Here is a 143,533-nt window from a genome sequence, read left to right on the forward strand (position 1 = left end):
CCAAGCCAGAGAATGGTCTTATGCAGAGAGACACAGGACCCTAAATTGTGTATCAGAACTGTCACCAGGTGACCTCAAAGGTGGACAAATGGGATATGGCTGGCACACCTATAACATGCACTACAACTCCCTCCGTGGTGCTTCTGGGCACCATGGCCCCCAGAGCAGCGTGGGCTGCTTCTCTTCCAGCTCTAGTACCAGCAAGCTCTGTGAGGAGCCTGATCTAGCAGGCTTAGGTCACGTGCCTACTGTGGACCAATCATGAGTCCAGGGAAGCGGAGGGCTGCTTCCTAGGCTGAGGAGTAGCTTCAACTGTTGGCTTGGTCCTTTCCTCCACCCTCTCTAGCTAGTAAAAGCCATATTCACCACATAAGGTCTGAGTTGTAAAAAGGAAAAAGGCACTAACACGAAACTGCCTGGTTCTCCAGTTTTCACCAGCTTGATCTCCCAATAGAAAGAAAACAGTCATTATCCAAAAGCCAATTGTCATTCTGCCTCTTTAGAAAAATTCCCATTAAAGATAAAGCAAATTTTAATTAGATTAAGTATCCAATTACTGTAATTACATTTTTTAAAAATTCACATCATGAAGATGACCCTTTTAAAAAGGGTTACAGGAATAATTAGTGTATTCATATTAACTAAAATATATTGGATAATATTTATACCCAGAAGACAAAGTACATTACACACATTTCACCTTTGGGGAAAGCTTGCAAATGTTTTGGCAGTGGCATGAATATTTATAGGCAGGAGTGTGCTTTAGCAAGATTATGTGAGGAAGCATTTAAATGCTCACCAATTTTTACCCAGGGGTAAAGTATACAGAAAATGTAGTGCAGAGATTATGGGTATGCAAAGTGTGACTTAAGCAGGGAATTGCTATCAGTTTGCTTAATTAATTGGAGCCAAAGACTATTTCTTCTCATTGAAGGCGGAAAGGCCCAAGGTATCCAACTGTGACTTCTCTGTGCTCTGTGCTCGATGGGGTCAGGGGCCAGTGAGGAGCATTGGTGGCAAAGTGGTGAGGACATTTTCACCTCCACCTCTCACCACCAAGAAGCTTGGGTCCTCGTATTCTCGACTTTTGCCCACCCAGTCCTGGTTGGGTAAACCTTTAGGGAGAGGACTATCAGCCTTCTAGAGGCTTCCTCCCTATAGTTTTCCTCTGAAACCATCTTTCTGGTTCCAGGTTTCTTCCTTTTGACTTGCTTTGAGTTGCAGCTACTGCCGCTGTTTCGGTCTCACCCACGACTGCCTTCCAGGCCCCATCACATTTGCTAGCTCCGGGGAGAGATCTGGCACAGCCTCCATTTCATGGGGGAGAAAACTGGGGCTCTAGACCTTGGACCAGCTCCTAGAACCACACCACAGAACTGGCTGTTAGGGAGCACTAATGCCACTGACCCCAGGCCTGCATGGCCTCTGCTCTGCCTTCAGGAAGCTGCTTGTGGCCACCACCAACTGCAGGGACTTCCACTTCTGCTGCCACCTGTGGCCGTCCCATAAAGGCAGCCCAGGCATTGCTGTTTCCTTTCGGAGATAACTTCCAAACCAACGTCGGGCATGCGTACATCTGACTGGGGAAACAGAGTTATGTATCTGCACCCTAGTGGCCAGAAGAAATACGGTTTGGTGGATTCTACACTGAGAAAGTGAGGTTCTCAATGTGCATAACATCTGACGAAGAGATGGTATTCAAAAGATTATGGACATCCTTATCGGCAGGTGTTTATCACATTCCCCTTATCTCTGATGGAAAATTCACCCATCTCTCAAGGCCCTGGTCCAATATACCCTCTTGTGTGTACCTGTCACATCTCCTGCCTCTTTTAGGCTTTTCATTCTGGGCTTTGGAGTCATGTGCCTTGTTCCCTGCTGCTCAGAGTTCTGAAAATTTGGGTCTTATTTCACTGCTCACCACCATGATTCCTGTCTTTAATAATGGTCTATGACTCTGCAATGGGGTGGCCATTGTTCCTTATGGGCTCTTTAAAATTGTTTTCAGAGGCCAAGGTGCATCCTTGGAATCTCCCCTGGGATGAAAAAGCATCAATCACAGGGGGAATTACATTTTTGGAAATAGCCAAAGTCACTGTATTAGTCAGAGTTCCCCAGAGAAACAGAGCCAATTGGATGTCTGTGTATGGAGAGGGAGAGAGAGAATGAATGTTGATTTTAAGGAATTGGCGCATGTGATAATAGAGGTCCAAAATCTTTGGAGTGAGGTGGCAGGCTGGAGACCCAGTAAGAGCTGATGCTATGGTTGGTTCAAGTCTGAAGATCTCTTGCTGCAGAATTTTCTCTTACTCTGGGGACATCAGTCTTTTGTTCTATTTAGGCCTTCAGCTGATTGGGTGAGGCCCATTTACATCATGGAGGACCAGATGTTTTACTCAAATGCCACCAATTGAAATGTTAATCTCATCCAACATACCCTCACAGAAACATTCGGAATAATGTATCACCATATATCTGGGGACTGTGGCCCAGCCAAATTGACATAAAATTAACCATTACAGTCATTAGTGGGCACATTTGGTGGATATGGTAGAGTGACCGATGGTGGGCAAAATCAGTGACTTTTTGATATGAGATTCTTTAGGGTGATTCTTTTTTTCTAAATCATGTCTTTTTTAATTGAGATGTAACTGACATATTAGTTTCGGATATACAACATAATGATTCAATATTTGCATATATTGCAAATTGATCACCACAATAAGTCTAGTTAGCACTCATTACCACTCATAATTTTTTTTCTTATGATGAGAAATTTTAAGATCTACTCTCTTGGCAACTTCCAAATATATAATAATGTATTATTAACTATAGTCATCAAGCTGTATATAACATCCCCAGGACTGACTTATTTTATAACTGAAAGTTAGTGCCTTTGAAGGCAACTCCTCAAAAAAAAAAAAAAAACAAAAACAAAAACCTGATTGTCGATTCCTAGAAAGATGTGTAGTTGCTCAGAGCAGTGGCAGAATCAGTGTGTGTTTCTGAAACCAGCAGCCTTATACGTTAATAAGTGATTACTGTGAACCAATTCTGTGCTTAGTCATGGCATGGGGAGAAGACAATCTTATCCTCTTGGAGTTTCCACTTAGGTGAAAAGACCCAACAAGCCCATGAGAAAAAATGGCCACAGGAATTCAGTGAAGGGAAGACTCAGCACGGGCTGGAGTGTTCAGAAGAGCTTCCTGGAAGAGGCTCAATTTCTTTGGGCCTTGTATATTAGGGAAGATTGGCCGTGCAAGGGGAGAAGGGAAGGAAATCAGGTAAATAATTGTCCTGAGAGAGGAATAAACTGAGCTCATGCTGGTCCAGACAGGAGGGCAGCTGGGGGCAAGAGGATGAATTATGCAGGTCCTTGAAAGGGAGACCAATGAGTTGGACCTTAATATGGCAGCCAAAAGGGAGTCATTGAAGTCTTTCAAGCAGAGGAGGGTCGAGAGCTTGGACTCAGGAATAATAGCCTTGTCTGGACAGGACCTGGGAGCCTGCAGGCAGGGAGTTCATGAGAAAGCTACTGTTTCGTGTCCATTCTTCTCCTTGGTCTTCTTTCCTCCTTGGTCTTCTTTCCTCTACTTTCTCTCCCACTCTCCCTTTCTTATTTTTAGTTCCCATTTAGAAATTCTTCCTTCAAATACCTTGTGTGAGTTCTCCTTTGTCCTCCCCCTCCTTCTTCCTTCACTTCCTCTCGTGCCTATCTTCCAGGGAGACCTCATATTTAGGAATTAATGAAACAGCTGTCAATTCAATCCTAGGAGAAGTTTACTTTATAATTATTTATAGGTAAATGCCTTAGAGGGAAGGGTATAGCTCAGTGGTAGAGCATGTGCTGAGTATGCAAGAGATCCTGGGTCCCAGTACCTCTATTAAAAAATAATAATAATAAAATAAATTAATAAACAAACCTAATTACTGCCCCCCACAAAAAAGTGACTATATAAGTAAATGCCTTGAGTTATATTTCCCTTAACCTCCACTTGTCCCCTGTAAGAATTCAACTGGTGTCCAATGTTAAAGAAATTTGATGTTAGGGCTGATTTCGTGGACTGTCTTCCAAATCACCTTGATAAACATTCTGGGGCACTTCCTCACAGGCTGTCAAATGGGAAAAGGACACAGGGAAGCTCAGATTCCTTAAATGCAGTAAATGAAGGTTCTAGCTGTTACTTTCGAAGACAGTTTCCTCATTACTGCCCCAAAGAATTGGCAGGCATGCAGGGAGCATGGGAGGTGTAGAGAGAAGCCTGGTCTGGGAGTTGGGAGATCTGGGTTTCAATCCTGGTGCAGTCACTAATTATCAGGGTGATCCATGGCAAATCCCTTCCCCTTTGCAGACCTCAGTTTTCCTGTTGGTCCAATAACAAGACAGCTTACTAACTGATCTCTAAGGGACTCTCCAATTATCCGTCCCTCCCCTGCTCACCTTCGGTCTTCTAGCATGGGCCCCTTGGAGGCTGTCAGTCTCAGGGGATGCTTTGTAGATTCCAGATCCTACCCAGAATGTGCTGCTTGGAAGATGCTCTTAATCTTCAGGGAGAGAACAGGGAATCCCTGACTGTCTTTAATCCTCAAAGGGAGCCCCTTTGCTAAGCTGGAGTGAATTCTGAATGAATATTTCATCACATTTCCAAACCTTCACCACACTCAAGTCCTTTCCCACCCTGCTTGTTCTCAGATAATGGCATGACCATTTCCTTTACCAAAAAGACTGTGGCAATAGCAAGTGAACCCCTCTGACTTGCTGTCCCTATGCCACTCCTTTTGTGTGTACCTGAACTCACTCCCAGGAGATTTTCCTGATTCCTCCTCCTTCCAGTTAAGCTGAGCGCCACAGAGTCCAGAATATTTCCTGCATTTTCTTGTTTCAATAACTATCTACCCCATAGGGAACCCATTTTATTCATCAGACTCTGGAGTGCCATTTCAGGTTGTGATATACAGTAAGAATCACTAGAATGTTGATTAAATAAATGCATAAAGACAATAACGAATACTGTGGGGATACAGAGGAAGGAGAGGCTGACTGAAGAGGTTTCATGAGGGTAATATTTTTCAGCTGTTCTTTGAGAAGTTTTTAACAGGTGGAGATGTGTTAGGAATTTTCCAGGTAGAGGTAATAGAACAATCAAAAGACCCTTGAAAGCAAAGAAAAAGCTGGGGAAATAGCAAATGATCTAGTTTTGATGAAGCATTGATAAGGCCAGATCACGGAGGGCCGCGGGGTCATAGAACGGAGTTTGACCCTCGTTCTGAGAATAAAGAGGAGTATTCGACCGATTTTAAGCTATGGGGAGCTAAAAACGCATTAGACCTGCATTTTGGCTGCAGATGAGAAGGGATATGAGGGGCATGAGTCGAGCAGTAACTAGGAAACTGTTAGGAGTGAGCAGTGTGGTGAGCAAGGATGGAGAGAAGGGCACAACTGGAGGTTTGGCCGGTAGACCGCCCAGTGGGGCGTGGGGCAGAGGGAGGAGTTTCGGCTCGTACAAATGAGAGCGCGCAGGTGCGGTTCATCTCACCAGGCGACCGCGCGGGAGGAGCAGATCAGCCCCGCATGACGGAGTTGGAGGCGCGGGCGCCGGGCTCACGTGTCCCTCGCGCGTCGCAGTCCGTGCAGCCCTCGGTGGGGTTGGCGGAGGCCGGGGGCGCTGTGGTTCCGGTTCCGGTTCCGGTTCCGGTTCCGGCTGGAGCCCGCGCCTGCGGCGAGGGCGGGCGACCATGGCGTACTCCACCGTGCAGAGGGTGACCCTGGCCTCGGGGCTCGTCCTGGCTGTGTCGCTGCTGCTGCCCAAGGCCTTCCTGTCCCGCGGAAAGCGGCCGGAGCCGCCGCCGGCCCCCGAAGGTAAGCGCGGCCCGCTTCCCCCTCCCTCAGCCGCCGAGCGAGCCCGGAGGGCGCCGCTCCAGGGACGGCGGCTTCCGGAGTCTCCATCCCTGCCGGAGAAGGCGGGCCCAGCGGCGACTGGGAGGTGCCAAACCCCACGGTTCTCTTGGCACCAGCGGGCCGCCCCCCAACCGGGTCCCTCCTGATCTTGCGCCTCAGGCCAGGCCCGGAACGCAGGCATCCAAGCCCCGGCACCTTCCAGCTGGCCTCTCACACACCGGTTGTTCATAGCCCCTTCCCCTCTCTGGCCTAACTCATTTACGCACCGTCCGTTCAGGTGCTTTGGGTTAAGAGGGCTCCCAGTTGGATTGCTCTCTTTAGGGTTTCCGTGTGCTTTCTGAATGAAATCGTCAGTTGGAATTGGTATTGTTAACCTTAATTCGTTGCGTACTTTTCAGTTTGGTGTTGGATGCTCACTGCTTCAGGCTCTTTTTGTGAATATAACTTGAAGATTTTAATAACCCGAATTTCAGTTACTGAGATGAACAAAGCTCTGCGTTCCCCTTACCTGTACAAATATTTGTTAATCCTTTGTTATTGGCATGCTGTATGTGCTGGCTAAAAATCCACCCTGTGGGTTGCATTCTAGGCCTTTTACATAATGAGTGAGTGTACGGGCAGGGATGCCAAAGGCTGGAAGCAGGAACTAGAACAATTCTCTATAGGTCGTGAAGTTCTGGTAACTTTTTCCTAGAAATTATCTGTGTAACATCCTTGAGACATGGATTTACAGTCTCCACACTTCCACTAATAGTCAACCTGTTGATTGTTGGACAGCTCCTTTTCAGCTGAAGTTCATTTCCTTCTAATTCGTGCACGCTGGCTGTCGCTCCGCCCTCTTTTGCGCATCATAGATAATAAAGACTACAAATGCAAAGCACCAAGCTCTAGAGGTGGAGGACAGATTGAACCCAGAATTCTGTTTATAGAATTTGCTTGATAGTTTTTATGTTTGTAAAACTATCTATCTGGGAGAGACTTCTAAAAAAAAAAAACTTACATATTTGGTTTTCTTTTTTTTTTTCTGTCTTATTACAAAAACAACCTAAAAGATTTTACTCACTTTGCTTATATTGTCTGCGTTGACGAAGTCAACTCATGATGATCCTAAGCAATAAAGATTTGTCTAGGATAGTGTTTTAACACATTGAATTTTCATTATGCTGAATTATGTTGAATAAGTTCTGTTCAATGTGAGTGCCAGACACTCTTCTGAATGTTGTATAGAAAAGAGATTAGACATGGTTCTTTCTCTTAAGAACTCAAGTTCTAATATTCGGTGTCCTCGTCTTCCAATCTGTGCACTTTGTTCTGTTTATTCCTCAAGTGTTCTTCCTTCAGCTTCCTTCCTAGCACTCAAGTTGCAGCTCAAATGTAATCTTCTTAGAGAGACTTCCCCTGATTACCCTAGCTCAAGTAACTCTTTCCTCTCTCATCATTCCTTATTCTATCATGTTATTTTATTTTCTCTGTTGCAGGCATTACTATATGGTATGACATTTTCTTGTTCGTTTACTCATTTATTTTTTTGTCTCCACCTTCTAAATCTAAGCTCCTGAGGGCAAGCAGTTTGTCTTGTTCACCACTGTTTCTTTAGCAGTTGGCATATAATGGGCAATCAATACTTTTACATGAATAAGATGATGAAGCTACTGATATTGTGAGTTGTTTTTTGAGTTAGTTACCAAAGTAGTATAATCGAGGCAGAAACCTACCTTAAATGATGCATTCCAGTAACTGAAATTTGCTAACTAAAATCCCTGCCCTGGTACACTGACATTTTAAAAACAGTGAATCCTAGCCATTTTGGGGTTGTATATCACTTTGAGAATTTGATGAAAATTATGGATTTTTCCCCAGGAGAAAATGCACATACTTTTTTATACATACATTCAGAATTTGAATGTCAGTTCAGAGAATCCACAAAACCCAGAAACCTTTGCTTTGAAGAAAGGGACAGCCCTGATTATTTGAAAATTCTTAAAATTCATGTCATTGTAGTTTCCATTTCTGCCCACTGGAGTATGTGAGACAAGCACAGTTCCTTTCCCACATGACAGCCATTAAGATAGTCTTTTAACAAATATTTATGATGTACCTTTAACATAGTTTACATACAATGTATAAATACTACAGATTCCATGAAAAAATGAGTCAGATCTCTGCCTTGATGAAGCCACAATTTAGTAGGGAGAAACAGACATTAAATAAGTGCAAAAAGGGTCCATTGCAGGTACTTAAGTCCTTTTAGGGAATGAGAGAGACACATGTTAGAATGATCAGTTTTACTGGTGGCTCAGGAAAGGTGTCATGGAGGAGGAAAGTCTTTTTTTGTTTTTGTTTTTGTTTGTTTTTTGATAATTGCTGTCTTGACATATAATTTGTGTACCATGGAATTCAGCCATTTAAAGTGTACTTTTGAATGGCTTTTAGCATATTCAGAGTCATGCAACCATCACCACAATCAATTTTAGAACATTTCATCATCCCCCTGCCCCCAGACTCATACTCTTTTGCCATCACCTTTCAACACCCCCCCCACCTCAACCCCTTCTGCCCTAGGCAGCCACTGTCTACTATCTGTCTTCATAGATTTGCCTGTTCTAGATATTTCATATAAATGGAATCATACAATGTGATCTTTTGTGACTGGCTTCTTTCATATAGCATGTTTTCAAGGTTCATTCACGTTGTAGCATGTATCAATACTTCATTACTTTTTATGCCTGAATAATATTCCATTGTGTGGCTGTACCACATTTTATTTATCCATCAGTTGATGGGCATTTTGGGTTTTGATTATTATGAATAATTCTGCTGTTAACATCTGTGTACAGGTTTTTGTGTGGATAAATGCTTTCATTTCTCTGGAGTCTATGCACTTGGGAAATGAGAGCATTTTAGTGTGGCTGGAACTAAGAGTAGAATTTCTGGTTCATATGGTTACTCTGTGAACAGTTTTGAAGAACCACTAGATTGTTTTCCAAAGTAGCTACACCACTTTACATTCCCGCTGGCAATGCATGGGGGTTCCAGTTTCTCTGCATCTTCATGGACACTTGTTATTGTCTGCCTTTTTGATTATAGCCATCTTAGTAGGTGTGAAGTGGTATCTTTATTGTGGTTTTTTCTTTTGCGTTTCCATGATAACAACATTGATATCTTTTCATGTGTTTATCGGCTATTTGTGTATCTTCTTTGGAGAGATGTCTATTCAGACTTTTGACCATTTTTAAATTGAGGTTTTGTCTTTTTATTGTTGAGTTACAAGAGTTCTTTATTTTAGGTACAAGTCCATTATCAGATATTTGATTTGCAATTATTTTCTTCCATTTCAGCCTTTGTGGGTTGTCTTTGCTTTCTTGATGGTGTCCATTTAAAAAGAAAAGTGTTTAATTTCGATGAAGTGCAACTTACCTATTTTTTCTTCTCTTCTGCTTTTGGTACCATATCTAAAAACAACAATTTGCCAAATCCAGGGTCATGAAGATTTATGCCCATGTTTTCAAGTTTTATGGTATTTACTCTTTAATCCATTTTGAGTTAGTTTTTATATATGGTGTGAGGTAGAAGTCCAGCTTCATGTGGATATGCAGTTGTCCCAGCATCATTTGTTGAAGACTATTCTGTTTACATTGTTTTGATGCCCTTGTCAAAATTCAGTTGACTATAAGTGTGAGAGCTTGTTTTTGATCCACTCTCAATTCTGATCCATTGATACAAATATCAACTATACTTATCCTTATGCCAGTACCATACTATCTCAATTACTGTAGCTTTGTGGTAAGTTTTGAGGTTGTGAAGCATTGTCTTCCTATTGTGTTCTTTTTTCTAGATTGATTTCTGACTCCTATGACCCAGCAGTTTTGTACACATTATAGGATCAGCTTGTCAATTTCTGTAGAAAAAGCCAGCTGGGGTTTTGATTGTGTGCAATCTGTAGATCAGTTTGGAGATTATTGCCATCCTAACAATATTAAGTCTTTTAATCTAGGAACACAGGGTTTTTTAGAAATTTATTTGGGTTTTTATTTCAAAGAAGTTTGTAGTGTACAAGTCTTATTTTGTTAAGTATTTATATTTCTTATTTGTATTTCTAAGTATTTTATTATTTTTGGTGTTATTGTAAATTGAATTATTTTGTTAATTTTATTTTCAAATTGTTCATTACTGTTTTTAGAAACAACTTTTGTGTATTAATATTGATTCTGCAAACTTGGTGGATTGTTTCTTAGCTCCAATACATGATTATGTTGTCTGCTAGTAGAGATTGTTTTACTAATTTTTTTCCAATCTACATGCTATTCATTTTTCTTTCCTAACTGCCTGAGTTAGAACCTCTAGTACAATGCTGAGTAGAAGTAGTGAAGAGATAACAACCTTGATTGTTCCTAACCTTAAGAAACCTTTCATACCATTAAGGATATTGTTAGATATGGATTTTTTTTTAAGATGCCCTTTATCAGCTTGAGGGAATTCCCTTTATTCCTAGTTTGTTGAGTATTTTTATTATGAAGGGGTGTTGAATTTTGCTTTTTCTGTGTTTATTGAAGTGATGATGGGGATTTTGTCCTTCATTCTATTGATATGTATTACATAATTGATTTCTGAATGTTAAACCAGCCTGTATTCTTTGGCTAAATTGAGGAGGTAACTCTTGAAGTGTTTTATTAGCCAGATTAAGAAGGACATTCTATAGATAAACAACAAGGACCTACTGTATAGCATAGGGAGCTATATTCAATATCTATAATAACCTAAAATGAAAAAGAATATGAAAAGAATATATATGTATAACTGAATCGCTATGCTGTACACCATAAACTAACACAACGTTGTAAATTAACTATACTTCAATTTAAAAAATAAAAAAGGACATTCCAGGCAGAGGGAATACAGAGCAAAAAAGAACACCCAGAGGCTTGAAATAGCCTTAGAGCTAGCTGTAAGAGAAGACACCAGAGAAGTTGTAAGGAGCCAAAATGTAAAGGTTTTTTTTCCGCCATACTTAAGGAGTTTGGATATTATTCTAAAGACAGAAGAGGCCATTGTAAATTTGTAAATAGAAGAGAAACATCCAGTTTAGTTTTAGAAAGGACACCTTGACAACAGTGTAAAGGCTGGATGGTGAGGATTTCATTAGGGAGAACATTGTTGAAGTAGTCCATTTGAGACACCAGGAACATCATTAAGCCAGGGTCTTTGGGCTCATCCATTAGGATTCTCATGATAAGTGACAGAAAGTTCAGGTGAACTGTCTTAAGTCAAAAAGAGAATTTATTGTGCAAATGAATTGACCCTGTGTTAGAACTGGCCTCCTGTGTGGTTTGATCTAGAGATTCACAGTCTCATCAGGGCTTCTGTCTGATTTTCTGTGTCCTTTTCACTTCTGGGTTCTTAAGTTGGCTCTGTCTGATTTCTCTCTTAGGGTAGCAACAGTGGTTGCATGAGTTCCAGATACCACTTCCTCACATTCAATTATCCAGAGAAGGAGAGAATGTTTTTCTTTTCTTTTGAACTCTTCCTTCACTCCCCTCTCACTCTTATCCCCTCCTCCCATCTTCCCAGTTCTTTCCCAGTAATTCCTGCTAGCATAGCCACTCATCTTAATGGCTTGAATTAAGTTACTTGTAGTGCTGTGGGTAGAAACAATATGCAGATTAACCACTGTAGAGTTGAGAGTGATTCCCAAAGGGAAATAGGGGTACAGGAGGAAGATGGAGTAAATGGAGCAAGGGAGGCAGTCAATACTGGCTGGGAGGAAAGAACAATTCTAAGAGATGTTTTTAAATAGAAGTGGAAGGTAAAGGAGAGGGAGGCATCTTGAATTATTCTCAGTTTATTGGCTATAAACTGAGAATATATAGATTTATGACACCCTTTACCAAAATAGTAATGAAGTAAAGTAGATTAAAGGGGAAAGATAATGAGTTCAGGAATTTGAAGACTAGTATCATATCCCCTTCTTCCATCTTTTTTCCTACATTGGCATCCCTAGCTCCTTTATCTATTCCTCATATGACATAGTTGCAAGTATCTAAACATAGCCCTCTTAGAAGGCAAACAATAGAAAGAGTAATCCAGTTACCTCATGGAAGAGCAGCTGATTACATTCCCCACCCTCTTTTTTAAAATTCTGTACTTCAATTAATGCATCCTGGGGATTGCTTTAGATTTTTTGGCACTTGCTGTTTAATTGGAATCTTAAACTTAATTTTAAATAGGAGCTGCTCATCTAGGTTTTGTCCATTTTGTACTGTTCATTTGATGTTTCAGAACCAAATATAGGACTTGGTAGCCTTCCCTGTCACATTTTATCTATTTAAATTTGGTCCAGAATTCTAGCCTCTTGACATTTTTTCAGAACATTTATTGTTCTGTTTAGTGTATATGTTTACTATCTCTCTCAGCTATATGCTATTCTTCATTTTCTAAAACCTTTTTTTTGGTTAAAGACATTTTCAAACATAAGCAAAAGTAGAGAGAGTAGTAAAATGAATCCACATTACCCTGCTTCAACAACCATCATCTTGTGTCATGAATATCCCCACTTACTTTTTCCTTCATATGCTCAATTATTTTGAAGCAAATCCCAGACATTGGGTCATTTCACCCTTAAATACTTTCATATACATCTCTAAAAACATAAGAATTCTTCTTAAAATATAGCCACAATATTATTATTACATCTAAAAATCAATAATTCCTTAATGTCATGAAATATCCAGTTGGTGTTCAAATTTCTCCCACTGCCTCTTAATTTTTTTTCACAATTTCACCGTTGATTAGGATAAGCATGTCTTCTTGATAGACCATTTAAATTATTTTTTTAAATGTATCAGTGTTTTGAAACTGCTTTTAGGATCACCTTCACTTTTTGTGAACTGGAACAAATTATCTATCTCCGTTCATTCAAGATTTCTCTTTTAATCAATATAATTTCTTAAATTTTTTTTAGTTCGGTGATCTTATTTGCAAGTTTTACCAGTCTTCTTGGTAGAAATTATTTAGTGGACAGACTTGAACTCCTCACCCATCTGGGACATTTTTTCCCTCTAGGACTATTAATTCTCCATTTAACCCCAAATTCATACCTTTTGGTAAAGAATATGTTAGCAGAATAGAGATAAGAAGTTCTGCTTTCTCAGCGTTACGTTTTATCATCAGGCAAACTGCCTTTTCACTCTAAAAATGCCCCTTTTGCTTTTGCTAGCCTTTTTGTAAACCTTGATTTATTTTGGACCTTGGCCTCCTAATGTGGTTCTTTCAAGATGTGAGGAAGACAGAGTCAGCTGTTGCTAGTGCACCACTTTAAGCAATGCTGAATTAAATATGGCCTCTAGAACTTCCTCAGTATTTAGGGAGAAGCTTACGTATCTTAAAGAACCATCCATTAAGACCTTTCTTGTATTGCGGTAATCAGAAGTATAAACACATCCAGTTCTTTATTGATTTATTTGCCCTAAGAATGAAATGCTGCAGATGGTTTAATGTTGCTTTCAGAAAGCTCTTTTGTTAACAGTGCTAGTTTTTGTTTTTGTTGTTAGCAATAGGGATGGTTATTAACAAGGGAAAGCAGAGCTTCACTCTATAAAACCCATTAAGTTTTTAGTCAAGCTTAAGTGATTTGCTAAGTGAAATTTTAATAATTAAATAAACCTAAATATGGGGAAAGCTTTCAATAAACAATTGGAATTTAGTCAAGTCCATTTTATAGAATATTTAAGTACATATGGAGATAAGGATACAGTTGTTTTCTATTTTGGAAAGTACAATTTTAATGTTCTAATATCTTAATGTTCTGATTTCTTTAGCTGTTTTTTTTAAATTTTTTTTTTTTTTAGAAACCACAAATCCTTCTTGTAATGTAGCTATAAAGGAAGCATTTGTAATGATGAGAAATGCAAAATAGGTAACCTAAATGTTCATCAGCTTGAATGGGGGGTGGGGTAAGTGAATTGTGATATAGATATACAAGGAGATGCCATATAGCAGTTTGAATGAATGAACTAGGGCTCCATATATCAACATGAGTAGATTTCTAAGATAAAATACTGATTCCTCACCTAGAAAAAAAGGCAAAAAGGGAAGTTGCAGAAGCATAAGTACAATATGATACTATAATATACATTTTTTTAAAATTTTGGTTAAAATATCCATAACATAAAATTTATCATTTCAGCCATTAGGTATACAGTTTAGTAGTATATAACCATCACTACCAACTGTTACATAACCATCACTACCATCCATTCATAATATAGTTTTAAAACACTCAAGACAATGTTATATATTGTTCATGGATGTATACTTACGTGTAAAGTGTAAAAGCACACATTCTAATAAGAATAAATTTGGAGTTGTGGCTATCTCAGGGTAGGTGGAAGAATACACAAGGGGCTCCAGTTAGCTCTGCATGGTAGATAGGTATACATCTGCTCATGTATTATCATCTAGAATTTTTTGTACACTTGGATTATTTTCTTTAAAAAATTGATTTTTTAAAAAATCTTTTCAACTAGACATCTCCAGGTGTTTTCTAGCCATTGACTTTTTCAATATTCTGGAATGGTCAGTTCTAAGAAACATAGTGGCACCAAGATCCAAGAGGTGAGATTACTCCCTGTTGAGAACAGTTAACTTTACAAAGAGAATCTCTTCCAAATTCAGCATTCTAACCCCAGCCTGTCATCTCAAGTGTACCCTTGGTCCCAAGTGGCAGAGGTTATAGGTGTGATGCCTAAAGGTCTGAGAGAATGACTCTACAAAGAAAAGAAAAAAAAAAGAGAGCAAGTTTTTGAAGGTGAAAATAAGTTTCATTTTTAGGTTTGAAGTGATAGACACCAAAGGACATATACACTAATGGAATTTAGAGAGAAGAGGTAAGAGCTTGGAGGAAGGTCAGAACTAGAGCTATACATTTTGGAAATTGTAATGGATACCTTGAGAATGAATGAGTTTGCCAAAGGATGAAGAAAAAAGAAAGAACGAAGTTTGAAACAGAATCTTGGGGAGAGAGGATTAAAGAAGAACCAGTGAAAGATGAAAAGGAATAGGTAGAAGGACCAGTCATTGGGGAAAGAAGAGATCAGCAGAGTGATGTTCTACAGATATTAAGGCAGGAAAATTTGACAAGGATTTGTTCAGATTAATCCAATATTTGTTGAATGACTTGTGGTAATCACTTTCTTGTGTAGCAGAGGAGTCTTAAGAATGAGAACTGAGTAAAAGCCATTGGATTTGATGGTTAAGGTTTAGTTACCATGTTGCTATAACTATTCTTTTTGTCTATAAACTCTTCAAAGACAGGAATTCTGTTTTATTTATCATTTTAATCTCAGTGTCTGGCACAGTACCTGGCACATTAAGTACTCAGTAGCAAATCTGTGATCTACTAAACTGAGTATAAACTGCACAGATTTCTCCTAGGATGTAAAACATATTTTACCATCTAGCCTGTCTGTTCCATTGCTCTCCAATCCCCTCTCCTACCTTTGAAAATAGTATTTTGTACTTTTTCAGTGCTTCTTTGATTCTAGTCTGCAACTGCTTTTTCCAAAACTTTTTTAAAAATCAATTTTAATGTTTCAGTACTTCTTGCCACATCATGATTCATTTAGTGTTGCTTTTTGAAACCCTGTATTATACTTCCTTTCTTACTCCCATTACTCATTCATTAATTCAGTATAAAGAAGACAGTTCTAACAGTCAGAGCTGTACAGAGGTGGCCAGGGCTTCTAGGGGGCCAGGGGGAGTGGAGTACTGAGTTTCCTGTTCAATGATACTCAGCAGAATCAGGACCACAACTTAAGGGAAGTGAGGGTGAGGGTTTGAACAAAAGTAGTTAGAGTAGGTGACTCTTTCAAAAAATTTCAACTTCGTTGGGATATAATTCACATGTCATGCAGTTTACCTATTTAAAGTGCACAATCAGTGGTTTTTAATATAGTCACAAAGTTGTACAACCATCACAGTTTGCTATTCTGAATCTCATTCCCTCCTTCAGTGATGATTCCTATCCTCTTTTTGTTCCTTTTTGCATTCTTTCAGTACTTAGACATTTGGTCTGTCTAGTAATAAGATCCATGATACCCTGTTCCTTTTTTGCTGTTTTGGATATACTACTTTTTTAAAAGCATCGTTTGATGGGGGAACCATCGTTTCTGTTTCATTTATGGTTCTCCTTTCCTACCCATAGCACAGAGTGCTGAACATAATAGCTGTCCAATAAATATTCTTGGATGACAGATCTATAAAAGTTTTGGGGGGAAATGTGTGATGTTTAGCATCATCATCATTTTTCAATTTTAGAAATGCAAACTAATGCCTTTTGTGCCATTACTTGGTTTGAATTTTTTATATCTTGTTTTATGCCAAGTTTTTAAAACAGTCTTCTCAGTACAGTAAAATGAAATTCAACAAGATATTAATACAGATATTAAATCTAGTATATTGAACACTAGATAAATCAGATTCTCTCACAAGAAAGGCTAGCTTCTCGGATGTTGGCTAGCCATTTGTTCAAAGTGCATTATAGCCTTAGAGCTAGTATGATATTAAGATCTTTGACAATTTGGTAGCAAAATAAGTCACCAGCACCCAAAAAAAGTAGTAGTGACCTGGTTTCCTCCTTCTGCTGTCTGAAGCTGTGCTTCTGTTGCTGCCCTACTCTTAAAAAGAAGCATTTCTTCTCATAATTTCCATGTCATTTGAAGTCAGTATCAGGAGGGAAAGGAGGATTGTTGGAGTGGAGCTTGGCTGAGAGAGGACGCAAGGCAGAAGACAGCTCCCTGGCGCAGACCCTGGCTGTCTCAATCCCTGCCTGCCCTCCCAGCATCTTACCTCAGGAGCAGAGAGTTGACTTAAAGATGGTTCTCAGTTCATAGCACCTGATTAACATCACAGGGCAAGGTTGCTTTCTTATTTTATTTTCTTTTTAACCCTTTATCTTCAATCCACATGCCCATTCATTTCCCCATTCACGTGCACCCACTCTAATGTGTTTGTTTTATGTTCTTAGACCTACACATTTGTTTGAAAGACACATAGTATAATTATGATGTGTCTTTAGCTTACGTATGGTATTTGCTTATTTTTTTTACTCACTGCTGTGCTTCTCAAGATATATTCCTATTGCTGAAGGTACATATAAAGTGTGTTTTCTGAAAGCTATGTAGAATTCCATGATTGTATCTTCTCCATTTTGACTTTCCATTCTCACAGTTATGGAGGTCAGTTACTTCAGGCTCCCTGCTACAACATCATCACAGTGAACATTCCCACACAGGTCTCTAAAGTCTATAGCTCGCATTTGGATATAGGTAGCTTTATTTGAGAATTTCTCTGGAATTTATCCACCAGAGTGGGATCACTGGATTATAGGGCATAGACATACTGAATGTCACTCAGTACAGTTAGATCACTTAGCAGAATGGCTGTATCTGTCTACAGTCTTACCCACTGTAAGAGAGTTCTTGCCTCCCTACATCTTTGCCAGCGCCTGCTATTACCCACCATTCCAATCTTTGCCCTTCTGATAGGTATAAGTGCTATCTCATTGTTTTAATTGGTATTTTTCTTGTTGGTTTTAGTTTGAATTTGATCATCTCTTTATATACTTGTTAACCATACTAGTTCATAGCTACTCATGTCTTTTGGCCATTTTTCTATTGGGTCTCCTGTAATGTTCATATCAAATAGTGGGAGTTCCTTATCTATTCTAGAGATTTAATCCCTTGTCAATTTTAGATGTTGCAAAAGCTTCCCTTGTCTGTCCTCTATCTTCACACTATTCATGGTATTCTTCATTGAACAGAAATCCACAGTTTTTTTGAGGTCAAATCCAACAATTTTTCACTGTATCATTTGTATTTTTAGAGTCTGATTCATGAATTCTTTCTGCTGCTTCATGTTTTTCTTTATTATCTCCCAGTGGTTTTTCCATGCAAGCCTGTTTACATAGCCTTTTGAAGAGGTATCTTTCCTTTTTTTCTCACCTATGACTCTCAGGAGACTTGGCAGCTGGTGTTAATGTTTGGCTGCTCCTGGTGGAGGAGAAAAATGTAAGAAAATTGATGCATCCTCCTTTCTCTAAGCCCTGCACTTCCACAAATAGGGATGAGTCCCTGTGACCCTAATTGTACTCCATGAATCTTGTCTACTCAGCTCCAGCTGATTGGAAAGTGCTGTATACCTACCCAAGCTGAGTAGTCAAGATCTTCCTGCAAGGAGTTTGAAATTAAGACCAGTCTCCACTGTCCTCTTGAAGGACATGCAAATTGAGGGGTTTGGGGGTGAACATCTTCCTGCATGTTCAAAAAGAAGCAGGAGCAATTCTTTGCAGAGGAATGAGAATGAGGAAGATATGCACAGAATAACAAGGAAAAGCCTTATGGCCCTCTTATAGAGAGGGAGAAAGATTGAGATAGAAAGTGAGGGTAGCTGTCTTGGACCCTAATGGTGTTCCAGTTTCTGGTTGTATTCTCTTCTGAGACCAGATTGCATTTCCTCATCTGTATTAGTTAGAGGTGGCTAACTGCTCTAACAGATAGACTTCAAAGCGTATAATGGCCCTAGCAAAATAGAAGTTTATTTCTCACTCACATAAACAGGTCCAGATGGTTCTAAGTTGGTAGGGTGGCAGCAGTGGAGGGCTCTGTGACACACAGTTACTCAGGATTCCAGGTTGATGGAGGCTCTGCCTTTTTTAACATATGTCCTCCAAGGTCTCCCTGGGTGCCAGCATCCAGCCTGCAGAAAGGAAATGAACATGGAGTTCAATACATAGGAAGCTTCATAGGCCAGGCCTTGAACCAGCACCTGTCATTCACATTCTTTTAGCTAGAACTCAGTTACATGATCCCATTTAACTGAATGGAAGCTGAAAAATGTCATCTACCTGTGGTCTCAAAAGGAAGAGAAGGTGGGTTTGGTGAACAGCTAGAGATTGCCATATCGTATTTATTTTCTGTGAGATAACTCTTGTGATGCCTCTATAGCCTTGTAATCGAGTTCTTATATTTTTTAAACTTGTTTGAATTGGCTCCTATTTGTCTCAGTGCATGAGGTGTTTTCATGATAGCCATATTTAAAATGGTAGAGGAAATGATTAATGATTAAGACTGATTAATTTGTTTTCTCAGGGAAGTTGGGTCGATTTCCGCCGATGATGCATCATCACCAGGCACCCTCAGATGGCCAGACCCCTGGGGCTCGTTTCCAGAGGTCTCACCTTGCAGAGGCCTTTGCAAAAGCCAAAGGATCAGGTGGAGGCACTGGAGGAGGAGGTAGTGGAAGAGGCCTGATGGGGCAGATTATTCCAATCTATGGTTTTGGGATTTTTTTATACATACTGTATATTCTATTTAAGGTAAGTGGAATCATCCTGGTCATGTTACATCAATGAAAATCTAATATCATCATAATAAAAATCATTGTCAGCATTAAAACTCTTTACAGTTCATAACCCTTTTTCAAACCCATCATCTCTTTAAACCTTGCCTCCTTTTTATGAGGTACTTAAGATAGCTATTATCTCAGTTTTACAGATGAGAAAATTTTTGCTCAGAGCCTAAACAATTTGCCCCAGAATTCACAGCTAAAAATTCAGAATCAGGACTTGAACCCGAATCTCCTAGTTCCTAATCCATTGAGCAATAAGTAATAAAGTTCAACACCTCCCCTCCCTGCACCCTGCCCGCGCACCCCCCCCACCTTTTTTTGACTGGGCATCTTTGCAAGCTGTAAAGGCACAAAGATGTTCTAAGAAGTCCTTTATTATTAGGATTGGCACAGTGATTTCCAAGTAGCCACTGCGAGGCCAAATAATGACTGTACCAACACTACTTTTTCCTTCTTTTACCCCCAAGAGTATGAGGTGCTGTTTTTAAAATCAGTTGCAGTAATTGGCAGTTCTGAAACAGAACTGCCACGTCCTGAAACTAAGCCTGATATTGCCTAGCTCTGGGTAGACATGGTTTGGGTCCTTTAAATGCAGACTTCCAGTTAAGTTCCACCTCTAGGCAGGCTTTGGTCGGCCATGGGGCTGGGCACCGTAAGTGGAGGCAGGAGATTCACTTGTCCTCCTAACAAAAGTAAGAGGTGGAATTCTTGAGGCAGCCCAAGCTGAATCTTAGGTGAACAGGGGATGGCAGATGTCCTGTAAAGAGATTTTTTTTCCTTGTGTCTCAATAATTTTTTACTTGGAAACCTTCTATTGGGTGGTTTTTGTTTTGTTTTGTTTTGTTCAGGTGTTTCTCTAATGTTATTTCATTTGATTTCTCCCAACCTTTTTTTTCCTTCATTTACTATGAGGGGTTCCATGACTTTGAGGGTCTGAGCTGCTGTTGATGTGCTGTACCTCCTTCAATTCTCAGCTCTCAAAGGGGAAAAGTACTGCAGAGGACCGGAAATGCTCTCCTGCCACACCTGGAAACACCCACAGGAAAATTAGTAAGTGCCTCTTCAGCATATTCATAAGTTTCATTGAGTTAGACAGCCATACAGCTGGAGGGACAATCTGTGGACGGGTCTTAAAAGCATTTCTCAAAAGTTGTCCCAGACGAATCTGATGCCATTTTTACCTTAGCTCTGGGAAGTCTCAGAAGTTTCCATATTGATATTAGGCTTTTAAAGGAAGGAGAGTTGTAAAAAGTACAAAACCACCAGTTTACTTTTTTATATATTAGCAAATTAATATTTACATTTGAAATGGATTACTTCTCATTTCCAGACTTCAGAATATGGGAGGAAATTTCACATAGAGGAAAACTGAGACAGTGAGATCAAGTCATTGCCAAAGTCAGTTATTAGATCTACGGACAGAGTTGAACACTTCTGACTCTTAAAATGTGATCATCAAATACTTATTGACCAATTAGAATATTCTCTCTGGAGAAATGAAACGTTAGTGGCACGGCTCTTCCTTCTGAGAATTTATAGTCTAAAAATGGATGTCAGGAAAAACCACTTGTGAAAAGTTTACTACCTAGAAAGAAGGGACTTGGCAAAAGCCTTGTGGGAAATCACGTCTTGCTGGGTGGCTGTGGTGGAAGGCCTGTTAGATAGGGCGCTTGAGGAAGATGCAGCCTGACACGGGGCAGCTGTGGGAAAGAAGGCATGAAGGGTGGGTAGGTTAAGCCATATTGTTGCAGGCCTCGAGGGTCAGACTATCCTGTAGATACTGAAGCCTCATCAGAGGTTTTTAAAAGAAAGACATCAGCAAAATGAAGTAAGGCTGGGCCACTGAAGCATCTGCCCTCGGCCATAATTGCTTTTGTATTTCTGGATTTAGTCTGGATTCTCTTTGGAAATAGATATCCCAGTCACATCTACATCCTGAAATCTTAAATGTTCAGATTTAAGTGACTGATTCCAGCTGTATTCTTAACTGAGATAGTGTCTAACCAAAAGTGATGGTGAATATGTCATAAAAATCTTTTTTTTTAAAGATTTGTGAACTCTTTAAAGAGTAGCGAATTCTGTATCCTGTCACGTAATACATTTAAAATAGAAGTAAATAAAATGAATTCCTAAAAGTAGCCATTTTATAATGTAGTAGCAGTTATGTCAGCTTCTTATGCTTCAATTTTGAATTATATGGAAAATAAATACAACCTAAGCGTTTATGTGGCACAGATGTTAACTGCATGCATAAGAATTTTTTGTAGAAGTAGTAAAAGGCCTTTGAAATATTACATTTTATGATGACCCTCTAAATATATGTGTAGAATGATACTCGGGTAGGAAACAGAATAACTAAATTATCTACATAATGAACAACATTTAATTTTCCTATTGCTTTAAAGTTCATTTCTTGTACTGAATGAGTGATTTACTTTTTATGCTCTACTTTTAGAGTCTTAACATTAGTTTCAATAGATAGATGTGCTCCTTACTGACCCTTGTTGAGGGAACTGCTTCTGGAAGGCAGGGTTACACCCCTTCACCCCAGATGACTGAAGTAGAAGACCGTGGGCGGGAAGGTCTCAGCCCTAGTTCAAGACTTCTTCTATTGAAGAAGAGTAACTTTCAAACAATTATCTTTCATATATATTTTCAGATCTTATGTAGCTGTAAAATATTGCTCATTTCAGGGTCGTAACTCCTGAAGTCCCTTATGGTTTGGTACTTTATCCTGAAGCATCATTTAAATTAGAAATGATATGTTGATCTTCATTTCTTTTTGGCTGACTGTGTAAGGCTATGTTTTTCACTCCTAGGTGTTTTCTTTGGCTGGTCCTGCTGTATTTCTGTGTGTCAGAGAGAGTGATTTATTCATCACTCACTCAACGTGTATTCTTAGATCTTGGTGCCTATACCTCTGGACCCTTTCTTTGTGTCCTGATTGAATTAACCAGAGGACTCTCAGTCTCTTCTCTGAGTCTTAGGCCAGCCTGGATTATTGTAGTGTCACAGCAAGCCGAGCTTCAGAAAAGAGTTTACGGAATTGTATATGATGGTTCTTAGATCGATGCTTATTTTTCAGCCAATTTTGAGCTTGTTCAACTGCAAGAAAAACTGAAGGAGACAGAGGAAGCCATGGAAAAATTAATCAACAGAGTGGGGCCTAATGGTGAGAGGTAGGTTTTGACATAACAGGAATCAGACTGTTTCCCATTTAAAGAGTCAATTCAAAAATTTGTTTTTCTTTGATTTCTGGCCCACTTACTTTCATTTTATGTAATTGTCAACATATTTGTCATTTACATATTATTTTTCACTTAACATTTCCATTTTCATGCTATCAAGTAATCTCATTTTCAAGAGTATGTTCAGCATTGTGCATATTATTGGGCGAGTGAGTAAATTTGTGAGCAGAACCTACAGGGTAAAAGAACTGGGTTTTAAGAAAGACAGTTTCCTAGCTGGCTAAAAAAGGCATAATTTTAAGTAAAACCAGGTTATTAAATATTATGCTTTCTTCTTGAGACAAAATGAGAGAAGAGAGCTAATGTGATCACAGTAGGCATTTGTTTCATGTTGGCTGTGCCAGAACTGAATTAGACGTGTCAATAGGTGTCAGGAGCAACACTAGCCCTTTAGGATGCCCTGCAGTGAAGGCGTTCTTCTCTTGCTGCAGGGCTGCTGAGGGTCTGAAAAGGTGGCTTCCAGAGATTGATAGAAAGTGAGCATCAACTAAGAAAACATGGGTGTTGGAAGGCCAGGGAAGAGAAACTAGAATGTGAGATTAAGAACAAAGAGGGATTCACTTTGAGCTCGGCCTTCTGACCAGAATGGAGGAAGAACTGGGAGTGAGTGGCAGAATCCCATGTAGGAGGATGCATTGAAAGATCCCTCTTACAACCTCATGTGGAGTTTTTGCCTCAGAAAACTTCCGCTCTTGGCCTCTTCTGTTTACCATCCTTGGTGGTACTAGTGCCCCATACTCTCTTCCCTGCTTCCTGGCTCCTGCCTTGCCCATCTTTGGCTGGGTAGGAGAAGAGTAAACATCCTCGAATTGCAGCCCCTTGGCTTGGCTTTTCCTTGCATTTCTGTTGAAATGACATTTATGAGGATGAACCTTGCCTATCTGGGCCCAGGACCCTTGACTTTCTTTTGGTCCAGAAAGCAGAGTGACTGTTTGGACTTTTCCCAAGTGGTAGAGATAAGGGTGCATATCTATTCGTGAGTATACCTGTGTGAGCAGAGAATACTATTGGGTATTTATTGAGCACTTACTAGGAACCAAGCTTTGAGCTAAATGCTTTATCTACATTATCTGGTATTTGAGTGTTTTGTATGAGTGTGACTAAACCAGTTTGTGCAACTATACTTTTCTGGCCTTTTCTGCCCTTACCCTGTACCCCTCACAGTCTGGGTGGGGAAGTACCAGACTTATATAGACCCCAGTGCCTCACAAAATACCTGTACCCTGGACCTGGTCTATTTGAAGCTCTAGGCCACACCTAAGGGTCGTGAAAACTATAGATGAATATCCGTGGGCAGGGCCTCTCACCTGGGAGACCCAACCCCTGGGCCTTGGGGTAAGAAATAAGAAACCACATGAAGATATTTTCTCACTATTATTCACTGCCATTCAGACTCCCTTAGCTCAAATCAAATAACCCCACCACGCACACCATCTTTCCATTGCCCAAGCTAGGGATGCAGCACTGTGACCCCTAACTACTGTTTGTCCTCTCTGTGCCAGGATTACTTCTCCTCATTGTATGTGCAAGGGCAGAGGAGCTGTGTGTCCCCTCCACCACCCCACACCATCACTGCAGCTGGAGTTGTGCCGTCTCACTGTTTCTGGGGCCACAGATCCTAGCTAGGATCATTTATTTACTCCTTGTAAGACGCCGGAGTGTAGACTCTTTGAGAATATACAGATTCCAGACTGCCACATGGCAATGACTGTGTAAAACGTTTCCCCCGGTACCTCTCAGGAACCGGAGAGCCGCTCTCCTTCCACTGCGGAGAGCAGAGCTTGTGTCTTTCTTTCCCAGGTCTCTCATTTTCCAGGCCATAAGGATGTGCCTTTCTCTCTGAAAAGCCTTAATCTAAGACCTTTTATCCTTATAGGTAGGCCCTCTGGGACTTCCGCCTTCAAAACTGCAAGGGCTAGGTAGCTGCATGTTTTACATTCTTTTCCTTTTTATACTTAAATCCTTTAACCTTAGTTTCTGCGGCATTTGTTCTTTTACAAGTCTGTGCTTCTAGGATTATTAGAAGAGCCCAAAATACCCCTGTATTTTTTCTGTCAGATCAAGATTTTATCACATCTCCAGGCTTCTGGGGGTCAGGGAGAGGATTTCAGACAAAGAAGACATGTTCGTTTACAGCCTTCAAAGTCCTTTTATATAATGTCACTCCATAACTGTAAGACTTCGCTTAAAATTCCAGTATAGTTACTGAAACTTCATCTCAATGTTTATGTAAGACTCAAAATATGAAAAAAAGAATCAAAATATGGGAAAGATTTTTGATATTACCTAATAAAACTTTTCAGACAGCTTTCACCTGTGAACAATGTAAGTCTGCACACATTTTTAAATAATTAAGCCTCCTGGAAGGTCGGTATTGTGCCAGGGTTTGTCTAATATTAAGCACATTCTCTAGCCCAAGGATACAAAGGCTAAGGAAAGGATCTAGGAATCAGAATTGAGGTGCCCTCATTTCTGTCCTTGTGATCAGCACAATTTCCTTCCTGGAGCAGCATGTCCAGCTGTAATTATTTACCTAGAAGCATGTCATAGACCAAGAGGAGAAGCGAGGGTGCAAACATGTTGGCAGGCATGTTGAGTGTGTGAGACTGTAGATTTCTGGCATCATTGTTGGGATATAAACTCTTTGAGGACAGGCTTAGTCTGTTTTGTTCACTGTGTTCACTTAGTAGGTACTAAGTAAATATTATTGGAAAAGAGTAGATACTCACTTGTGATACAAGCATGTGTACATATATTATCACGGTGGAAGAGTAAATCATGATTATTCTGTGTTGAGCTTCTCTTCATTTCCTAAACTCTGTGTTCAGGGTCCTACTAGACATGTCTCATAGATACCTCCCCTTATCCTCATCAAACAATAAATGTCTTTTGAGTGAGTGAGTGTCCAAAATGGAACTCACCATCTACCCGTGGATGAACCTGTACTTCCTTTAATGTTCCCCATCTCAGCAAACGGCTCCACCATCTACTTAGTTGTCCAAAGCAGAAATTTAGATGTCGTCTTTGATTCACCTTTTCCTTCATTTCCCATGTCTCATCAATCACCATGTCTTGCCATTTCTTCCTAATTAATAGGTCTGTGTCCCTGCAAATGACTTTAAACTCTACTAGGCAGGGATTATCCTCCTTTTTCCCAGAGCCTAGCATAGGCCAATAGTAGCCTTTAGAAAAGTATTAGTTGAAATGGAAGAATAAGTGGGTGAGTGGAGTATGCCTTTACTTTTGACATAGGTCAGAACTATCTCATGTAGTTTCTTTTTCTCTAATGTTGCCTCCTTCTAGTTCACTTTCTGCTTTCCAACCCAGTGGGTTACATCTTTTGTTTTAACCCTTCAGTAGGTCCCTGTTGCTCTTGATGAAGTGCAGAATCTTTAACAGGACTTGCATGGTCCTGGGTGACGTGGCTCTGCATACTTCAGTTGCTTTAACCTTCTCCATTCTTTTCTGTCTGTGGTCCAGCCACACTGACTGCTTGCTGTTTGTTCCTCTGAGGAACTGTGCACTTTTGCTTCTAGGACTTTACGTATACTTTTTTCCTTTGCTTGGGTGTCCCCCCAACCCCCTCCCCACACACACTTATTTTAACTCTTGCTTGACTTAAAGTCTCAACTTAGACATCATTTCCTCCGAGAGCCTTTCCCTGAACCCACAGCTTGGTTAGGTGTTCCTCCTATGTGCTCTCAGGCCACCTGCTTCTGCTGGATATTGTAAGCATATTACTTCCTTATTTTCTGTTAACTTTTCTGTTTTCCCTAATGCCCTGTAACCTTCTTGAGGATAGGGAATTTTCATTGTTCAAATTTGCATTCCTAAGTGCTGGCACACTGGCAGTGTCTGTACATGTTGAAGGAATGATTGAGGTAGATGTAAAGAAACTACTTTAAAGCAGGCATTTTCAGCAATAATAAGAGTATTTTGGTACCTATTTTGATTTGTTCTGCACAGCCCTAGATGGTTGTCAGTGGCAGGTGTTTTCTCTATAAGGAATTGATCTCAGAGAGAAAATACACGCTCTAGGAACATGTTTTCTATGGCTGCTGTAACAAATGACCCCTAACTTGATGCCTTAAAACAACACACATTTGTTACCTTACAGTTCTGTATATTGGAAAGTCCTACCCTGGACTAAAATCAAAGCGTTGGCAGGACTGCATTCCCTTCTGGAGGCTCTGGGGTAAAACCTATTTCCTTGCCTTTTTCAGATTTTCGAAGCTGCCACATTCCTTGGCTCATGGACTTTCCTCCACTTTCAAAGCAACAGTGGGTTGAGACTCTCATATCGTATTATTTTAGCCTCTTCTGCCTCCCCGCACTGCTTTTAAGGACCTTCATAATTGTATTGTGTCCTCCCAAATAACCCAGGATCATCTATTTGCAATCTTTATTCCATTTGCAGCCTGAAGCCCCCTTATGTGTGAGGCAACGTCATTATAGGTTCCAGGGTTTTGGATGTGGACATCTTTGGAGGGTGGGGAGGGGATGTTACTCTGCCTACCACAGAAGGTCTAAGGGAAAGGGAGAATTTGAATAAGCCTTACAGGAGGGAAGGATTCCCTCAGGCAGAGTTTGGGGAAAAATGTTTCAGAGGGAGGGGCTGGCACCAGCAGCAAACAAGGTGAGAGAATCAAGGCATGTTTTTTGGAATAGCAGGTCATTCTGAGTAACTGGAGTGAAGTACACCAGGGCTGTGGTAGATGGGAGGCAACTGATGGGAGAGAAAACGAGACAAGTAAACGGGGCCAGACTGGAAAGCCCTGAATGGTAGGCTGAGAAATTGGAATTCATTGTCTTTACAGTAGAGGGCCTCTGAAGGCTTTTGAGGAGAAAGGCCATGATCTGCTATGCTTTAGAAGAGTAAATCATATGTAAAGTGCTATATGCTAGGATATTGAAAGAGTTCTAGCAAAGGTAATAAACAGGCCGGGAGAGAGGAAAATAGGTGGGGGGCAAATTAAGGGGACTTCAAGGAGGAGGAAAAATCATAGGCTGTATCAGGATTCCTTGGATGCAAGCAGCCAACTCTGGGTAGCAAAAATTTGGAGGGCGCAGCAGAATTTGTTGGAAGAGTATGGGGTAGCTTACAATATCAAAAGAATAGCTGAAGATTAAGTGTTAGCAAGAAGAGTGGGAACCAGAGTAGGTATGAGTATTTAGGGAATAGGAACAAATGGGCAGTCTCTTCAAGGACTGCTGCCAGGATGAATTAACGTGAAAAATTTTCAGTTCGGGCTTCACTGTGCTCAAGATCCAGTTTTAGAAAGTATAGTTGGCCCAGCTCGGGTCATATATTACTGAGTATCACTGAATCGATCACTGCAGCCAAAGGGATGGAGTGTGATGGTTGGCCATGGGCTACGTGGCCAACCTTGAAAGAGAAGTCAGGGGACGGATGGCTTTAACATCTACACCGTGAGCAGAAGAGGGATTGGTTTTCCAAAAGAAGACTAACTAGATAAGAGAAACAAAGGACAAGAGAGAGATGATTTGGAGATTTACAGCCCAAACTAGAAGGAAGATTATGGCATCAACCAAAATAAAAGCACAGAATGACGGTAAGGTGTTAGGATAGGATCATGAGTTCAGCTTTGAATGTGGTTGAAGTGCAATCAGAACACCCATGTATGATGTATCACAACAATAGGAAATTTGGGTATTGAGGTCAGAACAAAGGACACAAGTTAGGAAGTCGTTTGACTGGGTGTAAGAGGTAAGGGCCAGGGGGAAAATGAGATCACCAAACCCTTGAGGCATATCACACTGTGTGGGAGTCACCTGCATTCTTTTGCTGGTCTGATTTCTGTGCTCATCATGAACGGTGTTGTAAGAGACTGTTTCATTCTCTCTGGGTTTAACTTTTGGATGATTCCTCTGGGTTTGTAGCCTTCAGAAGTCTCAGTTATCTCCCAGCGTGACCTTTTATTTTCTAATATCTTAGAATCTGCCCTCCCTGCTCTCACCTAGCTTGCCTGGTCGTGCAGAGCTGCTCATGATCCTGGGCCAACTAGGATATGGTTTTGAAGGGTGAATTTAAGATTAACTTCATTACAGTGGCAAGGCCTCCTAGTAGAAATGCCCAAGAGATAACTGGTGTTATGAGACTGGCCTTTGTGTCAAAAGTCCAGGTTAGAGGTAGAGTTTGGGCATCATCTTTGTAGAGGTGATGGTTTAATCTGTGATAATTGGGTCTGATTACTGAGGGCATGACTGTAGGAGTGGAGAACGAGATTCCCAGGATTGAGCCTTCTGGAAAACCATGTTTTAGGAGGGGACTAAGAAAGTGAGCCAGGATCAGATTTACAAGGAATGGTTAAATAAGTGGGAGGAATACAGATGTCTCCATAGCCAGAGGAGGAGGACCTATCAGGAGAGGCTGGTCCACAGAATGAAATGCGAGCAAGAGACCTTCGGACTTGAGAGTAAATTGGGCATTGATATTCACAAGTTTTGGTAAAATGATGGAGCAGAAGCCAGATTTCAGGGAGGCAGGAGAAGATGGATGTTGGGAATGTGAGGACTGATCAAACACGTTTGTCAAGCAGTTACAGCATTCATGGCACTTGTGCCTACGCTGTTGTGAACTTACCACTTACTGATACACCATCCAAGAGTATCAAACCAGGTTGCCACAATGAAGAATCCATGAGTGTTCATTGCAATAAGTTCAGAAGACGTAAGTGGATCATGATTAATTGCCTAATGCATGATATGGACACTGTGAGTACATTTGAGGGCACTTTAGTTTGGAATTCTCTCTGAAAGCTTCTCTTGTCTGTTTCTGCCTCTCTTAGCCTACCCATCCCTCTTCTAATTAAGGGTTCCAATTTTCCATGAGTTAGGAGACAGTCAAGACCATTTCATTCAGTAAAAATCAGAGTATACTGAGTACAGTCCAGAGAGGTAACATGTGCAGCATGTTGTGACAAGCATATGGGCTCTTTAGCTAGGGGTGGCCTAGCCGCCTCAGAAGCCTCCCGGAAAGTGGGTTGTTACAAGAAAGAATTAGGGGTTATGAAACAGGTGCGCAGTTGTGGTGAGTCAGGACTCCGGTCCTGATGGGAAGAGTAACGCAGCCATTCAGCTGCTTGCGGGACAGCCTGGCTTCTTCAGATCGTGGCTTTGAGGCCATTCAGCGTGGGAAAAGTGGCACTCGTGGGGTTTTTGTTTTCCTCCCACTGAGGTCTGTAGAAACGTTGTGTCTTCATTATCTAGTTAACCATCTTAACGTTGGAGGGAGAAGCCCTTTTTTCTTTTTCCCTATCAGTCATTAAGGCTAACGTCAATGTAGGTTAAGTGTAAAAAGAAACGTAGGTTCGGGACTAGACGATTAGAACAATTGGTGTTACCTCCACAAGGCTAGTATAGAATGTAGCATGCCCCCTTCATGAGTGTTGTGTTGACTTCAAATGCTTTGGGTTTTTAAGAGGAGAATAAGTAGCCTCTGTTAAATCCTGCCGCTAGATAAAAGCCGTCCCAAAGCAGATGGCTCTCAGTCTTCTGAGCAGGGCCTTGCCTGCCTGTCAGTGTGAGGCAGTGCTTCCCTCTCAAAGGAAATAGTCACATCGTCATCCATGAGCCTCATCTCACTTGTGCCGACATCTCCCCAGAGCCACACAGCTAGGGTAGTACTCACACCCAGGTTTTCTAACCTGTGGAACTGGAGCGCTGTGCTTCAGTAATCGCACAGAATGCTCAGAAGTCAGGAGACTTTAGTTTCAGTTAGAGTGCTGACATTAACTAGCAATGTGAGTAAATGTGTATTTTCCCCTCCATGGGGCCTCAGTTTACCCAATTTCTCTGGTCTAGATGATTTGTCAGAATGATCCAGCTCTGAAATTTTAAGATCTATCTTTATTTCTGCATGAGTAGCTTCAGCCTGGTGATTCTAGGGTTGGCCTGGTAGCATATTTTTTCCTAGTTGAAGCTAATGATCCAGCACATTTTCTTTTGATGATCTTACTTCAGAGAAAAGTGGCTTGTAGTAAATGGAATAATGTGAGTAATGGTGAAATTGCTTGGAGATTAGAGAATCAGGGCAGTGAGGTGTACTGGAAGAACACTGAACTGAAAGCTAAGACATTTGGGGTCTTGTCCCAGTATTGACATTAAGTCATTCTGGGACCTTGGACAATCACTTGAACTATTCTGGGCCTTAGTTTTCCCATTTATAAAATCACAACATTGAACCAACATCTCTAGTTCCCAGCTGTGCAGTTCCAGGGTCAGTTCCTAGAATTATTATCTGTTGCTGTTGGACTTCCTATTCTGGAATCCAGACAGAGCATAGTGATGTTTATGTTCATTGCCTTGGACTTACCACTCACTGGCCGGATTGTCTGATATTTCTAAGCAGAGCACAGACAGTGACTTCTGACCAAGAAAAACGGTTGCTGCATCAGCTCCGAGAAATCACCAGGGTCATGAAAGAAGGAAAACTCATTGACAGACCCACTCCAGAGAAAGAAGCTGAGGAGGCCCCTTACATGGAGGACTGGGAAGGTAAACAGTGTCTTCTTACTTCTTTGTTAACCATCAGCCCAGAAGAGAGATCTTATAAAATTTTTTTAATCAGCTTTATTACTGAGGTATAATGTATATACAATAAAATTCACAAATGTTAAGTGCATAGTTGGATGAGTTGTGACAGATGTGTAGAGTTGTGTAATCATACCACAGTCACGATATTACCATCATCTCGGAAAGTTCCCTCTTTTGCTGCGAATCCCCTCCTTCTGCCCCTGCAACAGCTGAACTGCTTTCTGTCTCTATAGCTTTACCTTTTCTATATAAATGGATCATAGCACGTGCTCTTCTGTTTCTGCCTTCATTGATTCAGTGTAATGCTTTTGAGATTCATGCGTTGAGTGGTATGAGTAGTTCCCTGTCTTTTTTTTTAATTGCTAAATGGTGTTCTGTTGTCTGGATGTACCACAATTTGCTTCTCCACTCACCAGTTTAGGAACAATTGGGTTGTTTCCAGCTTTGAGCTATTATGAATCAAACTGCTATGAACTTTTGCATACAAGTTTTTACTGGAACATATATTTGTATTTCTTTGGGTATATACCTAAGAATGAGGTTTCTGGATTTTATAAGTGTATGTTCAACTTTGTTAGAAACTGTCAGTCTGCTTTCCATTTTGCCTTCCCACCTGAAATGTGTGAGAATTGCAGTCACTCCACATCCTTGGTAACACTTGGTACTGCCAGTCCTTTTAATTTTAGCTGTTTTAGTGAGTGTATAGTGGTATCTCGATTGTGACTTTAGTATGTATTTCCCCAGTGACTGATGATGTTGAATATTTGTTCACGTACTTATTTGCCATCTGTATATCTTCAGTGAAGTGTCTGTTCATTGTTTGCCACTTTCTTTACTGAGTTGGTTGTGTTCGTATTGAGTTGCAAGAGTTCCTTCTATATTCTGGGCATAAGTTATCAGTTACAAATTTTGAAAATATTTCCTCCTAATCTGTGGCTTGCCTTTTTATTTTCTTAGTGGCATCTTTCCAAGAGCAGATTTTTTTCATTTCAGTGAAGTCCAGTTTATCATTTTCTCTTTTATGATTCACTTTCTTGTGTGTCTAAGATAACTGCCTAACTCAAGGTTTGCCTAACTTCTCTGTTTTCTTCTAGAAATGTTATGGTTTTAGCTCTTACATTTAGGCCTATGGTCCATTTTGAGTTAGTTTTTATATGGACTGAGGGGTTTTTTTCCATTTGATATTTAATTATTCTAGCTTATTTTGTTACATTTTATTACCTTGGCATGTTGGTTGGAAATCAACCCTTCCCCTTTTGGAAAATGGAAAATCAGTTGACCATATGTGTGAGTCTATTCTGGACTTGCTGTTCTCTTTCATTGATCTGTGTGTCTGTACTTATGCCAAGACCACAATGTCTTTTTTCGCTGTGTCTTTATATTGTCTTGAAATCAGGTAGTGCAAGTTCTTCAACTATGTTTTGTTCAAAATTATTTCAGTAATTCTAGGCTCTTCACATTTGCATATAAATTAAGAATCAGTGTGTCAGTTTCTACAAAGAAAAGCCTGATGGCATTTTGATTGGCATTACATTGAATCTTTAAATCAGTTTAGAAGAATTGACATGAAAACAATATTGAATCTTCCATTCCGTGAACATTTTATATCTCTCCATTTACTTAGATCTTTAATATTTCAGCAATTTTTTTAATAGTTTTCAGTATCTAGGGTCTTGCACATGTTTTGTAAATTTATCCTTAAAGTTTGTTTTTTTGATGGTGATATTTAAAATTTTTAAATTGCTTATTGCTATTTGTATAGAAACACAATTTATTTTTGTATTCTGATCTTGTATCCTGCAACTGTCCTAAACAGACTTAAGTCTAGTAGCTTTTTTTAATATTTCTTATAAAAGAAAATATTTAGTTGAAAAAAGACTCAAGTCTTTGGCCGGAAAGAACTCACTAAATGTTAGGCAAAAATACTTGGAAAAATCCACACATTAATAGTACTCAGACATATGCTGATGAATCTGTACAAATTCAAATTTTTCAGTGTAAAAAGAATACAAACTTCCATACAGAAACCAAAAACTAGCTAACTAAAAACAGGTTGCCCATTGAGAAAAAGACTCAGACTGGGATAAGATTTGTCATTTTCAACATCAAATGGAAAGAGAATGAAGCAATGTTTTCAGACTTATAAGGGAAAATGGCATGATCTATGATTTTATACCCAGCCAAACAATTCTTTCTATAAAGGTGAAAAGTGGTTATGTGTAGTACTCAGAAAGTACACCAGTCTATTGGGGGGGGGGGGTGCTTAAGGAAGTATTCTGACAGATACAAAAATTAAAATTCAAGGAAGAAGATACTGTATAGAAGAAAGTGTTGAACAATGAAATCAGTAAGAGTTACCTGCCCTCTCATTCTAGAATTCTGAGATTGGATCTTGAATGAGTCTTCTTTGCAGCTTATCTTTATAATTTCCATTTCTTTGTCATTTTTATCTTTGTCCTAGGAGAATTCCTCACCTTGAACTTCTAGCATATTATTGTGGTTCTCAGTCATGTCCATTTCAACCTGCTGTTTTCTTCTATTAAGTTTAATTTTGTTTTGCAGTTATGGCTTTCTTTTTCTAACAGCTCTTTGCTCCCTGTTTTAGAGTGAAGCCTGGTTGGTTTTATCAGTGCAATAACCTGTTGAGTATTACTGGCAGTCAGTTATAAGTTTGACATTAACTCTTTGTTTCCTGCGTTGACTTTTTTTAGGGCCCATTTATATAGTTTGCTTAGTTTGGTTTCTCTGTTTTGAACTGCTTATTTCCTCTTAGGACAGTGAGTTTTTGTTGCTTGCTCATATTTTTAGTGAAGTTCTTGAGTAACCAGTAATAGTGACTGACATGGGCTACCTTAGTAGTTACGTGAGTTACTATTTGATTTTTCCTCAGCAGGCTTCCCCCTCTTAAACCAAAGCAGATAGTCATGGAAGTCCAAAGGTAAGCTTTGCTCTTGGTGTGGGGAGAAGGCAGGAACATGCCAGAAAATGGACTTCTCTTAAGCATTCAGTGGCTAGGAGCTAACTTGCAAGTAGACTTGCCCAGCCTCTGCCCTTCACCAGGTTGACTATGAGGGCCTTGGGTAGCTGAGATCCATTTCACCAAGCCTTCATCCATAGTCAGTTAAGCCTAGGAGTGAGGACTGTGTTGACAAGGTTCCTAACGTACTACAATCGGTGCTCATGAGGATGTGATAAGATGGACAGTTTTTTACATCACTGGTAGGACTAAGAATTTATACAATTCTTCTGGAAAGTAATTTGGCAGAGTGTAAAAAAGGCTTTTAAAATGTCCATTCCCTTTGATCTGGTTTTCATATTTCTAAAAGTCTATCTTAAAGAAATAGGGAAGTGGACATGGATTTATATTCAGAGATCTTAACTAATATGTAACTTATAATGGAAATTTGGAAAGAAACTGTCTTAAAAAGGAGAGGGATGGTGTATCATGTCAGTTATGTAGCTGTGCGGTGGCATAATTGTAGCCAACTTTAAAATGCCTGATAACATTATTATATCGTGAGCATTTCTCCATGTTGAATGAAAAAAATCCGGGTACAACATTTTATATCCAGTATGATCCTTCTTTGTTAAAGAAAAGAAAAATATATGTTTATATATGATAAAAAAGACCAGAGATAGTACAGCAAATTGTTATCAGTGGTGGGATTCTAGGTGATTTGTGTTTTCTTTTTAAAACTTGTGTTTTTCAAATTTTCTACAATGAGTCTGTATAACTTTTACTGTTTTTTGTTTGGTGTTTTTTTTTTTTTTTTTTTTTTTTTTTTTTGATTATCAATGTTGTAAAAATGTCTCTTCATACCCACCACGGCACCAAAAAAGACCCCTGGTTTTCAGAATTTGTAGGTGAAAAAAATTTGCCAATTATCATAATGTGCAAGTGGATTTTGAATTCTCCAGCTTTCACATTGCGCAGGGAGCATGGCTGCTATTGCCAGCACTGGCATATGAGCTCCAGCACGGCCCATCTGCCGCTCAGGCGCGGCTTGGCTGACACAGATTTATTTCATTTCGTTCTTTAATTTGGCACCATTTTCCCTTTTCTCATTATCGTTGCTGGGATTCATTTTGTTTACCAGTTTGTTGTTTTCTTTTGTTCCCTTTTGTGAAAATGGAGAAGCCAACAATGGGCATTCTGTCTTCTGAAAATGCAGTCCTTGTCCTTCGGGATCTTGGGCATGTCTCGCTGAAGTGCTCTGTTTCTGACACTTGCAAGCCATTTCAATTGTTTTGATGAGTAGAAGGCTTTGTGGTGTATTTTTCAAAGAGCTCAGCATTCCTTCCCTCCTCCCCTCCCCACCCCGGGAAGATTTAGAAATGGTTCCAAATAGAAATTATAAACATTAGCCTTGAGCTATGTGCTCTCCATCTGGTGTTTGGTACATTTTTTTCCCCCTGTAACTGAGACTCACGTTGTTTGTTTAATCTTCATCATTACTGCAGAAGCTTGAGGTGTGAGACGTACACTCTGCCCCGAGCACCCTGCACTTAAGAAGGGGATTTTCAACTGAATTGGTTTGTGTTTCAGAGAGCTGGGGGACGGTCAGCAGACCGTCAAGAATTTGCTCAGGTGAAACTTTAGCACTGTTAGAGGCGTTTTAGAGTTTTCTGGAATGGATTTGTTGGATAGGATGGCTGCTGCCTGAGAAGCCTCTTTAAGCCTGACGCTGTTTATTTTGAAGAGAAATTCTTTGTAAGACCTTGTGCCACTTTTTTCTCTAGGTTACCCTGAAGAGACTTATCCAATTTATGACCTTTCAGATTGCATCAAGCGTAGGCAAGAAACCATCCTAGTGGATTACCCCAACCCACAAGAGCCCTCTGCTGAAGAAATAGCTGAAAGAATGGGGGTGCTGGAAGAGGAAGAATCCGACCATTTGGGTTGGGAAATGCCTACTGACCCCAGAGCTCAGGAAGAGAATTCTGTTACCTTCTGTGACCCAAAGCCAGAAACATGCTCCTGCTGTTTTCCTGAAGAAGAGGATCCCGCTGTCTTGGCAGAAAATGCTGGATTCAGTGCAGACAGTTACAGTGAGCAAGAGGAAACCACTAAAGAAGTGTGGCCCCAGGACTTCAGAGGTGAAGGCTTGGGCATCAGTGATGATAAGGCACATCCAGGTGGCATGTTGAGGAAGCGGGGCCCCCAGGGTCTGGAATGAAAACAGCCAGTTGGGTGAGGTATCCATTACTCTAATCCCAAGGCAACCTTTCTCCATCTCTGATTTCATCCTTGGCCCTGTGTCCTGTACTTCCTTCTCTGTGTTTGAATATCATAGCCAATCAGGCCACTACCATGGATATCATGTATCCTTCCTGGTGCTTACACACCTGTCACCTTGTAGAACATCACAGAGATTAGTATGAATGCAAGACAGCTTCACTCTTTCTCTTCCTGCCTGTCCTCCATCAGAATTGATCCACTGAGTCATCTTTGATCTGTTGTAATTACAGATGGCACCCCTTGGGGCAGAGGTCAGACTCTTCGCACTAGGAATAACAGATGGTTTACCTGTGAACGAACATCAGATTACACATGATGAGGACTTAAGATTACAAGAGTGAAGATTTCAGAGTCCAAGATGCCTTATTCTGTAGGCCTTGAGCAGGTTAGTGGTCCGCTGGGTTCAAGAAGAAAACACTTTGTTTGTGGGGCTGATGGGGCCAGAGCTGGGCGAGACTTTGCTGTCTGAGCTGAAGCCCCTTCTTCACGCAAGGGCCTTTTTTAGGAGCATCGAGGCCTCCTCAGATCTGCGCTTTTCTCCAGAGTAGCAGAAGACTCCCACTGACCCAAGAATGAGCCCAGAAGTTTGTTGGGACGGTTTTGCCTGGATCTCAAGCTTCCTTTATCCCTGTTCTGCTTGATGGAACTGCCAAACCCAGAAGCACTTTATACCTCTGGTCTTCAGCGGCCAGAGGACGCTTTACGTAGAGACTTTAGTCCTTGCCCTGCAGAGCCAGGGTTTGAGGCTGCTAAGGCTTCAGGAAAGCCTGCCCAAGGGTGGCAGTCCTGCCATGAGATGCTTAGAAGGCCAGGAGCTGGTGATGGGAGAGAACTCGTGCCCTTATGGGCAGTCCTTGCTTAGAAGCTGTTTCTGAACGTTGTGCCCTCTGGCAAATTTATTCTTCTAACAAATCAAATTCAAACAGAAACGAGGACTGAGCTTGTGGACCGAGTGTTAGCCCAACAGGGAAGTTGCAGGGACCCAACAGAGCAGTGCCCAGGAAGAGACCATTTGTTCTCTGTGTGGCTATCTGGGTCTTTTGAGCTGGGCAGAGTAGGAGGTGGGTTAAGACTGGGAGAATTTTGACCAAACCAAAAGCCTAATCTCTGAGCTGCCATCTGTCATGTGTCTCCTTGAGGTAAGATGTATTCAGTCTAGTAAGGGTAAGTGAATTGTTTACAGGAAAGACCTGAGAGTTGAAAGAGGACACCTTCCCGAGGACATTCCCAGTCATGAAATGTGGAAGGCTTGAAAATTAAGAAATCATATGAAGGTAGACTTGGTGGTACACTGGGCTTTTAGAGTTCCCTTGTGCCTGGCATGAGTAAGAGGCCGGGAAAATAGCTGAAATCACACATTTAAGTGTAGTCACTGCTGTCACAAGGTACAGGATCATAGGAAGATGATGCGTCAGCCACTGCTAGGCATTTGTTAGTTAACAGCTACAGAAAAAAGTCATTTAAGACTGAGTCTACAGAAAGTATATTGCATCTGTCTCTGTGTGGAACCTTGGATTCACTTGTCAAGAATGCAGTTTAAAATGTACTAAAACCAGTCTAGATGTAATATAATGCTGAAGGTAAAAAATGATGTAGGTGCTCTTTACTGTTTCGGTAAATTATTTTCTGTGCTCTTTCTCTTCATTCACAGTGAGGAGAGTTCTGGGACCCTGGTTCAAGTTTCTTTTTTGCCTTAGGATATGATTCCCTTGTTAGAGATGTGTATTTGTTTCCTTCTAGCTGATTCATCCATTTATTCATTTAGCAGACACTGCTCAGAGCAGTGGGAACAAAAGGCTCAATTCCTACCTTTAAAGAAACTCGGTTTAACATGGGAGCCTTATCCAATTTATTTTTTTTAAATGATATGTGAACTATAAAAGAGCTCAAGGTCATGAATTCTGCAGGCAGAGAAATGCCAGTCACGATTCCATCTCTGTCTGTCCTCACTATAGAATCTTGCCAGATCCCTAGCCCCACGAGCCTCGGCTTTCTCGTCTCTAAAGCTGGGGAGTCAAAGTGCAGGTCTCACGGGGTGGTTATGAGTGCCTATAAAACAGCACTGGCCCTGTCTGCTCGCAGTAACCACTCAGTGGGCAGTAGCTGGCTGGCTTTTATTGGACAAGGTTTTGTGCTATAATTGAGATACGAACCCAAATCTATAGGAGCAAAGAGAATTTTTGCTAACGTACTCGCAAGAAACTTCACAGAGAAGGTGGGTCTTGAGGGATGCCAGAACTTTTCCAGGTGGGCAAGGGAGAGAAAGGACATTCTTGGCAGTGGTGTTAGAGCAGCCGGTTGTGAAAGTAAATGGATGTTCAGGTATTTTAATGAGGCTGGTGCGTTAGGTGTCACATAACCAACTCTTTATTTGGAATGTTAATGAGCGGAAGTGGCTTATGGAAATAGTTCCTGCCTGAAGTACTAGACCTCAGGATGGCTCCTGCTGCCCTTGTTCTTGGTTGGTTTATATAGCAGGACTGTGTCTATTTATATTTCAAACATTTTGATGTGCTTTTTGGTCATTTCAGATTAGGCAGCCCTTTGTTGGATTTTCCATTTATTCTTCAGGGATGACAGCTATATTTGTATATACAACCCAGGAAGACCAAAATCATGGGACTGGTTTTTGTTGTGATGCCGGCTGTCTTTCTCCTGGTCTTCATTTCTCAGAACCGGTCTGGGCTGTGAATGTGACCAGCCCCCTGACACTAGGTCTACAGTGACCTTTGGGCACTGTGGCAGAGCACAGTCGTATCTCTGGAGGCAGACAGTTGGCCTCAGAAACAGCTGCATCGCTGGGGACCATGGTGGGTGGTTTGGCCATGAGATCCCCATTCCTGGTCGGCAGGAGCACATGGAGAGCATTTCCCTCCAGGACTAGTGCAGAGTGAACGCTAGGAGCTGGGCCCAGAGTGGGGCGCTGAGGAGCGGGGCCGTGCTTGGCCTCTACAAGAGATGGCCTCTGAGAGTGATGGTCACTGTCTGTACCTTCTACGGGTGATCCGACAACTTATGGTCCAAACTGGGACACTGGGAAAAGGGAGCTTTAATAATAATCATGCCCCAATAATAGGTTAAAGCAGGACTCTCCGCAGGACTCTGTCATGGCTGTATAAGAGATCTGTCGTTAGCCTGACCACTAAACCACCACCACCTCCTTTCTTTTTAGTAATGCCCTGCATGTGCTATTTTCCAGAGGCAGAGCCCAGGAGCGAGGCCATGGTTCAGGTAGGACATAAAAACTCCAAATCTGGGGTAGTAAATAAACCAGCCCTACTTATTACCACACTCTTAAATTCCCTCAACCCAGACTATATGCTAAAGGAAAATCTAACACTTCAGCTACCCAGTGAGAATACCATGAAGTATCACTGATTTTGCCTTGATGATTTTCACACAATTCTTTCTAAAATGTACTTCATCTTTGCTATTTTTCCTTTTCCATCTTCTTAGATTTAAGCACTGATTTCCTCATGTATGAACTGGGAATAATATCCCCCTTGCAAGGCCGGTAGGATTCAGTGAGATGCTGTGTATCATGTTTGTCCAGGGCGTGCATGTGGTAGGTGCTCATGACAGTGTCATCCACAGGATCACACTGTCATCAAGTCCTGTGCTGCCTGAAACCCTCCACGGCTACTCTGCTGGGAATGGCCCAGAGCAGAGTCCTGCAGTCTTGGGGCAGCTTAACTTTGACCACCTCCCTCAGGATCAAACCCGTAGCTTTCATGTCTGCTTCCAGCCACAACTGCAACCTCCCTTGCTCAGGCTTCATATTTGCCATAGGCTGAAAAGAAAATTGCCAAGCCTGCAGCGGGGTTGTCCTGTTGAAACAGGTTAGGCTGCTCTGCCTAGAGCTCGAGGAGTCAAGTGGCTGGGTCGTCATGTCGTTCCTACCACTTGGGCCCTCTTTTTGTTCCTATCGGCCAGGCCCACAGGGGTTTACTCAGGACCCAGCAGCCCGTCCTTCTCGCTGGCTCAGCTGGCCTGCAGAGGATGCTCTAACTGAAGTACCTTCTGTCCTTACCATTCTTCCAGCCCTTCCCGACCTCTGCGTGACTTGAAGAGCACGGCCAGAGGGAAGATGTGTAATTACTTCTAAACAAGCTATGATCCCTTGTTATCACCACCTTCCTGCCCACCCCTGAGGCTCTTAGGACAGAAGGAATGAATGGTGTAGCAAAAAACTTTTAGGTAAGAAATGTTATTTCTTTTATAGGGGAAAAAAATTGCACAGAAGTGTTGAAACATTTCAAGTTTAATTTGGTATAGGGTCTGTACTGAGACAAACACTAAGTTCTACAACATACATGATGTCAACATGGGAAAATACCAACTCTGTCATTGCACATACCAATAAATACATATATCTGCTCCAGAATACCAAAGAGTTTATTCAAAAAGTCACTTAATAAAAGCACAGTTTTGCAAGTTTGTCTAAAACTCCAGGTAATTTTGAACAAAAATAAAATGTCTGACCACTCCAAAATAGGAAAAGACAATCTTGTGCAAATAGACATACACATCCTAGGCATTATGAAAACTGGCTAAATGTATGCTCCCAACAAGAGAAGGTTCACCCATCCTAAGTCCCCTTTGTCACCAAATGGAGGATTAGAGGCCAGAGTTGGGCTTCCCTTTCTAAGCCACTCTGTCCCTCTCTAGGAAACTCAGATCTCGGCCTAATCTCCAGCTCTGCCTGGACCTTAATGGTGAAGGTTGGGGAGGGACGGAAGAATAGAAGAGGAAAGGGGTGTGACATCTTTCTTAGGAAAGATAAAAGGCACAGTGATGAGCTAGAAAGTGATGAAAACAAGGACCAACTTCCACTCACCCTGAGTCCCACTGCAAGCTGTAACAGTCCTACCTCCCGACTGTGGAGACGAGAAAACAGACCTAGAAAAATTACTTGTTGCTCAAATCACTTGGTCACTAAGTATAGTAGTGCTTTCTGTAAGACCAACTAACTTGCCTCCCAACTTGGGTGAAAAAAGCAAACCTGTCCCAGTACTCCTGCTGAACCTCTCCCCACATACCCTGAGATGACAGAAAACTGCCAACTGGAGATGTGGAAGGACAGGTGACCAGTACACTCAAACAAGAGCCCGTCCTTTGGCCTGTTCCTGGGGGCAGCTACAGTTCTACAAGCCGGGGCCCAGCACTGGGCTGAGTGCAGGGGAGTCAGGCCGTACTCTGTCCTGGACACCACAAGAAAGAAGACTCATTCAGTATATGAAAAAAAGTGTGCTCTTGGCATCCTGAGGTGACGGGGGTATCTCAGCTGGGGTGAAGGCTTACAGAGAGGGGAGGCCAGTGTTACTGCAGTAAGGGGAAAGCAGGGACTCCTAGATGGAATTTGTGCTTGCAAAACAGAGCCACAGGCATGGCCAACCCAGCATCTCCCCTCACTGCAGGCCCCACTGTAAGGAAAGGATGGGCAGCTTAGTGTAAAATCATCAGTGTGGCTTATTAAATTCACAACTGCCTCTAAATAGACAGTAAATCCATTTAGAGGTAAGTGCCTTGCTATTTCCAGAGCAAAGAAAAACGTCTGCTTCTACAGCTTTGTTGCCCTGTCACTAAAGGAGGTGGGCTCCAAAGGTTCTCTTCTAGCCTGTGGCGCTCACGCTCCCGGGCTCCTAACACCTGTCCTCAGCACAGGTCTGGACCCTACGTGCTCCTTCGGAATTGGTGTCATGATTTTTAAGGCACGTTCAACTACAAGATGTTCAAATTCATCCAAAAGCATGCATGCAACACACCAGTTTCCTCAGCTTATGCGGACCGGGAACTGAAAAACATTTTTGGATGGTGTCTCCCCAGTCAGAAACGTGGCAGAAAGACTTGGGAGACCAGGTACACTTTCGGATCAAAGAGCATGAAATGAATGAACAAAATCCACATGTGATCATGCCTGTATCCTTAGTCCTTTCCTACTCACCCGTAGAAATGATCGTATGATCGTATGATCGTAATAGGAAACCTCGGTTGATTGTTTGCAGATTGCCCTTTGCCCCAAATACAGAGACACAGACAAACACAGAGCACCTTGGAGCCAGAAGGGGGAAAAAAAGCTGAAATTGGAGAAGAGTTGGGGAAGTGAACTTCACTGCTCTGTGGAACTGTTTTGGGGCATTGTTTTGAGGTGTGGCACTGGGAGCAGTTACAGAGAAGCTGCCTAAGGTCCTAGCTACCCACCACCCTTTGGGACTGTTCTTTCCATCACCAAGTTCCCTGCCCAACTGAGGACCGTCTGGGTAGAGGGTATGAAGGACCAGAACTCTTACTATGGGAGAGGCTGAGCCCCAGGGGCCCTGGCAGCTTTATGAGTCTTTGGGCCCATGGCTGTGAAGCCAGTGGTCAAGGAAAGCCAGCATCACCAGGCATGGGGTCTTAAGAATAGACCTTGTGAGGCTGGGTGACTCAACTGCTCTTACTTGTCACTGCCCAACAGAGGGTTCTGTTGCTGAGCTCCCCTTCTCTAGGCCCGGGCTGGAGATCTCAGCCCACCTTCCAGACCCCACCAAAATACTCCTTCAACCTCCGTCCTGAATACGAGAGGAGAAAGCAGAGGGCAAGTTTCCCATTGTGCTTCTGATGAATTTCCAACTCTGCCACCAGGACCCCACCTCTCATGAGGATCCAAATTAGCTTGTTCTACCTTAAAACTGTAGACAGAGAAACAGCCTGACTAGACTTCAGAGATCACCTAGTTTCCATCATTCCAAATGTCAGCAGGTCTCTCCTCCCAAAGTCAGGAAAGGAAGAGCCAAACTGGGACTACAGAAAAGGAGGAAGGACGGCCCTACAGTGTTTCACTGGGAAGTGGACCAGCTCCAGTACAAGTGCTGATGCCCTCAAGATGGCCCCAGGTCGAGTGTCTAGAAACTAGGCCATGTGAACAAAACCTGGATCGCTCACAGAGACGAATGCCCCCGGCACAGGCAGACCCCTGCTAGAACCGGTACGCCCTGCTCCAAGCGCGCCACACCGGAGACCCAGGATACCAGGAGGTGAGGGCGCACTATTCCACTGAAGTCAAAACAACTCCTTCACCTCACTCAGAGCCCCGCTAACATGTTTAAAGTATGACTTTAAAAAACCAATTCCTATGTAGTTTTTCCAAGCACGTCTGTCTGCTCTGAAGTGAGGAACTACTGCCTGCTTCCCACTAGTTTCTGCTCTCCATCTGGGCAAGTAGCCCCGGTCGGGGTAAGTGACAAAAACACAGGAGTCCCCAAGCCTTCAGAGTAGATGGTGCCACCTGAGGAGGAGAGATCAGGCCCGACCGCGCACAGCCCACGTGTCACCCCGAGAGGAAGATGGGCAGCAGCCTTGCTAAGCCCTGCCCGCGGGGGGAAGCCAGACCCAGGCCTGGCCTGATCGGGGACTGCAAAACCAGACAGCTTTCAGCAGGGAACTGCCCGATTTCCTACTGAAATGGTTTCAACCTCATCAACTCTTGACATTTCTAAGTCTCTGGAAATGCACACAACGGCATGCAGACCGGACCCAGGAAAGCGAGAGAGCAGTTTCTTGGGGGAGGGTGGGAACAAGGAAATCAAGGGAGCTAAAGTTCTGAATTCTGCCACTACCCAGCCAGGGGACCCAGGGCAAGCGCCACCTTCTAGATACTAAGGATCCTGCCACCTCTGATGTCTTGTGATTCTAAGATATCCCCTGCTCCCCTCCCCCATCCCATTCCCAGCTAAGGAGACCACACACAAGCCCTCAGCAACCACGGCCCAGGCTGACTGCTGCGGGGACTGAAGCACAGGCAGGAGCCCCAGGCACTCGTGCCTGTGCAGTCTGGGCTGGCGCCCCGAGGTCTGTGCAGGGGCTGCTCAGTACAGCATTCCTGGGGCAGCTGGCGGGGCTCCAGGTAGCCCTGTTCCCTGCCCTACCTGCGTGCTGAGCCTGGGCCCCGCGGGCCCCTCCTCTAAGACACCTGGCCTCCTGCCACCTCTGTGCATACAGAGAAATCCTATCAAAGTCAAATCAACTTGAACCCTGCCCCCACCCCAGCCCATTCCCACAGCCACAACGGGGCCCCTGCGGTCCTGACGAGGTCCCATCACTCACCTTTTCTCACCCTTGTAGCTCCTCCCAGGCCGGGCTGAGGCCTTTGCAAGTTGCAGGACTTTCTGCAGTTGTCAGAGCCAGGCTCGGCTACTGAGCCCTTGGCCGTGTAAAGCTGACATGCCCTGCACACTAACACACACGCTCACTGTGCCCTCACTGCTGGGGACCCGTCATCATCCGACATCTGGGCAGCAGCCCTACTTTGTGTTCCCTCCTCCCGCCTCCCTGGCTGAAGGGGCTGCCCAGCTTGGCAAATGTGACTGCAGCGGGATACTAGCCCAAGAGTTAGGGGGTACACTGACCTTGGGGCACAGAAAGAATTCACGCTGGTCCCTTCATACCCACCCATCCTCAGCAGCGGAGGCAGAGCCAGTTCTGGATGGCTGGGCCCAGGGGCCCACTGAGAACCAAAGGTTCGTCTGCCAGGAGGCCTAGGTACAGGGGTCGGCAGGGCGGTCTCCGCAGGCAGGCAGCTCCACTCCAGGCTGGGCAACCCCAAGGGCAGGAGGCAGCCTCTACTCGCAGGCCAGCTTGCTGTCGAAGCTGGACAGGGCAATGGCAAAGGCCTGCAGCGCACACAACGGGTAGTTGTAATCCATGGTGAACACGTCCTCTGCTACGCGGCCAAACTGCATCACGATGTAGTCCGCTGGAACCAGGCACAGCGTGGACAGAGACAGGCGGGCAGAGCAGGGATGGTGCAGATGGGGAGGGACAGACACCCAGATCACAAAAGGGTAGAGAAAGCGAGAAGCAGAGATGCCGAGGGAATCCCAAAGGAGGTAAAACAGACCAATTGAGAGAAGCAGCAGGAGAGACAGAACAGATGGCAAAGGGGAAAGACGCACGCAGACAGCAGGAGACAGGGAAGGAGAGAGAAAGTCCATTCACAGGGGGTCCCCACACCTGAGACTCTGCCTAGTGCACAGGATCTAGGGTCAGAGCTCCAGAGAAGGTTCCTCCAGGGCCTTTGTGGTTAGAAAGTTCTTTACATCTAACCTAAGTCGTATAATCCACGTCCTTAACCGCGGACCTACATGGGCAGGGCGAGGCGAGCTGAACCCCACTAAGGGCCCCAAGTGGCGCGTGAACATAACGAGTAAGGGCAGAAGCACTCACGGTCATTGCCGTGGATGATCTGGAAGTTCTTCACGGAGGCCTGTGTGACGCGCCCGTGGAAGTTGAGTACGTAGGACTGTGTGTCGTCATTCCAGACGGGCGTCTTGTTTTGCAGCTCAATGATACTCTCCGTGTTCTTGTTCTGCCAGCGCGCTAGCAGCGTCTCGTGCTCCTGGGAGGGCGGCATCAGCTGAGCCAGGCTGAGCCAGCACCCTGACCACCCCAGAGAGGGCTCTGCCCCAGGGGTGGGGGCCCTTAGAGTGTCCTGGACCTCCAGGGCTTCCCACACTGCGTCTCCTCCACATATACACACTAGCTGGAGTTCTGCCCTTACAAGCTCATGCAGAGGCTGGGGTGATGGGGAAGGCGGGCGGGACTGGGGAGAGACTCACGTTGCGGGGCCGGATAGAGACTCTCTCGTGAACCATGGTCATGCCGGGGACAATCACACTCATCTTCCGTGGCCCCTTGAAACCTAAGACATTTGTTTCCTAGGAAAGAGAGAAAACACTGGCCGTCTGAGGACTCTACTTACCTACTGGAGAGACCCAGGGGAGGGAATAAAAATGAGCTAGTTTTAACCACTGGAATGTCCACCAGACATCTCTAAACTTACCACATCCACAGCTTGGCGCCTGAGTCCCCACTCTGCCCAAACTGGCCTCCTCACCTCAGTTAAAGGCAACTCAATTCTTCTGTTTGCTCAAACTACTGGGACTCATACTTGATGCCCCTCTTCCTCTCCCACCCCACTTCTAACCCATCAGCAAATGCTGTCAGCTCTTCCTTCAGATTATAGTCAGAATTCAACCACTTTCCACCACCGCCACCTCTCGCCGACATCACAGCGCTAGCCTTTAACTGGACTCCTTGTTTCTTTCCATCCTTGGCCCCTTGCCCTCCTCATCATCATGTGTTCCTCACACAGCAGTGAGTGGTCCTGTTAAGTCAGACTGTTTTCCTCCCCAGTTCATTCAAAGTCAAAGCTGAAGGTCTTACCTCGACCTGCAATGCCTCACATAATATGGCCCCATTAGCGCCTCTCTTCCCCACTTCCTCTCTGCATCCGCTCCGCCCTCCTTGCTCTTCTCCCTAATCACCAGGCATCCAGGGCTTTTGCCCTCGCTGTTTTCTCCCCGACACCTACATGGTGGGCTCTCACTTCCTCTGGCCTTTACCTAAGCGCTACCTCGGGGAGGCCCTCCCTGCCATCATTCCTAGAAGGGCACTCCTATCTCTTCCCTGCTTTATTTTTTCCTTCTTAACATTAATCGGGAATTATTTTGCTTATATGACGGTTTTATAGCTTATCTCCCCCACCAAGGGTTTAAGCCCCATAAAGGTATATATGTTTGTATCTCTTGTTCACTACTGTATTCTCAGTGCCTCCCTCAAACAGCACCTGGAACGTAGTGGAGGCTAAGTAACTGAAGAGATTCAGGCTGCCTCCCCAAAGCTGACCGGCAGGTGGCACCACGAGATCATACAAAACAGCTATGGATTCCCAATTAGCCTCCAAAAAATGCCCATGACCAGGCTGACGGTACCAGTCCCTCATTTCAGAATGAGATGGAGTAATCCCCTATTCATATTCGTTTGGTCATTTACGAGCCATAAATGGCAAGTGATCCAACCTCTGATCTTCAGTTTCCTCATCTATATAATAAAATAGGATAGAGCTCTTAGGTTGAATATTAAGTGAGATGATTATACTAAGTGCCTGATAGTCCATTCAGGACCTGAATACCAGGGGGAGGGTTTAAGGGTGGCTCCAACAAGAACCCAGGCCTCTGCCTCCTCTCCAGGAGGCCTCCAGGCTGGGCTGCAGAGAGCCAGGCCTAGTTCCCAAAAGTCCGCAGGCAGGGGTCACTCCACAGAGGGCAGCCCGCTGCGCAGCCTTGTCTGTCCACAAAGATAGGTGGGATAGGCCACAGAACAAGTAGCAAGTCCCGAGTGTCACGTCTAGCCTGGAGACCAGAGACCCAGGCACCCACGACTCACGTAGCATACGGCAGCCAGCTCCTGGCGCAAGGTTCCACTTTCCAGAGTTGAGGAGGATGCCTTCTGCGGGTTGACTCCATTGTCATAAACGGTGAACTTAGTGCCCATGAGGTTGGACCTGGAGGACAGGCACAATCAGTATAGGGTCGTGCACCCTCTGCCCTGGGGCAGGGAGCAGCTCAGGGTCTATCCTATGAGAAGCCTGCAAAGCATTCTGGGCTGGGCCAGGAGCAGACCTGGGGGCACAGTGCCCACAGAATCCCCATCTGTGAAGGCGCTTCCTGGACTTGCTCTGAGTTGAGGCAAAGAGCATCTCAGTTCAGTTCAGGGAAATTTGGGTTCCACAGAAAGCCTCCCTGGAGGAACAGGAGTGGCTTCCCTCATGGGACATGAGCAGGCAGAGTGGCATCTGGCAAGCCTGTGAGGGGACTCAGCACCCCAAGGAGGGTGGAGGAGATGACCTGCTCTGTCCTGCCCAACCTGAGTTTGGGTGCAGCTCCATCTCCAGCTTTAATTCCTTGCCTCTAAGCTTGATTTATGCTCCCAGATCCAGTGCTCTTCCTCAGCAAACCCTCCCTCACCTAAGGCTGAGCTCAGGGCCTTCCCCAACCCAAGGGCTCACTCAGCCCTGCCCCCCTGGCACCAACCATGGTGGCCTACATCATCAGTGACATCCTGGGGTTTGACCTATTGCCCTTAGTAGGCCTGCACCCCCCTGCCCCTGCCTGGGAGCAGCTTCGGGTAGGATGTGTGGGCTCATCTCCAAGTCTGGCTCTAGGCTGGCACAGATCTAGGCCTATGGTTGATCTGACAGAGAAGACCCTGGGAGAGCACCTGACCTCCTTCAGGGACAGGAGGTGCCCCCTACAGAGAGCCTGCCCCTGCCTCCCCCACCCTCGCCGGCTTCCTTCAGGAGTGCTGGTACCGCAGTTTCCCAATGTAGCTGTCCCCTCCTCGAGACAGGTCTGTTGGGTCCACAGAGATGAGGTAATTGGAAGTTTTACTCTTCTTCCTCTTCCTTCCCGCCAGGAGGAACACCTTGGGGAGTGGAGTGAGGTCACATTCCAGGCCCAGCCTCCAGTCCACACACAATCACAGGTGCCACTCGCACAAGTGACTCCCTCGCTCCAGCTCCCAAACACACACACATGCACCAACTAGGCACGAGGGCTTTCGTCCCCTGGGGGGGGACAGAAAGGAGAGTGTCGGAGCTGAGGCTTCCAGTCCCAGTCCAGCCCCCAGGACCTCAAGCCCATCTGGTGAAGCTGCGTGCCCAAGCCAATCTCACCTTCTTCCCATCCTCGCGGTCCAGGTGCAGAAAGTAAGTGGGGTACATGCCTCGGTCCATGCCCTTCTTGTCCCGTGTGATACGGCACTTGATGGTGATGCCCTGGGGTGCCGGCCTCAGTGCGAACTCCTCAAGATCCTGGACCTCAACATCCACTGATGGCTCTGGGGCTGTCGGGCTGGGGGCTGAGGCTGCCTCCTACAGAGGAGAGAGTAGGAGCTGAGCCCCAGGAACCCTGAGCAGCTAAAATGGACGGTCCAGGATCCAAAGCTGCCCCTAGTCGGGGGGTGGTGGGAGACAGGGCAGGGGCTCTGGGATGTGGGCCTGGCCACCCTGGCCCTGGGGTCAACAGCTGGCCCTTCCCTCACCTTAGCAGCCCCTGGGGGTGGAGGTGGATGAACCGGGCAGGTTCTAGAGGTCATCCTGTCCAATTCCAACTCCCCCACCCTTCTGGCCTGGCTGAAGAGAAAGGAGGCTGGGTGGGAGGACATAAGAGCCCAGTCAGGAGGAGATCTTGGTAAGTACCTGGCCCAGCCTTTGTCCCCAGAGAAGCCATCTCTCCATCACTTCTCCACACTCGCTCCCCTCCCACTGGGGGGATGCTGCTGGGCAGGAGCCTCTGCACTCACCCTGACGGACTTCCTGCTGGTGGCAGAGCTGGGGCGGGTGTTGCTGTTTAGTTGGGAGGAGCTGGAGCTGTTCTCTTCCTCCTCCTCCTCCTCTTCAAAGCTCATGCTGCCGGAGACGCCTGGGCCGTGCAGAGGAGCAGGAAGGGATGAGCCGTCAGACAGGCACACCTAGTCTCCCGTCCACAGGCTGTCACTTCTACACACACACACACACACACACACACAGCGCCGCATGTACACACATGCACTCACACACTCCCACACATACATCCAGGTACACACAGGACACACTTCCCCTCTCTCAAATGTGATCTGGCGCTGGTCACTACCCTTGGGTGCAGCCCCACCTCCCAGCTTCAGCTCAGTCAGACCTTTCCTCTCCAGCAGTCAGGGTATCCCGTCTCCCATGTAGCAAGGCCTGAGTTGGGCTGACCCTGCGTGGGAGCCTCCATTTCTGGCCTCCACTAGAGGCCTTGGCTGGCATAGGCCATGGAATTTTCTTGGGAAAGGCCCAACTCCTTACTCAGCCTGACATATGGGGCCCACCAACTCCTCTCCAAAGCCCGCCTAGGCCCCCATCTACGTGCCTCTTCCCTCCTGGCATGCCATCCCCAGTCTCCAGCTGCCTCAGTAACCCTTTCTCCAGGAAGCTGTCCCTAGTGCGATTTCTCAGAACGTGTGCACTGCTGGGCTGCCAGCTGCCGCCCCATGCCGGGGGCTGCCAGCTGCCGCCCCATGCCGGGGGCTGCCACAGTCCCTGGGGCAGAGCTCATGGTGGGGAAACTATCAGGGCAGCACGCTTCCTGAGGGATCAGCCCTGCCTCTCAGCCTCCTGGCCCTGCTCCCCCTGGCTCAGTGGGCAGAGGGGGAACATTTGGCAAAAGCTTTTTCAAAGGAACCAAAGGGAAAGGAAATCTGTCCCTGAACCTGGGCCTCTCTGGGGGCATGAGACGGGTGAGGAGAGAGAGGACCAGGCTGTGGGCTGGTTGGTTACCTTCGTTCATATGTCTTTCCCTTAACTTAGCCTTATCAGGGGCCCCTGCCCAAGTTTCTCATTGGTCTCCAAGTGTGCCCCCTACCAGGGCCTGGAACAGACACAGGAGGGCCATGCTCTCCAAGAAGGGTGCATCTGAGAACCTGGGACTGAGCTTTGGGGGGTGTCACTGGACCCCCACGAGGCTCACCCTTCCTCTGCATCGCAGCACGGATGTCCTGCCCGCTGGGCTGTGTGCCCCCACCAGCTGCCGTCTCCCCCGCGTCCCGGTCGTGGTCTGACTGGCCCACAGTCAGGATCTGCACGGGGCCTCGGGCCTCAGACTTGTCTTCTGCCAGTGCTGCTGGCCCGCCGGTGCCTGCAGGCCATGGACATTCCTGAGTCTCATCGGGGTTGTGGGGTGGAGGGCAGGAAGAGCCTGGATTCTCAGATGTCCAGGAAGAGGTTGAGGGATGAATGCAGGGACCCTCTGAAAACTTTATTTGCAAAACTGAATTTTAAAAACCGAATGACTGCTGTCAGCCTCTTAACCACCAGTGAGCTAGGAAGGGGCATGGGCTTCGTTTCTTCTGCTGTTCCCCTAGACTGGCTGCCAAGGGTTGCACTGAGATGCCCCACATCCCTAGGCAGACAGCAGCCAGCTACAAAACCAGCCACACAGTGAGAAGCATGAGAGGGAAAACAAAGCTGGATGCAGACACAGTGAGGCCACCACTCAGCACGGACGTGGCCAGCTCCACATTGTCAATGCTGACATCCTCTCTCTCTTGCTGACACACATACAGACTCACACACGTCACTAAACACGTGGGACCCCTCGAAAAAGACCAAGGTCGCATACGCTTGCCATCTCAAATGGAGGGCCTTCCATGCCCCATCAACATTCCTGCCCAAGATGCCACAACCTCAGTACCAGAAGCAAGGCCTGGCCCACACATCTGGGCTCTGCCCAAAATGCTGTGGTCAGCTCCAGAAGCCTACGGACCCTGACGCCACTATCCAACCAGGACCCAGAGGCCTGGAAGTCACTCCCACAGACAAGGGTTGAAGAGACAGGGGTCTAGCCAGCAGACACAGGACTCAGGCCGGGGCCACTGAAACTTGGCCTTGATCTCCAGGGATCTTTTCTGGAGGGAGAAGAGCAGAGGGAACAGACTGGTCTGTGAGCCAAGAGAGGGACTGGGACTAGAGGAGAGAGTGGAGGATGCCCAAGAATGGGACGGCAGCCTGGGAGCCAGTGAGCCCCACTGGAGGGAGCATCCTGGTCAGGATGGAGGTAGAGGCGCTCAGGCCAGGTGGGAGGGGCTTCCTGGGCCAAAGCTGAGCTGAACTTCACTTCCTGGCAGCACGGGAGGCTGGCCCGGGTGCCACATGAGCTAGAGGCAGCCTGTGAGCCGGCTGGGTGGGGGACCCGAGTGCCATTCTGTGCCCTCACCGAGGCCTTCCACCCGGTCCCTCGTGCCCAGGTCTGGAGGATAAGCCTCCCGCCAACCCCACAGCCGGGACCAGGCCTCCTGCGGAGGGCGGCAGTGAGGGCAAGCCAACCTTTGTGCTTCCCCTTCTTCTCCTTCCTAGAGGCCCCGCCCTGGCCCCCTGCTGCAGCTGCCTTGGTCCTCTTGGCTGAGGCTGGTGCTGTGGGGCGGGCGGCTCCCAGTGGCACACTGGCAAGCGAGTCGGCCTCTTGAACTGCTCAGGAGAGAGCCCAAGACAGAGAGAGAGAGAGAGAGAGAAAATGGGCACAAGGTGAGACCAGAGCTCCAGCACAACACTTCCCAGCTGCCCCACCATTGCCCAAGCCCCACCAGGGCCTCTGTACTATCATCTCTAATAGGCAGAGGCACACAGGGCAGGATGAGCTCGAAGGAGGCAGCACCCGCCCCCCGGCAGGGTGATAAAGTCAACAGCCTGGCCTGCGCCAACCAACCTAGGAGCAGAGCGGTCAGTGCTCTGGGTCAGCAAAGCTCTGGGTCAGCAAACGTTCGAGCCCGGGCAGGGCGAGGGAGAGTGTCTGCCAAAACACGCATCATCGGAGACGGTAGATGCAGACGGAAAAGGCTGCATCCCCTGGAAGAGACCTGAGCGAGGGCAAGCACTCCAGGGAGCCGAACTGCCTCACAGGGCAGCCCCTGGAGCAGAATAACCCACACAAGGAGCTGCACACCAGCAGAGAGGTCTTGGGAGGGCCACAGTTGGGTGTCTCCGCACCCTGCAAGCATCAGACCCCCACTCTGCTCAAAGTCCTTGAGTGCTTTCTCACTGCTGTTAAGAGGACGTCCAGCGTTCTCCTGCAAGTCTGGCTCCTCCATCTCCCTTCCCCTAGGCCTAGCTGCACACTCACCTCGGGCACCCCAAGTCCCAGCCGTACCAGGCTCTTTCAGTGCCTCAGACAATCTGGACTCCCTTCTGCCACAGCCTTGCTCTGACTGTCCCACCGCCTGGACGGCCCTCCTGACTGCCGCCCCCTAACTCCCACTCCTGCAGATTCCAGCGCAGACCTCACTCCTCAGGGAAGCCGCTAGTCTGGGAGCAGACTCTCTGCCATTCACTCACTGAGTCTGGCTCCTTTCCATAAAGCACACCTAGGACAACCTGTTTAATTCTCACTCCCCTCCTAGACCTTAAGTTCATAAGAAAACACACACACCCATCTGTGCTCACCCATTTGTGGAGCCCCAGACTCTAATCCAGAGCCTGACACAAGGAGGCTCTCAATAAATATTTAGGAAACAGATGCATACATACAAGCACAGCCAGTAGGTCAAAACTCTACTGGGATAAACTGTGGGTTCTGATTTAGGTCAGACTCCCTCATCCTCCCCTGGGAATGATCCCCTTGTAGTTAACACTAAGAGCCAGCAGAGGGCAGAGCAGGAGGCAGCTGACGCTGCAGGGCGGTGGGGGCAGAGTGGGGCGGGGCTCTGGGAAACCAAGTCCCAGGTCAGCCAGCCCCGGAAGCAGCCTCCTCAGAGCTGGGGAACACTGGCCCCGGAGAAGCTGCCTGCACCTAGCCTGGTCTGGAGTCTCAACAGGGAACAGGGAACAGCATTCAGTGGATTAGACCTTGGAACGCACCATGGCTGCTTCAACTTTCAAAGCCATAAGAGAATTTTCTTCACTTCACAGAGGAGGAAGCAGATCCAGAGAGTGTAAGTGACTTGCTTATAGTTACAAGCAAGCAGGTGACCAGAAGCTCTGTCTTCTGACTTGGGCTGTGCACTCTATCAGGGGGGCTGCGATCTTTCTGGGAACCTGGCCCAGCCTGGCACAGTCAGTGCACAAGAAACACCCATCAAAACGACTGTACAGCTGTGACCTGCCGGACTCTGTCAAAGCCTCCAGATGCCCGCTCTGGCACAAAGTGGCAGGGCCCCGAGTCCCAGGAGCTGGCTCCCCTCCCATGTGCAGCCTCAGATGGCCAAGCTGGGCAGGGCAGGGAAGGGGCACTGATGCAAGGCTCCAGATGCAGATCAGGTTCTACAGGACCCAGAACAGTGGGGCCTTCTCAGCAAGGTGTTGCCACCACCCTTGGGATGGTGCTCACAGAGGAACATGAGAAGGCTGCCGGTGAGGGCGGGCCAGGGGGCCAGTTCCATGGGGAGGCAAGTTCCATGTTCCTTCCTCTGAAGGGCCTCTTGCCACAGGTGCTGAACTGAAGCACATAACAGGGGCATCACTGGGAAGGAGCCCCAAGAGGAGGCCACTGCCAGTTGTCTGAAGTGGCTGGAGGCTCCAGGTCCCAAGGAAGCGGGAGAAGGAGGAGAGCACCATGGTGGCTAAGATTCCTTCCAACTGCAGAAGCCAGATGCCTGCAACCTTCTTATAGTCAATAGTTGACACAGAAGACATGGTGATTACCAGCACCAGCAGGGGGCAGTGGAGACTGAGTCTGAGTCCTTCTTTCAGGCTCACAGAGACCAACCATCTGCCCAGCCTGACGTACTAAGCAACAAAGAGGGTCCTGAGCACAGGGAGGCAATGGAGCCACCCACCCTCCCCACCCCCAGGATGAGTGCAGAGAAGTCCATGCCCAGGGGACTCTGCTGAGAACCAGAGTGGACAAAGATGAGAGCTGGAGGCTGCTGGTCACCACGGCTGCATGCAGGGAACTGCAGGCTAGAACCAGGCACACTGAGGGCGCGGGGAGCCCAGGGAGGCGAGGCAACAGGTGTCTGTCACCAGAGGCACTGGGCGGGCAGGGTGATGGGTCCCTCTCAGGAGGCAGAATGCTGGCGGGGAGCAGACTATTCCACTCCTAGGCATTGCCTCTGGCTCTCAGTGAGATGTTCCAGATCAGAAACCTGGGCTTTTGGACTCCTAGATCCTTAAAGTTGTACCTTCTGGCCCCTGCACCTGACTCAGGAGCCCACGGCTCCAAGTCCCAGCCTCCCTCTGCCTGCCCCACTCAGCTGCCACCTGGGCTGGGTGCCATGCTCCGCCTGGGCACCCTGACAGCACGAGCCTCTCACCTGTCCAGGTCAGCAGCAAGTCCCTGAGGGGCCCCCCCAAGCAGTGCCAGGGTCTAAAGCTGTGGCACAGGGGCCACCCCAGGCTGGCGCCCCGAGGGCAGGGGTACCTTGGTAGCTGGTGCTGCCGCTGCTGCTGAGGTAGGACTCCACCAGGGGGGCCTGCTCCTCCGACTGCCGGGCCCGCCGGCTCCGGGGCCGCCCATCGGCGTTGGCCTGCACCATCAGGGGCTCCTGGCGCTTCTTCTTCTGCTTCTGCTCCAGCAGAGCCCGCTACAGAGGCACCGGACAGGCACAGGGGTTGGGAAGCCCCAAGAGGGCTACTGCCTCGCCCGAGGGAAGTCGCCCAGACTGGGACTGGAGGGGGCCCTGCTCACTCAGCTCGGTTCTAGAGGTCACAGCGGGGTCCACTGTGGCCTCATGTTCCTGGTGCCCCAAGACTTGGGGTACAGGGAAAGCGGGCAAAAATCAGGCCAGGTAGCTGCCCTGGCAGGATCACAGCACAGACTGCAGTCACCCGAGCTGCCTGCTGGCAGAAGCCCTGCATGCTGGGGCAGTGCTAACGCTGAGCTGGTAAAGGAGAGAGCTTGCTAGTCTCCTGGGAGGGGCCCCTCTCCCCACTAGACAGGATCACCCTAGGAAGGGGGCCAGCCCTTCCCCTGGCCATTGGACATTCCAGCTCAGATTCAGGCCAGGATGGTGAATTCCACCTGGCTCCAGCCTCACTCACCTGCCGGTCAAGCTTCTGCTGCCTCAGGTTGCTGCCCTCATCATCTAAGACACTGCAGGTGGAGAGAGGGGTATTCAGGGCCTGGCCACGAGGAGCCAGGACAGCCCAGAGCCCAAGCCCAGCACGTCTGGGTTCTTTGAGCCCCTCCTATCATGGTCCCTGGGCATGTGGGAGAGGGAGGAAGGGTGAAGCTACTATCTGAGAACCAGCTCAAGACGTAAAGGCATGAGCCATCTTTCTGCCTCTTTGGGGATTTATCACCTGCTGGGATCCCTGCTGCCCCAATGACTTCCCAGTCTACCATGCCCGGTAAATACAAGAGGACACATTCCCCTTGGGCCCGTGAGCAGGGCCAGGCCTGACTGACATCCAGAGGCATCAGGAACAAGCCAGGCCCAAGGCCAGGCTTCAGACCCAAGGGCCTGCCCCTCCAGCTCCACCCCTCCCTCTGTCTTTCCATCCTTTCTGGAGGAGCGTGGGTCTTCCAGGACAGACTCTCTCCCCATCTGTTTAAGGCAAACTCCTGGCTCTCCAGGTGGTAAAGTGGGGGTGCTGACACTGCCCCCCTTCCCCACATATAGAGGACTGAGAGTCCCCTCATTTGGGAGAGTGAAGACACTGACCATCCCCTCAGGACATGAGCAGGTTTGGGTGTGGGGCAGACACAGCACATCAATGCACAGCCTGGCAACTTGCCTCTAGGCCCTTCCCTGGCCACAGATGCAGCGCGGGTGGTTGCAGGGCATCAAATCCTGAGTCCCTAACTAAGGTCTTGGGATGGGCAGCATCGTCTCATACGGACCAGCCCCACGTCCCAGGATGGCAGAGCATGAGAGGGAGCTCCCACCACCTAGCTTGCTTTCTAGTCTAAGATGCATGCGTGAGGCCTATGCCCAAATCCTATCAAAGCCAAGGTCAGGACAGCTGCATGGGATGGGGTTGGAGCCTGAGGATCTGTGCTCTGGGAACCTCCAGGCTGCTCTGTCCCAGTTATTCTGGAGCCTGCCCCGAACCAGACCTTGTGGGGGTGGCTGCACAGGTACGCCCAAGTGTGTTGGGTTTGCGTGTGAGGCTGCAGGTGTATCTCATGCGTGTGCACATACCAGGAGATGTCCAAATGTGTGAGTGCATCTACGTGTGTAAGCACACCTGGATATATATGCATGCAGACACCTGTGTAAGAAGCAGTGTGCCCGTGCGTGCAGGTGAGTACAGCACACACGTCAGGGGGAAAGCTGACGTCACAGCACCCTGAAGACAAGGTGGGGCACTTCCACCTCCTCCTGACTGCAGCAGCCCTTTCTAGCTGGAACAATCATTGACCTGAAATGTCCTTTCAGCTCATGCAAACTACTTGTGCTGGGGGAGCCAGCCAGAGGGTGGCAGGAAGTCCATGGACTGCAGACAGCCCACCACCCACCTCTGGCTACACCCACCTCTCTAGCCACAACCTAGAGAGACTCTGCATATTTTGAACTAGCAGCTGTCCTACCTACTTGACATTTTGGAAGGATCTTCCTGATGCCTACAGGCTGCTCTGCACTCAAGAGGAGCCCCAGTGGGGACCTGGGGCCATGCACAGAACTTCCTCCTTCACCAAAACCTCAGCTGCCAGAGCACAGGAGAAAATACTCCTCAGCAGACATGCTTCTAAGTCAAGGCTTCAGTTTACCTAAAATAGTCCTCCTGTCTAAGAGTGCACATGGGCCTACCTGAGGGCATCGCCAGGCCCAGAGGACTGGGAACAGCTCTGAAAAATCCCAGATGGCTGGGATGGTGAGTGTCCCATCACAGAAGGCACGCGCCACAGGCCGGGGGTTGGGGGAGTGGGGTGGGCAGCACGAGTTTTGGACAAAGGGTGACGGCACCAGGGTAAGCAAGATGCCTGGGAGCCCTGCCAGGTCCGAGAGGCTACAACTCCCCTACCTCCCTCTCCACCGTCGGCTGGCGGCCCAACTGGGTAACGCAAGGGCAAAGCAGCTCCAGAGGGTCAGTGTGCAAACATCCCTGTCCACCGCAGCCTGTGGCTTCCAGGATATGGGTGACATCTGCAGTTTGGCTCTGTATGCCACCTGGCTGAGAGGGGCAGTGGGGACTGAAATCCAACTGTGTCCTGATTGCCAAGCTCTGTTCCTGGGCACACACAAGGCGGCCTGCCATCTCAGACATGTGCTGGTGGCCTGGCCACAGGAGCCAGTGTCATCTCCACCAGGTAGTGCTGGCTCCCCTTCCTGCCAGGAGAGGCTGGTTCCTGGATCCTGGGATGATGTGAGCCATCATGTTCTCCCAGGGCAGGGCCAAGGCTGTCATCTGGGTCACCCCTGGCCCCAGGCCTCGCTGAGCAGAGCAAAGATGACAACTTCCATGGTGCTGACACCACAAAGGTACTGACACCTAATATAAAAGGGGGACATCCTGCTGAGAGGTAAGCTCCCATTAGCAACGCCACCTCCGAACTGCTGGTCACAGTGGCTGCTCGACTGACAAAAGGTGGTCCAGCCACGGTGGCCTCCCTGCCCAGTGCCCCATTCACATCCTCATCCATGCAGAGGGGTGTCTTCCCACCACAGACCACTGTCCTCCGGCCATGGACTTTCCACAGTTCCATGAAAGCATCACTTCCTCTCCTCCGTCCCCACCTCCATTCCCCAGTAGGGGAGAATGACAAAGAACTGCAGGCTTCAGTAACACAGGTCACTAGATGTGATCATAGCTAGAATGGACTTAGCCACCAGCCTTCTAAGAAAGATGGATGGACACAAGGGCAAGGCTTCCGAGATTCCAGAAACTCAGATACCCAAGGAGTGCCTGGAGAGCCGCCCACCACCTCCCTCGGCACCAGGCAGGCTGGAGCCTCGGAGGAAGGGAGCGTGCAGGGCTGGGGTTGGCGGGCAGCTGGGGAGAAGCAACATGTGCCTGGTGAGTAAGAACACGCCTGGCTGAGCAAGACCCATCCAGGAGGGCCGGCAACAAATCCAGTGAAACGAGGAGGCTCCAGGAGTGGGCAGCAGTGCCACGTGCAGGAAAGCAGGCTCCTGGTACAGCCGCAAAGGTGCCAAGTTGACTGCAATTCCCCAGCCAGGGCAAGATTGTACTGGGCGGTGTTTCTGCCTGACAACAATGTATCTGGAACACATAACAGCTGTCCCTGGTGATTAACAAAAGACTCCCCTGCACGTAGCTGAACAATGACAAGAATGACGGCTGTCTCCAGGGAGAGCAGAACCAAAGCTCCTCTCACCTCCTCAGCAGGCCCCATCCCCTCTTCGTCCCCTCCTCCCCTACCAGACCGCCCAGACCTGCCTTCTCATTTCCCAATGTGGCACCTTCCCTCCTCAAGACCCTCCCTGGCCTGCCGCCTTCCGATGGGCACTGTTATAGACAGCACTAACCGATAACCACGAGAGGAGACAGTAATGGCTTTTTAATGACTCGGACTCCAATTATGGAATCACTGCCAAGGCCAGGCTGCCAGCTGCAGCCCTGCCAGGAAACTCGGGCGGGAGACAGGGCCCTGATGATGGGTCCTCCAGCTGCCCCAGGCGGCTCCTTCAGGACAGTCGCCTCGTTGAGGGGCCGGACTAGGGAGGCCCAGGAAAGCACTGGCCACAGGCTCGTGAAGGCCAGAGAAACCCAGTCTGCTATGTCCACCCATCCATCTGCTCTGTCCAAGGCCAACCACATGGCCCCTCTCCTCCCAGGGAGACAGCCCCTCCACATCCCCTTGATTCTTCAGAGGCACTGAATAGATATCTGGAGTGAACCACGTGTGATGACAAATGAATCAGGGACACTTCTCCCATGGGCTGGAAAAGCCAGGTCCCCCTCTCTTCTTAGACCCCACCGTCCACGCCCCGCCTAACCCACCAGAGCTGACCAGAGGCCTGTGGGCGAGGCCAACCTTGGGGCAGACCCACTCTCTATGCCCACTCCCTGCCTTCTGCCCTCACTCCTTGCCCTCGGTCATGGTGGAAGCCGCCCCTGCCGGACTCAGGCAATCAGGGAAGTGGGCTGTCAGGGGAGGAAATACGACCCAGGGTGGCTGGCTGCGAACTCCATGCCCAGTGCCAGACCCCCCAACACGTCCAGATCTGTGGCTTCTGTTGCCTAGTGGCTACTTGGAACATCGCAGAAACACAGTGGTGGAGGTAGGGGGCAGCTCCAGAAGGGAGAGGACCACATTGCTCACAAGAGCTCCAGCCTCCCAGGATGAGGTGTCTCCCTTCCACTGGGAGCCACTGGCTCCCAAACTTACCAGGTGCTGACTTGATAACTCTGAACTGCTGGGGAAGATGCCCCAGAATCAACCCTCCACGTCACACTCTTTTTTTCTAAAGCAAGTGACACAGGTGATTCTAATGCTCAGCTATGCAAATGGACACCAGGAGCCACAGCTGGTGATGGCTAAAGAACAAAAAAGTAATTGAGCAGCTACAAAGCTGGAAGTATGCAAATACAGCCTTCTGCTCAGATAGGGAAAGAAATTAGAGTGTGTGCAGATGAGTGTGTCTAACGCAGCCCCAGGTAAGACTGTGGAGGGGTCAGCTGAATAGCTAGAAGGGACGTGACCACTGGAGCAAGGCCAGGGGTGCCAGCAGGTCAGGGCACACTTGCTCAGGCTGATCAGAAAGACAGGAGCACAGCACAGCCAGGCTTCCGCAAGAACTACTGGGCCCGGCGACGATACCCTGTGGGCAGGACGGAGCCATGGAAGTGGTGTGTGAGGCCGGTTAGACAGTGGAAGGCTTTGGCAACAATGCATCATGCCATTGTCAAGGACAGTTTCTAGCATCACGCTTCACTTGGTTAGCAAGCTTATTGATGACCTGACACAAGGCAGGCCTCTCAACAGACTTACAGGTTTCAGGGTAGAAGAGATACTGACTGTTCACTAAGACAGTATGCATTCAGAAGACCCTGGAAACATAAAAGGGGGTGGTTAAGTCTTACAGGCGGGCCGCCAAACCCAGGCCTCCCCACACAGGCAGAACAGAGGAGATGGGGCTTCACACCAGCCTGATGAAAGACTGCAGTTTTGTTTACAGAAGCCTCGAGGTGACCGGTCAGTATCAAAGCCGGCTGACAGGACAGGGAGGGCAGCGACAGGACCAAGGAAATAACGGCCTCACTCTGCTCAGGGCTGGACAGGCCACACCGAGGCCCCTGCATGCAGCGCCAGGACCCATGCGGGAGGAGGGCATCCACAGCGTCCCTGCTCCCTGAACCACTGCTATCAACCTTGAGTGTCCTGCTCCCTCTACCCCAGGCAGCAGAAAGATTTCCCAAGGACGCTCGAGCTGGGGGGGTGGGGGTGAGGGCGGGGGTGGAGAGAGAGTCCCTGTGGAACTGGAAGCAGAGGTCCTGCTCCTCCTTCCTTTGCCGGAGGTGAGGCGTGGGCCAGAGGCCCAGCACCGCTGAGGCTCCCTGCAGCAGCAGAAATGAGAGAGTCGGGGGTCTTACTTAATCAGTAATCATTCTGCGTCCCCGTAAGCAGAGAAGTATGTTGAGAATCTTGCAAGAACCAAGAAGAGGGGAAACCCAGAGACAGGATTGGGCTCACCCCAAGGGAGAATTTTCTAATGGTCTTGGCCATCTAATAAAAGGCCGTTTGCAGGGAGGCTCCAGGAGCCTCAGAGCCACACAGGGGACTGGACAGCCTGGGAGGACCCCTCCTGCCTGAGATTCTCATTCTCTGAGAGCCCTGCTTTTCCAGCAGCACCCCTGAAGCCCCACTGTGAGGGCAGAGTACTGCATTCCTCGGGTGTGGGGCCAGGAAAGCCAGAAGTCCTAAAAGCTACCTGGGGATGCCACTCTGATTCAAAGCAGTGGGCATCCTGTCTATGCTGGGTCACGCCAGGCACTCTCCTGCTCTCCAGGAGTTCACTGCCTGGTGAGGGAGACACCAGGCAATGGTCGCAGGACCATGCAGACCGAGCACCCAGGACAGGGCCGGCCATAACTCCCACCCTCAATACACCTGACTCTCTGCAGTCCACCTACAACTCACAAAACGTTATCAAGTCATGAGCCAGAATCAGTTACTGTGCCTCAAGAACACAGGTGATAAGAATGGCAGAAATAGAAATGATCAGTAGTAATAACAGAAAAAAGGCAAAGTTATTCTAATTGTTACACTTTATAAACTAAATGGTTCCCTTCTAAGTCAGAAGGTGAGATTAATCCATGATTATAAACTGAGTTACAATTATCCTTAAGAAGATTATCACCATCACTGCTTCAAAGAAAAGGAGCCAGGCCCAGAGAATGCAGGTGCAACCACTGCAGAGGGAGCAGAACCCCCATCAGGAGAGCTAACAAGGTATCGACTGACCTCTCGTCCCCAAACCACATGACACATTCCAGTTCTGACACGCTGTGACATGAGGGAATCCCACACCACAGCCTGCACACGCGCTCATCCTCTCATCTGTAAGTGCACTGCCTTGCCGTCTCCTGCCCCAGTTTTCTCTGTGATCAAGCAGGCATGTGGCTTTGACTGCAATCAGCAGCCTCGTTAGTGCAAGAGGCAATTTGCAGCTCCTCCTCTCAGCCAAATCTTCCTCTTCTGGAAGTCTACACCCAAGTCCAGCACTTTCCCAGGCTCAGAAAAACCCCAGGAATGCAGGAGAGAGTCTGGCAACTTCTGACTACAGCCTGCCCCCTGCTATACCCTCCCTGCCCCAGACCAAGAAGGCAGGGGTGGCAGAGCAATGGGACAGTGAACAGTGTAGAGCCGCAAGAGTGCCAAGCTATTGCTTGGGGCTAGGCTTCAGGGTGGCAGGACTCAGTGCTCCAGGTGGAGTGTGTGGGCCCAAGGAAGGAATGAGGGGCTGGAGTGGCCAGGCCTGGGCACTTGCTGGAGGACAGAGCCATTTTCCAGAGACAGCCCCACCTTCTAGAGCCCCCTTTCCCAGAGGCAGGTTAAGCCTCCCCACTTTGAGGCAGGCCTTCTCTGAAACCTGTGTGCTCACTCTACAAGTTGCCTTGGTCCTTGGCTCCTGGGAGAGGCTTCCTTGAATCATGACCTGGCCTGGCCCCCAGCCAGATCCTAAACACACCATCATGTCCACTGCCCCAAGCACTGCCCCCTTCTTTCTCCTAAGTTTGTGCTCCCCACCCTGCCATCAACACCCCCATTCAGGTACTTCCACAGCATGTGAGGCCTCTCCGCCCACAGGCGCTGCCCAGGTACTTCTGCTGGATGGTTAGAAAAGGTTAATGAAACTTTGTGTGGTTGTGCTGTCTTTCAGAAGTCCTGAGCCCACATGTGTCAAGAAAGCCACAATGCTCCAGGAACTACTTGTGCCCCCCCGCCAGGATGCCTGTGCAGGGTGACAGTCCTCTCCTGTCTATGAGACTCTGAGGTGTGACTACACATGTCTGCAGGAAACCACGGGTGCATGTGTGTGTATCGGTCGGGGGGCACCCACAAATCCTACCTGGGAAGCCCTGAAGCCCCATAGGAGCTGAGATTAGAGACAACAATTCTTAAGAGAAACCTTGAATCCCCAGGCCAGTGACAGGTGCTTGTTTGCAGAAAGATCTGCTTTTAACAAGCTTCAGGCGGTTTCAGCTGGTTTCCATTTTGGATGCTGTCTGGACAGACTCATAGAAGAGCTCTGTCAGAATTATCTTCTATCAGTGCCTGGAATCAGGTCCCTTTGAGAGCAGTCTGTTACCAGGCAGGTCCAGAGGTTCTGTGCCTACCAGCCACAGGCATGTGCATCTGGGTGGGCAAGAACATAGTGGACCCTTGCAGTGGGGCACCCCTTTTACACACAGGCTTCTCACGGGAGGCCTGGAGATAGCCCCGTAGCCCATGGCAACCAAAGAGCCAATAGGTGGCCAAGGATCTGGCGCTGCCATGGCGATGAGCTCTTTTCCAGTGGTAATGGAGAGAATAGAGTTGAGCGGATGGGGAAGGGCCTGCACCTGTGCAAAGCCCCAGAGACTTCTCCCCCACTTCAATCTCTGCTCAGGGGAAAGCCCAGCTGTCTTTGGGACAGACCACAGCGTCAGGGAACACAGGGTGGCTGTGCTTCCCAGAGCGTGCCTGGGTTCGTAGGTGCTCTTGTGCATGCAAGTCAATTCTCATGTACTGTGAGTTGGTATGTGTCCAGGTGTAACCCAGTTAGCAAGTGGATTTCTCAGTCTCTGAAACACATGAGTAGTACTTGTGTGGGAGTAGTAGGTGGCAGGTATCCTCCAAATTGTTTTTGTGCACAGATAGGAGTGCATCTGTGTAAGCCTGAGAATCAGTACGTGCGTATGTGTGTGTAGTGATACACGGTGCATGTATATACGAGCAGCCTGTGGTTTGGGTTCGGAATGACTGTCTCCAGGAATTCACGCTCTGAGTGTAGGAACCGACCAGCAGGAGCGTTTTATGGTCTGTGGGTGCATGCCTGCGGATGTATGGGTGTATGTGTGCACACGGATATACTAGAGTGTGACCCTGTGTGCTGGGCCTAGGAGGGGGCTCAGCACAGTTCACTCCCTCCCCAGGCGGTCACACGGCGCTGCCGGCCCCAACAAGGCCCACACAGGCCCAGAGCACTGGCCCCTTCCAGCAACCCAGTCGTTTAAGGGGGCAGAGCAGGCGGGTTCGGTCCACCAGGGCCCCCAAAGTTGAGGTAGAAAGGCCCAGCGCCTCCAACCCGCGCCCCTCAGTGTTGCCCCACGCCCCGACCCGGCGTCCCCAGCCAGCCCTGCGCCCCGAGTTCGGATAGTGGGCACCCCGGCCCGGCACCCTCGACCCTGCCCCACCCTCGGCGTTGGAGGGTGGTGGGCTGGGCCCGCGCCCTGGAGTTAAAGAGAAGGTGGGGGCTGGCGCCCGCGTACCTGTAGGGAATCCAGTCGGAATGCGGCTTGGAAGTCATGTCTCTCGGGGGCGGGGCGGCGGCTGCGGCTCGGGAGGCCGGGGCCCGCGGGGGCCGGCGCGGGGGCCCTGCTCAGCTCCCGGGCCGCCCCGGGCCGCATCCTCCCGAGCCGGGGCGCTGAGCCCCGCCGAGGCCCGCGCAGCACGCCAGGGCCCCGGCCCCGGGCTCGGCAAGCGGCTGCCCGTGCGGCGCGGAGCGATGGGCGAAGCGGCGGAGAGCGCGGGGGCGGCGCGCGCGCGCGCGCGCGCAACTGGGAGAGGCGGCCCGCACCGCCCGGCCACCAGTGGGGCTCGGTTCCGCGCCCGGGCCGGAGTGCTGCGTGGCAGCGGCGGCCCGCCCCCGACGGAGACCCCACCCCCAGGCCGGCTCTGGCGTCCCCAACGCTCCGCTTCCCGAAACCTCGGGTCCCCAGGCTCTGCACACGTGACCGCGCCCGCGCCCACCTTGGGTGAACAGGCGCCGCCCCTGGGCGGTCCCAGATCTCTGAACCTCAGTTTCCTCCTCTGTGAAACGGGGATGATTCTAACACCCACCTACCTATCTAACTGGCCTACCTATCTCCACTGATGAATGGGAAACCGCTGCTCATATTGGGGTGCGGGGTCGGGGAGGGGAGAAGTGGGGGTGGGAGTCCATTTGCATAGGAAGAGAATGATGCCAGAAAAGACCGAAAGAGGTCCTGCGAACCTCCGGGTTCGAAGCATGGAGGCTGGTCTTCCCCGTTCCCTGCCACTCCGACCGCCTCCAGTTCTCACATGCCCCAGGGAACCTTCTTTCTTAGGTTTTAGTACAGAAGGTATTTCCTCACTGCGGAGGAGTCCAACCCCTCTAAGTTAAACAGTCAAGACAAGAATAACATTTACTGTCAATTGCATCCCCAGCCCTCATAAATTTATATTATTTAATCTTCACAATAGCCTTGGGAGGCAAGTAGTTACCCCTATTTCCCAGAGAATAAAGCCTCAGGAAGGCCAAAATGCCCAAGGACATAAAGCTAGGAAGCGATAGAACAGAAAAGGAACCAGGATCTCTGTCCCCCAAAGCCCTTCTAGGGTCTACACTTAAATGCAGGCAGAAACCTCCCAACAAAGATAATCTAAAAGTCTCAAGAGTGCTGAGAAGGTCTTGGCTGTGATGGGCACCAACTTTAAAGCAAATTGTGGCATGTTGAGGTGAAGGGTACAAGTCTACAGCAGGGCTGGCCGGAGCAGGAAGGAGAGGCAGGTGATCAGGGAGGGAGCTGCCAAGGGGCACAGTCCCATGCTGCAGGCAGGCACCCTGGATTCAGCAGCACCATCCCCCAAACCATGCCAGCAGAGTGGCCACATGGGATCCTAGGACTGCCCAAAAGTTGGAGAGAGAGTGTGAGGACAGCCAGCTGGGCTGAGGGAGGGGCCCCTCCTGCTGCTCTGGGTCCACAGCCATGACTCTCCACCCCAGGACTCTCTCTCCCAGGCCTGCAGCCTTGCTCATTAGCTATAAAAACAGTAACCAAGATATCTGGAGCACTTGCTGAGCACCGGGTGCTAGCTATATACTATAACTCGTGTAATTCTCACAAACACCCGAGGAGGTAGGCGCTGTATTTATAGCAGAAGAAACTGAAGTACTGAGAAGGCAAAGATCTTGCCCAAAGTCACAGGTCAGTGGTGAAGCCAGGATTCACACAAGCAGTCTGGGTGCACAGGCCTGGGCCTTAGCCTCCTTCCTGCCTATCACAGCTCTTGCACTGCACATGCAGGCACGTACACACATCCAGTCTCCCTCTTCAGGCTTCCGGAGTGCAGGACAGGTCAGACCCATGTCCGTCTGGCACAGCATCGAAGCTCTCTGAAGGCTGTGACCTCTGATTATTTATCAACTTCCAAGAGCTATCACGGTCAATGAGGACAGACAGCTGACCAAAAAATAAAAAATAAAATCATCCCGGTGGGGGGCTGGGGGGGTGCGAGGAGAAAGTAGGGCTGTCCCCTTGCTGCTGGGACACCTGGCCTGGGCCTCCATTTTCACCTCTCTCAGGCTCCCAGGACTGGTCCCTGCCTTGGAGGCCCAGGCAGCACAGCAAAGCATGCCCCAAGGCTTCTGTCTGTCAGGACCTGTGGACAGAACCCTGTCTAGAAGCGAGAGGTCAGCCCCATCCTCCAGACCATCAGCAGCTACCACTTCAGAGATGAGCTCAGAAGACTTTGTCTTCAAGAACTTGAGGCTGCCTTTCCCCTTTAGTCCCAAATTATCTGACACCTTAAAGCAATCAGAATCAAGTTGGAAGGTCTCAGGAGCCTGGAGTAATTGAATCTATTAAATAGACACTTTAGGTTCTGTCCTAAGGGAGCAAAATCTGGAGGCAGAGTGAGGTGCAGAAATAAGACGGCTTTCTACGTCTCCTCCTGCAGAGCTCTGTGTGCACTTGGGATGTGGGGGAGCCAGTGGGGCTGTGTGCCACAGCTGTGTGAGTGGGTGAGTGTGTGTGTGTGTGTGTGTGTGTGTGTGTGTAAGGTGTCCCTGCGGTCAAAACATTTGTTAGTTGGTACACTGCTGTGTGCACATGGGAAGGATCTAAGTGTGTGCTTTCATGAGTTCTAAGAGGATGTGTGAGTGTTCATACTCAATTCAGAACAGGCAATGGGTTTTCCTGCTCCAGTGGCTTCCCTGGTTGCCATTTTAAGCATGTGTCCTTGGCTTCCACTAAAATGCCACTCCGGAAAGCCACGTGAGGAATGTTGCACTAGGTCAAAGTTAAAATGCAGCTGGTCTCTACATGACCCTTCAAGAAGTACCTAAGCTTTTCAAATTTAGCTCAGGAACAAGCATACCGTGCCTGAAACGTGCCACACCCAGTGCACCCTCCTCACCACCTGTCCTGTTCCTCAAGGATGAGGTATTGCTGTGAATTTCAATTCTCCTGATTGCATCGTAGGCATTTTCAAGCATGGTCATAGTTTGTGAGGGGAGTAAAAGAACACATGGGGACAGAAGCAGCCCAAAGGAAACCCTCACACCTGCCACTCCAGCTGGAGAGGATCCCGGTGCAAGCTCCCCTCAGCAAGGCCAGTTCACCTGAGGAAGGAGGTTAGCTTTTTGGCAACTTGCTACTTCCCTGTGGAATCTTAAATTTTCTGTTTCTAATTTAACACTTTTATTGAGTGTGGGCCACCTCTCCTCAGTTTTGGAAGCAAAAGGATATGAATAATAAGTGAATATCTCTTCTGATTGGGCACCCAGTCCCAGGGGGCCCTGCCTCATAGCTTGGCATTCTACCCTTGCCTTCTGAGGAAGGTGGTTCAGTCAAGCAGACATCGACTCCACCTGGCTGGGCTCAAGGGTCCAGGCAGCACTTTGGCCAGCGTCAGGCTCAGCCCTGCTGTCAGGGAGCTCTCAGTTTGGGCAGGAGAGACAGAAAGCACCAAGATGCTGGTGTCACAGTCCAGGTGCACAAAGTGCAGGCGGTGGCCCACAGGATTGAAGGGAGGGAGTCAGATTAGGGCAAGCGTTTCCTGAGAATGAAAAAGGATGACAGTGGAATCAGGTTTTGAAGGATGAGGAGAGTTTCGATAGATGTGAGAAATGGAGGGGGGAAGTTGAACAGTTCCTGAGATTCTACACTGGCCAGGTGCGCTGCTGGGCTCAGTGACCAAGGGGCATTCCAGACAGAGAAGATGATGCGAGGCAACACGTGGAGATGTGACAGTATGTGACCAATGCACTTGAAAACCTTGGCAAACCACCTCACGTGGTGGCATACAGGTGAGTGGCTGAGTGTGGCAGAAGGGCCTGGAAGTTCAGGTAGGGCCAGATCGCAGGGCCCCGTGAGCACCAGGCTGGGGGGCTTGGATTTTATCCTGTAGCTAATGGGGAATCACCAAAGGGTTTTTCTTTTTTCTTTTTTTGATTGAAGTATAGTCAGTTGACAATATTGCATCAATTTCTGGTGTACAGGATAATGTTTCAGTTATACACATACATGCATATATTCATTTTCGTATTCTTTTCATTACAGATTCCTACAAGATATTGATTATAGTTCCCTGTGCTATACAGAAGAAACTTGTTTATTTTATATACAGTTATTAGTATCTACAAATCTCGAACTCCCAACTGGTCGCTTCTCACCCCTTTTCCCCTCTGGTAACTGTAAGTTTGTTTTCTATGTCTGTGAGTCTTCTCTATTTTGTAAATAGGTTCATTTGTGTCTTTTTTTTTTTTTAAGATTCCAGATATGAGTGATATCATATGGTATTTTTCTTCCTCTTTCTGGCTTACTTCACTTAGAATGACAATCTCCAGGTCCATCCATGTTGCTGCAAACAGCCAAAGGGTTTTAAGCCAAGGGTAACCTGTCCAGATGTAACTTTTAGAAAAATAGAATTGAGAGCAAGATGGAGGATACAAGGAGACAAGACTAGAGGAATTGAAAACTAGTAGATGATGAATAGGAAAGTCCAGAACAGAGATGAAAGGCCCTACACCAGAGCCCAGTGCCCATCAAAGCCGTGGGGCAGACATCATGGCAAGATGGTGGCACACGTGTGGGCAGCCAGAGTGCCCCCTGAAACCCCCATTCCAGCAACTGCAGAATATGCAAAGACCATCGCCCTGTGAGACATGATTAACGTGGGATGAAAAGGCTTACTGCTGTCTCTGAAAAAATGTAGGGTAACCACTAGTAGACTTAAAAAAAAATGTCTATTTTCCAAATCACTACTGAAGATAGTAACAAATAAAAATCTCCACCACAACAGAAACAAGCATAGACTAAAGGAAACTTTCAACTCAGAAAGCATAAAACAAGGCAACAGAAAGCAAACCAAGTGTTAACAGCGATGAAGTCCATGTAAATGGGGAGCCTGTGACACGGGGTCAGACATGACTCATTTGTGGAAGACACGCTGCTCTATGCCAGGCACCCTCTACGGGTTTCATAAAAGCAATATGCACAACACATTGATGAAATGGGACTCTCCCTCTGAGGTGCCAAGTTAATAGATGTCACATTCCAGAGTGAGGTGGGACACCGTCAAAGGTGACACAGAAAAGAGGCTGGACCATTAGCCAGCACTCATCTCTGGTACATCAAAAATATAAGAGGCTGAACAAAGGGTTGTTGGAGGCTTAAGAGGAGTTTTAGAGAGAGCCCCCAGGGTCCAGGGAGCCCCAAGTGGGAGGGAGAGAGGGCTTGAGGAAGTCCACCAGGGGAGCTCACTGGGTGACAGTGGTCTTGGGGCCACCATGCTGGGGCATCTAGGTGACATCTGCCCTGATGGCTGAGAGGGTGCTGCAGCTTCAGGGTCAGCCTGTGCTCTCACGTTTGTGGGGTGATGGATACAGGAGTGTATCCTGTGGACCAGTGTGGACCCAGGCATGAGGGATGGGTGTAATTGTCTTAGATCCCAGCCAAGAGGGCCCCCTCGTCGGGGGAGGTCACAGTTGGGGAGGGGATGAGCCCAGCTTTCCCATGGCCTGAGAATGAATCCATGGGACGAGCCATGGGAAGAGAGCATCACTCACATCAAGGGAGCTGCCCTTGCGGAGACACCCCAATGATGGAAGGGTCTTCAAGAACCCACACAAGCGCCCCAGCGAGAGAGATGGCCCAGAGAGGGTGACACCAGCTCATCAGTCAGGCAAGAACTTTCCTGCCCCTCTCCTCGCCTGTCCCCACTTTGTGCCTTCATCTTGGACCCCGGAGAGAGTCGGAACCACAAGATGGACCCTCTCCCACAGCAGTCGGCCTGCAGCAGACTGTGATGGGAAAGAGAAGCTGGGGTAACTCTGAAGTTTACATTTTTTTCTTATCACAATAGAGAGAACATATTAATTACTGACAGGACAACCTTTGGTTACCTGGAAATGGCCAGGAAAGTCATGGGAATTTCCCTCAATTTCATCTAGGTTTAAGGGGAAAAACAGACCCCCTAGAATAAAATTCGAGAGACCACGGGAGACAAAAATTAAGCTGGCTGAGTGACTCCAACTCATGAGTCATGCCTGTTCAACCCAACAGTTACACATAGCTTCCCTCATTTAATCTGCACAACAACGCTGTGAGGTAGCAATCATTATTACCCCCATTTTGCAGGTGAGAAAGCAGGTTATATAACCTGCTCAGAGTCCCACAGATAATAAGTGAAAGAGTTCAAATCCCAACTCAGGCAGTGGAGACTTCTAGAGCCCACAGGCTTAACGGCAATCCTCTGGAGAAAACCCAGAGATGAGAGCCTTAGCCCTTCGATTCATTAATTCCTGTCCTAGAAATCTAGCCAAGAGAACCATGCACTGGAGTCAAAAGTTAATACACAGAGACAGTCATCACAGCTTTATTTCTAATGGGGGAAATTAGCAGGAGTCGGGGGCCCAGAAATGTCTATCAGTTGGGACTTGGTTGGGTAAGTAATTCTACATTCACAGGATGGATCACTACGCATCCTTTACAAGGAATTTAATGACAGAGGAACAGATGTACGAGATGAGATACAACACTGGAGGAAAGTATAATGTCCTATAAAGAACCTCCGCACATTAGCACGTGCATGAATGATCTCAGAAGAGGTTGTCCAGGATGAGAAAGACATAGTCTAGTCCCTCTGCGAGGCCACCCTAGGACCACATCATCCTTTCCAGGTGGTTCCTCCTTCCAGGTCTCTGCTTCCTCTTACGTCTTTCCAGCTTTTGGCTCCTTAGACCTCCTAGTGGCCCCTACCCAGCCCAGACAACACCCCACCACTGTGGTCAGGGGAGACAGATGGTAAACACACTCGGAGCACAATGGGACCGGTAAATTAATAACTAAGACTTGAAAAGCTGTGCAATTGAGCTATTATAAAGATGACACCCAGGTGGCCACACTCGAATGCACGCAAGCATAAAAAGCGTCTGCAATTTTGAGCAAGGTGATTGATCTTGGAGGGGCATGGGGAAGTGTGGGAAGGATGCTTAACACCTGCTCTTCGCTCAGTTTACCAGCTCCACTTTGAGGATCTGCTGAGCATTTTCTGCTCAGAGGTCCTGGACAAGGGTGGGGAGATGACTGGGAATCTAGAGCTGAAGCACAGTGTCCCCGTCCTGGGGAGGCTTGTGTTCCCAGCCAAGTCTTCCTGCCTACTTCCCCACAGGGCATCTAAGCCCAGCTCTCCAAGGAGCAGGGGCTGAGTTATAAATAGGAAAAAGCTTCAGGGGAGAAGCGCCCAGGCCCCTGTGCTCAGCCAGCAGGAGGGGTTTGTTTTCCCAGCATTATTGGATTTGCAGATAAGCAACAAGGAATTAGGCTGATCAGGAAGAGAGGGAGGGAGCTCTCATTTGTTCATAATGCGGGATTTAGCTAGCAGAGCCCTCTCCTTTGTCAAACAGAGAGCCACTGCCTTTATATCCGCCAGCAAAGAACATTTTATTTTGTAACCTTTCAGAAAAGCCTATGAGTTTGCGTTTTTGACCTGGTTTTTTTCCCCCTAATCTAAGAAAACCATGGTTGTTTAAAATGTGAAATGCATTTTAAACAACCCTACTCAGAATTCACAAACCCATCTCTCTAGCAAGAGGAATTAGACCCTGAAATGCAATTTAAACTATTTGCAAAGTTTATTACCCTCAACACATCATCTTTCGCTCCACAGCCCTTCCCTTTTGCGGCTAATGGATCATAAATACCACACTCTAAAGCCACCAGGTCACTGAAGGACCAGCATCCTGTTGGATAGTGCTGTGGGATTGGAACCAAGTTGTTTCACCTCTCTGGCTCGTTTTCCCAACTCTAAATGGGAAGAAAAGTTCCAGGACCTACAGAGGCAGCAAGTAGAGAGGAAAGAACACCAGACCCAGATTCCAGCCCTGGCTTTGTCGCTACGGTGCTGTGTGACCTTGAGTGTGTATGTCACACTTGAGTGTGTGCCTCGGGAAATTCAGGGGGTGGGATGTTCTCAAAGGCTACCTTCCAGCCCTCAATTTCTCTGATGTTTTGACTCTTTACAGCAAGGCTGTTAGGAGACAAAAGAAGGTGATTAGAGTTTGCTCAACTCTGAAATAAGGATAGGAGTCTTGTATTTTAGAAAAGAAACACACAGCAGTGAAAACACACTAGACTTAGAACTGAATTCTTGTTTTCTCTGCTTAAACTCACTGGGTGGCCAGGGACCACTCACCTTGGCTCACATCAGTTTCCTCATCTGTTCGATGGGGACAATGCACACCTTGCCTACTGCATAGGGTGCATGAGGCTGAACGGAGAGCAGGAACGTGAACCTGTGATCACTGTGTCGAAAGTCCAAAGCACCACGGAGGTGTGACAACATTTAGTAATTTGAGCTCCCACTTACTGAGCCCTGGCGCAGAGCCCGCACTGTGCTAAGCGTTACCTGCATTATCTCATCGCTTACTCACAGCAACCCTGAGGAGCTATTATGTAAAAGAAAGCTTAAGCACTGTGGGTGGTCACAAGAGCAAGGATTTACTGCCTTGGTCAAAGCCTGTGCTTTAAGGCCAGATGAGGATGAGAACAGGTAGTCCCAGGGGCTGCCGCCCCACCTGGGCTCTGGGAGGAGGGAGGAGAGGACCACTTCCCCCTCAGCATCTCTGAGCTCTGTGCCACCCCTTCTAGACTTCCTCAGGGAAGATGGTGCCTGGGGCTGGTGGGGCTGGTGAGTGGTACCCAGCTCTGCCTTTCTCCAACTCCAGGATGCTCCGGACCTCTCTCAGCATCTCTCTCCCGGCTTCCCAGGCCTCATCATTGCCCGCATTCTCTCTGCATTTACTCTGCAGGCACCACCCTCCCTGCTGCCGAAGAGCCCGCCCTTCCAGATCCTGCAGCTCTGAGGCTGATATGGGGCGAGTGACTGGGAGTGAGGGGCTCCAGTCGGCAGGATGAGTTGGCTTGATTTTCTCAGACCAGTTGGCCCTGTCCGAGCCCTGACACTCGTCAAGACTCCGGGGTCTTCCTGGAGATGGGCAAGCTGGGCTAACCCTCTACAAGGACTCCAGAGGTCTCCCCTCCCCAGCAGGCAGGGCTCTGGGTGGTGCTGTGTGCTCCTCAAGCTCTGGTCCCCCTCCACTCTGCCCCAGCCTCCTGACCACCTGCTCCAAAATCCCCAGGTCCCTGTGTTGGGTCCCAGCTCCCCAGACTCGCACCTCAGTCCATCTGGTTTTCACAAGCAATCGGTACCTATTTCTCTGGCTCAACGCAACCTATTTTTAACTTTGCCCCACCCCACCTCTTGGCTCTGACACTCTGTAGGATCCTCCCCTGGACCCCAACCAGGGCAGCTGACCAGACACTAGCTGATGCTGTTGGTTGATGTCCTCACTTGATCTGAAGATGCCTTTAGTGTCTTGAATGTTGGGAAACCCAAATTCTAGGTCTAGGTCCCTGGCCTCCTACATGACCAACAACAAATCTCTTCCCAGTTTTCTTGGCCTCAGTGTGTCAATCTATAAGATCAGAAGGTTGGATTAATGTCAAAGGCCTCCAATGTCACTCGAGTTCCATTATCCAGGGCCCCAGCTGACAATTAACATGAAAAAAACCACACATTCCTCACCTCCCCCTCCAAATGCCCTGGGAGAGCTGATCAGAAACACTGAGACTAGGTTCACCTCGCTCTCACATCCCTAAGCAGAAGCATGAGGAGCAGGGACCATCCCTTACTCAGTCACACACCCAGGAGACAGGGTGCAGAATGCACCCTGGCAATGGGTCTGAATCCCCTCCCTCCCCATGAAAAAGAGTAGAGGTGATAAGCACATATGAACAACCCAATGGAAAAGTAGATAGACAAGTCCCAGAGAAACTCCAAACAGCCATTAATATGTGGAAAAACACGGTATTTCCTCCCACTAACCCCCCATATCCAGTCCGTCACCAGGTCCTATTGATATTGAATCCTAAGTGTCCCTTCAGTTGATCCCCTTCTTCAGTCTTCTCACCATTTCCAGTACCACCGCCCTTATCCATACTAGTTCATCTGTGGCATGGGATAACCTGTGTGCTTCAGGTGTGGACTCTGGAGCCAGATCTGCTGGCTTCAGACCAGGCTCTGCCACAAACTCCCTGCGTACCTGGAAACTTAATAGTTAATACACATAAACCACTTTGAGCAGCGCCTGGCACATAGTAAGGAGACGTATGAGTTAGCTGCTGTTACATAATGAGCTGCACCCCCTTTCCCTCTGGCTCCCTGGCAGGCTGTTCTCACATGGCAGTGAGAGTGATCTTTTCCAAATGCAAATCTACCATTGCACCTGCTGCTTTAAATCTTTCACTGACATCTCTTGCTTACAGACCAAAAACATTTTTAAGTGTCCACAGAGCTGATTAAGTTTCTCTTCTCCAGCCATACTGGTCTGCTTTCAGACTAGCCAAGCTTGTGCTCTCCCAACCTCTGCAAATGTTGTCTCCTTGGTCTGGAATCTACCTCGCACCCTCTCTCCTTCTAGTCCCAGCTCCTGTTGCTGAGCCCGAGGGTGGTGGTTCAGTAAGGATGGAGCCAAGCCAACTACAATTTTTTAAAAGTTCCTGAGGATGACATGAACAGTCATTAGTCCACTATATTAGAAAGCAGAGTCATAATTTATATGATTGAAAATGGCACATGGTCCTGGGAGCCTGAGAAAACTTAAATGGATCAACAAGAAAACCTCTAGAATCAGAAAATTCATCAAAGTCTATATTCAATACCTTATAATAGCCTATAATGAAAAAGAATATGAAAAGGAATATATATATGTATAATTAAATCACAATGCTGTACACCAGAAATTAACATGACATTGTAAACTGACTATACCTCAATTAAAAAATTTTTAAATAAAAATTAAAAAAGAAAATTCAATGAAGTCACCAGATAAAAAGATAAAGGAAATAGTCAATAACATTTCTATTATTACAAAATAATAATCATTTATAGACTGAAAAAACATCTCATTTACAATGGCAAGATTATGTAGGAAATCCTTTAAAATCACATTAATACAATTTCTTTGTGCTCCATACGAAGAAAATTATAAAATATAACTGAGATGTATAAAAAGAACTTGAATGGAGATTCCTAATATAGTCCTACAAGATGAGAAGACTATTTTAAAGATAGTAATTCTTCCTAAATTAGACTTCATTTAGTTCAAGGCAAAATTTGAAGGGGATTCTGACACTTGATAACATGCAGGGATTTCTTAAGGTTCCCTTAGGTGATGATCTAAGGGAGGGAAGGCACACGCCAAGACAGTTTGTGAATCAGGCTTCCATGTCAAGAAAGGCAAAGGCATCACTTTGCCTTGCCGGCTAGTGTCAATCAACAGTGGTCCTAAATTTCGTCTCACAAAGCAGTTGGGTCAATGATTCAATTAGGTGTCCACTCAGTACCTCAAAAGTGAGGGCTTTTAGGAGTAAATGAACTAATTACAGGTGAGGTGTTGTTTTTGAGTTAACAACTTGGGGAGACTGGGCAGCAGGAGGCAGACTCTTGCACCAAAGCAAACAGATCTAGGGATGGAGACAGACCGGGCAGGAAGCTTGGGCCCTTGCTGGGGAGGGGGGAAGGGTGCAGGGCTGGTGGTGCATGTTCAGAGGATGTGTGGGCGGGGCATGCTCCCCAGACTTCCCACCTACATGGGAAGCTGCCCAGAAGCTCCTGGTCTCAGGCAAACCCTCAGTCACTGTGCGATCACCAGCACCAGCTACATCCATCCTGAGGGAGCACGCCCACACTGTGTGGGCGCCCTTCCCTGCATCCTGGGATGGCAGGTGAGGGCGCTAGTGAGGGAGGGGGTGGTCCGGGACTTGGGACCACTACTTCTTTTTTTGCTTATTTCACCCCATCAGTGGGCCTCTTTTCCATTTTCAGAGCCATGAGTTAAGAGTGCCCAACTCAACACAGTGCCCTGTGTTGACACCCAAGATCAGGGCAGCCTGGGATAAACTATTTCCCCGCCCTTGATTCCTTTAGAAAACCCAGGTAAAAATTATCAGGAGGAAAAAAAAAACAAGTAAGGAAAGCAAAGGACATTCTGACGATGATGGCTGATGAGAGGGGCAGTCCCACTAGATATTAAACTATATTAAAGTGACAACAACTAAAACAGTGTGTTGAGGGACATGAATCTCACATGAATCTTCAATGGAAGAAAATAAGCAACCCAGAAATATACCCCATTCTCTGTAAGAACTTAATTTAAATGTTAATTACAAAAAGTACTAAATAAGAAACTGGGAGTACAAAATTGTGACAACAGTGTAAAATGAAGTGTGCCTGTGGTTATCTGGAACGGGCAGAGGGAAACGTTCCAGAGCTGTGAGCTTTGGGCTGATTTTTAGTGTAAGTAATTGAGGCTACTTTAGCAGGTGGTTTGTGTAGAAGAAAGCAAAGCAAAGAACAGTTCCACAAAGCAGAAAGTACACTGGAGTCTGAACACCAGTCACAACTTCTCGCTGCTGAGTGATTTGGGGCTGGTCTTCCCCTTTGTGGGCCTCAGTCCAACAGTTCAGAGATAAAGGATTAACACAAATGACCTCTTCTGGCCGTTACCAGCTCAGCCATTCTTCTGCGGTTTGACAGTCTGGGATGTCATCCCCCCTTTTTGGTTTCTATAGCAGGACTTAATGGGAGAACAGAAACTCAGACCTTTCCTGCCCCAAATCTTTGAGTGATGCTATAGGCCGGCTCTGTGCGTCCCGGCATTGAGGCTCGCTCTGTACCCGGCCCTGTTTGTTCCTGGGGCCTGAAGATGAGTAAGACATGGTGCCGGCCTGTGAGGATCTCAGGGCAGTGGGGGACACAGGTGGATGCAGACACAACAAAAGATAATCCCAGGCAGAGAGAAGTCAGCCAGCGATGGGGTCCAGAGCTACGGGGGCACAGGGGAGGGCAACGCAGTCTGGCCAGGGGTCAGGCAGGACTTTGCAGCAGAGCCCACACTTGAGGCTGGAGAAAGGTTTAATGAAAAGGGGGTGAGGGAGACACAGGAGGTAGGAGAGAGCATTGGGGTGGGTGGTGTTGAGAATGGAATGAATGGGGGGAGAGGGGATATGGGGTGAGTATTTATGGCCAGGCTGAGTGTTTAGCCTTGAATCTCTTAGCAACAATGAGAAATCGGGGAATTGACATGGTCCTGCCCCGTTCAGGTCCCAGGGGCCTCAGGGCAGCTTCCAGCTGCATCCTCCCTCCTAGGCTGATGCTGGGATGACATATTAGCCACAGACCGAACCAGCCAGAGAGCTAACTGCCATGCCCGGGCCCCATTCCGTGTCTATCAAACCCAAGATGGACCCCGGGGTCACAGAGAGAAACCCCTCATGGTGAGCGGATTCTGAGGTCAGCAGGAGTCAGCAGCCACAGAAAGCACACTATCACACAGGAATGGACCTACTCTGTGCAGGAGGGGTGCTGGCACCTTCCATGTATTATCGTTACTCCTTACTCGACTCTGAATGTGAGGTGTTAATAAACCCATTTTTCAGATTCAGAAACAGAGACTCAGACACTTGCCAGAATTTAACCCACCCACTTGCTGCTTCCCATGTTGGGCATCCACTGGGCTAAATTCACCATGATCCACAGGTGAGATTAACCTAGAACCTGAGGTTCTATTCCAGCTCTGTCCTGGGCTTGCCAGCACGCATGCTGCCTGCAACACCCCCCCCCCCACTCCACTCTCCAGCCCAGGGCCCTCCTGCACCACACATGCACATACACACGCACACACACACACACGACCCTGCTCTGGGGGCTCCAAGAGACAAAAGGAGGGAAACTGGCATCTGTTGAGCATCATCTGCCTGTGCTAGCACTTTTGTGTATTCTTTTCCAAAGTAATCTCTTCAATCACCCTAAAGTGAATACTCCCATTTTACAGAAGAGGAAGTGAAGGCTCAGAGATGGTAAACTGACATCACTCAGTAACATGGAGTGCCAGGATCAGACCAGGTTATCTGAATCTGAATCTGTGCTTCTGCTGCACCAAACCACTTCTCAGCTCTGTCGAATTGCCATTTGGGGCCCCTTCCATGTCCCCTCTGTCTGTTACCACCTGCCACAGCCCCACCCAAGCCCTGGGCCCATGAGCAGCAGGCCAGGAATGAGAGGGAACAGGATTCGCTTCTTGCCCAAAGCCTGGAGGACCTTGGAGCCCAGGACTACTCCCCGCTGCCCCAGCAACATGCTTGCTGCACCCTCAGCCCCATGTCCATGATCCAGGCCTCTGCAGACCCAAATCCAGGTGCCTGGCTGGAGTGCTGATCCCTGGCCAGCTTCTCCCAATTCCCCTCCAAGAGGCTGGGCCCTGTTGTCTGTATCACAAATTGGCCCTGTGTCCTCCCTCCCCAGCACCCTGCTTCAAAGTAGACAGGCCCTTGGACAGGGACTCCAAGACCCCCTTGGCTACACAAACTGCCCTATGGCTCCATCCTACCCAGAATACCCTTGAACATCCATGTCTGACTCTTTGTTCTCCAATTTACCGAGTCCTTTGACACTGTGACTGCCAACTTCACACACTCCTCTAGATCCCGCTGCCCCCCCAGCCATGTCTGCCTGGACTCACTCTCCTCCCTCATCTGGCCTGTCTGCTCTGAGATCCCCAGATGCCCTGTGGCCCTGCCCATAACAGCCTTGGCACCCAGTTTCCATCACTGGATATATCTTGCCCCTGAACCTCACCGTCTCAGTTTTGGGTCCCTGATATCACCAGTGAGCCCTCACAACATTATCTGCAGCCCACAGCCCTAGATCCTGACTTGGGTTAATGTTCCTAAGGCCCTCCTGGTCCCAAACTCCTCATGCTTGGACCTCAGCCAAGACATGAGAGCCCAGACCTTACAAACATTCCTGGCCTTACCCAGCTGGCTTCTCTGGCCATCATCAAAGCCCTGGTTTGACAGGCAGTGGCAAACTCTCAGTGCAGCTCCCCAGTGGTGATCAGGATCAAACAACAGGCAAGTATACTACAAAGCCCAAATAGGGTTCATCCCCCATGACCACAGCCACAAGCACAACATGGCCATCTTCATATCCAGAAGGCCCCAGTGGGTGCAGGTGGCTGTGAGTCACCCATCGCTCAGCCTCAGAGCAAGTGGAACTGTGGTCCTGATGTGCACACTGCCCTGATGCTGGGGACGGAAGGATTAAGTCTAGAAAAAGAACACTGTGCATTTCCCAGCCCTGGTCCAGCTCTGTGACTCAGGACTGATCCTACTATAATCCTTGCCCATCAGGTTCTTGGGGTCCTTCAGAGAGAAAGCCCAACTCCACCAGTCACTACGCAGGACATACTCAACTTCACAGCATCGCTCCAGACCGATCGATATGACCAGGCAGGGAAAATCAAACCAAAATAAAACAGCTCCAAACAAATAAAAACAACAAACCTTAACACTGGAGGGCTGTGTGGACAAGCCATCCATAATTGGTGTCACGGTAAACAGGTTCAATATTTCCAGAGAACTCTCTAGTAATACGTGACAAGAACTATAAAATTGTGCACGCCCTTTGACCCAGTGATTCCACATGGGGAATGCTTCCCAGTAAAACATTCAGAAAGTAATTTGTACAGAGATATTCATAGCAGTGATATTTATAATAGCAAGAAATTGGAAAGGGCCCAAAGGTTCAGCGCTTGCGGATTGACAAAGCAAACTGGGTCGAATGAGCATCTCAGATGCACTGCGGCCAGGAGGCGTGGAAGTGCGCAGGGGCGGGGGAGATGAACGCGCATCCCTGGGCAGGCCGGATGGGAAACAGGGCTCAGGGCACCCCAGACTCCAGCTCCACCGTGTAAACGCTCAGTTACCTCATGTTGTCTTCACGTTGACTCAGTTAAGTCAGTAACCTTCGTGTTAATTAGGAGAGCTTTAAAGGTCACTTTTCAAAAGGCATTATAAACGTTTAACAAGGAACTCCACTGATGAAATTCCGTAACTACCCTTGGGTCTCTCTCTAACCTCCATTCTCTTGTGTCTGTGCGGAAGGGGCCAGGCTCACCCGCAGGACCACACGGGGGTGGTGGAGGGGCTGTCATGGGCCTGGGTGCCCTGGGCTCCGGGTGGGCTGCGAGGGCCAAGCCTGCGTGGGAGGCCCCACACAGGTGCGAGAATGTGGTGCAAGAATCCCACCCTTTGGGGCTTCGTCCTCCTCTTCCTGAGTCCTTCTCCCTCCAGGGCCCGCCCCATGCACCATTCTTTCTCTTCTGTGCCTCAGGAAGAGGTCATTGAAGAGCATGTTGGGTTCTCCCCTCACGTGAGATTCCAGAGGGCCAGACCATCCCCAAGAGTCCAAGCACAGGCATCCAACAGGGGCACTGCGGGCAGAGGCCTGGGCTTCCGCACGGCCAGTCAGATGGCCCGGCGGTGCTTTCCTCACTCAGATACAGCTGCCCAGCACAATACCCCAGGGGGCTTTAAAAACAGAGATTCCTAGGCCTCATCCTCAACATTTAGGGGGCCTGGGAACATGCATTTTAAAAACATTACAGAGGTTCCCATGAGGCAAACCACTGTCAGAGCCTTTGATGCCTAGGAAAGAAGTCATGGGCCTGCCTTCCTGGGCTCCGGGGTTCAGAGGGCTCTTCTTTGGGCCGAAGGCCAGTTTGCAGTCAGCAGCCATGGCAGAGACCACAGCCCCTCACACACACGCACACCCACGCACACGCACGCTGATACACACATGACCTTCCAGGGAAGGCCCCAGCTCAGTAGCCTATAACACTGGGGAGGGTTCTCAGGCCCCTGAAATGGAACAAGGCTCCTTAGTTCCCCAGAGACCTAGTTTCCCGGCCTCTGCGTTGACCCAAGCAGAGTGTTCCCCTGACACAGGCTGCCTCCCAGCTGTCCGGGTCCCCCACTGCCTGCTGCAGGGCGGCTGCAGAGGCTCCTGGTCCACGCCCGCATCCCAGGTGGGGCAGTGGGGCCTGTGGCCCCGGCCACCCAGGCCATACTTACGGAGTCATCTTATAAAGCTGCGTCCTCCTCTCAAACAGCGACCCTCCCCTGGCCCAGGGCCACACCCCGGCCACGGGAGTGGCCTGGACAGACTCGGTCTCACCGCCCCCTGTCTCCACGACTCTCTTCAGCTTCACATTGCTGCTTGCGTCCCCCAGCCTGTTGTCAGGAAACACCAAGAGTCGTCATCCCGGCCCCAGCCAACCACCCTGCCAAGTGACAACAGGCTGCAGTGGCCTCCCTGGTCCCTGGGAACCGAGAGCGCAAGCCGGGGGAGAGGGAGGGACTCTGGGGTGGGGGGGGGGGCTCATCCCAACGGTCCTGGAGCAACTTTCTGAGCCCCATCGAGGATGTCAAGGAGGGGACAGGGAGGAGGTCACTTCTGCTGAGATTTCCTCCAAACTGTTTCCGAGGGAGCAAGAGACCTGGGGACCTTGGAGCCTCTCCAAGGCGCAGTCTTCAGGCCGGGGATCCGATGCCTTAGGAGGTCAGGGCAGAGGCAGCACAAGTTTCCCAGCAACGGGAGGGTCGTATACGCTGGGGTATGAGCTTGGGCTGGAGGAGCACGGGGCAAACAATCATGATCTCTGGCCCCTCTGGGCTGACCTCCTTCTCCTCCCTCAATGCAAGATCCCAGACCAAGGGCATGCAGCGGGCCCTCCCCAGCTCAGGGACCCTGCCCTGAGGGAGGGAAGCCAGGCGTGGGCTTCTTGGGGATGTGAGGTCACACGGACTTGAAGGGTCCAAGTTTTCCCTGGGGGCACTGGAAGGGCATTTCCTCTCATGCCTTCTGACACACCAGACTAGGCCCAGCCTCGCCTCTCGTTTCTTGACAGTGCCCAGCTGAAAGGGGTGCTCGGGGCAGCTCTGTGGGGTTAGGGGAAGCCAAGGTTACCCGCTAAGGCCTCTAGCACATGGCGGGCATCGTCACTGAAGCCAGACTTTAGAAAGAAACCAAGAGTTCTTCATCCTGTGCAGAGAATCTGTTCTATTCTTACAGCAACAGTGGACAGAGAACAGCAAGGGACAGGGAGGCCCCTTGCTGCTTCGCAGCCACCCTCACACTGTGTTGTCCCTGGGAGCCATGGGGAAGGGCCTGTGGCCATCAAGGGACAGGGACCCTCACCCCGGGGGCACTGATGGCTGAGGCTGGTGACCCACCATCCAGGAGAAGGGAGCAAGCTGAGCTGCATCGACTGCTGAAATTGCCCACAACTAGGCCGAGTTCTGCATGACCTTGGGCACGACCGTGACTGCGCTACATGGAAGTGGGCATCGGGGTTCACACAGCCTCTGTCTGAGGGTATTCAGTTTTCTCATCATGCTTTATTACCCTTCAATCTCCACAGTTCTATGTTGACAAGGCTTCTCAGACTTGGGATCCTCTGACCCTGTGGTTTTAGTTGGCAGCCAACATAGGAAATATAAAAGCAAGTGGTTCTGGGTGAAGCTGGGGCTTGGGTGGGGACTGGAGTGCCGCACTCTCAGCCTCTCTCTTTCCCTCCAATGATTCCCTGGAGATAGTTCTGGGTGACCCTGGGGCTCCAAATATCATTTGAAAGTCACCGGTCTGGTCCAACCTTCCCATTTTCAAATAAAAAAGCTGAGGCCCAGAGTGGGAAATGATTTGCCAAAGGTCACACAGCAAGTTGGCAGCAGAGCCAGGACTGGAGCTAGAACTGAGGCCCCAAGACTCCTTCGCACTGTGACCTCCAGCTCTTACCTAAGGCAGCCGGCCACACCAAACCAAGGTTCTGAGCTCCTCCAGCCTTCTCCCACCCACTCTCTGGTTCTCTTGAGTGGAGGGACCTGGTGTCTGGGCCACCTGTTCCAGAAATGAGGCCAAGACAGGCACCTGAGTTCCTGGCCCTTCAAGACTGGATCCAGACACCCGTTTTGAGATTCTTATTCTGTGTTCTCCCAGGGAACCTTTCCACTCCCATGCCCCCCACCTACCTGCTGGGGTTCCCAAACTACATCCTGATGGCTCCCCTGAGCTCCAAATGCCTCAGGGTCCCTCCAGAAGTACCCCCAACTCTCCAGGTCCAAAACTGAACTCACCTCACTACAGACCTGCTCTTCCTCCCGTGTCTTCTGGCAACATGAATGGCCCTGCCAGCTACTCGATCCCTCCAGAAACCCAGAGGCCACCCTAACTCTTCTCTCCTTCCCCAAGCTCTGTGGATTTGAACTTCAACGCCCTTCCATCGGTCCCCTCCCCTCTGTCCCCCATGCCTCTCTCTGGGTTTAGGCCTCACATGTCTCCAGCTCCTTCCAATCTCCCGACCTCCAGTTCACCCCACTCCAAGAGCATCACACTTTCCAAAGTCAATCTGAGCACATCACCTTTCTGCCAACCAGGATGTTTCAACAGGCCCTCCTTCCACAGGATAGAATCCATACCCCCGGGGGGCTACGTGAGCTGCCCCTCTGTTCCCTGCTCTTCTCTACCCGCCCCTCCAGGCTGGCCCACCTCTGCTGTGCTCCAGCCACCCACCCTCAAGTCTCCTTCCATATCTCTCAGCGCAATGTCACCTTTCTCATCTCCCTGCCTCTACACACATCCTCCTCTCTCCCCAGATCAATATTTCTCCCAGAGTGGCCTGAGGGGTCACCTATTTCACCATCCCCAAGCACACGGCAGACTCCTGGGCACTGCACTGCCCAGACCCACCGAAGGAGAGTCTCTGCGTTTGTAACAGAGATCCCGTGGGTGCTGTGCACCCAGGTGCTGAGGAGCCCCTGTATCAAGTCCACTGCTTTTATCCCCGGCTCCCTCCTCTCCTAGTGGGGTAAGGGGCCCCCTTTCTGCCCCACACTCTCAAGGGCTGGGACTAGGTGTCTCCCCCACTGGGCTGTGAGCTCCAAGCAGGCAGGGACCATGTCTTCTCCCAACTTGTAAATCCCCACCACCTGGCACACAGCAGGGGCTTAGGTAGCTAGTGCTGAATGAATGGGGCCTCTGGGTGAGCCCCAAAGCCCAGGAACAGGAGGAGGTCACAGTGGAGCTGGTGAGCAGCTGCAGTTTGTCTGGCAATCTGAGAAGCTGCCCGCAGGGTCTCTGAGCTTGCATCTGCCCCTTTCCCCTCACCCCATGCCCAGTAAAGGAGACATGTTAGGGGGGTAGGTAACGAGGACCTATTGAGAGCTTTAAACAGTGGTGTTTAATACCTAACTCTCCAAGAAACATTTGCATGCATACATACATAAGTTGATTATAAATTTTGCTGATATAAAGGGTGTAGAGCACATAACTCACAAATAAAAATTCTTTATAGCCAGTTGATTGTCCCAGAAATCAATGTGTTCATTGATTTTTGCTTTATGCCGTGTCTAAAGCCAACCTATAGTTTCAACGACAAATGAGTGTTGATATTTTCATTTAACAAGTAGGATGAGGAGGGAGGGGTATAGCTCAGGGGTAGAAGCCTGCTTAGCATGCACAAGGTTCTGGGTTCAATCCCCAGTACCTCCACTAAAAATAATAATAATTATAATTTAAAATTAAATAAATAAACCTAATTACCTCTCCCCAAAACAAACTACAACAACAAAACAAGTAAGATGAAGGTGAAAAAACAAAACATGGGTTAAAACCTCACTCGTTCATCAGTGATATGAGAGATTTCTTTGCTGAACTGGTTAATAGTTTTTGAGTACTGGAAGACTATTTCTTCATTAGTTTGTGTTTTCACAATGAAGCAGATACAGACATGATCAGCTTTAAAATGTAATTTGCATTCGTAAAATGGTTTTCCATCCCTTATGTCTAGACAATCGATGAAAGAATAACTTAAGTCTTAACTTGTAGCATTTACTGACTTACATGCACTAAACACTCTGATTTTGCGACTTGACTGAATGCGGAGCTGGGAACAGGTGCATGGCAGTGCCTCACAGACACAAGGGACACAAATCACCCCAAGAGCACAGATGTAGTCAAATGTAGTTAAAAAAAAAATTAGGAAGTGGTGAGTTTTGAGTATTTATCACCTTTGTTTTTAACACAATTTATTTAATTTTACATGTATATAGTTTAATTCTTAATAACCGATATATTTAGCAACTAGCTTACAAAAATTTTCCATTATTGTACCCTTGATTCTCCTGGGGTGACGGGAGCCAGCTCCAGTAGGGTAGCCCTCAGGAACTGAACATGACCGGCTGTAACCCACCAGGCCACCAGGGGGCCAGTCCTCTCCCCAACCCTTACGAGCCTGGGTTGTGAGCTGCCAGGGATGGGATCATGCCTGTCTCCCCACGTGAGTCCCAGTTTCCTCGATTTGGCGGGGAAAAGTCATGCCCACCAGCGCCTGTCCCTTCTCCATCCATGCTCTGCACACTCGTGTGCTAGTCCATTTCCATCGCTCCCTGAACACACACACGTTACCTCGGACACCACACACAGGGTTTGGACCCACACATAGTGCCACCTGTCCCAAGCCACACCACGTACAATGACGCGTCAGCCCCTCCCAACACCGAGACAAACTTACGTGTATACAGCTGCCCCCTACACATCATTTCAGACAGTCCAGGTACACAGTTTGCCTCCAACTACATCTCATACGCACCCACTACCCTGATAAAAGAAATTTTCACATAATGAGGTATGGGAAAGTCATTCTGGCTTATACATGAGTTAACTTGAATTTTATGCTAACTGAAACAGCCTGTTTGTGGCCTATCAAACATACATTGCACATCTGCTTTAATTATTAAAGAAAAGGGCACATTGACCAGAAGTAAAGAATGCCCACATTAAAAATAAAGATTAAATGCCTCTCTTCCTGGGACGCCAGTGCTGGTCCTCCTCTGATAAGACTCCCCTCCCAGGTGCCAAGGCCACACGGCATGTGCTGGACATGTACGTGCGGGCAGGTTTTTGGAAACCTCGAAGAAATGTATCCCTGACTTGTTTAATGTTCTCTGTTCTGACAAGATAGAAAACAGTGCCAAAAACCCTGCTTCTCTGGAGCAGTTTCTCAGAGGAACCTGAGAATCGGGCTTCCAGGCTGGTCCTCAGTTTGGTTCAAATAAATCTCTTTTCTATTCTTATTATTGATTGTTTATTGATTATTTTCATCCACAATTCACATACCTAAACCGCCACACCACAATTCCAACACACACACACGTACCCAAAACTCCTCCACATTCTTCATATATGCACACCCCCCCGTACCTGTTACCCCCCACTCAAGGCACTTCCACCTCAGTGGGTACCTTACCCTGCCCACCACACACCTCCACCACTCCAGACACGCCACCCCCACCGCCCCTCCCCAGCACACACGCACACACCCCATGCATGCACGCATACCATCACCTCCTCCATCTCTCTCCACGCTCACACGGGCCACCCCTGTACAGAGCTCACACTCCAGGCATTCTCATATCACCCTTATGTGCCAAGACAGAAGACTCCCCACACCCCTGCCCCCACGAGGCCTCTAGGCCCATCCCCTGGACCAAAGAGCATGAGGGGGAACCTGGCAGCAAGAGGTGGGAAAGCTGGAGTGAGCATCCCTGGGGCCGCAGCTCCCTTCCTGAAGGTCAGGCCCCGGCCTGAGGCACAGGAAGGAGGACAGAGGACTGGGAAGGGAGGGGACAAGGACTGGGGCTAGACACTTCTGTGTCCTTCAGACGCAGCCTCAGGCACCACGGTGAGTCCAGCAGCCCGCCTCCTTCCTGCTCTCCCTAAATCCCACCCCTAAACAAAGATGCCCCACCTGCTGCCAGACCCTCTTCCCATGCCCCGCAAGAGCAGGCCTCCCTGGGACCTGCAGGTCTTGCTCAGGTGCAGTGAGTGCTGAGCTCAAGCTCTCCTGGGCTGGCAGGCAGGGGTCAGAAGGCAAGAGGTACAGGACCCAGGTGGGGAGGAGCTGGCAGGAAGGTGACGGGGAAGTCAGGGCTCTCAGCTACAAACTCCACAGATGCTCACAGGGCTCAGGGACAGCCCCTTCCTGTGCCTGGCCAGACGGAGGCTGTGGCAGAGGCACACCGGGGCCTTGGCGGTCCCAACCCTCAGCTCCACCTGAAGGTTGGGCCCCGTCCTGTCCCCCTGCCCATCATCACCCTGAACTCCTACACTGTCCTTGCCACCCTGCCCATTATCAGCAGAGGTGAGTCCTGGGGTGAGAGGTCTCTCTCTCTGCTCCTGTCACCCCAGGATCCATGTGGCCTGGGTGAGGGCCTCCCTTTTGGGCCTGGAGGGAGAAAGAACCAGTGTCCAGCAGATGCTAGCTGGGCTCCAGGTCCCATGATGGGCAGATGCCAGCACTACTGCCTAGAGCACTTCCAGCTCACTCTAGGCGCAGCCTCGGACTGGGTCTGATGGACACAAGAAAGCCATCTCAGTGGCACATCACCCCTTCCTACAGCACCAGCCAGCATTAATCCAGAGTAACAGACCAGGCCTTAGTGGACAATGGTGAGGCGGACACCTCTCTCTTTAGAAAGTGTTCCTCTCTCCCTCTCCCTCTCTCTCTCTCTCTCTCTCTCCCTCTCCCTCCCCCTCTCCCTCTCTCTCTCTCTCAAACACACACACACACACACACACACCCTAGACTGGTCCCACCCTAGTGCAGCCTGTTCTCTCTGGACTCCACATCCTGGTCCTCCCAGAAGATGCTGCCTCTAGGTTTCCGTGGCAACAGTAGTTGGCTCCCTGACTGCTGAGTTACAACAAGCCCTCCTCTTTGTCTAACTTAGGGGGTTTCTAGGGGACACAAACTGGGCATTTAGGCCTGGGCTCCAGACTTGACTGGGCCATGGCTCACCTGGTAGCCAGGGGCAAGTCCCTAAGCCTCTGGCCTCAGTGAGGATGAGGCTACACCTTGACCCTTTCAGTTCTGACATACTGACTCCAGCTCAGACAAGCCGACTCTAAACAATTTTCTTACATACCAGAAACATCTAGTTAAAAATATAAGAGATCCTATTCACAAAAGCAATAGAAGAAATAGCCTATCTAGGAAAACTGCACAAGAAACATCTCAGATATATGGGAAAGCAGACTAAAATTCTAAAAAACAAACTAGAAATCTTACCTATACAAACATTTAAGGAGATGCATCCTCTGTTTCTGTCTGGTGTTATAATTTTGGCAAATGAGTTTATAGATTTGATACTCTTCTAATCACAAGTGCAGTGGGATTTTTTTTTAACTGGACAGATTTATTCCAAAATTCATCTGGAAAAATAAGCTAATTTTCCAAGACAGTTGAGAATATTTTATAAAAGAAAAAGAGTAAGGAGGCACTCGCCACACCAGTTTTCAAACCTTCCTATGACTCTGAAAGAACCAGAACAGCAGTCCTGGCTCAAGAATGACCAAACAGACCAACACTGTGTGGGAAGAGACCCACATCTGCAGAGGAAGCTGATTTACTATAAAGACGGCCTTTCAAAACACTGAAGAAATGTTGCACTTTTTACTAAATGGTTTAGAGATCAGCTTGCTATCCATTTGGGGGGAAAAAGTTATATCTCTACTTCATATCAGACATAAAAATAACAGATGGATTAAGATTTACTGTAAAAAAGAAAACATTTCTACAAGGAGTAAGCGTTGGAAAATATTTTTCTAATCATGTGCAGGGAGTAGGGGAGCTTTTCTAAGCAGGTGCCTAAATGCAGAAGCCATACTGACTTTATTAGGTTCAAAAAGACAGTCTTCTACATGACAAGAGACACTGTAATCGAAGTGAGTGCAAAGTTGGAAAACAGGCAACAGGGAGGCATGTTATATATTGCTGCGGAGAGTGCTGATTGATGGTTTTTCTAGAAGGAATGTCTAATACCAATGTATCAAAAACCTTTAAGATACTCACTCTTTTTCCGCCATTAATTTCACTTCTCTGAGGCTATTCTAAGAAGGTGATCAGGTGAGCATGGAGATTTAAGTACAAAGATGTTCATCACTGAGAATTTAGAAACTATCGAAATACCAAAATAGGAGAATGATTAAATACATTTCAGTAAGTTCATAAAAAGAAATGAAACATTTAAAATATTTAACGATATGGGAAAACATATTACATAAAAAACTTAGATGTCAAAACAGCCTACACAAGTTTGTGTTTGCTTTTGTCTGAAGGATATTTTATTATTTGGTACATGAATACTCATGACTATCAGATCTATATTGCTTAGTGCTGTACTTCCTGTTCTAAGGTGCCCCTCTTTGACATATCTGGTGCTTTTTGACTTATGCTCAACATTATATGATATTGCTATCATAAAAAATTAAAAATTAAAAAAAAACTTAAAGGATATATGCACAAACATATATAATTGCTTTGTGAACAAACTCCAACTGCATATTCTTTTAGATAATGTCCAAGACTTTTTTTCCCAGAATAGCACCTAAAGAGGATTTAAATCCATTTTTTCAATTAACAGTTTTCTGCACTAGCAGCACAAAACAAAACAACCTTATTTTAGACTTCACTCTGCACTGTTCACAACTCCACTCTGCTCCGCTCTGCAAAGCTCCTCCTGTTCCCAGTGGAACAACGGTAACTAGCCTGGGCATTAATGCCCCAAGGCCTCCTTCCTGACCCAGAGTTTAAGTTTTTCCTTTGTCACAATGGCCTTTCTTTGAAGAATATCAGTGTGAAGTTTATAAAAATGCATCCCCTAGAAGATACAAATGCTGCTGGTGGAGCAAGTGAAAACGAAGTGGTTGAGAAAAGCACAGGAAGAAAGAGCTAAGAGACAAAACAACAGCGGAGCGTATGTTTTCCTTTAGGTCTTAAAGTCAGACGGAACTTATTTTGAGGATGACAGACTTCAGTGAAGGGAAAAATATCATAAGACTTTACCCTGATTTTTTTTTCTCCTCTCAGATGTTTTTTGCTTTATGGTCTCACTCATTTTCTTTTTCTTTCTTTCTTTCTTTCTTTTTTTTTTTAATGAAGCAAGGGTTACCAAGGGTTGGCATATTATAAAAGACTGAAAAGAAATACAAGGAAAAGATGCTCAACTTCATTATTCACCAGGGAAATGTAAAGTAAAACCACAATACCATACACTACACATTTACCAGAATGGCCAAAATAAAAAGAAAAGACAGTCTTGATGAGGACGTGGAACAACCAGGACTCATATACTGCTGGCGAAAGCACGTTGGTATAGAACCATTTTGGAAAACTTTGGCAGCATCTGCTAGGGCTGAGTGTAAAATTCAGCAATTCCACTCCTAAGTGCATAATACCCCGCAGATACACACACCCACGTGCAGCAATAGACATGTACAAACGTGTTCACGGCAGCATGAGTCACAGTTGCCAAATACTTGAAACTTCCCAAATGCCCATAAATAATAGACGGACATACAAACTGCTACATACAAATCAGACAAACAACAAGGTCCTTCTGTACAGCACAGGGAATCATATTCAATACCTTGTAATAACCTATAAAGAAAAGAATCTGAAAAAGAATACATGTATATATGTATAATCACTATGCTGTACACCAGAAACTAACACAACACTGTAAATCAATTATATTTCAATAAAAAATAAAAATAGTAGATGGACATATAGAGCGTGCTGTATTCACACAAATACTACACAGCAACAATAAACGAACTCCTGTACGTGCCTAACACAATGAACCCCGCAAACACAACACTGCCAAGATGAGCCAGACTCAAAGAGGAGATAATAAATTTTTTCACTTATATAAATGTCAAACACAGGCAAAATTAATCTGTGATGTCAGAAGTCAGTTTAACCGCTTTGGAGCAAGGAGTTACCAGAAAAGAGTTCAAAGGAAGCTTCCAGGGTGCTGGCGATGTTCTGTTTCTTGGTCTGGGTTTTGTTAACGTAACTGAGTTCAGCTGTGAAAATTCATTACAAGCTGTGTACCTAAAATGTGTGTGTTGTTAGGTGTACATATATAGATACACTTCAATAAAAAGTTTAAAAATAGAATTAATCAAAATGCTAGCAGGAGTTACTTCTGGGTGTTGGGATTATAGTTTTGGGCCAGTGTTGCCCAAATCTGTCTGGACATCAGAGTCCCCTGTGGAACTATTTAAAAATTCAGATTCTTGGGGCACTCCCCAAGAGTCTGACTGAGGTGGTCTAGGAGGGGCTCCAGTGTGGCACCCCTGAATTTCTAGAGTACAGCACTCCATACCAGGGTCTGAACTGTTGAAGCTTCAGCTCTCCCTGGTGGACAGGGGCTGGGAAAACCTGCCTGGGGTACTGCCCGTTCCCCGTGGGTAGGGCTGTAAGGTGCGGACCAGGCCCTAGGATTTGGGAGCTTCCTGGAAGAGTGAGAGAAAGAGCCTGCAAAGCCCAAGGCACCCGCACTTCAGCCAGACTGCAGGAGAGGGAGCCTAGCAAAGCCCTTAAGAGAATGGTCAGGCAGTCAAATAGACGTGGGCCCAAGTCCGGCTTTGTGATAAGCTCTGTGACCTTGGGCTTAACCTCTCTGAGCCTTACTCACATTACAGGAATTCACAGGGATTCTAACAAGTATATCACAGAGCTATGAATGTTAAAAAAAGACAACTTATGTAAAACACTTAATACAAAGCCCAGCACGCAGTAAGATCATGGTGATAACAGTGATGATATATGCCACATGTGAGCATTGCTTAATGCTTAAAAGTTACAGGATTATTGTATTTAATTGAGTATTATATTTAATAATATATATATAATAGAGACATAAATTGATATTAAGTATGGAAAGTCCAAATTATGGAAAATCTGATGTTCTGATGATTATTATGGTCTCCTTTTGTAGACATTGCATATCAAAATACTCATTCATTCATTCATTCCAGAGAAGTTAAGGGTACAAGCCTTTGAAAGCCTGCCTCACCACTTATGTGACAATGTGACCTTGGCCAGCTTACTTAACAACTCTGTGTCCCAGTTTCTGCCTCTCATATTGAGAATGACAACAGCACCTACCTCACAATGCGGGCGTGACTATTATTCGAGTTAATTTGTGTAAATGGCTCAGAACTATGCATTACACTGTTAAGTGCTCAGTACATATTTGCTGTTAGTGTCCACTCAACAATGATTTACTGAGTGCTTACTGTGTACATGCACTGCAGGCTGAGGACACAACAATGAAAAGACAGACATGGCTCCTGCCTTCATGGAGCTTATAATCAAATGCCAATAATGTATATAAACTAATTTCTAAATGGATGAGCAAATGGGACCTTTCCTAACAGAGTTCCATTACATGGGGCATGTCCCAGGCATCAAAACCCTTCATCGGTTCATTCCATCCTATTCTAAGATCTCTTTTCAATAAGAATATCCTGTGACACACTGGGTTCCTTGTGGCACTTTCTGACCCTCACACAGGAGACAGCTCTGCCCAGGAGCCTAAAACCCAGCCACCAGTAGACCCTCCCTGGGGCTCAGATCTAAGAAATCACTCTGACTTCAGTGTGGCCCAGCATAGAATTAGACACTGAGAAGAACAGACCAGTGAATTTAAAGACACAGAAATCCAAATACTCCAAAATAAAGCTCAGAGAGGAAAAAATACTTTAAAAAGAAAACCCAAAGTATCAGTGAGCTGTGGAACAATACCAAACAGTCTAACACACGTGTAATTATGGGGTGAAAAAAGGAAAGAGGAGGCAGGAAAAAATAGTTGAGGAAATAACGTGTCCCCAATTTTTTCAAGTTTGATGAAAACTATAAACCCACAAATCCAACAACCTCAAAAGACAGCAGACAGAATATGAAGAAAACTACTCCAAGATACTTCATAATCAAATTGTTGAAAACCAAGGTTAAAGGAAAAATCTTAAAAGTGGCCAGAAAAGGGGGTGGGGGAGGCAGACACTGCAAACAGAAAGAAAAAAAATGCATACAAGCAAAATCCAAGAGACTGCATCATCAGCAGATCGGCACCACAAGAGATGTTCAAATTAAGTCTTTCAGGGAAAGGGAAAATGATCCCAGATGACAATTTGAACATACATATGAAGAACATTGAAAATGTAAATATGTAGGTACATGTAAAATGTTCTTCCTCATTAAAAAAATAAAACACCTGAATTCAACACCATATAAAAAGGATTATACATCTTGACCAAGTAGGATTTACTCCAGGGATGAAAAGTTGGCTTTCATCCAAAAATCAATTAATATAATACACACTATCAATAGAATAAAGGACAAAAGACATTATCATCTCAATCAAGGCAGAAAAAGCATTTGAAAAAAGTTGGCCTCCCTTCATGATAAAATCATTTAACAAATCAGGAATAGAAGGGGATTTCCTCAACCTGATAAGGGGCATCTATAAAAAACTAAAAAGTATCATACTTAAAAGAGAAAGATTGAATACACACCTTCTAATATCAAAACAAATTTGTTCAACATTGTATGAGAGGTACTAGCTAAGATGAATAGGCAAGAAAATGAAATAAAAGGCATCCAGATTATAAAAGAAGTAAAATTATCTCTATTCATAGGTGACACGGTTTTGTGTAAAGAAAACTTAAAGTATCCACTAAAAACTACTAAAACTAATAAACAAGTTCCGCAAACTTTCAGGATACAAGATCAATATACAAAATCAGTTATATTTCTATATACTTGCAGTGAAAAATCCAAAAATAAAAATAAGAAAACAATTCAGGGGAGGAGGATATAGCTCAAGTGGCAGAGCGCATGCTTAGTGTGCACAAAGTCCTGAGTTCGATCCCCAGCACCTCTATCAAAAAATAAATACATAAACTAATTACCTCCCCCCAAAACAAAAACAAACAAAAACAAAACAAATTTAAAAAAGAAAACAATTCAATTTACAAAAGCATCCACAAAAATACTTAGGAGTGGATTTAAAAAAAAAAAGTGTAAGACTGTTCATTGAAAATTACAAACTTCTTTCAGAGAGATTAAAGAAAACATAAATAAATAAAAAGATTAAATATTGTTAAGATGGTAAAACTCCTAAAATGGATCTACAGATTCAACACTATCTCCATCAGAATACTAGTGGGTGTCTTTACAGAAATTGACAAGCTGGTCCTAAAATTCATATGGAAATTCAAGGGACCCAGCATAGCCAAACAATCTTGAAAAAGAACAAATTCAGAGAGCTCACATGTCCTGACTTCAAAACTTACTGCAGAGCTACAGTTATCAAGACAGTGTGGCACCAGTATAAGGTCAGACTCATACATCAACACAGCAGGAGCGAGAGTCCAGAAATAAACTCGCATTTATGGTCAACTGATTTTTGACAAGGATGCCAAGACTGTTCAATGGGAGAAAAAAATAGCTTTTTTCAGTAAACGGTGCCAGGGCAACTGACTATCCAAAATGAGAATGACCTGGGACCCTCTACCTCACACTGCACACAAAAATTAACTCAAAATTAATGAAAGACCTAAACATAAGAGCTAAAACTATAAAACTCTTAGAAGAAAATATAGACATAAATCTTTGTGACCTTGAATTGAGCAATGATTTCATGGAGACGACACCAAAAGCATAAGCAGCAACAACAAAAAATAGATAAATTAGACTTCATCAAAATTTCAAACATTTGTGTTGTAAAGAACACCATTTTAAGAAAGTAAAACGACAACTCACAGAATGGAATAAAACATTTGCAAATCACTATCTGATAAGGGACTTATACCTAGAATATGTAAAGAATGCTCACAGTTCAGTAATAAAAAGACAAATAACCCATTTAAAAGTGCACAAGGGATTTGAATAAACATTTTTCCAATGGAGATATACAAATGGCCTAGAGGTACATCATTAGTCATTATGAGTCATCAGGGAAATATAAGTCAAAACTACAGTGAGATACAACTTTATACTCGCTAGGATGCCTATAATCAAAACCCCAGATAAAACATGTATTGGCAGGGACATGGAGAAATTAGAACTCCCATACATTGCTGGTGGGAACATGAAATGGTGCAGTCACTTTGGAAAACAGTCTGGGAGTTCCTCAAAAGCTCGAATGTACGGTCTCCCAGAAGTTCTACTCCTAAGCACATACCCAAAAGAAACAAGCATGGCCACAGATGTTCACGGCAGCATCATTTATAATAACTACAAAGTGGAAACAATGTGAATGTCCATCAACTGACAAAAGAATAAACAAACTTATAAGCTTCTGCACAGCAAAGGAAACCATAAACAAAACCAAAAGACAACATATGGAATGGGAGAAAGTATTTGCAAATGATGCAACTGACAAGGGCTCAATTTCCAAAATATATAAACAGCTCATACAATGCAATAAAAAAAAACAAACAACTCAATCAAAAAATGGGGCAGAAGACCTAAACAGACATTTCTCCAAAGAAAACATACAGACATAGCCAATAGACACATGAATAAATGTTCAATGTATCTAATTATTAGAGAAATGCAAATCAAAACTACAGTGAGGTATCACCTCACACCAGTCAGAATGGCCATCATTAGTCTACAAATAATAAATGTTGGAGAGGGTGTGGAGAAAAGGGAACCCTCCTACACTCTTGACAGGAATGTAAATTGGTGCAGCCACTATGGAGAAGACGAAAGCTCTATGAGACACATGCACCCCAATGTTCACAGCAGCATTATGTACAATAGCCAAGATGTGGGAGCAACCTACATGTCCACCAACAGATAACTAGATATAGAAGTTGTGGTATACACACACACACACACACACACACACACACACACACACACATATCCAATGGAATACTACTCAGCCATAAAAAAATAAGGAAATAATGCCATTTGCAACAACACGGATGGACCTAGAGATTATCCTATTTAGCGAAGTAAGTCAGAGAAAGACAAATATTATATGAAATCACTTATATATGGAATCTAAAAAAAGTACAATGAACTTATTTACAAAACAGAAGTAGACTCACAGACATAGAAAACAAACTCATGGTTACCAAGGGAAAGGCAGGGAAGGGATAAATTGGGAGTAAGGGATTATGGGACATGCACACTACCATTTATAAAATAAACAAGGATATAAAATAGATAAACAACAAGGATAAACAACAAGGATTTGTATAGTACAGGGAACTGTATTCAATATCTTATAATAAACTATAATGAAAAAGAATCAGAAAAATCTAGATATATACATATAACCAAATCAGTTTGCTGTACACCCGAGACTAACACAATACCGTAAATCAACTATACTTTAGTCAAAAAAAAAGAAAAACAAACAAAAAGAGTTACAATTAATAAGCAAGCTAAGAATAGATATAAAATAGAATCACAAAAGATATACAATCTCTAAGAAAGTAGGAAAAGAAGAAAAAAGAACAAAAGAACAAGTGGGACAAACAGAATACTAATAGCAAGATGGTAGATTTAAACTCAACCACACTGGTAATAATATTTAATGTAAATGGTCTGAACATTCCAATTAAAAAGCCAAATTTGTCTGATTGGATAAAAATGGCACAATGGTATGATTTCTAAAAGAAGCTGACTTTATACATAAAGCCAGAGAGGCTAAAAGTAAAAGGATGGAAAAAGATGCCATGCAAACACTTTCCACAGAAAGCCGGAATGATTATATTAATGTCAGACCAACTGGACTTCAGGACAAGAAATACTACCATAGACAAAAAAGGACATCTCATACTGATGAAGGGGTTAAGCTCTTGAGAGGATATAACAATCTTAAATGTTTATGCACCTACGAACAGAACTTCAACACACATGAAACAAAAACTGATAGAACTAAAAAGAAAAAGTAAAATTAAGGAGAAAGGTCAAAGGAGCAACTCTAGTCATCAGTTAGAGACAGAAGTGAAAGCCATGGCCATCTGTGAGCTCACCAGGGACAAGCGTAAGGAAGAAAAGGGACAGGGACGGAATCCTGGCCCACATCAGCATTCCCAGGCTGAACAGAAGAAACTCTCACAAAGAAAACTGAGAAATAATTATCAGCATGGCAGGCAGAAAAGGAGAGGGTGGAGTCACAGAATGCAAACGAAGAGGGCTTCTAAAGGCAGAGTGCACTCAGTTCCAACAAATGCTGGTGACAGGTCAACCAGGAACTGAAAGGCTTCAGATGAATTTACAGTAAGACTCCCTGGAGACACAGGCAGGAGAAGCTCAAGGGGTGAAGAGGGCGCAGAAGCCAGGTTGTAGTGGACTGAGGACTCAGCAGGAGGTGAGGAAGTGGAGGTAATGAACACTGACTTTGACTTCAATAGACTTGGCTGAGAAGGGTAGGAGAGAGAGGAGGTTGTAAAGTCAAGGTATTTTGGTTTTATTTCTTAACTGGGTTAGAAAGCAACAAGCCAGGAGAGTGGGGCCAATGAAGATGCAGAGGAGAGAAGCAATGAGCAACAGAGGGAAGAACCTGGGTGGAGGGGCAAGGACCAGGCAACAGGGCTGCTGGGTACTGCTGGGGGCTCAGCGAGGCTGTGGACCATGAATTTGGACTGGTGTCAACTCATGAAGGGATTCCCACCTCCCACCCTCCACCCCACCCCTATAAGCCAGGACCAGAGAACGCAGGCAGGTACTGTGTTCTAGGGATGGTGTGGGAGACTAAGGGGCCAGGTGGTGAATGGTGAGCAGTTGAAATAACAGGTCGTGGGGTTCAGATTGGATGGGAACAAGCGTTGATTCAAGGTGAGGAGAAAAACTAAGAGGCAGGAGCCTGAAGTTCTCAATGAACAGACATAGTGGAGGGTGGTGGGGACAGAGTGCATAGGAAGTACAGAGAGATTAAGACTTCAGAAGTGGAACAGTTTCACATGGTGACAAGATCTCAGTGATGGGTGACTAAAGTAAAGGAGACATTCAAGGAGTTGAAGACAACAAGAAACTCAGAGGCCAGGGTCCAGAAGAATTGTCTTCATAGACGTGGAAGCTCCCAGTATGACTGGTAGAACCTACAATAAAAACACTGGGACAAGATTCTTTTGCTCTGGCTACAACCTTACATGGCTGGACCATCTATCTTTGCCATCAGTTATGACTATTCCCAGCCTGTGGAGGTTATGTCCCTGTGACTCAGCCTTCAACCCTGAGGCTGCCTGGCTCCTCCCCTCCCTTGTCCATCAACTTAGAGCCCTGTGTACCCATACAGGACTGGCTACCATGGATGAAACGTCACACTCATCGGCACCATCTTGACGTGTGCAGTTTTTAAGGGATAGTGGCAGAAATCTTTCAACATGAAAGAGCCAGAGTGATTGGGGGAGGGGGGCCTGGAAAAGCAGAGAGACACCAAATCCCAGAGAGAGTCATCCTAGAAACCAGTATGGCCAGGCATCCGCTGTGGATATACAGTCCACAGCGCGCTCAGGGCCTTCATTCACATGAGGCAAGGTCATAACCAAAGGACCATTCGCTCCCAGTAAGCTCCCGACTCCCGCACAGCAAGTCTGGCTCCCAGGCCTGTGGTGCAAAGTAAGAGCCTTGAGCAGGGGGCCTGGGTTCTAGTCCTGATTCTGCCGTGAGCTTGCGGTGTGACTCCGCCCTGAGGCCTCAGTTTTGCCTATTAAACAAAGGGCTAGATGGATCTCAAAGATTCTTGCAGCCTTGACAGTGTACAGGTCGTGGGTGTTGGAAGGAGACTTAGCAGCTCACATCACTCAAAATGCACCAGCTGCAGAAGACAAGTGAGCGGAAGTCTTCAAGCCTCATAAGAGTCAGCAGAGTCAGCCCCCTGGGGTTCACTCTGTATACCCTCCTCCTCCTCCTTCCCAAGAGCCTCTGAAGCAGGCTCAAGTGATCCACCAGCTCCCCACCCCTGCCTCCCATTTTTCTCTTCAGAGATTTTCTTTAGGCTAAAAAGTCAATCTGGTTTGAGGCTGTATGTAGAGAAGGAGAACATGGGGCCATACCCGAGACCCACAGCTCTCCACAGAGCCCCCTCTGAGGACCCTTCGTCAAAGACCCTAACAGAAACCCAGGGCCAACATCCATGAGGGTGCGAACCAGAGCCCCAGATGCCCCGCTATGACTCTGGCCTGGTCCCTGTAAGGGCAGGCAGATTCTGCAGGTGCGGGAGACCCTCAGTAGCCACAAGGCAGCTGGGAGGGAATCCATCATCTTTTCTCACCTATGAGGCAAGCCCCCTCCTTCACATGACAGCTGTTCCTGCCCATCCTCTGGGCCAAGAAACACATCCGAGGGATCCCGCTATCCATAAAGCACAAACAAGGCTCTAGTCAGCGGCCTTAGAAAAGACCCATCTCCTGACTATAGAAGGCAGGCCCGGGGGTGACAGCCTCGGGCAGGCAGTGTGCAGGTCTGGGTTTTGAACAATGGGAAGGAACTCCCTCACTGGTTCTGGGAATGCCTGGCTGAGAGACCCAGGACGGGCTGGGGAGAGGGGCTCTGGACTCTGGGCCCTCTCAGCGGCATCACCTGGCTGGAGTCCCTGCAAAAGGACCACAGGAGGGTCCGGGAGGAACAAACCAAATCCACGACCATCACAGTGAGTGAGGACCTGGCTTAGGGGTCACCCCCTCCCCTGGACCCCCTTTCCCACACACATAGCTCAGCACATCCGGGGTCCTGCCCACCCCCGCCCTGCAGGGTCTCCTGCCAGCGGCCCTTCCCCAGCCAGCGCTCCCTCCTCCCCTGCCGGCTCACCGAGCGATCTCCCTTCCTTCCTTCCAGTACTTCCTCCTGGTTGTTCTCCTGAGGAGAAAAAGCAGGGGTGACTCCACGGCCTGGTGCCTCACCTCATCATCCCTGCCCCTCGCCTGGCCAGACAGCGGTCACTCAGGGCCTCCTCCGGGGTCTCGGTCCCGGCCGCTTCAGGCCGGAGTTAGTGGGATTGGGCAGAGGGACTCCCGGCAAGGGCTGGCTCTGTGGGGCCGGGGCCAGCAGGCAGGCAGCTGAGAACGAGGGCAGTAATGACCGAAGCCGGGGGAATGGAGCACAGGGGCGGGGTGGAGGCTGCAGGAGGAGCCCACTAGCAGAGGAGCTGCCGGGGGCAGAGGCCTCACTCCCGTGTTGGAGGAATCCCCCCGAGATCCTGGGCAAGCAGAGGAGCGAAGCCCCCTGTTCACCTGTCTAGAGCCCGAGGCTTTGGAAGGATAAGGATAGGACCCCGTGTGGTGGTGGGGAAGGGGAGGCCTTGGGACTGCAAAGGGGTGAAGTCGTAGGGGGTATAGTGGACAGGGGCTGGGGGCCATGGGCTGAAGGCGGGGGTGTCGAGTGCTTACCGATCTCTTCGGTGGCCCCGTTTCAGGGGCCCAGGTTTCCTGTGTTGCTTGGAATGCTGAGATCCCATGGGCCGAGGAGTGCCTCCTGGGAACAAAATCCCTGTCTCGGCAAAAGGGTGCAAACCCAAAAAGAAGGCAAAGGGGTCCTGGCCCCCATGGCAGCCAGGGGATGGGGTGTGTTTGGGGGCTGGTCCTGTTCAGGCTGCACACAAAGACCTGGAGCCCGTTGCAATTCCTTGTTTCACTCAGCTCAGCACTGAAGCTAGCACAAGCCACCTGGGTGTCTTCCTCCATCACCGTGGCAACAGTCAGAGAAAAACCACCATCACTGATTCATTAGGATGTGGAAAACCTCTCCACCGTCACAGTCTCCTTCTCAGACCCTTTAGGACAGATTCAATCCCCAAGGCTTCAGTGGCCATGCTACTCAAGGACACCCAAGTGCTCGTTTCCATGGCAACACAGAGACTGTGTATCCCTGTATCTGTGGTTACTATAGCAACCCCCACAGAGCCAGGTGCATTGAGGACAAAAGCCCCATCTGGAGGAACCAGAGCCAGACACATTCACTGATGCCCTCTCTGTGGCCAGCCCTGGGCTAGGGGTCAGTGGCCGGCTCTGTGCTGGGGGCACACTCATTGTGCCTTTGAGGGACTGATGGGGGATGGAGGATTTCCTTGTCTGTGTCCTCAGCCTCTTTTCCTCTCACTCCACCTGAAGTCTACCAAGTGAGCTTATCCCCTCATAGGGCTTCAGTTCCCACAGCCCTGACATAGAGACCACACATGCCTGCGTCATGGACCCACCCCCTTCCTAAACTCTAGACCCCTCCCCCTACCTGACCTCTGGACATACACCCTAGATGTCCCCAGCACCTCACACTGAGGTACACAGCCTGGGACTTCCTGTGAGTCCCATCATTCATTGTATACATTCTGTCTCTGTGGGTGACACATCCAGCCCGCCAGGTGCCGTTGTTGCTTCCTGTGTTTCTCTGTCCACCTTCCTCAGCCAGTGGAGACAAGCATCAAGCCCTTCTGAGGGTATCTACCAAGCATCTCTCACTCCGCCCTCCCCCTTCCCTAGACCCACATCCTCTGTGGGGCTTCCTTGTCTGCTGCCCAGATCTTCGCATCAGGATTGTGTCTGCCGCCAAACTTGCTCCTCTCAAATCCATCCTCTGACTGGCACCCAAGTGAGCATTCTAAATGCAAATCTGATCATGCCTCCTGACCTGCTTAAACCCTCCAGAAGCTCCCCACAGCCTCAGGACAGGATCTAAGCTGCTTTACTCTGCCCAAGTCTTGCCAGCCCCTCCAGCCTCCTTGACCACCACGAGCTCCTGCTCACATCACCTTCTGCCTCTCGCTTTCCCACATCCAGCCCTGCTTCTTTTTTTTCCTTATCCATCCTCAGCCACTCTCTTATAAAAATTATACTCACATTTTCCACAAGAGCTCAGAATAACAATTAGGAATCTTTGGGATTCAATTTCAAATTTCTGAGCAGAAAATAACGCCTCATTGCAAAACCAGACATCACTGACCCCACCCTGCCGGGATCCTGGAGCCCTTGGCCCCCAGGTCTGCCAAACAGGCAGAGAAAGATGTGTGGGGAGACTGTAAGTGGCCGAGAAGGGGAGTACAGAGATGAGCCCATTCTGTCAAAAATTCTCATGGCCTTCAGAGAACGGAAGGACTTAGACTGTTAGCTGAGAGGGCATCTCATCCCCTGCCCTTTGCGTTACAGATGGAAAACTCAGGCTCAGAGTGAGGAGGGGCCAGCCAGGTTCCCAGCTCTCAGTGTGATGTTCTCTCCACTTTGAAACATGCCTCAAACTTCAAAGCCAGTGCCAGGAAGACAGCACAAAACATACGTGCACAGACATACTGCATGTGGCAGCGTCCAGGTGGGTACGTGTACATGTGTGGCCACCTGGAACCAGAAACCGCATCCCTCCATCTCTCAGGAACTCTTCCAGGTGTCTTCTGTCCCATTTCTGGCAGAACAGAACTTTGCAGCCAGAGTCAAAGGGCACCTCAAAGCCAATGCTGAGGCAAGCACACTTTCTCGAGCACAGCATCCCCCTGGTCCCCTTCCCACTGAAGCTCTCAGGTTTATACACTGATCCACAGAAATACGGACCATGAAAGACCATACTAACTAGATGAAGCCAGCCTCCTCCAAGGAGGCCCATCCTCACCTTGAGGCTTCATGTCACCCTGGGGGAGGACTGGGGCAGGATGGAGAAAAGGAATCACGGAACCTCAGGGCTGGATAGACTGTATCCCTCAAGAGTCACCCCTCCTGCGGCAGGAAGCCCTTTGGAAGCTAAGCTGATCGGCAGGGGATTATGAATCCTGTGAGTGGAGTGCACGCTTCCCGCATCGGGGTGCTTGTTCTTTCCAGAGCGATCCCTCCCCCTGCAGTCAGCAATTTCTTCTCCTCTTCAAGCCCAAATACATTTCCCTTTAATTCTAGTTCTGTCCTCTGAGGCCCCGCAGAATGTGACCCTGTCGTCAGTCATGATACTTGGCAGTTTCTGAGCCCTTGTACATACATTAGCTCTTTCAGTGTGAGCGCAACCCTCAAAGGAGGGCACGGTTGTTGATACTTTCCCAGAGGAGGAAACTGAGGCCCAGAGAGGGAGTGACTCACCCAGTAAGCGTAAGCAGCAGAGCAGGCACTGGATGAACTACTGCCATGTGGGGAGTGGAGACAGGGGAGCCTGGGCAAGGAGGTGGTGAGAACAACCGGGGGGAAGTGCTTCCCCTGCATTTCACCTGAGCTCCTTGGGTCTCCTACTGTGACAGCATCGGGACACCGAGTGACTGAGTGACCTAGGCCTGGACCTTGATGTGACAATGCCTCAAGTCCAGATACAATTTGGTGTCCTGGGCTCCCCTTCAACAAAGATCTTTCTGAAATGTTTGTTTAACCTTCAGTCATGCTAAGCACAGTGGGGTGGGAGGGCGGGGGCGGGGGCAGGGAACAGGTGTGCCTTGTCTTAAAGACCAGGTTCAGCAAAACCAATGCCTTTCAGTGAACCCAGACCTACCCTCTGCAGAAGGCTGGTTAGCCAGCATCCATGTTTCCTTCCACCTTTCGCCTCCCTGCACAAACAGATCATCACAGCCTGCCTTTAGCCACGCGCTGTCCTCAATCTGCCCCACCTGGGAGGGATTCAGGTAATGTAATTCTCTCCAGCTCCATACACATCCAGCAATGTTTCAGTCCTTTGAGACCAATGTGTCAGGGACACTGTCAAGCATGCCTGGCTGGATGTGATTATAGGAGTGGGGCAAGACCAGGGTGTTCTGTCCTCCAGTTACCGCAGCAGTTACCATGGCAACCTGCAGGCCCTCTGGGAGATAGATGATGAAGGCTAAAGCAGGGTCCAGAGGCATGGAGTGGAGGATGGGCAATGGGTGGGACAGCCCATGGCGGGGACCCCGGCGCAGAGAGAAGCTGAGTACCTCCAACCTGAAGCAGTAGACAGAACAGAAGAGGCGGGGGTGGAGGCCCCAACAGTAAGTAGGGGAGCAGGGCCAGAACTGGGGTGAGCTAAATGGGGTACTTGCTCCTGGGGTGCAAAATTTAGGGAGATACTGGAAAACCCAGTGATAAATCATATTTAAATCAAGATGAGTGCAAACGTATCATTGGTAAAATATCAAAATTATAAAGGCAGTCCTACAAGGCTGGAATTAGAGTGAGGCCAGTGAGGCCAAGTCCTGCTCTCCAGGGTTGGATACTGTCTTTATTACAGTTTTCATGTTGTTCATTATGGATGTTTTTGCATTCATTTTGGTTGTTAAAAATCACTGCATTAAAATATGATTTATCAGGATCACTGAGCTTTTTGGCAGTCCCTTAAATTTTGTACCCGACGTAAATGACTCACTTGCTTCACCCCAGTCTCAGGCCTGAAGGGGAGGACAGACTAAGTTAGGGGCAGGAGGGGCCCTTGCTGGTCATGTGACAAGTTACCAAGAGACATGGGTTCATGTCTGTAAACCGCAGGGATTCCTCTCAGTTCTGAAAGAACCAGATTCAGATATTACAAGAGTCTGCATCGTGCAGATTGCTGTTGGGGAGCACAGGTGCCCTGCATGCACGTGGGCCCCCTGCATTCGGGGGTGACAGTGACTCAGAGGGTGGCTCCCTTCTCTGGCCCTCCCTCAGACTGGCTGCTAAGGGGAGGGGAGCGGGGAGAAGAGGAGAGGGAAGGGAGGGGGCGGGAAGGGAGGGGGCGGGCAGGGAAGAGGCTGGCAGTTTTGCATGGCTGGGAGCAGGAATGGCAGATTAGCTGTAATTGCCTGAAGATGAGAGGCTGTTGATAAATGTTCCTAATAATCAACCTTCAGATCTGACACCAGCTCAGGCTGGGATTACTGTTTTGAATGGAAATCGAACCCAAACCAGTAATTACCCTGGTGAGCGATGCCAGTCTCGCTCTGGAGCCTGTTCCAGGCAGGGAAATGGCACCTGAATGTCAATGTCAGATGTCAGGGAGAGGATTCTGCAAGGGGCCCCTTCCCAAATGCACAAGCTGGCCTGGCCTCTACTGACTCCATGGGGCCCGGTCAACAGAAACACCCGCCCGTCATCCACAGCCTCTAAGCAGCATCCAAACCTCAGACCTCATTTGCACTGTCTGTCACCCTTGGGCTGGGTGAAGGCCTCTGTGGACACCATCGTTAGCTGTCAGAAGCAGTTGCCTGACTGATGGTGGTCCTCCCCAACACAAATGCAGCCCTCTGAGCCTCTGTCTGGGACCCCTGGACAGCCACACAGCTGTTCGCTCTTAGGCTAGGGGGCTCCTGGAATGGGCTGAGCTGGGGCCAGATGAGAGGGGCAAGGCCACCACAGGTGCTAGAGCCCACCCTAGCCTGTCTCCACCCCTGAGGAGCCTACTCTGGCTTCTGGGGCCAGACGAGGGCCAAGTGTGCCTGGGAAGTCTTCCTGGAAACCAGCAGCACTCTCTGGCCCTGGCCTGTGTCTCCATCCTATCTAGAGGACCCCCCAGAATGCTGGCACCACCCAGAACAGGACAGAGAGGGAAAGGCTGTCTCTGTCTCTGAATCAGCTCCCCTCCACGGTGCACTCGTGCCTGGATCCTTCCCCCTGACTTCCCAGCAGCGTAGCTGGACACTAAAGAAGCACTAGACACACCACGGCAGTAAACAGTGATGGCAAGACTCTCTCCACCACCAAACACCTTCTGCCCCCTCCGCTGTGCCAGGCTCTGTCAGGGAGGATAAGTAGGCAGGTGATGACAGATCATCCATCACAAGTGCAGGTTGTCCCAGATGGCCTCTCTCTACGTCCAAGTAAAAATGCCCTGAATTAGAGTCTGGAGGTGTCAATGAGCTGCCTCAGGGGGCAGACAGAGCTGTTCAGGCCTAGGGAGATTCAGAATGTGTGTGACCACAGCCTTTCAGGCTAGAACTGGAGAATAGTGGGCAAGAACGCTCAGGCTTCCCCAGCAGGAGCCGACACCTCAAGGGTGCCACCTAGTGGCAGCATAGCAAGAATGCAGCTCTGTCTTCAGGCCCTGGGGTTTCCCTCTTACCCTTGAAACAGACCCCTGAGCTCAGCAGTGCGAAGGGGAACCAAGAAACAAATTTAGCTTTGCTCTCAAAGACTCGAGGCTTGAAGGAAAAAAGGGCACAATGGGCCCAGTCCGGTCACCTGCTCCTGGCCTGGCCCACAGAGAGGTGACAGGAAGCCCAAACCCAGAACCGACCTGCTCATCCTCTCAGCTGCGGTGACAGATGTGGGGTCCCAGAGAAGGCGTGCTCGCCATCAGCTAACTCACCCCGTTCCTGCGGCCTAGGAGGGGCTCACCATCAGCTCGGGGTCAGGTGAGGGTGCTGCAGGGGCTCAACCCTCAGCTCTCAGATATCCTATTGATTCTGGAATACCTGTTGCTCCCAACTGTCTTCCTCTCTTACCAAGGAAAGCAGCAGTGAGGAGACCCAGCGTATAGGTCCCAGGTGTGAGGAGCACTCAGCCTGGGGAGAGCAGATGTGTGGGGATGCAGAGGGGGGAGAGGGGTGTGCCCCGGTGTGGGGGGCGAGCTGGAAGTGTGGAGGGTGAAGGGGAGCATGCACTGGGGGATATCTCGGGTGGGTAAAGTTTTTCTTAAAGGGCCAGATGGTAAATATTTTAGGGTTACAACTCTGAGGTTGTAGAGTGAAAGCAGCCACAGCCAATATGTAAACAAACAGGTGGGCCTGGGGTCCACTACACTGTTTACAAAAACAGGCTGCCAGCCAGCCCACTGCTTGCAGATCCAGTCCAAACTTACTACCACCAAAGGGGCTGTTCCCTTTCCACCGCCCAGGCCACATCAGGGTAATAACCTCATTCCAAAGGCTGCCAGCAAGTACCAGATGCTCAGTGGACTACTAAGCCCGTTTCACCCCTGTCTCTGAGGGCGAGGCTGGAGGTGGTGTCTGAAGGTTTAAGGTGCAGGGGCTGGAGTAGAAAAGGTCAGGGTGGTGAGTCGCGGGGCTAGTCGGGACCCCCAGATCTCAGTCCTACCCTCCTCTCCCTTTCCCCCAGGCACTCAGGGCAAGGGCACTCACCTGCAGGGAGAGGCTCTACGTAGCAGCGGCTACTCTCCCTCCTTCCCCTAGGGGACCTCTCTCCGTCTAGCTGATGCCCCTCCAGCCCCTTCCCGAGCAGGAAACCCCCAAAGCCGGGCGGAGGGATGTGACTGAACCGCCCCGAGGACACGCCGCCGGACAGATGACACCCCAGGGAGGACGAGGTGGCCCGAGGGTGGAGGAGATGTAACCCGGCACCAGGCCCCAAGGGCCTGGGAAAGGCCAGGCTGGAACCAAACCCCGCCCCGCGAGGCCGGGCCAGGCAGCCCCCACCCGGTCCTGGGACACAGCCTTGGGGCCTGCGCCAGCCTCCCCACCCCAGCTCCGGTCCCCCCGCAGTTGGCGCCGTCGCGGGCAGATCGGGAGTCGCGGGCTCGGGCTGGTCCCTGGGCGCTCCGGTTACACTAAAAGTGAGACCGAGCAAGATGGTATCTAGGCCTCGCGGAGGCAGCGCGGGCTCATCCAACATTGATGCGGCCCTGGATTGCCCCAGAACCCCTCGTGGCGCTGCGGACTCAGGGGCGCCGCTCTCAACTCCTTTGGGATGGGCGCGGCGGGCAGGAAGGGGTCCGCCCCGCCGCTCACCACCCAAGGTCACACCTGCACCTTTCAGCCCCAGGGAGATCTAAGCGGACCCCTCCAGCGCCTCGGGGCCTTGGTGGGTCCCCGAGCGCTTCTACCCTCACCAGCCGCGCAGAAACTGCCCAGGCAAGGTGACTCTCAGAGCAGGCTCAAGGCGCAGTCCTTGTGCCAGGCAAATGGGCAGTGGACTGGTCCCCTCCCCGCTTCCCAAACTTCCCCGCTATGTGTCCAGGGGCAAAAGGGTGGGAGGAAGGGAGGCAGGGAGGGAGCTGACCAGTATCTCTCTCTGTCTGTCTCTCTGCCTGTCTCTCTCTCTCTCTCTCTCTCACACACACACACACACACACACACACACACACACACACACACGGAGTCAATTCTCTCTAGCACACCACTCCCACTCAAATACACATCACTCTCACACATCCACATATAGCCAGGCTTGGTGGTGCACACACCCTTCTCTGCAAAGGTACACAAACTCATCAGTACACACAGTGGTGCACACACCCCAGATATACTCTTTACTGGTGTACACACTCAGTTGCACCCACCAGCAAACACACTCACAGAAGCTTTCTCCTAGAGGAGCCCGACCCATCACTGCATCAGCCCTCTGACACTTGGTGTTGGAGAGGAGGGAATACCACCCAGAATGTCCCACCCAGGGCAAGCCAGACTGGAGGGAGGGCCCAACACAAGAGCAGGGCGTGCCCTCTCTGTGCGTGGTGCATTCCTGGCCTAGTGTTTAGTTGGTCTGCAGGGCTGGAGGAGCAGAGCCAGGTTGGGATTAAGTCTTTGCTGAGGAATGTGACCTTGTAAGAAGATAATCCTAGCTCCTGCAGGCCCTCCCTGACTTCATAGGTTCCCTGGCCTGAACTCCACCCCTCATCCTGACACTGGGTCCCACTGGGGCTGGCCCAGTTCTCTGGTGGTGTTCACCTGCCGAAATCTGCCTCCCGTGACAACAGCATGGGCAGGCTGTTCCCTGAAGCCTGCTGACTCCCCACAGCTGACAGACCCACCTACACAAACGTGCAGGGTTTTCTTTGTTCGTCTTCAGATTAGAAGACCAGATTGTCTGCCCAGGACCTCGGAGAGGGGCTGCCTGGGAACACACACCTGGCTCAGGATGGAGAGCACAGGTGTGCCCCTCTCCCAAGCCCATGCTGGACCAGAATCTCCCAGATGGGACCCAGGCTCAGTTGCACTTGTCAATCAGGGCACCAGATTTTCTAGAATGAAGAAATTAAGATATCAACAGGTACCCATGAGCCCCTACATGGCAACTGCTCTCCGGACTGTGGGCATAGCTGGCCTTTCCTTCCACCTTTGGTCACAGATATGAGCCTCTGTCCCGGGACCTCTCTGCCTTTGCTTGCCTGCCTCCAGTGACCCTATCTGAGAAACTGCAGTGACTGATGACTTCAAATCTCAGTGGGCACAAGTCCTAAGGGACTCAAGAAGTCTTTGCCTGAAATCCACAACTGACTCCTCTTCTCACCTAATCATCCTGAGCCTCAATCATACCAGCTACATGGGAGACAGACCACCTCCCTCACTCACTGTCCACGTTCAGAACTATTCCCCCACTCACTCCAGTACCACCTGTCCCATGGGCCCCACCCAGTCCAGCTGTCCAGGTCTTATACTGCTCCAACTCCATCAAAAGCTCTGGAATGAGGCGGTGCCTCCTGTCTCCAGTCACCTACCTCTGGTGGCCGCCGAAGCCTCCCTTGCCCAGCCACCCCTAAGCTGGCACTGCCACCCCAGGGCTTCCGATCCCAGCCTGCCCTGTTCTCGTCTCTCCACCCTGGCCTTTCCAATCATAGAGCACACACTGAGGCCACAGGTCATGAACTCGCAGAACACCAGAACTACAAGAGTGCTTCGTCACGCAGAGCCCAGGGGAAGCAGGCCCAGATGGCCAAGTGGCTTGCCCAGAGACAGAATGGGAATGAATAGGGTAGGCAGAATCAGATCCTGGACTCCTGACTCCCTACACAGTGCTCCTTGCAACACATCTTCCTGCATCATAAGACCCAGTGTACAGACAGGAAAAGCATCCCGTCCTTATCAGAGAAATAGCTACGTGTGAACTTCATGCCACAGTGGTCAGCCCATGCCCCTCCACACCGCCAGGCCTGGTCTGCCCTGCCACTGCCCGGTCCCTTCCAGCTTCTCTGCTGACACTGACCCACCAGCAGTGCGGACTGGAGTCAGCTGGCTGATCCCTACAGAACCCTCTGCAGTGGCCCCTCGACAGCTGTGGCACGGGTCCAAGTCCTAAGAGTCTGTTTCAGTGTCCTGGTTTACTTGTGAATTCTCCACTGAGGCCAGAGGCCCAACTGCTCTTGGGGAAGCTGAACCCTGTCACCCACATCTCAGGCACTGGTTAAGGTTCCCAGCCCGCAAGTCTCCATCTGACCCTGCTTCTCATTCCCACCTGGAGGTCCTCCCAATGTGCCCTCTCTCCCCACTGGTCCCAAATGGTGCCCAAGGGGTCTTCATTAGCCTCTGCAATCCCTGGCCTGCTCCCCTCCATGCAGTCCTGACCCATCACAGCCTCCTTCCTCCGCTTTCCTGCCCACTCTTCCCACAGAGCGCCTCCTGCCTGCGTCACACACCTACCCTGCACCTACGAATGGCCCAACTTTCAGATTCAATTGGCCAGAAAAGTCCTGATAGTAGTGGAGGAGCCCTGCTTCTGTGCCAGTTCAGAATGACAACAGCTAACACTTAAATAGCGCTTTTTATGAGCCACACATCATCCCAAGCACTTGGCATTTATTAAGCCTTACTCATTTCATCCCCACAACAACCCTGAGACTAGTACTATTATTATGTCCATTTTAAAGAAAAGGAAATGGAGGCTAATGGCTTTCCCAAGGTCACACCTGTACTGTGCAGGTTGAATAGTGTGCAGTTTGAATACTGTGAAGGAACAAAGCCAATGTTCAGGAACATCCAGGCTCGACTCTGGCTGCCCCTCCCAGCCCAACACAGCCCCGCCAAAGTTTTGCTGACATCAAGTCAGATTGAAGAACCAGAAGAGACTAATTTTTTTTTTCTAGCGACAGGAGAGCCTACTTCTGGAAAACAGAAACATATTATTTCATTAGTACCATGTTCTCTCAGAATGGCAAAGTAAGCCTTAAATACCAAAGGGCTACTTTTATAATAAGATTTTGGCTACTTTCTCAACTTGACAGAAGCTGTGCAGAGAGCATCACCAGCAGCTTCGTGCCCTGTGTGAGAACCAACAGGCAAGATATGTTGAAGAGGCTCCTGGCCAGCGTGGTACCTTGTCACCAATAAGCCCCAGGCTGATTAAATTAGGAAATTCACTTTACCTAATCCTATGGTGGAGATGTGTGTGGTCTGTTTCTGCTAATCCAAGCCCACCTGAGAGGGTATATGAACATTATCTCATTCAGTTCTCACAATGATCCTTCACTGTAAGAAAATCACCCCATTTTACAGATAGGGAAACTGAGACTAAGGGAGATTAAGGAACTATCTACTTCATACACTTCTAAACTGTGAGACTTTTGTTTCTTTTATTTTCACAAGTGGCAGATAGGATTTTTATAATTAACCAAAACAATAAGGGTTTTCCATGACTGCTACATTTACATAGCTAGTAAGAGATGGAGCTGGGATTTGAACCAGGTCTGTCTAATACCAAAGCTCAAGCTCTTTCTACTGCTCCTTTTGTGCCATCTCAGTGATCCAGTCTCTTGAGAGTCACAGCCCTGTTTAGTACAGGTCATGTCTTGCTTCCATGCCCTTCTCTCCCATTCAAAACTCATTACAAAGCTGCAGTAATCAAAACAGTGAGGTACTGGTATAAGGACAGACAAGTAGACCAGAACAGAATTGAGAGTCCAGAAATAAATCAATGTATCTATGTCCAACTGATTTTTTAAAAACATTTTTAAATTGAGATATGGCCAATTGATTTTTCACAAGAGTGCTAAGTCCATTCAATGGGAAATGAAAAGTCTCTTAAACAAATGGTGCTGGGACAACTGGATCTCCACATGCAAAAGAATGAAGTTGGACCCCCATCTCACACCATATACAAAAAGTAACTCAAAATAAATCAATGACCCAAATGTAAGCTCTAAAACCACAAAACACTTGGAAAGAAACAGTGGTAAATCTTCATGACCCTGGATTTGGCAATGGAGCTGTAAATATGACACCAAAAGCATAAATGGAAAAAAAAAACAGATAAATTCAGCTATGTCCAAATTAGAAACTGCTGTGCTTTAAAGGACATTAACTAGAAAGTAAAACATTGTATGCTGTTGGTGGGAATATTAATTGATATAGCCATTGTGAAAAACAATATGGAGATTCCTCAAAAAAATTAAAAATAGAACTACCATAGGATCTAGTGATCCCGCTTCCAGGTATACCCAGAAAAAAATGAAACCTAGATCTTGAAAGGACATCTCCATTCCCATGTTCATGGCAGCATTATTTACAATAGCCAAGATATGAAAACAATCTAAATGTCTGTTGACAGATAAAGAAAAAGTGAGACTATATATATATATGAATAGTATTCCATTCCACAAAGAAAGATAAATACTGTATAGTATCACTTATATGTGGAATCTAAAATAGTCAAAGTCATATAAGCAGAGAGTAGAATGGTGGTTTCCAGGGGCTGGAGGGACGAGGAAAATGGGGAGATGTTGATCAAAGGGTACAAAGTTTCAATTATGCGAGATGAACATGTACTGAAGATCTAGTGTGCAGCACGGAGACTACAGTTATGGACACTGTTCTGCATGCTTGAAATGTGCTAAAAGGATACACCTTAAGTGTTTTCACCACGAAAACAAAGTGGTAACTATGTGAAGTGATGGATATGTCAATTAGCTTGCTTGTGGTCCTCATTTCCCAATATACATGTATATCAAAACATCAAGTTGTACACCTTAAATAGAGGTAATTCCTATGCACCAATTATTCCTCAACAAAGCTGCAAAAATCAAACAAGCAAAGAAAATCAACTAAAATATACTGATTAAAATGTCCGCTATCAGCAATAGCCAAAACCTGGAAACATTCAAAGTGGCAATCACAGTGGAATGGATGAATCATAGCAGAACACTACAAATCCTGCTGTAAATTCACACAGTAGAACACTACAAAGCTATGAGAATGAAAGCTGTAACTTCATGCAAAAACACAGAGGAATCTGCTGTCGAACAGAAGGATGACACAAAGGAATATACCCAGTACTCTTAAGTCAAGTTAAAAATCAGCAAAACTAATCTTCGCTATTAGAAGCCAGCCCAGTGGAAGTCAGGATGGTGGTAACCCTTGTGCCAGTAGTGACAAAAGGGGTTTCTGATTATAAGAGTGTATTCACTTTGTGAAAAATCACCAAACTCTTCCCTTAGGACTTGTGCGTTTTTCCTACGGAGGTTACACTTCAATGAGAAGTATTAGAAAAACAAACAAAAAACACGGGCAAAGGACTTGAATAGACATTTCTCCAAAGAAGAGATACAGATGACCAACAAGCACGTGAAAAGATGCTCAACATCATTAGTCGTGAGGAAAGTGCAAATCAAAACCACAATAAGAAACTATTTCACTCATCCTAGGATGGCTACAATAGTAACAGTATTATAAAAAATTAGAAAATAACTGGTGTTGGCGAGGATGTGGAGAAATAGGGATCCTCATATGTTGCTGATGGGAATGTAAAATGGTGCAGTCACTGTGAGGAACAGTTTGGTGTTTCTTTGCAAAGCTAAACACAGAATTACCATATGATCCAGCAATTCCACTTGGAGGTATATACCCAAAAGAACTGAAAACAGGGACTGGGCAAATACTTGCACACTAGTGTTCACAGCAGCACTTTCACAGTAGCCAAAAGGTGGGAACAGCCCAAGTGTCCATCAACAGACGAACGGATGAACAAAATGTGGTATATGCATACCATGGAGTATCATTCAGTCAAAAGACGAATGAAGGTCTCATACATGCTACAACATGGATGAACCTCAAAAACATTATCCTAAGTGAAAGCCAGAGATAAAAGGAAAAATCTTGTATGATTCCACTTATATGCAAAATCTAGAATAGGCAAATTCATAGAGACAGAAAGTAGATTAGAGGACAGCGGGGGCTGGGGGAGAAGGAATGAGGAGTTATTTGGTTTTTTTTTTTTTTATTGAGTTATAGTCAGTTTACAATGTGGTATCCATTTCTGGTGTACAGCTCAATTTTTCAGTCATACATGAAGAGGAGTTATTTGTATTTTGTTTTTTGTTTTTGAAGAGGAGTTATTTGTGACTGAGCACAAAGCTTTTGGTTGGGGGTAATGAAAGTTTTGAAAATCTATCGTAGTGATGGTTACACAAAATTGTGACTAATTGATGCCACTGAACTGCACATTTAGAAATCACTGAAGTGGCTAATTTTATGTTAAGTATATTTTACCACACACACAATAACTGTATTGCTATATGCTAAGAATGAAGTTTAGAATGAATTTTTTAAATACATTTACAATTTATTGAAATGTATGCAATACTTAGGAATAAATCTTCTAAAAGAGGTTAAAGACTTGTACTCTGAAAACTACAGAATACACCTGTGAGAAATTAAAGATAATCTAAACAAACAGAAAGATACGTATTACGTTCATAGGTTAAGAGGCCCAATATTACTGAAGAGTCGACTCTCCCCAAATTGAGCTATAAATTCAACACAATCCTAATCAAATTCCCAGTAGCCTTTTTGTTTTGTTTAGTTTTGTTTTTGTAGAACTTGAAAATCTCATTGTAAAATTAATGTAAAATTTAAAAGACCCAGAATATTTGCAAATGTTAACCATTATATATAAAAATAGATAAACAAATTTCTTCTTATAGCACAGGGAACTATATTCAATATCTTGCAGTACCTGTAATGAAAAAGAATATGAAAACAAATATATGTGTGTATATATATATATGCATGACTGGGACATTATGCTGTACATCAAAAATCGACACATTCTAACTGACTATACTTCAATAAAATAAACAAATAAAGTACTTTTTTAAAAAGACCCAAAATAGCCAAAACTTTGAAAAAGAAGAACACTCTGGTTTCTCCAGGGCTTAGGTGAAAGGGCCTCTCCAAATCACCCGTTTCATCTTGTTTTGACTCCACACTCAAGGGAAAACCTTCCAATTTTACTTGCCAAGTAGCTTGATTCTGGGTTAGGGATGGGCCCCAGGCAGGGCCACAAATCCCGTAATAAGCAGAAAGGGATCTTCACAACTGTGGAGTAGTAAATAAGTATTCTGGTTTGAAAAAGAAAATATAAAAAGGTGAGCAAAGTTGAAGTTCCTAAACTACCTGACTTCAAGACTTACTATAAAGCTACGGTAATCAAGACAGCGTGGTATTGGCACCAAGAAAGACAAATAGATCAGTGGGACAGAATAGAGAGCACAGAAATAAACATAAGGACAGTGATAAAGGTGCAAAGGAAGTAAAGTCCTTCCAACAAATGGTGCTGAAACAACTGGATACTCATTTTAAAAACTGAACTTCATACCACATACAAAAGTTAACTCAAAATGGAGCACAGCTAAAATGGTAAACCTAAGGAACTAGAAAATTCCTAGGAGGAAACCTGTGGCACTTTGTGTTAAGCAGTGATTTCTCAGCTATGATACCAGAAGCACAATCCATGAAAAACAAATTGATAAACTGAACTGCCTCAAAAGTCAAACCTCTGCTCTTTAAATACTTAAGAGAATGAAAAAAAAAAGCCACAGACTTGGAGAAAATATTTGCAAGTCACATATCTGATAAAGGACATGCACCCAAATTGCACCTCTTGGGAAGGGATGGAAACGTCAGCTGTCTTGATTGCGGTGGTGGTTTCACTGGTGTATATGTATCTATCAAAACTCAAAAAAAAAAAAAAAAAAGACATGCACCCAAACATGCAAAGAACTCTCAGAACCCAATAACAAGTAAACAACCCATTTTGAAAAATGGGGAAGAGATTTTAACAGACACTTCCCCAAAGAAGATACATGACTGGCAAATAAGCACATGAAAAGATGCTTAGTCATCAGTCATTAAAAATGCAAATTAAAATCACAATGAGATACTACTACTTACCTATTAGAATGGTTAAAATTAAAGACTGACCCTACCAAGTTTGCCAAAGGATATCGAGAAATTGGACTCTTATACGCTGCTCCTGGAAGTATAAATGGTACAACCACTTTGGAAAAGTTGTGCAGTTTCTTAAGAAGTTAAATGTATACCTACCATATGATCCAGACAGTCTGCTCCTAGGTGTTTACCCAAGAGAAATAAAAACACATGTCCATACAAAGACTTACATATGAATAGTCACATAGCTTTAGTCCTAATAGCCAAAAAGTGGAAACCACCCAAGTGTCTACCATCAGGTGAACAGATTAACTACGGTATTTCCATATAATGGAATACTACTCAGCAATAAAAAGAAATGAACTACAGATTCACACAATATGGAAGAATATCAAAATAACTATGCTACACGACAGAAGCCAGACCAAAAAGAGTACACACTGAATGATTCCCATTATATAAAATTCTAGGAAATGCAAAGGAATCACCCAAGCGGTTCTCTGAGGATGGAGGGAGTAGGGGTTTGGGGGAGCAGGAAGGAAGTATTCTAAAGATTAGGTACAAGGACACACTGGCTTCCTCGCTATTCCTAAATATCCACTAGGCACACTCCTACCTCAGGACTTTTTCACTTGCTGTTCCCCTTCCATGGAACATTCTTCCCCATTAGCAACATGATTTGTTCCCTGGCTTTTTTCAGGTCTCTGTTGAAATACCACCTTATCAAAAGGGTCTCCCTAACCACACTACACAGTACAGCATATTTACCAATGCCCCAACACACATGTAGTCACACCCTATCCTTCTTATTCTTTTATTTTTCTTCTTTACACTTAGCATAGCATATATCACTTTGCACTGAAATGCACGCGCACACACACACACACACACAGTCTATCTCAACCCCACCCTGACTCCTGCTGGCAGTAAGAACTTTGGGACCAGGCACTTTGTTTTGTTCGCTGCTGTGTCTCCAGTGCCTAAAATGGTGCCTGGCATTTAGGAGGGGCTCAAAAAATACACATTAAATGAACAGACCATCTCAAGAGGCAGGTACAATTACTATTATCTTTTTTGTAGATGAAGTTAAGTCACTGGTCTAAAGTCACATAACCAATAATTGAGAGAGCTGCGCTTTGAAGTCAGGTCACTTTGATTCCAATATCCAAATTCTGAGCAACCATGCTCCATGGTCTCAGAGTCAGGGAGATCAAACTCAGAAACCAACATCGTACCACTGTGCAGTTCAAGGGACTGACTGGGAGTATAAATCAATTCACTCCTTCTGGAGACTATCTGGCAAAAATACCAAAATCTGAACCTAACAACCCCCTTTAATCAAATAATCAGACATGGGAAAAAATGTTATGTTATACAAGGATGTTTATCTTGGAATTGTTTCTAATGGCAAAGATTTGCAAACAACAAAAAGGTCCCCACAAGGGAGTGACTGAAGTGCAGTAGATTATCTGCTCAGAGTATGGGGGTGTGGAGTAAGGGTCAAGGAAGAGTATGATGAAATTTTGGGGAAACTGTTGTGGGGAATTGGAGGCAAGGTAAGGCAGGAGAAGTAAAAAGATTGAGAGATGATGGAGGTGGATGGCTAAGCTGAAGATGAAGACTATGAAGGTGGGGACCACCTGCATAGCTGTATAGTTTTTTCTGATAATGTTCTGATACCACAATAAGAAATGGGGGTGGAGATCCTAACACTGATCCATGCAGGGCTGGGGTTGCAGCAAGCATATGTGAGGGAATACAAAGTGACAGTAGTGAGTGATTCAAATAATCTCTCATGTGGTGCAGGCTGGGAAGGGAACAAGAGAGGCCAAGTAAAGGCTGAAAGGCCGGGAGAAAATGCAGAGATGAAGGCACTGGATGACCCTACAGAGTGGTGGGAGTGATGTATGAGGGGGATGCCAGAGGCCAGAGACTGGGATGTTCATGTGTATGATATCAGAAGTGAAGCAATCCCAAGTATCAACATCTAGGGATGCATCCTGTAAATAACGGAAGAGAAGTAAGTCTCTAGAATGGGAAGGTCGGGAAACTGTAAGGAGTGCTAGCTTGGTCATTGACGTGGGCACTGAAACCTCTGGGGATAATGACTGGAGCTTGGACTTAAACCAAACAAGATGGTTACCAAGTGCCAACAAACTTGTTGAGATCACTAGGACACTGGGCCAGTTATTTTGCATACACTGATTCATTTTATCTTTATAATAAGTAGCTCTATATAGATAAGAATAGACAGATGAAATGACTAGACTTGGAAAGTTCAAGGTCAATGTCAAAGTCTTGAGGTGGTCATCTGACTGTCAGGATGTTAGACTGAGTATCCAGAGTTACCAGTGAAGGGTGTGATGTTGAACATGTGGAGTCAGTTGTGTTGGTGGAATATCTAGATGGAGAGGTCCACAGGCATATAGAGACGTAGGGTTAAGGCTCAAGAAAAAGACTGGGGTTGAAGATATGGATGTCTATGTTAAAAGCATTGAGTTGACAACTGAGAACAGAATGGAACAGTATGGAAAAGAGGAGAGTGCTTTGGTTTCATTTAGACAGTGGACACCAAGAAGAATCAGCAATTTTAAAAATGTAAGCAGCATATCATAGTAGACCATAAAATGGCCATGAATTGTTTGCAGCTCCTCCTTTCAAGAGATGAAGTTTGTTTCTCTATCCTTCGAATGTGGGCTGATGTTTTGACTTCCTTGGGGCAATCAGCAAGGCAAAGTGATGCTGTACAAGTTCCAAACCTAAGAGACCTTCCAGCTTGTGCTCTCTCACTGGGAGCCCTTCCACCAGCATGTGAACAAACCTCAGTGAGCCTGCTGGAAAATAGAGGGCCAGCGGAGAGAGGGTGCGATGTGCAGCCTTCACAGCTGGGACACCAGCTAGGGGAGTCAGTGAAGCCCAAGAAAAACTGAGTTTGGCCCAGACCATGAAAACTGCCCAGCTGAGCCCAGCCCAAATTGTTGACCCATAAAATCTTGAGTTAACTCAAAACAGTTGTTATTTTAAGCCATTAAATTTAAGAGTGATTCATTATACAGCAACAGATAATCAGTATCTAAATGGCTTCAGAAGCAAAGGGAAAAACAGCTTAAATGAACAGGTTATACATTGCAGAGAGATCACCTTGGATGGAATGTGACAGGGAGTGCTTGCCCAGGTTTGAAGATGTGGTGGTGGCAGAAGCCAGAGAACAGGGTTGGAAAGGGAGGGTTAAATGTTAGCAGTGGTTTACTTCAGAGGGTTGGGGGTGGGGACTGCAGAATCACTGAATTTCATTTTGAATATCTGTGTACTACATCCATGTGTTGCTTGTGTAATCTTTTTAACAGGTTTATTGAAGATTATGTAATTATTTTTAATAATTCAATACTTAAGTTTTAAAAATGAAATAGTAACTAGAAAATGGAGGTGGGTGGTATAGATCAATGGTTCCGGCTGTATCAGAATCATGTGGGAAGTCGCACACAAATACGGATTCCAAGGGCCCATTCCTGGACATTCAGATTCAGTTAATCTGGACCAAGGCCAGAGAAAGTGTTTTCTTCACACAGCTTCCCCAGATGCTGAGGTTGTGAGGGTGAGAAGAGTTCTGAGGACAGAATCCCAGGAAATGTCTGTATTTTGGGGTCTAAAAAGGAGAACAGTGATTTTCACACTAAGCTTCTGTGGAAAACTAGGGTTCCCAAGAGACATTTACAGTATTTATTAATAAAACAGCAATAGGTACCACCTATTAGTATGTCCCAGGCAGAATTCTAAGCCCTTTATATTTATTACCCCATCTAATACTCATGATACATCCCCATTTTACAGATGAAGAAACTTAAGTCTGCAGAGGAAAAATAATCTGTTCAGGGTTAGCTAGGTGGAGTCAGGATTTGAATCCAGGCTAATTCCAGAGTCTTGCTTTTGTTTGTTTGTTTTTGCAGGGAAAAAAATTTTAGTAAGTATATAGAATTATCTCAATTAAAAAATTTCCTTCCATATATGCATTAGACCTGTGGTCTACACTACCACATATTTCGACTAGAATCTAGACTATGAGCTCATATGGGGGAAAGAATGAATGTAGTTTTATCTCCTAACCTCCAGGGCCTGTTTGTACTCAATACATGTTTGTTGAATGAATGTGATTCGCGATCTGAATACAAGCTTTAAGTTTTTGTTATTTTATGTTTAATATTCCAATCATTTTAAAGTTCCTCTCCATAGGGAGCATTGCTTTTCAAAAGAGCAAGTTCACTGGAATTGTGAACAGCTGACAGCAAGCTGATTGTTAGGATGGTGCAATGAAGGGTTGATGAAGAAACAGAATCAAATTGATATTTTTTCCTTAAAGAAGGCAATGAAAGCGAAAAAAGAGATGACTCAGTTTCACCCACCTTGCGGAGGGAGACAGGACAGATTCAAAGAGGTTTCCAGGCTGAGGAGAGATGGCCAGTAGAGAGGGGAAGGTGAAGATGAAGGAGATGGAGTCAATTGGGAGGTGAGACCTAGTGAGGGAGGGTAAGGGGGGCTCCTAGGGGAATTAACCTGCACCTGTTCCTCTGAATCTCTGAAAACCAGAGCTGTCAGAGATGCAAGACAGTTTTAAGCAGGGGAAAGAGCGGCAGGAAGCAAGACTTTGGGGAGGAGAAAGCAGCCCCTCTAATGAAGTTTCTCTTCCAGCCCTCACCATTTAAGGGCCGTGGATCAGAAAATTTAACTTCAGAATTCTAGAGATTGACGTGGGATTACGAACCTTAAAAACAACAATAATATCAGCAAAAACAGAAATCTACTATTTACTATCATCATAATTTCATTTAAAAAGGGGGGGGGTGGCATTTAACACACCAAAATAAAAAGTAGGAAGGACAAAATCTCGGAATAAATCTACCCTACCTTATGACCAGCTCATTCAGTTGTCCTTATCTTTCTCATTTCGCCAGGAAGGATGTAAGATCCCTTCCTGCAGGACCAGTGCGTGGGGAGCGTGGCTCCAAAACGCCCACGCCGGCAGCCGCTTCGCATCCCCGCGGGGCGGGCGCGGAGCCTGGCAACCCAGCGGGCGCCGGCGCCTCTCCTGACGCCCCGACAGCCGGCCTCAGGCTGCCGTCCCGCTCCGTCCAGCAGGCAGTGACTCGCAGGTTCCGGGCAGTGACCCGGCGCACTCCGCCCTGGGCTAGCTCTCGTCCCTGCCGAGGGTCCAGCGGGACGCAGATCCAGGTGGCGGTGGCGGTGCCAAAGTGGGGGCGCGGCCTGGACTCGAGGAGCGCCCCTCCTCGCCCCACCCGCCACGGGCCCGCCCCGCCCCGCAGTCCCTCCACTCTATTCCGCGCTGTTCCAGCGCGGATCGACACCCTCTACGTAGCGGGGGGTGGGTGGGGGAAGGGTGGGAGGTGGGTGGGCAGCTCGCGGGTCCCAGTGCCCAGTGCCCTCCTCCGACAGCTCTGCTCTGCGGGTGAGAACACCCTCTCTTAGCTCCAGTTTCGGATATCTGAGGCTCTCGGTACCGATGTCCCGGATGCTCGAGAGACCCTGGGGGGTTCTGGGCGCTGAGGCCCGCTCTCACCCCCCGAGGGCCCACTTCTCCTGGAGAAGTACGAGCGTCGGAGGGTGCCCACACAGGGCCACCCGGAGGGGCCTGGCGGAGCCCATCCTCCAGGCGTCCACCCTACCTGTCGTAGCTCCAGCGGCTGTAGGACAGGGTCCGGTGGCTGCTGACACCCTCCATCGCCGCCTCGCGACTCTGCTCCGGGCTCCGCTGGCGGCGGCAGCAACTGCGCGGGGCTCGGTGCTCGCTTGCTGCGGGCCCGGCCAGGGCGCGGGCGGAGGACTGTACCATTCGGCCCCCCGGGGGGGTAACCCCCCCTCTGGCTCTGCCAATGGCGGGGACGCGCGGGCTGCGGGGACCCGAGCCCTTGGGGGCCCCCTCCCTCGCGCTCGAGTCCCGCGGGGGCGCGGCTGCTGCAGCCTGGACCGCTTATTTATTTATTTCCGATGTGTGCTCCACGTCGCCAAGGCAACCGTCCCATCTTTTCCGGAGTCACGAGGGCACCGCTGTTTTCAAATCTTCCCGGGACAGGGACTACTTAGGGGCTTTCCCTTCTGCTAGCGTAGGAGTCCGGGATAAGCGCCTAGAACTCAGACCCGCTGGACAGAGACGCCCCCCTCCTTTCCTGCGAGAGATCTTCATCCAGTCACCCCCTCCAACCTGCCACGGTCAAGCGCCCCCCTTCTCAGGAATGGGAATACCCATCCATCCTCGAGTTTCGAAGATTCCCGCCATCTACCCGCCTCCTTCCCCCCAGCAGGGAAATCCTTTAACCAATGAAGTGCCCCCTCTCCTTAAACTGTCGAGACTCAGCCGCCTCCTTACCCGAGTGAAAATCCACTTCTCCCTCCCTCTTCCACCACCAGATTCCCTTCGCATATTATGGCCCCCTTGGGTTTCAAGGACCAAGCTGTGTAAACACGCCCACTTCCATGCCTTCTCTGTTTATTTCCTTTTGTGCTTTCCCTTTTACTACTAAAAAACCTTTGGCAAAAAATCCAGCTGTGTTGGCTCAACTTCGTCTACAACTGTCTGAGGGTGGCCCAGGGAAGAGGGCCTTGGAGAAGTGCCTGCTGGGTGGGGCGGGCTACTGCTGGGTAGGGAGAACTGGAGTAGGGAGTCTTTGGTCTGCTCCGCCCCTCTTTCCCTTCCCTTCCCTTCCCCCATCCTGGGTTGCTGCGCCTGGGATTTACAGGTATAATCTTCTTGCAGAGGTCGTCGAAGCCTAAGAAGGACCTTTCAGTGCCGCTGGGGTGGGGAGGCTGCGCTAACACGCAGCCAGGGTCCCGGTGGAGGTGCCAAGGTTCCCTGGAGGTGGAGTGCAGGGCGGTAGAGTCTGAGCTCCACTAATCCAAGATCAGGGTCAACTCCCGTGAAACTAGACTTGCCTGTTAACCCTGTGGGTCACAGGGCTTGCAACTGGCAGCACACCTGTTGCGTCCAGCTCACAAATGTGTTTTTATTTGTCTGGCACAGTTTTTTTTTCTTTTTAATTAACTAAGCTGACAACACAAAAATAGGGAGATTTAATAGTTTGGGCTTTGCATTCTGCCTTAAAAACTAAGAAAATCTGGCAACTTTGGATCTGCCTTCAGCATGGCAGGCACAGAGCAGAGAAGTGGCTGCTCTCCTTACAGGGAGCATGTGTTCTGTCTGTCTCAGGCCCCAGCCAGCAGGCTTCTCTCACTTATATAATTTGCTGGTCCCCCCTATAACTTTGAAATTTGCCACCCAGTGCAATACAATCATCTATAACCACTGAAGTTTCCCAACTGGCCCTCAGAGCTGCCCCAAAGCATCATTAACCAGTATTTACCAAGGACCAGGTGCTCAGCAGAATGCTGTATATAACAAGCAGACACTGTTACTCCCTTTGGGATTTACAGATTGACAGGCATGGACTGCCTCCCAAACAGAACTACTGCTTCTGAACCACATCTTAATGGTGAGATGCTCAGCATACTCATGATGACCTCATGAGTGGTGGATTGGGACTCCAGAATCAACTTGTGACTCTGTGAAGCATTATTTCATTGTCTGGGTAGGTGTGATGGGTGAGCCCTATCTGGAGAACATGTGAAGCTTATGGGGCCTCTCATAGACACTGAAGAACCAGAAGCCACTGCTCCTGACCCAAACGTTGTAAGTCAAGCCTCCAAGGATGTCTTTCCTCCAAAGCACTGATGGAAGGGCAACAGGACCTCAGAAGGGACTCCCACAATAAGAGAAGTCCTGCTCCAGCAGCACTGTCCACTCCAACCCGGGCTTGCTCAGAGCCAGCAGTCACAGAGACCTCCTGAGATTGACATTGGGCACTGGCTTCCAGGCTCTGGCAGCCTGCTTTGAGGAAGACCCTGGAGGTGGTAATAATAAACATAGATTCTACCTCCCCAAGGAACCAGGCTGTTGGCACAAGATAAGAGTTCTCTAGCTATAAGAGCCAATAGCAGGTGTACTGGACCCGCAGACCTCCACCTCCAAATCCTAAGACCCAAATAAGAAGAACAAATAAGCAGCCCAAAGCCAAGTGTCCTGAACCAGGGCTGAAAGTTTTAGGGAAGTTACATCCCAGACATTTTGGAGGAACCTAAGCTAGGCAGATGGAAGAGCCTAACAAAGGTCCAGAGAAAGGACCCTTGAATCTTACCAATGCCAGGAGCTACAGGTCAGCATTCTGTGGGAGGGAGTTGTGCAACAATCTTAAAGCATGGTCACAAAATCTTTGAGAGCTCTCTCACTGAGAAGTAAAATCTATGTTATCTTACCTTGATTCTGGATGCATGAGACTTCTGAATTTAGGTAATAAAAGGCCTTTCGAGTGTTCCCTTGTTCACTGGAGCCCTGAGCCACCATGTAGAAGTCTGACTTCCATGTGGCCACCATGCTGTCAGGAAGTCTAAGCTACAAGCAAAAGTCATATGTAGATGCTTCAGTTGAGTGTCAGCTGACCCAGCCTCGAGTCACCACAGCTAGGCACCAGACACATGAGCAAAGAGGCCTTCAGAAGATTACACCCCCTAGCCCTTCAGGACGGCCCCAGCTGCTTGAGGCTCCCCAGCTGAGGCCCCAGACATCACGGGAGACACGTCATCCTTGCTGCACCCTCCCCTGACAGAGAACCTGTGAGCATTATGAAATGGTGGTAGTTTTACACCCCAGATAACCAGGTGGGCAGAATTCATCTCAGAGGAACTAGCACTTTTTCCTTAAAAGCAGATTACTGGGCCTTTGGGTTATGAGGGGAAGGGCCTCAGTGAGACTGCACAGAAGAGCTCAACAAGGCTGCTTGTTTTAGGGAAGCTACATCCCAGACATTAGGAAAGTATTAGAAATGTAGGTGCTGTCGGACGGTGGTTACATGATGGGTGGGAGGAATAAGTCTGGAGCTGGGAGAAAGAGGATGCAGGAGAAAGGCTTGGGTAGGAAGAGAGGGTGAATGGCAGAAGGCTAGAGTCTAAGAGGAAAAATAGCTGGTGAGAAATTCCTGAGTAGGGCTGGCCAAGGAACTCGAAGAACAAAGATATCAAATATGCTGTTTTAAGTTGGTTCCTGCTCCATGGTGCTGCGCTATTATCCCCAAGCCTTCAGTAGGTGTCTGCTATGTATGCACCATCACCTTGTTGAAATGATGCTTGGACAACGCAGAAGGCAGGGCACTGTCCACGTGTGGGACAACGTGCAGTAGGAGGCCAGCAAGCCGAGCAGCTAGTTGGAAAGTGAGAATTAAGTGAGGAGCAGGAATGTAAAAACAAAGGAGACCAGGAGAACACACTCCTTCCTGGAAATTCTTGTGCATGTTGGGGAAGGCATACTAGACTTCCCCAAATAAAAGGAGATAGATTGGAGACAGTCTATTTGCATTTGAAAGGAAATGTATCCTTCAAAGGCTGGAGGGTTTGGGGCTACTTGTGAAGAAATGCTAGGACAAGTGGTCCTGGAATCCAGTAAGGTGGAATCCCTCAGCCACGCAAGGCCAAACCACCCAGCACATTTCTGGGAGAGCAAAAAAGCAGTGGAGAAACCCAAAACAAGGACTTAGGACCCAGGGTCCACCATGGCAAGATGAGGAACAGGGACCTGGGAGTCTACATCCCCAGAGAATAAACCCAGAAGGAAAAGTCCTCTGATGCAACAGAGATGGAAGGCTGTGAAGGGAAACACCCCCTATACTAAAACAAGCTCCATTCTCTCCAAAGTAAAGCTCCGGGGGAAAGAACCAAGTGCGCCCTCCACTGTGCCCTGACGGTGACCTTTCCCCTTCAGTTTCTGTTCCCACTGCTACCCTAAGGAGCAGTGCTTCCCCCTTAACACTCTGGCCCTGGGAGACACAGTCCCTGTGTTCTCAGATCGAGAACAGGCTAGATCCTTAACGACTTTATTCATTTTAGAGGGAAAACAAGAGGGAAGCAAGCAGAGCCATCACAGGAAACACATCAATGCAGGGTCCCTCTGGCCATCTGTACACATCTATGTTCTGATTCCAAAAGGGAGACTCCCCTACAGGATTTCTCCCCTAGTCATCCTGACACTTGCAAGCCCAAGGTCAAGAGATGCAGATGTCTATCTCTGTTCAGAGAGATGGGCCTCATCTCCAGGTGACTGGCACTTTGAATGACCTTGCTGATGTCACGGGCCACCCGCACTCTCACGCTCACAGAGTGCTGGCTTCACCTTCACAGGCCCAGCTGAACAACCACGTCACAACCTCCCACATCAGCCTCCACCCCCTTCCTCTCCATCCCAAACAGGTACAGTGGCAGGAACTTCTTCACAAGAGCATCCCCTCAACCCTGCTCTGAGTCCTCAGGGCTTTCTGTAAGTGAAGAAAGGGGTGGGGCTCGCGATCAAAGAAGTCCACACAAACTGGTCACTTTTCTTAACCTCCCTGACTCCGCTGTCTGAGGCAGGAAGAGGCCTGTTCATCTCCCAGGGTAAGTAATCCCTGGTTCTCACTAAGTCGGGGAGATGCCTGCTGTGGGCTCTCTGGAAGCCTGAACAAGGGGCCAGGCAGGGCTGGCTGTGAAAAGATAGGCACCAATGTCCACATTCAACCTTTAAACTGCAAAATAAGTAAACAAACCAACAACAGCAACAACAAAAATGCTCTTAAATTTTGGGGTAGAAGTTTTAAGAACAATCACAAGAGCTGACTATGCAATGAAAAGGTGTGCTGAGTGTTAGGAATTAAGATTCTGGTATTAAAAAAAGAAGGTTTGGGGAAAATATCTGCCTCTAAGCTTTGTTATTGTAGTTCTGCTTTTTGATTTTGGTTTTATTCTTCTCACTATAAACAGCAGTGACAGAACTATGTATAAACTCCAGTTTGGCTTCAGCTTTGTTGGAAGCCAGGTCACTGAATGCCACATCTGGCATCCCTGAACTTGTGAATGATCAAAAATCACATGATGGTGTGGGCTCCCATCACCTGTAACTTGCCTACAACATCCAGAGTATGAGGAAGGCATGTTGTTTGGATTTATTATTTTTTTCTTTTTTAGGGATTTAATATTAATATCTGAATATTTGCTTTCAAATACAGGCAAAACATTCTAGGCAGAACTTGGAAGAAAAATCACCTCATGTGCTTTATAGCTTGCAATTCTGTCATGTATATTTATAATTGCATGACTCTATGCTGCCATACTTATGATAATTGTGAGTGCTCTTAAATTAATGAATCAATTATTGAGAATTTTCAAAAAGTTGTCTGAAAATAGATAGGCAGTTAGTTTGAATATTAAGAGTGAATTAGCTAGATAACTTTAGAAAAAACATTACATTCTTTCTGAGTCACAAATATTTATAGTGATGTAAGTAATTCAATGTGGAATAACACAGAAAGCTTGGAAAACAGAAACCCCAGTGAAGTCTGTGGGAATCCAAGTGCAGTCCCTGCTCCCAGCATCCTTTGCCAGAGGTGGGAACGTCAACAATGGCTGATTCAAGACTAATGGTCCTGAAGGCTGGGGCCTCAAAGAGTTTCGTTTCCTTAATCTGGGGCCAGAAAATGCCACAGAAAGTTCTGAGCTTCCTATAAGAGAAATTAAAGGACTAAGAGGGCTGGTAGACCCAAATGGGCTTAAATGTTTGGGTGAGGAGGATGCAGAGTACATGGGCCAGGTGACCAGAGCAGTCATGGAGAGATGGCAAACATGAACAAAGTTGACGGGTGTGACGATAACCAGCTGAGACAAGTTAGTTCTTATGGAGAAGATGATCACAGATCAGACACTTTCCTTTCCCTAGAAGACAGGGTGATACAGAAACCACCCCCGTCTCTTAGGAGTTTGGGAAAGAAGGGGGATGGGGAATAACAAGGATCCCCCAAGACTACACCCAGGTTTGATGATTTGCTAAGAGAAGTTGCAGGGCTCAGTACATAGTTGTTACTCGTGACTGTGATTTATTACAGGGTAAGGATACTATGTCAGTGTCCCAAGGACCACCTTTAGGCTCAATGATTCACTAGAAGGACTCCTCACAGGGCTTAAAGAAGCTCTTATCCTCCTGGCTATGGTTTATTAGAGTGAAAGGATTCAGATTAAAGTCAGTCATGGGAAAAGGCTTCGGGGGAAAGCAAGAAAAATCACATGCAGACTTTCAGTGGAGTCCCATGAGGACACATGTAATTCTCCAGCAACAACGTTGCCAACTAGGGACTCTCACCCAAGCCTTGGAGTCCGAGGTTTATGACGGAGGGTAAGTCACATTGATATGCAATGCCTGTCTGACTGATCTCAGCCACCTGACAATTTCCCTGCTTTTCCAGATCAGAAACAGGAGTTTACCACAGATCATTCTGTTAGAATAAACTTATCTGGTCAAACTGGTACAGGATGGCCCAAAGCCTCGGGTATATAAACACTCTTATCAGGCAGAGTATTCTAGGGGGCCAGAGGTCATCTCCTAGGAGCCAGGCTAAGGACCACTCCTGAAGACAAGCCTTTCTGGGGGAATGTGTAGGGTATAAGCAATGCAGGCCTGCCGAGTCAGCCCTTTCCTGCCCGGATACAAAGATAATTAGCAGAGGAAAAAGACTCATGGGATGAAGCCTGGAGGAAACCAGGCATAAGCGTCCCCAGGGTCCTCTCCCAGTGGAGTCACACAGGACAAACCAAATGCCCCAGCAGCAAGTTGTGACAATGTGTGTGAAGTGTTGTCTACCAGAGAAGCTCACTGAAGACTCAATGCCCCAGGGTTTTATTGGGGGCTGGTTGCATAGGCACCCTTTGCCTAGAATGTACAAAAATTTAGAATCCTAAAAGAAATCATAAACCATATTGTTTGTAAACATATTAGGCACAGTAAGCCATTCAGGAAATGGGGGGAACACTCCCGAAATCCCAATTCCCAGATGTTAGCCAAGAACCAGCCTTGCAAAAACGCCTTCCTAAGGATCGCAGCCTCAGACCTGCTATATTTACTCCTTTTTGTGCAGGGGGAGAACCCCGAATTCACCCAAGTAAGATCGGGCACCTGCCAGAAATGCCTGAATTGGCAAGATTAAATTTACTGTCATTGGTAGGAATGGATGTTAAAGAGCTGTTTGTAAGAGGGAAATAGAAGAAAAGTTCTGTTTTTGCTTACCTAGTTTTATTACTATAGCATTTGTATTCAAATATATAATTACAAATTGTGTTTAAAATTATGACAAGAAAGTATTGAATGCAGAAAGGTGGGATTCAGGGAACTGGCCTAGTCTGATGAGATGTAAAATGCCTTTCCTGAGGAAGTAACATTTGAGCTGGGATCTGAATGATTAACATAAGTTAATTAGGTAAAGTTGGGGATGAGAGAATTTCAGGCACAGAGCTCAGCATGAGTAAAGGACCTGAAGTGGAAAGAAATATTGTAAGTTCAAGGAAAAGAAAGTGTACCACTGGACCTGGAATCCATGGCCCAAGGGTGTTGGTGGAAGGAAAGAGGAAGCAGCTGAAGTACTGATCTGGAGGCAAGTGATACAGGCCCTTGAAGGCCACAAGATTCTGGTCTATATCCTAGAAACTGTGGGAAGTCATTGAAGGGCTTTTTAAGCAGGGTGGTGACATGCTCTGACTTGCCAGACCTTGGGTTGGGACTGAGAATGTGACATGGACTCCCTTGACTGATTCACAGTTTGAGTGCAGAATTAGACCCAGAAGGTTTGTCACTGGCCTCTGGCTTCTTTTTTTGGGTTCAGACCAGCCAACTAGATTGCCTTATTATCCCTGGATATTAAGGCAATGACTGGCCCCCATTAGAACCCACATCTACAAAGTAGTATCGTACCTTCAAAGCAGTCCCTCTCACAGCTTGCAGAAGGTATGTGATACTTCTCTGGGTACTGCCTGCAGAGCTGGGCTATGTCCAAAACCTCCACGTCATTTGGTCCTGTCCAAAACATCCACAAGAGATTTGGTCCACACAAAAGGCCATTGATATTTGGTCATATTAGGTCCTGTCCAAAATGTCCATGGAGACGTTTGGTCCAAGCCAAAAGGTCCTTGATATTTGGTCCTGTCCAAAACCATCTAGCATGGACAACTATGCTCACAGATGTTCTGGACAGGACCAAAGGTCCTGCAAGGGAGCTAAGAGTCACATCTAGAGGTAGACCCCAACTTGGTAACTTAGCAACATCAATGACATTGGATGCTCCTGCTAAAAAGATTCCACTGGCTGAATCTCAGATTTAAATGTGATTTCCACTGCCCCAACAGGACAGTGCAGTGGAGGTGGGAACCATCCACTGCCCTGAAGAAATGCTGATGTGCAAAGATCCCTTTGTGCCTTCGAGTGCAGGTGGGGTTCTAGGACAAGTGTTGTTGGCTCAAAAGTGGCCAATGGAGGCACCACCAGTAGCTTTGGTCATCTCAGCCCAGGGCACTGTGCCTGGTCTCACCACAGTTGAAGGTGCTGGCTTCTGGGCCAAGACCTTCGCAGACTCTACCTACCTAGGCAGAGATCCCCATAATCCTAGGCCCCATTAGTGCAGGAGGTATCAACCACCTTTGCTGTTCAAAATGCATATCACTTAATCCCTCTCCTTTTGGTAAACACATGCTTTTTAGGTTGCAGACCTTCAGAAAGCACCTTTTGGTCTGGGCCTAAGAATCTTGGGTTCAAATCTTCCCTTTGTTTCTAAGTTTCTCTGAGGCCTTGTGCAGGTTTCTTCCTCAACAGATGGGAGCGATACCTGGGTTGCTATCACAATAAATCCTTTAGGAGTCAAGCCCTCTGCAACAAGGCTTGTGGTGCCTTGTGCCCCCTCCCTGGACCCACCGGATTGCAGTGCAGCTGTTGTGGAGAGTTCTAAGCATATTACTGGCATCCCACCTGAAGAACCTGCCATGGTGTTTCTGCTTTTCTGGCTCAGGAATTTCTTTGAAGGAAATGCAGAGCCTGGACAGGCACAGGTGTTGCCTCGAAGTATAAGAGAGTTACCCCAGGACAAACCCCCAAACCCCCAGTTGGTGGGGAACTGGTGGTTGTCCTTTCTACATGGCTCTTCATGGTGTTCTTGCAGGAGTGAGCCCCAGTTGCTGCAGAGGTAACCAACTCAGTTAGGCTCTTTCCACCCCACCCACCTCATTTTCTTGCATCAGTCTTTCCACTCTCTCACATCTTGCTTCCTGGTTCAACTTTCCAAAGAAGATCTGGCCATTAAGCACATGGTGCCTTTGTACATGTCAAATTAGCTAAGCTGGAACTGTTTTCCAGAACACCCCTCCCTGTTTGGTTCTGTATTATAATGGCCCCAGGAAATAGTTTGTATGAGATATGGAAGGTGGACGTGAGGCAGCAGCCGTGTGTGTGTGTGTTTGTGCACGCGTGCACGCACATGCACACACATGCTCTGAAGATCTGTGCAAGGACCAGGCACTATGGCAGCTCCATATGCTGTGGCTGATCTGCTTTGATGGCATGGGGCAGCGACCATGCTCCAGCTCTTGCCAAATCTCCCCTTCAGCTTCTTGAAGACAGCTCCACCAGCTCCCACAATTTCATAAGGTCTAACTCATATGGTAAACTCCTTACTCCATTATCACTCATGGTTCTTCTGCCTCTGATTGACCTCTGACTCAATCAAATGGTTCCAGAGGGACAGAACTTAGGACGGGGTCTCTGAATTGGTTCTGGATTACCCAGCATTGACTCTGATTAGATTTTAAATTATTAATAACCCTATTTCCATAGGTAAAGGCCACAGTGGTAGAACATGGCATGCAGGAACAAAACGGTCACTCAGATTATCATCTATAGACACCTGCAGTCAAATGCCTATACGAGACAAGGCTTTGGATGACCAAGTCACTGCGGCCATGGAACACCTCAGTGAAGACAGAGTATAATGGGGCTGATCATCTGCTTCTATGTGCAGATGGAGAGCTTGGGGGAAAAATGGTTATGAACTATGTTTTAAATTCCTAGTCCAAGGTCTCCGCTCTTGTAAGGGACATACAAGCTTCTAGAGTTGCCCTGGAAAATATGGTTAGCCTCAGGGCCAACATTTCTGAAAACTAAACCTAAATCCAAAGACTAGTACTGTGGGTGGTTGAATTACAATGCAAATTATAGTCTCAACCTCCCAGAGTCTCATTAAAGAGGCAGGGGATGGGCAGGACCTGAAAACTGGGATGAGGACACATGAGCAGATTTTGATGAATTTGGGAGCCTTGAACCCCTAAATTACGCTGAGCCTCCTTTGCTGGTAGAAAGAGCTCTTCCTCTCTTGATATGAATATGTTTGTGTATATACTAAGCAATATTTTTTCCTTCATCTCTCATTCCCTTACCATCTAATACAAGATATGCAAATAGTAATTTCATCTCAGGATTTAAGCTACATCGTATCAAAAGGGGAGTGTGACTCAGCTAGAAAGGACATCACCCAAAGACAGATAGAGGACTCTGTCCTCTTTCAGAGAGAGGGTTCTCCACATCTGATACACAGTAGTAGGAACATGGAGAATAAATGTGGGACCAGCTCTTGAGGATATTGGGCTGGGGAGAGTGGAGTATCAGGTTGCACAGGGGAGAAATTACTGACCTTGAAAGGCCAGGAAACTAGCAGGATGGCTATTGAGTTGTTCCAGCCTGTACTTTTAGCTAAATTGATCTTATGAGTAACATGCTCCCCTCCCTGTGCATTCTTTTCTTAGAATAACTTATCTTTTTATCCTAGAGGCCTTGAAAGAAGGTCATGGACTGAACCTCAAGAAAATGGGCAGACCCTCCTAAAATCCTCCATAACAATAGCAAGTTCTTATCAAGATGAAAAGGTGTTAATACCCTGTAAAATATCCTGATTGTTACCACCTTTTCTGTTCCACCCAGTTTTTCTATAAAACCTCAAGGCCCCAACCCCAAGATGGGCAGGTTTCAAGGCATGAGCCTGCTGTGACTCCCTTTGCCCGGCAAAACAATAAAGCTGTTCTTTTCTATCCTCCCAAAACTCTGTCTCCAACTCTCAATTGGGCTGCGGGGTACAGCAACAACCTGGGAGCACTGTCCAGTGATTCAGGTTTGAAAGCTCAGGCAAGGGCAGCTGGAGCTGGTCTAATACATTTGCCATGACTGCTCCCTGAAGCTTGCATATGGTGACCTTCCTGCAGTGAGGTGGTGTAGGGGACAACACTGGTGCTTCACTCAGATCCTTTTGGGTCTCTTTTTACTGTTCCTAGGTGTGTCCTGCCCACCTTTCACTCTCACCAACAGCTTTGATGTACCTTTGTTTCTCAAACCCAACACTTGCACCTCTTCTTCAGAGGGACAGAGCCAGCCATAGGTACCTAGGAATTTATATCCACCCTGGGTGCTTTGTCTAACACCTGACAGGTGCAGGGGTTTGAAAGTGCAGCATCCTTGCCTTGGGCACATGCAACACTGAGGGGTAACTTGTACCCCAGTCTCCCTGTAAGATCAGATGACTCTGACTTCTGCGGGATGTTGTCTGAGATCACATTCCTGCTTCACTTCCTTGTCCTCCCGCACCCACTCTTTTTCTTGTATTCTGTACCAGCATTTCAGCAGTGTGCTGGAGCTGGCCAGTACCAAGAGCCAACTGTTAGTATCTCTTCCCAACGCATGTTCAGAAACGTCACATTGGTAGCTTTAAATTGGCCCTGGTGGGAACATTTGCCATGGAGTAGTCATGGAAATTATCAAATGCTATAAATCAAGGCTTTCTTCCTAAAGAGCCAGCTGTTAAACATTCACCATCATACCACTAGGGCGCTTTCTTAATAAATTACTTGTACCTGAGTATTCACTTCAGAGTCTGTTTCTGGGGAACCCAACCTAAGAAAGGAACTACACTGCAGTTTATTGAGGGGTCTCAGGGGGGTAGGTAGGTTGGAATGGATTTATTATATGAGACAAGAGAAACCGCTGTCTATTTCAGTTCTAAATGTGGACTAAAGCAAGAAAGGCATCTTCAGCAGGTCCCAGTGGCCCTGACTCTTGGGTTCTATAGCCTGAAAGTCTGCCAGAGGCCTCTCTGTTAGATGAGAACACTCTGTGGAGTCCGTGGAAAGCTCCAATAGGAGATCTTTTAGGTCTGAGAGCTAAGCCATGCCTTCTGCATCACAGAACTACTCATATTCGAAAATATGAAAAAGCAGCTCATGGTGCGCTACGGGGTCCAAGCGCAGCCTGTGAAGAGCTGAAAGTGCGGCATGGAGACACTGTGTGACTAGAAGTGCCCATTGTAATCTGGGCACCAGTTATAAACTGGGTGATTATGTTCACCAGGTCAGCTGTCTGAAATAGGCGATTTGTTGTACGATGACAATGGTACACTGGGGACAGGTTCAGAGGGCAAAAGTAACCTGCAAGGAAAGGTGGTTCAGACTCCAAGTCATACACTGCCGTTGCACCAACCTGCTCCCTCAGCTCACACTCACACACGTAGGGGTTCCTGAGCACCACGGCTGTAGGAAGAAAACATTTGGAACCTGGTGTATGGATGGGTAGGCTTGATACGATGGTACAAAACCCAAAATGAACTTCAGCCATAGCACACACCCTCTTGGGACAAGTCCTAAAAGGTGAGTGGCGACAGACGTCCTCCTAGAGGGCAGTACACTTGGCCATCAGCTTTGCATGCAGGGAGGCATGGCCTGAGGTGAGAATAGACATGGACTTCTGGGCAGCAGAGAGTAACTCAACTGGTTGGTCAGAGGCCTGGATAAAGCCTGATTAGAATATTGGAGAAGGAAGTTTGGGGAAAAGGCGTGTGGATGGACTAACAGGAGAGGCGTCAGATTGTGCAGACCTTTGAGGCTCAGGTCAATGCTCATCAGAAAACCTCAGCTGCAGCGGAGGCGGCACACAACACCCAGGCACACGGAATGACTTCTCTGTGGAAATTCATCAGTTTCTATCCTCAACCAACTAAATGCTTGGGCCCACGATCAGAGTGGGAGCACGGCAGTGATGGAAGCTTTGCGTGGATCCAGTGACAGGGTCATGAAGGCTGTTTTACCTACTGCTGCTGCTGAATGCTCGTCACAGAGGCTGGATCCTTATCCTGACCTCAGTCCTTGAGAGGACTGCCCAACATGGTCGACTAATTGCATCAGACTCCTCCCGCCCTGGAGAGGGTGGCAGTGTGTCCTTACTGGAACTGAAAACTTTTCTGAGTATGGATTTATCTTCCATGCTTGTAGTGCTTCTCCGATGACTTATGGAATATCTAATTATCAATCTGGGGTCTTGTAGAGTGAAATCTCAGCTGAAGGGTGTATTTTATGGTAAAGGATGTATGACAATGATTTTATTAAACAAGTGGTCTTACCATACACTTCCTTACTTGGAAACAAAGAATAGAAAGTAGGAAAGAGAACGTCCTTCTAAAAGCTCAGCTAAGGAGTTGGCTTTGGGATGACACCCTGTGGATTAGGTCACTGTCCTCCAGGATGTAGTATATGCCTTTAACTATCAGCCCGAGTATAGTGCTGTAATCCAGTAGTTAGAATACACAGGCCAAGAAGCCAAGGGGTGAAAGTAGGATGGACTCCTTTCCTCGTTACCTTGGCGACCTCCTTGCAGAAACTGTTTCCCATTTGTGACTGGCTCTGCTGGATTAGAGGTTCTGATTCTCTGGGGGACATGTTCCACTGGTTAACACAGGAAGCTTTCCACTTGGGGCTCCTCGTGTTGATGGACTATCAGGTACAGAGAGTTACCGTACTGGATGGAGCAATCACCCCGAGTGTCCACAGGAGGCAAAGGCTGTTGCTGCTTGATGGCATTCACAGAATGCTGGAGTGTCTCTTGGTGCTTTCAGGCCTGGTGATGGCAGTGACCAGGCAATCACGGCCAACAGAGCCTGATAAGGCCCCAGACTCTCAGGAAGAGCAATTCAGACCAGCTTCGGTGGCTGGGTTGTGGGGAAAGGAGAGGATAAATATTAATTGTGTCTTAGGAGCAACCATAGCAGGGGAACTATTATCCGCTGTTGAAAGTTTTTTTTTTTTTTATAAAAACAAAGAGCTTGCAGCTGACCACTGCCTTAAAGACTGCGCGGCAGAGTAGACTTGTCGCAGGGTATGAGCAGAGCTGAGCAATGTAAGGGGTGTACCTTCTCAGACACCTTTGCTGCCCTGGGCCACAGCCTATGGCCACCCTGACTTCAGCACAGCTGTGGTGGACGGCTCCACACACAGTGCTAACATCCCACATCCCACTTCAAGCTCTCCTAATTAGCTGGGGAAAGATGTTCAGCCCAGCCACAGATGCAGCCTATCAGTATAAGGAAGTTAACTTCCTAAGAAATTCTTCAACCAATGGGAGAACTGGTTAAATGTTCCAGCCTTCAAGTCATTCAGTTGGGGAATTGTTTGTTTGTTTGTTTTCTTCAATAGTTCCTTAAAGAGTTCTCAGTGGAATGGAAATGACAGCTTAATACCTTACTTAGATTGTATTGGTTTCCCTCCATTCCTTGTCTTCATCCACTTCTGCTGCTTCGGAGCATACTATGGGTTCCCTGGTACCTGGGAACGTGACCTTATTTGGTGAAATATGGTCTTTGCATACGTAATTCAGTCAAGATGAAAAAGACTGGTGTTCTTACAAGAAGAGGGAGAGGTGGACACAGACACACAGGAGGATGCCATCTGACGGGGGCACAGTGAAGCACTGGAGCTGCAAACCAAGAACACCTGGGCTACTAGAAGCTGGAAAAGGGAAGGAAGGAGCCTCCGCTAGAGGCTTCAGATGGAGCCTGACCCTACGAACTCCTTGATGTCAGACTTCCAGCCTCCACAACTGTGAGAATAAATTTCTGTTGCCATAAGACACTAAGTTTGTGGTACTTTTTTTTGACAACTATGGGAATCTCATACAGATCACCTTCCACATAAACCTCCTTCCCCCCAAATCCCTGTCACATGTTCTGAGTATGTCCCCCTCCAGCTGAATTTTAGGTCTAAATATGGGGTTTCCATCCTCAGCTAACCCTTACCTCACCTGTCTCTTGTACCTTGCAGTCAGCTGAGCACTGTTCAGATGTGATTTTCTGTTAACCTCCAGAGTTTGGTGAGGGCCCCTCATTTGCCTTCCCCAAATTCTAGTAACACTGAAGAGGCCAGGCTATTTCACAGGGGTCCTAGGACTAAGTCTGACCTTCTGCACCACTCCTTCCTTGGGCAGACAGCCCCAGAAACCTCAGTCTGGTAGTCAAGGTCTGGGCCAGGGTTTCTCCTGGTAAGTGGATGCTCCAGGATTTCTGTATAGAGGGGCCTGTACATTAAAATCTGATTGGAAGGAGAGTCGGCCCTAGGAAATTTACTGAAAACTTTTCAAACCATGTTTTCAAAATGAGTGTTTATTTGGAATGATTTTGGAGTGGGGAATGGAGTAAGATACTTGGGTGTCATCACTCTGTGGCTCAAAAGTGACCAAGAAGCATCTCAAGAAGCTCTGGTCTCCTATTTCGCACCAATCTAGCCTCTCCAAAGCAGGAGGTGCTTTTTCTTTACCAGGCCCTTGTAAAACTACTCCGGAAAAGGAACGTGAATTGGCAACCAAGACTTTAAGTTGTGCATGGACGCCCTCTGGTGGCCATGACTCAGAAAGCCGCAGGCGTAGAGCTGTCCATTACCACGGACGGAAGGACCAACATTGCCGGACAGAGACCATTATAAAACTGATGACCATCATCATGAGATAGAAACACGAGCACAGGGTTGACAACCCTATGAAGCAGAAGATAGACCAGGATGGATCATACAGACCATCATGGAACAAACAAACCTAATCACAGCCTAGATCATCACCAAATGCAACTGTTTTTACCCTTCTGGAAGAAAACACTGGAGAAAGGGGGGCACAACCGGAATTTTGTTAGCCCTGTGGGAGCTTACATTACTGAGCGTGTGGATTCCTAGATGTTACAGCGAGAAGCAACTCAGTTCTGGCAGGGCCCTGTTGAACATTCCTAGAAATGCTGACCATGGCTAGCATGTGGGAGAACTGCTAATTTCCTCAACAGATTTGCTCAGAATCTGATGTCACAGTCATAGGCTGTGCCAAATAAACCTGAAGTAAGAACGGATTCCCTGACTCCTCAAGGAGGCTTGAGCAAGGCTGGCTTTAATAGAGCCTGGCTGTTGTTGGAAGTTCCGTGGGTGTCAGAAGGTGAAATGGTCTCACCACCTGGGGTGGTCCAGGCAGAGCCAAGCAAGATGCCAATCCCCTGCTGAAGCCCTGTCTCAGAGGGTGGGATGACTCAGTTTACCTGTTCGATCCTTCTTGGCCAGAGCAAGAATCCAGGAAGACCCCACACTTGATTCCCTCAAGGGTCCACACGTGGCTGTGGGCCACATTCTCCACAGGATCCAGAACTCTCTGGTCGTTGCCAGAGACCCCTCTGTCCCAGCCTCCCAGCACTCCCCCGGCCCACCAGGGACAAAGTTTTAAGTAATTCTCTCTCTGGGGGCTCCAGCAGAGCCCAGGACCTCTCCTGCACCCAAGCAGCCCGCAGGCTTGAGAGCACAGATAGGCTGGAGTTAGGAACACGACTGTGTTCAGATTTCCACATACCTAGAACCTCCCTGGCTCTCCAAAGAGACTCTGATTGAGCTCATTTTCACAGTGCCTCTGGTTCTGGCTAATGGAGAGGTGTATGGCACTTACCCAGAGGGCAGAGGTGGGATTATGTTGTCTCAGCTTCCTATTCCCTCCATCCGCAGTGGTGAGAGGGCAAACAGACACCGTGATGCAGTCTCCTTCACATGCAGAGGCTGTGCTTCCCAGGCGACATGTGACACAGATCATCCCAAAGAAACGGAAAGCCTGACATGCATGTCTGCACTGTTGTTCACCATGGAATATTGGAAATGACCCATATGTCCAGCACTCAAAAATTCTTTGAGTTTGTCCACATCCTAGAAACTTAGGAAATTATTCAAAATAAGGTTTTTGAAGACATAATGGCATGGATAAGTATTATTTTATGATGTTTAGTTAAAAAATGTTTTTAGTTGAAATTTCAAAATACTCAATCGACTCCAGGTTCAGAGGACCAGTGAGACACCTGACAACTTCTGGGAGGAGCTGAGGAGGCAGGTGTCCCCACAGAGAAGGTAGGGCACACAACAGAAGTACTGTCCTGGCTGTTACTGCAACCCTATTTTTACTTCTGGGCTGCTGTGTCCTTGGAAACACAACTCCCTATACACAGGCCCCTGTAAAACTGAGTAGTATTTTGATCTTCATCCCCTTCTTCAAAGCTCTTCTTTGTGCTCCGTCAATTCCCAGTGTCTTTCAAGACTGAATTCTCTTTCTAGCTCTCAGGCAGATTTCAGCATGCCCTCTGCTGTCTTCCCAATACTTGTTCCTATCTCTTTTATAGCAGGTATTCCATTTTGTCATAATTTCCTATTTTTGTGTCTCCACTGTAAGGTTGAAACCCAGAGGGCAGAGGGCACAGTCTATCTATTTCTGAACCCCTAGCATCTTACACTAGATTTGGCACTTATCAAGCATCACTAGACATTTGTAGAATGAGTTAAATAACCTGTCTGGTGTGCTCCCTCCCTCCAGCCCCTCTCCAAAGGACCCCAGTGACCCCTGAGGAACTCATGATGTCCAGTGTCTTGTGGTAGTTGTCCTACAAGCCTCCATGCATTTACTCCTGCCACATACATTTAGTGAGGACCTGCTCTGTTTGTCTCACTCTGGGATCTAGGAATGTGACAGCCAGCAGAACAGACACAGAGCTTGTGTTCTAACAGAGGGTAAACAAAGTCCAAAATGGTGAGACACGCTTAGTAGGAGAAAGTTGTGGGATTGTGGTAGAGGAGTACCTTTCAAGAGGCAGCATGCAGACTACATCTAGAGGAGTGGTACTAAGTCAGCTAAAGGGGCTGTGCTCCAGGCAGGGGGCAAAGCAAGCACAAAGGGAGCCCAGGTGGGGCCGGGGTGGAGCTGGAGAGTCAGGCAAGGTCATGATGAGACTACAAGGTTGTGGTGGAAGAGTGGACTTCATCCTGGGGAATTAGACACCTCTGAACTTCACCTGAGGTCTGTCCCAGCCACATTTACAAGAGCAGTGTGGCTGCTGTGAAGAGAATGGATGGAAGAGGGGGAACAGGGCAGCTCTTTTCCTCTACTCCACACTGACTACTCACGTCAAACACTCCTGTGACCAGATGTGCAGCTGATTTCCCCACACCAAGCAATTCCAGACACCAACTGAGTCTCCTACCATCTAACTCAATTCTGACATCGACCTGGAGATGGCACCAGATCTGAATGATAAGGACTCGGTCCCGTAAGACTGCCTCCCCTCCACCCCCACCCCCACTTCAGATGCCAGTTACAAGCCCAGGCTGTCACCAGTGCTTCAATTATTGCTAGAGCAGCTCACAGAACTCAGGAAAAGTTTACTTATCGTTACTGATTTGTCACAAAGGATATGAACCAACAGTAAATGAAGAGGTACCCAGGGTGAGGTCTGGAAGGGTCCTGAGCACAGAAGCGCCTGTCCTGTGGAGTCTGAGGTGTACCATCTTCCTGGCATGTACTTTGTTCCTGGACACGTTTTTGTTCACCAACCCAGAAACTCTCCAAACTATGCTTTTGGGTTATTAATGGAGGTCCCATCACATAGGCTTGATTAAATCAGTGGCCATTGACTGGCTCGACCTTCAGCTCCTCTCCCCTCCCTGAGCTGAAAAGTTCAAACCTCTGATCACAAGGTCGGTTCATGTGGCATCCAGCCCCCATCCTGTGGTTATCTGGGTGCTTTCCAAAAATCACTTTATTACCATAAACTCAGGTGCTGTTGAAATGGGCTGGTTAGGAACAACAAAACTCTCTACATCTTTATAGGTCTCAGCATTTAGGAAACTCTAAAGGGTTTAAGAGCTGCATGCCAGGAACCCAGAACATGGCTGAAAAGCAACATATATATTTCTTTTTATATCGCAATATCACAGAGGGCAAGACTGATGGCAGAGCTGTGATAAACTGGTGGAAAGGGGTGGGGAGCAGGACAATCAAGGATTTGGCCAAGGTTTCTGGCTTTGACAACTGGGTGCATGGTTGTGTCATCACCCGAGGAAGGGAATTAGGAAGATGAGACAATCAGTTCAATATGAAACATGTTGAATTTAAGATGCTTTTGAGGGGGGAGGGTATACCTCAGGCGGTGGAGTGCGTGCTTCGCGAGCATGAGGTCCTGGGTTCAATCCCTAGTACTCCCTCTAAGAGTAAGTAAGTAAACCTAATTACCTCCCACCACCACCACCAAAAAAAAAAAAAAAAAGGATGCTTTTGAGACATCCAGGTGAGTTACCTAGTGTCCATTTAACTAGTCTGGAATCAGGAAACCAGTTCTGAACTTGGGCCAGAGCTGGAGCCTGGGCACAGAGGCAGTCATCACCCCAGGCTTCCACGAGGTCTTCCAGGCAGAGGACCCAGGATGAAAGCCTGGGGAATGGAAACTTCAGGGGCGTTAGAGGAGGAAGGACCAGTTAAGAGGGTTGGGAGAAAATCAGGGGAGTGTGTTGTCACAGAACTCAAGCAACACATGATGTCACACCCAGACACACTCTGCAGTGGATTTAGCACAGGCCCAACCACATACAGAGAATGTGTGCACACACACTCACAGGAAAAACAAACCTGTACACATATGAGCAAAGGCTGGGGGGAAAAGAAAAACCCAGTCATCCCTTTAGGCACAGAGGAGTGTCCCTGCCTTACAAACACCTCAGTAGCCAGGAGTGGGCAGCGACGGAGCAACATTGTGACAGCCTTCCTCTGAGCCTTTGCACGTATTGTTTTCTGTGCTTAGAATGCCCTGTTTTCCTCTCTCCTTTTTCAATCTGTCTCTTTCTCATTCTTCAAGTCCAGCTTGGATTTCATTTCCTAACTGGAGGCCTTCCATGACCCCCAGCACCCTGTGATTCCCAAGCTGACAATCTCTTTTCTCGTTTGTCCCCCTAGTGGAATCTAGGCAGGCGCCAAGACCTCCTGCTTAGCACGCTGGCTGGCATTTGATAAGCATCACACAAGCAAACCGCTAACTTGAATTTTTCAGCCTTTCCTCAAAGGATGTGGTGCAACCCCATAGTTTACGAAGTAAGTCACAATTACTTAGTTGCATTTAAGACTTCACTGTTTGGTCCCAAACTACCCTTATAACCTTAACTCTGCACACACTTCTCTGCTTCCTCAGCTTCCACCACGCTGGAGTAGTCAGGGTTTCTATATACCACCATTCCTTCAATCATCTTTATCAGAAACCAGGCAACAGGGAGGGTATACCACAGTGGTAGAATGCATGCTTAGCATGCACAGGGTCCTGGGTTCAATCCCCAGCACTTCCATTACAAAAAAAAAAATTAGCTTTTTATATGTATGTGTATGTATGACTGAAATTTTATGCTGTACACCAGAAATTAACACAACATTGTAAACTGACGATACTTCAATTAAAGAAAAGAAGCCAGGCAACATCCTAGACCCCTCCCCTCTTACCATCCAAGTGTCAACCAGGCTCCAAGTCCCCCCGAGTCTGTCTTATCCTCTTGAAGCCAACTCTTCATCACCAACCCACTGGCCCTGCCTTAGTCTGGGTTCTCATCATCTCTCAACCATCCCAGCGGCCCTCTGACTTGTCTCCCTGCCTTCTGGTTCTCTCCCTTTCCCTCCTTCTCTACACTACTACAGGGTGATCTTCCTGAAATTGAAATCTGATTAAATCTGCTTAATTATCCAGTGCCTTCCCACAACTTCTACAAACTGAAGGCCCTTATGCTTTGGCTCCTGCATATGCCTTAGATTCTAAACAGGTTGAGCTTTTTTTTTTTTTTCATGTACTCCTCTGTCCTCATCACCCTTTCCTGATTTCCTGGTTAAAAAACAAAAAGCTCCAATATCATGTCCCAGATAGACTCTGACAGAGCTGGTCAATCCTTATGATACATTCCTGTTATGTTCTATTTTTGTCTTATTATTTATTTCATGGGGCCACTAAGCTGTGAAGCACAGGGTAGCACACGAAAACAAATTCAGACCTGGATTCAAATCCTATCTCATCACTTACTGTGTCACCTCAAGTAACAATTCAACTTTTCTGAACCCTAGCTCCTTCTGCAATATGAATACAAACCGCTCCGAACACAATAGGAGCTCAAAAAACAACAGATCAGCACTTTGTTTTGTAACTGATTATTTACTTTTCTGTTTTCCCCACAAAAATGGAGGGAAACCACCTACAGATCCTACTCCTACCTCCCTAGACCACACGGTGAACCGTGCTATCCTATCACGCAGGTGCTGTAACACATGGAGCTCACCTCACCCTTTATTCTTTCGGTTCGGATTAAGTATCCAACTCACTCAATTATTTTCCCTCCGTGGATTCTCATTTTGGTTTCCTGACCCACCAAGAAATGGCCCAGAATTCTGTCAGTAGACACCTTTCCAGATTGAAAACCCAAAGAAATCTAGCAGCGCACAGTCATCCTCACCACGGAGAAGGCTCTTTCCAGCAGCGCGTACTCCTGGGTCT

At 47.4% G+C, this 143,533-nt stretch overlaps 2 protein-coding genes across 13 annotated transcripts; one reads left to right on the forward strand and one right to left on the reverse strand.

Annotated features, from left to right (window-relative positions):
* Nucleotides 1-5,393: 5,393 nt before the first annotated feature.
* On the forward strand, nt 5,394-40,727 carry RIC3 (RIC3 acetylcholine receptor chaperone). Of its 12 annotated transcripts, none has more exons than XR_010383403.1 (9): nt 5,496-5,860; nt 19,042-19,268; nt 20,275-20,350; nt 22,386-22,479; nt 30,917-31,065; nt 35,845-36,201; nt 36,574-36,728; nt 39,516-39,574; nt 40,385-40,727. XR_010383403.1 is itself a non-coding variant. In XM_031460094.2 (7 exons), the coding sequence occupies exons 1-7, from the start codon at nt 5,737-5,739 to the stop codon at nt 40,403-40,405; spliced, it is 723 nt and encodes a 240-aa protein (XP_031315954.1). In that variant the 5' UTR covers nt 5,395-5,736; the 3' UTR covers nt 40,406-40,727. The 12 variants fall into 12 exon arrangements, 9 of the variants coding, with proteins under 9 accessions (XP_031315953.1, XP_031315954.1, XP_064348670.1 ...); XR_004139274.2 differs by having other exon boundaries at nt 39,543-39,574; XR_004139275.2 differs by lacking the exon at nt 39,516-39,574.
* TUB (TUB bipartite transcription factor) lies at nt 40,587-101,019 on the reverse strand. Its single transcript, XM_064492593.1, is given in 14 exon segments — nt 40,587-45,077; nt 45,548-45,719; nt 45,940-46,038; nt 47,549-47,666; nt 48,474-48,586; nt 48,837-49,034; nt 49,466-49,584; nt 50,650-50,817; nt 52,005-52,145; nt 55,033-55,195; nt 55,653-55,704; nt 100,049-100,096; nt 100,627-100,739; nt 100,742-101,019. Coding segments are annotated over 14 exon segments (1,680 nt in total). The 5' UTR covers nt 100,784-101,019; the 3' UTR covers nt 40,587-44,943.
* Between the last annotated feature and the right edge of the window lie 42,514 nt (nt 101,020-143,533).

This window comes from Camelus dromedarius, chromosome 12, assembly GCF_036321535.1.
Source record: "Camelus dromedarius isolate mCamDro1 chromosome 12, mCamDro1.pat, whole genome shotgun sequence".
Classification (NCBI taxonomy): domain Eukaryota; kingdom Metazoa; phylum Chordata; class Mammalia; order Artiodactyla; family Camelidae; genus Camelus; species Camelus dromedarius.

Excerpts from the sequence above, each read along its gene's own strand:
- RIC3 (XM_064492594.1), top strand. The coding sequence starts at position 5,737 with ATGGCGTACTCCACCGTGCAGAGGGTGACCCTGGCCTCGGGGCTCGTC. Across the intron at positions 22,480-30,916 it reads GTGGGGCCTAATGGTGAGAG|CAGAGCACAGACAGTGACTT; the intron begins GTAGGTTTTGAC and ends GATATTTCTAAG. Across the intron at positions 36,202-36,573 it reads GTGGCCCCAGGACTTCAGAG|ATGGCACCCCTTGGGGCAGA; the intron begins GTGAAGGCTTGG and ends TTGTAATTACAG.